The 144179-nt window shown below is 45.7% G+C and overlaps 3 protein-coding genes across 4 annotated transcripts; all 3 read right to left on the reverse strand.

Annotated features, from left to right (window-relative positions):
- Nucleotides 1-35274: 35274 nt before the first annotated feature.
- Nucleotides 35275-98237, reverse strand: LOC120949053 (protein glass-like). Its single transcript, XM_040366024.2, has 2 exons — nucleotides 95181-98237; nucleotides 35275-37610 (listed from the first exon to the last, which is right to left on the reverse strand). Exons 1-2 carry the CDS (start codon nucleotides 95677-95679, stop codon nucleotides 35713-35715), a joined length of 2397 nt encoding a protein of 798 aa, XP_040221958.2. The 5' UTR covers nucleotides 95680-98237; the 3' UTR covers nucleotides 35275-35712.
- A 2552-nt stretch (nucleotides 98238-100789) lies between these two features.
- Nucleotides 100790-102799, reverse strand: LOC120949978 (uncharacterized). Its single transcript, XM_040367650.2, has 2 exons — nucleotides 101715-102799; nucleotides 100790-101648 (listed from the first exon to the last, which is right to left on the reverse strand). The coding sequence occupies exon 2, from the start codon at nucleotides 101644-101646 to the stop codon at nucleotides 101026-101028; it is 621 nt and encodes a 206-aa protein (XP_040223584.2). The 5' UTR covers nucleotides 101647-101648; nucleotides 101715-102799; the 3' UTR covers nucleotides 100790-101025.
- A 71-nt stretch (nucleotides 102800-102870) lies between these two features.
- On the reverse strand, nucleotides 102871-103765 carry LOC120949175 (peritrophin-1-like). 2 transcript variants are annotated; one of them, XM_049605401.1, is made up of 2 exons: nucleotides 103620-103765; nucleotides 102871-103571 (listed from the first exon to the last, which is right to left on the reverse strand). In XM_049605401.1, the coding sequence occupies exons 1-2, from the start codon at nucleotides 103748-103750 to the stop codon at nucleotides 102935-102937; spliced, it is 768 nt and encodes a 255-aa protein (XP_049461358.1). In that variant the 5' UTR covers nucleotides 103751-103765; the 3' UTR covers nucleotides 102871-102934. The 2 variants fall into 2 exon arrangements, with proteins under 2 accessions (XP_049461358.1, XP_040222191.2); XM_040366257.2 differs by having other exon boundaries at nucleotides 102871-103554; nucleotides 103620-103709.
- Between the last annotated feature and the right edge of the window lie 40414 nt (nucleotides 103766-144179).

The raw sequence follows: 144179 nt of genomic DNA on the forward strand, positions 1-144179 counted from the left end.
GAGATAGCAAGGCCTAATCAATGCGCCAACCTGCTGCATCGAACCTGCGATCGAAGGACAAACATTCGTCTTTTCCCGGGTAGCATTGGTGGGAGCCTAGCGCTAGTGAAACGTTTGAATTACACACTCCACCTTCCCGGCTGCATCCCGTTCGTCTGCCGGATGCATGGAAATGCTTGCATCGGCACAGTCGTACCAACGGGCAAGTAAATTGTTGCTCTTTTCCAGCTAATTTTCCCTACCGATGAAGGTAATTTGCCCTGCGTGTGGGTTGCGAACAGTGTCCCGAGAGGCAAAGTGGGAAAGGAAAAAAGGTGCGTCATTCGCCCGTCCGGCTGATGATTAACAATCAATCAATAATCGTGTACGGAATGGTATAATGGAATCATGCGATCGGGATGGTAGGCAGACTGGCTTGTTGCACTTGCAGACAAACACACACACACACACACACACACACACACACACACACACACACACACACACACACACACATACACATACACGAACAGACCGGGGGAAGATAATGACCGACATAGTGCAGGGATTATATTATCTTCCCCCCTTCTTTCGATTCGTTCGATCCGTTTTTTTCTTCTCCCAGGCATAAAGATAAACACACCGGGCGGTAAGCACACTGGGACACCGAAACGAGGAGCTTAAGCTAAAGGTGCTGGGGGCGTGCTGTTTGGAGGAGTTGAATGGAATTGAAGGAACGCTGATGATCGGTATCGATTTTGCTATTACACAATAATTGAAAATGGAAAATTACATCCCGTTAGTTTGTTGGTTTGTTGCAGCCCCATGACACGGCATGTGATATGGGAACATTTGAAAGAGTAAGCAGAGTAAGACTGAAAACGACCTTTCACAAGTGGAGAAGCGTAGTGCTGTAAAGGAATAGAATGAAGAGACAAAAGGCAGTGATTGATTATTTGAAATGTTGCATGCATACTGCATAACAAAATGATCGTTTAAGCATTGTAAACTTAAAACTTACCTAACATAAGCCAGTTTCGGATAGTTTTTACACTCAATCACAACTCCCGTGTCGTTTCACTCTATGCATGGTTCTACGTTTGTTACTTTGTTTTCTTTATTATTTTTGCTAAAACATTCTAAAAGTTACAAAATAACTTAAATACTCTCAAACCACGCACCTAGTGTGCGCTACATTCTGCTTTTTTTTTGTTTGTTTATGTTTGTTTCGTATTCTACTCTGTCTAGGGTCTTTCGGGAATGGCAGAGTACAAAACTGGTCGCGCGTTTGCTGGCTGGCATTGGAATTAAGTTTGCTTATAGTCGATCGTTAGAGGGAACAAACGTTTGCTTCTACGTTACAGAAAGCACAGGATTAACCTAGAGAGGCATTTTTAGCACACACGAAATTATTAAAAACTTTCACCAAAATCGTTTTTTTACCACTTTTACATTCTTCAAATTCATCATTTACCATTTAAAGAAATATAATTTTACCAGTAATGTGCTGTAATGCGACAGAATGTAGCAAAACTGATCGACTCTGGGCTACAAAGAAACATTTCTTATCAATTTGCTCGTTCTCTGTTTGATTTTCTTTTTGTTTTTCCCTTTCTTTTCATCTTTTTTTAAATTAGTTTAACATGATTTTGTTTCACTTGTTTATATTGCTTACATTCTTTCCGTTCATTTTTTAACTTGATAAGCAAGTTTCAGTGCTTGTTTTGTTGTTTTGTTGGTTTAGTGTTAATTTTTCATCCTCCCGTTTTCCACCTCTGTAATGTGGTTAAGAATGGTGAAAATGGACCGTTTGTAAAGCAGCTCCAATTTATAGCGCAAAATGAAGGAATGAAATGAAAACACAAAGTCAAGTTCCACTACTAATTAACAGCAAAAATTGCCCCGCACAGCCCCGTACCGTCATCCCGATGGTTTTTTCTTTCGTTCCTTAAGGTTTTGAGACACAAATTAAATGCAAACGCTCGATGCTACAAGATGCTGGACGAAGTGTTGTTTCCTTTTTCATTCGCTATCGCTTTTCTTTTCCATTCTTGTGCCGTTCCGTTTTAATCATCAACCGGGGGGAGAGAACGCGAACGGTTTTGAGTGATTTATACTTTCCTATTAATTCCCGTCACTCAAGTTATACACGCCTTGTGTTCGCTTTGTTTTGTTTGTTGCGTTTGCTGCTTACTTTATCGGTGTTTCCCGTAGAGCCGGACACTGCTCATTAAACGCACAACACTGTCGTCTTACTTTTTGCTTTTTGTTGGTTGCTTGTTTTTTATAACAGGTCGAGGAGAAACTTTGCTTGAAATGCTGGAGAAACAGGCAAGCTAGTGCGCCCTTAAAATTGGGGAGTTAATGTCTTTGAATTAAAGCAAATCCCCAATCAGTGACCTTTACGAAGGGTGCGAGTGGGTTTTTTCTTGTATCATTGCATTCATCTGTTAGCCCTAATCAGACACTTTTGATTGACATTCTGAGAAAAAGTGCTGACAGTAGGGGCGTACTGTACAGTCGCAAAGGAAGCTTAGGTGTTTGAATCGATTTTCAGATCTTGAAAAATCTAAATATTACATTATTGTTTTGCAATTTTTATGCTGCGTTTCCACTGAAACAGATTGAAACACTAAATGAAATGAAAACATTGTGCTGCAGTAGTGTAATTAAAAATTACTTCCAGCGACAGAAAAAAAACCCTCCCTTTCTCCCTAGTGCATCGAATGTGCGGTAAAGATGTTCACCTTCTTATCTACCCATTCCAAACGGCACACTCCCTTGTCAAACCCCTTGTTTGTATAGAAAGTACAGCATCTGCAATTGAATGCCTGAAAAACTGATGAAAGTTTCACCCCTCCTAACCCGTTTCCCTTCGGAGCCAGCTGCTCTTGCAAGCATGTAGAGCTACGACATTACATTGCCGTCAACGGGACTGGGCCATACCACTCTCTTCACGCTGCTGGAATGAGTGATTTTCATATTTTCCAGCAGCATTTTAATTAATCCTTCAAAAGGCGCAAACCTTCACCCGGTGCAAATCATTGTACAGCGCGGGCGAGCGGCGAGCGAGCGGGAGCGGAACGCTGATAGTGAGAAGGAATTTTTCAGCTGCTGGTGAAATTAAAATTGTAGATTAAAACAAATGCATTATCAACAGGGAGGGAAGAGGGAACTGATGTGCAGGGATGTGAAAGAAATTTTCCGTATTTCAGAATTGCATTGTTTCAAACAGGTTGAAGAAAAAGCTGCTTCACCTTGCAACAAACAAAAATGGTTCATTGCAAAAGTTTCCACCGTGCGCAAGAGATTTGGCAACTTGTCTTTTCCCCGTTAACGAGCAAGCTGTCGGCATTCTGGTGATTGATTTTTTCAAGAGAAAGAACCACAGTATGGTAATAATAGAGCATTTTTGGTGTGTAGCTTAAGCCCATTGCAGCAAAAGCTATTCTGCACGCATTTCTATCACAATTCTGAAGCGATGCCGAAAACGAATACCGGCAGCAACAGCGAAAGGAGCCCATTTCCATTTCACGACATGTCACATAAATCCTGTTGATCGGCGAGCTAATCCTTCATTATGGAGGAGGAAAAAAGGCTGTAGAACTAGAAAGACTACCCACAACCAAAGCTCCTAAAGCGTTCTTGCCCTAACCAGCTAAGCCTAAAGAAGGCTTTCTTATAATCACACAGCAAAGGAAAGCAAACGTCGGCCCCAAAAATGATCGTGTGATTGTCGGTAATTAGTGTAGGTTTAGTTATAATTTTTCCCCGTTTTGCGTTCACGTTGCGTTTTTTTTTGCTTTTTCCCTCATCCATCCACTGTTGCTGTTTTAGGAGCCGAAATTAATACTTCACTGCAGAGCCCGCGCTAGGTCGCTGAAGGACCTACCCAAAATGCAAAACATTCCCTGCCAGCTAGCTCACACTGGGCACCGGGCTGGGTTTTATTAATAAATTCCACTATCAATCCGCCTGTCTCTCGCACACCCACCACCACTTGCCTTCCCTTTTTGAGCACTAAACAAATCCAGGAGGATTTTTGTTTCCCTCATCCCTGACAACGGCCAAATCCTTCCACCGACCCAATCGTGCTGGGTAACAGCACAGAGGGGCAACAGCAAAAGCAAAATAACTTTCCACCGCATTGCTGAGCTATTTATGAGCCGGCGAGGGACAGGGGGGGGGGGGGTGTAGTTGAGTGAAGCTCGCTGACGTTGTTATTGCGTTCTGTTGCTGCTCTTCAACACTTTCGATACTGGCTGGCGCTGGTGGTTGTGGCACGGCGATGGCACGGCGATGGGGTTTTGATGTCGTTAAGTTTTATGCTGCCTAGCTTCGAAGCCCGAGCTGCACTTGAAGCCAGCTTCTCTCTTTCATTCCCTCCGGAGAGGGAGTGCAGTGCTTTTGCTAAACCTCACGATACCAAGACACCGTACGTAAATTAGTTGGTTTCTGTTGTTGTCGGTGCTTACGGAATTAGTAACGTTTTTGCCTGAAAGCTCAGAGCAAACAGACGCCGTGCAGGCCGTTTTGGGAAATGAAACGGTCGATTAAGGACGTAAAACAAATTAATAACCACCAAAGGGAACAACTTCTCTTATCGAAACTCTCGGAGCGGGTGAACGTCGGTACTGATGGGGGGGGGTGTAAGAAAGCATTACAAACGAAAGATAGGGAGTAGGTTACACTTGAGTGAAAGGTGGACAACACCTGAGCGCAAACCTAGAGCAGAGCATTCTCACGGGTCTTTTGGAGGAGGTTGTGAGCATCGTAAAACTGTCAATTGGAGCACCGGCGCAAGTAGAACGCCCCGATACGAGCAGGCAGTAAAAAAGATGTCCAAATGTTTGGGTGTCGTTTGAAAGGGAGTTGTAAAAGATTTCCCCATCCCAAGTGTACACTAATTAATGGTAAAGCAAAAGGGACTCACACACAAAAACAGGGGACGAATCCGAGCCCTTCGCCAGGTGAAAGTAAAACTGCTCCAATTGTTTGCCTTGAGAAGGTATTCTGAATTGATTGGTGCTACTTGTTACCACTCCGGTTTGTGAGTGGGCTACTTGGCGACTTGCATAATGAAGTCCGGCCGAAGCCGTGCAGTCGGACCCCGACACTGCGCTGGTGACTTCAAACATTCTTGGATTATCGTGAAAAATTGCTGCAATTCCCTTTGACTGGGACTGGGGAGTAACAACGGCATCAAAGGAATGGTCGTTTGTAGCGCAAACCCTTATCTGGAAGGGGAAGCTAGTGGGCACATAAAAAGGGGACTAGAAAATCACTCCCTTCCTCCTCCCAGTAACCCTTCACGACGTGATTGATTTTGTGTGTCGCCTGCATTTTCAAGGCGGCAGCGGCGGCGGCGGCTTGTGAGTGAGGTTGAAATTCCAGAGCCCTTGATACTGAAAAACACACCGAAACAAACCTTCAACAGGGTCGTTTTAACAGGTAGATTGTGTGTTTTTTTTGGTATTGTTTGTAGCTCTAGTTTTGCTTTTACTGCCCAGGAAGTAACCAAGTGGTAATCCTTTTCGGGGAGGACTGGTGGGTCTTCTTTGCCTCCCCTCCCCTCGGATGGCGTACGGGTGGAACTTGATTTAATTCGTTTCCTGGGAATGGGATCGGCATCGACAAAAACGCATACACGGGCAAGGCTAGGCAGCAAAGCATGGCTTTTCTTCGAGAGGTTGTTTAATATTAATTGAAAATTTGTTTCATTTTCAATGAAGGGTACAGCAGGCCGCCTATACACGCTGGACATTAGGGGGAAAAAATCAATACACTGGATTGGAAGTTGTGTTTCTGTGGGGTCGTTTGCAATTTGGTGTCGGAATCGCTGGAAGGATCAAGCAAATCGAGTCATTTAAAACGATTAGCTCGTGATTGAGCAAGAAGGTAGGGTTTAAGTGTTTTATGGTGAAAATGGAAGGAAACTGTGAATATAAAATAAACTTAAGATTGTTTCCTTGCGTTCATATAGCTGAAACATAGCAATATTCTTAAGGAAAGGAATGAAATTAATACTGGAAACATTTTCCAAGATAATGCTAAGTTCATTTTATGATGTACTGCCATTTTTCCAGCATGTTTGAAACAAATAATCCGAAAATGGGAGGTTTTACGATACTAGCCAGCTTGTTTATAAGGAATTTGACACTAGGCGACTGAACACATGTCACCACTTCATACAACCATACGTCAAACTCAGGTTAGCTCACGAATAAGCTCACAACAATGAGCTTTGTCAAGAATTGTCAAAAACTGTTTGATACGAGATTATTTTGTTTAGTTAAGCATTTTTGTTTGTACACAAATGGCGAAATACAATATGGCGAAACGTAAGTATCAAATGGATACAACCCGGATGGTAAGCATTGTTCCAGTGACAGGCTGAAATGAAGGCTTGTTGGCTCGAAATAGGAAACGGGAAATTTTCAAAACACCTTAGTAAATCACAAGAAAATTCCAGCACTTGATTTCAAACTGAAAAGCTATATCCATTGCTTCAAAGAAACGCATCTTAGTAATATATTCTGGTGCAGACATTTTCCACTCTATTCCATCCATACATACACCGTTTCTTTGATCAACGGTTATCTCTTCTTTTTACGAAAACTACATTGCTTTGATTCATTGGCATTATCCTTTTTTCGGGTAAATATGATGCAAACTCCTTTCACACATGTACGCATATTTCAACCATCGGCGTGAGGATTGCTCTATTGCACTGATTAAGATTTAGCCCGTAGCAGAATGGGAAGAATTACGGTTCGCCCGAAAAGTTGGATCCAATGCCGTACCAAGGACGGTACTGTGGAAAAACACTGTCTTTTGCCATCCATCCCACAATTGCTGCTTACTTTCCGTTCATTTTCCTTGCTTTTGGGTGAAAGAATTATTAGAGGGAGAGCAAAAATGTTACAAAAAACAACAAACACACACACACGTCTAGAATGGTACAAGTTCAACACAACTTTCAATATCGGAGAAATGAGAAAATGCTCACTAGCACAGCTCCCCCCGAAACCCCCTCAACCGATCGGTCGGTGGTGCTGATACTGATGCATAAATTATGGAAATGAATATGTTTATTGTAATCATAAGCAATAAGCATAAGCAAGTAGCAGCAATGACAATAACATTCGCCGCTGGAAGGACATACGCAAGCACGCCCTGTCACCCGTGTGTCCCCCCATGCCAGTGATGCCAAACTGGTCACTTGAGTGTGTGTGTGTGTGGGTATTTTGTGTTGGTGAACCAAGCCACGGCCACTTTCGATATTTGTCAGCAGAAATAAAAGTCGAAAATGTGACTCGTGGAGAGGGGGATACTTTCTCCGGGGACCCGGGAACTTACCGTGGCGGGGATTGATGTGAAACAGCTTTCTTTAGCTCCTTGCCAAACAATGGTTCTTCGTTGCGGTAAGAGCGTCCCATCGACTTGTGATATTAAATTAGACCTCCCTCTTCCCCTGAAACGTTTGAAAACGTTTCTTACATGCGCTATCCCGACAAGAGCAAGCATAAACCACTTTTCCATTTACTGCAGCCGCAACGCGGATCGATAATTGAGTTTGGAGGCATTCTGTGAAGGCCTTTCTGGTTCGATCAAAAATTCATCAAACCTAAACGATGATCAACATTGCAAATATTAGGAGCAATGAGCTTTGATTACTAATTTCATGCCCCATTCGGCCGCTCTCTCCGGGGCAGCCGCTCTATGCGTGCGCAGTGACAATCGGCGCGTAACGAAAGAGAAAGAGAGAGAGAGTGACATGCCGCAGCAAAATAATGCGCCCGCTGGCAATGCGGCAGGGCACACGAGGCGCTTTTCATCATAATAATTTATGTTCGCCGGCGGGCTAGAGAGGTACCCCAAAAGCCAACACTGATTTATACCGTTTCCCCCCTCTGGTTTTTTTGCCCCCCGTCCGGCCCTTGTTTGTGGAGTGGATTTTCACTAAACGATCACTCAATCAACCCATGCTGCCGCTATTGCTACTACTACTACTACGACTCATTAGGAGAGTGGGAAAATCGCTAAATCCAAAGTCACCGTGTGGCAGTAAAATGACAAAACAAAACACTCACATAAACACAAGATACACAAAGAGTGGAAGAAATGAACGAATAGCCTTGCCTTCGTAATGAATTACCATATCAGCATAGGAGGAAAGGGGAGTAAAATCGGCACCCGACCCTGGCCCTGCATGCAAACCCATAAACGAAGGCTGAGAAATAAAATGCTGATTTATCTACAGCGTGTATCGCTGGGGCCACCGCTACGGGCGGCATGTGGCGACACTGGTGATGAAATATTTTGTGGCCGCTCATTAAAAATCTTATCCATTTCTACTATCAAACCGTCACCATCGTTACTGCTCGGATTGTGTTCGGAAATCCGCGCGGGTGTACGCGGGCCTGCATATATGTTTCTAAATCGCCTATCACTAATCATAATATTCGCCACTTTCTTCTTCGACTCCTGGCCTCTTATCTGCTATGAGCTTCATATATATATTCATGTATAAATGTATTGCTACGTATCTTACTTAATTGCTTTCGTTCGGTCGGTGGTGTGACACACACGACACGAGGACGATTCACTTACATGCTAGGGTTTTATTGCTTTTCGATACATTTCGACATTTTTATGGTTCACTGCAGCACGGCGGCCAGCGCGAAAACGGTTGGACTGGAAACGGATTCATTGCGGCGTAGAAATTGCTTACGTTTGAATTTTACGTTGTCTCATGAATTCGTTGTCATACGTTGGTAGTTGTTTTTATTTCAAAAGTGAGGCAATACTTCTCTTCGTTTCGATGTAAATTGCACCATTTATTGCTCTTGTTTCCATTAAAAATTAGATACAGTTAATTTATTGCTTTGATTGCAGGCATTGACAATTTGAATTGATTTGAGCGTTTCTTCTGGTTTTGTTAAGATGTGCTAAAATTGTTTCCGTTTCGTTTTAATTTTTTATTCATTTTGTTTATCGATTTTTTGTTGTTTAATCACAAATGCTTGTTTCTTATTTTCTATGCTGCAAACTGTAATTTGAATTCATGTTTTTGCCGAGCTGTGCTACAACTTCGGGTTCTACCAAGTGTTTATCCATTTTAGATTTATTGTTCATTTTTCTGGTTTTTACTGGTCTGCTTCAAATGATTTTTATATTTCTCTTCTTTTCACCCATCAACTGCCACTTTGCACTTTAAAATGTAGCTCACTCGATTTGCAAAACTATTCTCCTGCCTCCCCCCCCACACGAACTGCACATTGTATGCAATCAGGGACATTGATCTATAATGCAGACGCTACACGTATACCGTAAGCGTCATGTGTCACAATGCACACGGTTGCCATCTTTCACTTGACAGCGTTTAAAGTTGTAACCGGCTGTCACACACGGAATCGTTGGCAGCTGTCATACAATCCGGGGTTTGGGGGGGCCCAGGGATGCTCGAATCGATCCATCAGGTGGAAAATGATAGGTACGGCAGAGCTATCATTAGCGAAATTATCCCCGTCCCGGATTGGCAGCAGGACAGTATTTTGCATGCCAGGCAGCCAGTAACCAATCGGTCGCACTTTAGAAAATAGCAATGTACAGCGAAGACAAACGCACACCACCACTTTCGTCCTGTTTCTCCCATCCACAACCGTTCTTTAATCAATTCGAAGCTGTGATAATTATGTTTTCGCTCATAGCACAATAAAACCGGACACACTGTGCCGGAGTCGTTCTTCTTCCTGGAAGAACACATGCTACTCTTGATTGTGAGCCAATAAAATCCTAATGCATCGTTTGTGCTTTGGAGCGATTAACTGAACGACGGTATAATTATAATACCAACGGCAACGCCTTCTGGGTGACCGCTTCCCCAATGTCCAAGTAGGCTGCCACTGGTCATCTTTTAGGCTCGCTTATGACACATCACAGTCAATAACACAATTTAGCAAGCGATGTTAAATTGGGACAGTGATAAAAAGTTAAGCATACACATCACATCCCGTATGGTCCGATCCGATTCGGGCCGGTCGGCACGGTCTGGCTGGTTTTGTGGCGTGGCGTGACAGCTGCAAAGTGCAATCAACTGCAAGGAGCTAATTAGTATGATTAGACAACATCAAGCATTCAGCATCCGGGTCGGTCGTTTGGGGAGGGAGTGGTGATTTCCAAAAAGTCTCCAATTGATTTGAAGGCACATTTGTTTAAATGTTTCACAAATAAATGATTAGGTTTTGCTTAAGTATTTGACTTAAACAAAAAACAGCACAACTGTGAGAGCCACATGACACGTTAGCAACCCGTTGCTAGGCAAATAACTGAATGCGGATTGCATAGTTTGCGGAAGCAATTTAACCCTCCCCAACACAGCGACAAACAACTGCCGCTTCCTTAGGGATCCGCCAAAAGCGGGAAGGCATAAATTAGAAACAACAAAAAATTAACATGAGTAATCGTCCCCGGCGACACATCTTACAAGCAAAAGCCGAACGGTGGCAACGGTGGATTAGTCCCATAAAACCATAAAACCCCATCCCCGCAGCACCATGCATAAACTGCGCCACGCTAACTATTGGCTTGAATTGCTAGCTGTCATTCCCTCCCATTAATGGCCGTCGATGAGACGGCCGGAGGGTGGTGGATAGTTGTAATACAACAAAAAAAGGAGTGGGGAAAACACACACACATTTGCTGGCGAGTGTAATCTTTGTTCGTTTCAAATTCTTTTTATGAATTATAGCTCCCTGATTATGGGCACTAATTTGCTGTGCGGCGTGTGCTGTCATGCTCGATCTCGTGCGCCCCAGTCGCCGCCATGCGCAAGCTAGCTCATCAAATCCCTCCACCCAGCGGCCAGCCGCGAAATCATAAAACGCGAAGGAATGGATGAGAGAGAGAAGAAAAGAATGACAGTGGCGGAGTCGCGTTTAGCCGCGGAATGGGACGATTAATTGGTTTATTTGACTGGCTCGACCGGCCTCGGCCAATACGCAAACGCGACCGAGCTGATGGATGTTGTTTCGTACGCCTGACAGCCGCTCAGCGCTCCGGCACGGTTTGAACCGAAAGGGGGCTCCAGGGTGAATTGGTTGATAAATATTTATAAAATCGTAATTATCGCAAATGTTTGCGCTCGCGACCCGGGGGGAGTCGACACGACGAAGGGTGCAAATTTTTATTGGATTTATTCATTAGCTAATCGTATGATCTCGTCAACTCGAGCACAGAGCACCGAGCTCCGGGGGATGATGGTTTCTAGGAAGGTTGACTATTTTTTTTTTGCTTCAAGCTTCATCACTAGCCTCATCCGATTGGTTTTGGTGCTTTTATTCGTCCTGCCGGGCGAATGGTGGAAGAGTTTTGCAAATCTGTGATGGATTTTCATCCTCATTTCATCTCCATCTCGAGTGTCGTTCGAGCTGCAGGCAGTACTGTTTGCTGTTTGCTGTTTGCCTGCTGTCCATTTTACTGTTTACTGTGTTTTATATTGTTTAAAGTGAGAGAGGACTATTCTCAATCATTATTTGGGATGTTTCACTTTTGTTTCCTCTTCTTTTGCATTATTCTGTATTTTGAGTGCATCTGTGGTGATTTAATTTTGTTGAGATACTACTCCATCTACGCCACCGTTCGTTGCTTCAAAGCCTTCGTTGCGTTTGATTCCGTTGTCCAACCGTTTCGCGCTTGCTCCGTGCTGCGTTATTGCTTATTTCTGTCGAAAAATTGTTTTTTTTTCAAGCTTCCTAAGGCCCAATCCACCCGTCGTTATCGTGCGAAGGCAGACGGGGGACGTGCCGGAAGTGCTTATAATAAAATGAAAAAATATTGCTATTCGTTTGAAGACATTCGTTAGCTTATCTCTCTATATTGGGCTTACGCTAATATTGCATTTTGCTTCCGCTTCACTTCATTTATCTTTATCGCTGGGGAGGAATGAAACGATGTTAATTTCAGTGCTTTTGGTAAGGATATTATGTTTAATGCGTAAAATTATGGCGTAACCTACAAATGGCGATTGTTGTTGTTAGTTATTTTAATGCTCTTTTTACAATAGCCTTAAACAAATTCTCTAACATTGAAATAAACATTCAGTATTAAATAAATATTGTGATTAAATTAAATATTGAGATTAATACATATTTTAAAGTAAAGAACATCCCCAAAATTAATTGAATTTGGTTCTTTAAATTGCATTGTTTTATGTTCTTAAATCACTGTTGTATATGTTGCATTGCTTATTCTTATCATACAAGTTTTTGAGTTATTATTAGATTAGTGTTTGCAGTTTGCAAAGGAAGACCTATGTTATCTGAACTAGCTTTATATACTTCATTTCTACAGCATTTTGCCTTGCACACAAGCATGTTTTCTAATGAGAAATCATCATTCGTACATGGTTTAAATGAAAGGTTGAAGGACTAATTTGCATTCGATAGTACTTTTCATCAGCCTATAAAAATGTGCTTTTTCATTAATCTGTGTTCTAATTGTAACCTTGTCACATGATTGCTCCCTTTCAACGAGCTAGTGCCGTGTTCAGCATAATTGGTACAAGCGATAGAAAATCTTTACAGCCGATCCGGGTCGAGATGGATCTCCCAATGAGACTGCTGCGAGTTGAGGTGCGAACACATTCACCGCTAACATTCATGCTAACTGTTTTCGAAACAAACACACCACAATGTTAATGTGGTTTCCTGTGATAATGGTCACTCACTGTTTATTGTTTCACGACCACGGCCGAAATTTCGATTTGTTTTCGGTTGCGCCATAATGGGAAAAGCAAGAAGAACAGAAAAGTCCCAACAGTTATTTCACACCAATAAACGATTAGCTTCCATTTGTTGAGCTGATACGGATTGGGTTTGTTGCGTCCTTTCGTAATTTTTTTTGGGGGGTTGGAGCGGGGGAGGCCATTTTCTTAACCGAACCCAAAATGTGCGCACGAAAATTCGTCGAAATCGTTGCGCCCAACACGCCATCCATCAAATAATCAAACATTAAATCAAATTTTATTTTTATTCTCACACCATATCCGCTCCCTGTAGCGGGTGCCCTTTAGCCGGTGTGGGTGTGTGTATGTGTGTGAGCATATTTTTGGTGGGTTTGGTTCCGTTTTCGGACGGCCGTCCTTGGTCGCTTCCACTAATCAAATAGTCGCACACAGCAAAAGCACCTTTGACACGGCGTGTAGGAGCGTTCGAGCGTTGGAAATGGTTGGTAAAAACGATACACGACTTGTGGTGGAGCGTTTCGAAGCAGTGGGTCCGTCTTTGAAGGAGCAACAATCGATTTCCGACCGTTGACCGATTGTGATGTCGATAAGTGGTTTGTGGTTTTACCCAGCCAGAAAAAGAAAAGACAAGAGCCAGCAATGTACACAGGTATTAGGCAGCTGGGCTCAGTGATAGGTTCTATTTTAATACTTCATTACAGTTGGATTGAAATCCACCAATTGTAGGAATAAAATTGAATAAATATTTTAACATCCCCGCAAGCATGACGTTATGATACATAGATCAATGCATTTTTAGGGTTGAATCAGTCATGCGTTGTTTTTAATTTAAAATTGAAGCAATTTAACCGTAGAGTTGGCAACCAGATTTACACACGTAAGTTGGCAACCGGCATACCCGGGTATTCCACACGTTTTGATGCAAAAAATTAACGATTTTCATAGGTAAACAATTCTTTATATATTTTAATGCTGTATGCAAGTAATGCCGACCATATATTCTCTTCTATTTCATTTATTCATTAAGTTTTTTCATTTTATTATAAAAATAACGGTCAAATTGAAATTTGGAATCGCTTGAATTTGACTCGAAAATAAGCACTATACGAAAAGAGGAAGAAGAGAGACGTCATTCTCCATACAAAATGTATGGAATACTCGGGTATGCTGGTTGCCAACTTACGTGGTAAAGTTAAAAAAATTCAAAATAAAATACTTACAGACTGTTTAAAATTACAACTTATACACCAAACAATCATAAATTAAAAGTTGGGAGGCTACGGAAAATTTCAGGTCAATAAAAGCAATGAATCAAAAGTTATTGCAGTTCGAAGTTGAAAAAAATACCCGGGTATCCGGTTGCCAACTTAAAGGTTAAAGTGCCATCGCTCAACGGTTGCACAATTGCTCGACCTGCTCTCATGCTCGTATCGCGCTACGCGCCAATTGATGATTCGTTTTTTTGTTTCGATTGATCTTTAAAACCCCGATTCCAGTACACCAGCACTCCATCCACCCCAAACTGCACCAACCCAGGTAAGCAACTGTAGTTAATTAAATTTCAATTTTTAACACGCTTCAAACGAAACAATAAACACATCGCAACACGTCACGGAGCTGCACACGGTGGAGAGTTTCGATAAAAATTCCATCGACTGCAATTAACCTCCGTTTGTCCCGGCTCGTTGGCATCGCATCCCTTTTCCACTGCATTCGCCCCGGTTGAAGGAATGCAGTTTTGACTGCATGCTTTTTACACCACTTCGCTTGCTCCCCCCCCCTCCTTTCCTGCATTGCATTGCACTGATCTGGCTTCAATTAACCAATCAGCTCAATCACTCCCACCCTTGGGCTGGATGAAATTTGTTTGAATTGTTTCACTAAATGCTGGAAATGCGGTACAACGGCGCGTCTGTATGACGCATGATTGAGCGATTGCTGCATGATTGAGCAGCTTCGTTCTTGTCCTTTTCCGAGCACACACACACACATACATGGAGATATGTATGGTTGGAAAGAATTGTTTTTGTTGTTGCTGTCACTGTTATTTGTTGCATTGATCCTGCTTCCATCCTGGCGGACTGTCCCATCACAGCGACCGTCAGGATGGCTCATTTCAAACGCGCTCATTGGATGAGTGAGGGTCGGCATCGCATTGGTTTCATTATTCCAATTGGATCGCATGTCAATTGGATGTATTATCGGGTGCTTTGTTTCGCATTGCAATATCGTTACTGTTGTCAGTTGCTCTTTTTGTGTGTGTGTGTGTCCTGAATTTCGCTTCTGGTTTTCTTTTTTGGAGAAGGTAGTTTATCCACAATTTGCTTTGTTTTAAAGAACAATTTTACTATCCTTTTTACGTTGAATGAAGGATAGAGTATTAATTTTCCAATTGGTAAGTGTGTTGAAGCATTTAAAACCCACTTTGCTAAATGCCTTTTCTTGGTAAAATTCAATAAAACGCTCCTGCAACAACCCTATCTCGGCGCTGGTAGGCAATACGGCTTTCACCACAACCAAAACCGCAGGCGATCCATCTGCTGCTGGACAGCTTGGGCGAGGTGGGCTGCGGTTGATTAGTCAGCCCGGGCGGCGTCGGGTGGCAAATAAATCACTCATCTCAAACTCCACCCGACCGACCGACCGACCAAGCACATCCCGTAAATGACCAACTCCTTTAGGCCCACTCTCCCACTATTCCACCAAAGCCAATCCAACCATTCCATCCACCGACCGACTATGCAAAACAGCTGTCAATTTCGCTGTCGTGGGTGAGTTGCAAGCAGCGGGGGGAGGGAGGCGTATCGTTATCACAAATATCCATCCCGCGTCCTTATGGCAGCTGGCTTCAGGCTCGTCGTTGTTGTTGTTGTGCTTCATGTTTAATCTTCATAAATCCACGCGAGCGCACCCAAGACATCGGGCAACCGGCGAACGCAAGCGGTGGTAATTAATGAGACCAATCTGAGACGGAATCTGTTTCTTCGCCGTTTCAGGAGCAACATGCAGACTCGCAGACACTGTGCCGGTGGATGGGTGGTGGAATTAAATTAGTAGCACGCTTTTATCCCGAACTGGTGGTGGGGGTGGTGCTGAGTCGATCCGTTCTGTACTCTGCGCTGTTTGGAATCGGTTTCACTTGGAGCTGTGAGATTGAGTGGGGGGGGGGGGGGGGGGGAGGGAGGTAATGGCACAAAAAAACGGAAAAGCCAGCGGGAAAGTGAAAACAATCAAGCTTCAGTCGTCCACGAAATTCCTTGCGCATTGAGGCCAAACGTGGCGCGCGGGGTGGGTTGGATTTTCTCTCACCGTTCTTGTTTTTTTATGCTTTCATTCGTCCTCTCTCTCTCTCTCTCGCTCGCACTTTCTGTGCTCCCCTCGCACCCAGCGCTGATTAATTAGAGTGTGTTTATGATTTATTCGAGACATTGGTTTTAATTTTCCGTCAGCCGACTACGGATCCCAGGGTACTCCGGGGTGCCGCAAGTGCCCGGGCAATCGATGCTAGACACAATGCGCGAACACTGGGTGGAGTGTTGTTTTTTCATTTCATAGTTCCACTCCAAGGGTCCAAGGCTCGGCGCTAATCGGCCTTTTCAAGTAGGTTGTTGAAGAGTGAATAAGAGAGATAGAGAGATAGAAAGAGAGAGAGAAAGAGAAGGAGAAAGAAAAAAATGGCCTTCTACCGAAAATCTGTCGACATCAGCGAACAACACTCCAGGAGCAACAGACTGGAACGCATCGTGCGGTAGCATTGGTAAGACCGTGGCGTTGATTTAGTAAACTGTTGATTACGGTTTGCCTGGAGGTTACGGCAGGGGTCGGCACAGTAAACGAATTCTTGCGGGGCGATGGCGGCGGCACAAACCACTCATCTGATTTGTGAATTAAATGAAACAGCAGAAGGAAATGCGCTGAGCCACCCGGCTGAGTAACAGCGTTCCTGCGTCTTTGATGCTTTGAAGCTGTTTCGCCCTCTTTTTCGCTTCGCTTTTTATGTCTCCCGTTTTGTCCTTTACTGTACAAACGTATCCTTTTGTACTTTTCCACGCTTAGCAAAGCCTACTGCGGCGGGCACATGGCGAAGCGCCTAAAACTCGTGAGCTACTGGGCGCCTCCATGCACCAAGCCGACCGAGCCGTTCCCGTTCTCGAGCAGATTGCTTTCACCGCTTTCGCCATAATCCGCCGGGCCGGGCTTGTGTGTAATAAGCACCTTTTCTGTTCGCTTCGTTTCTCTTTGTTTTACGCTCACGTACACCCACACATGCTAGTTGGGTGCTTTTTTTGTTACTATCCAGCCGAAGTAAAAGGAAACATTCTAGGAAACGCAAGCCCGCACCAGTCGGATTAAGTGCGGAAGCCGAATGCTTTCCGTAAGTGCGGAAATCAGTCGAAAAGTGTCCCAAGAAAGTGAAATGGGAACGAAAAAACTCTCACACACACGCACACTCATCTGCTTGATGAATCGGAAGCGATGGGGAAACAACGAAATGTTTCTGTCGCCAGCAGCTAAATTTTTTGCTGCTGCTTCTTCCGAGCGACTAAATCCCTCTCAGTACCGTTGCCAGCATTGCAATTGCCAGGCTTTGGGTGCTTGTTGCCCCCTTCCCCCCCCCTCCCCCGGTGGGGGTGGAATGGTTTGTCTATAATCTATCTTTCGGCATGCTGGCGCTGCTTTCTTTAGGATTGCAGTCGTGTTTTTTTGTTGGCTGTAGGAAGCTTTCGAAATCTGCTTTATGCTGTGGAGCTGATTTTGGTTTTTTGTTTGTTTTTGGAATTAGGTTTCTTTTTGCCAAATTATCACTTTAAAAAATGTCAAATAAGCTTTAAATTGGTCGTGTATAAGGACGCAAGAAGACATTTAAGTAAAATTCAGCAAATAAGTACATTTTCATGATTAATTTATGTCTGTTATTAAAATTATGATGAAACGACAATATTTCAAAAAGTTAAAACTATGACCAAAGAAATTGATTGATATTTGCGAATACTATCCTATTTTTTGTGCTCCATTTTTCAAGCCAGCCAATGGTGCTGAATTGTCACCGATCAACTCACTGCTTGAAATTTAATCAGCCTGAAACAACCTCCCCGCCAAGGCGTAAATCGGAAAAGGCATTGATCCTTTAACTTGATTTCACGCCCTGTTGCGATTCGGCCAAACCTTCGGCAATGGTGGCACTCCCTCAAAACAAGAATACCAACAAAAAAAAAACCTCGACCCTCCAAAATCGAAGGATCATATCAGGTCCCGTCCCGGAGTAAAATAGCCTCGGAATGGGTTTGAGCTGTTAAATCACACTCGCCGCACGCATGGCGTTGTTTATATTTGTCACTGTTTCCATCACCGTGGCCAGCCCCAGCGTCAAGTGGTTTTATTTTTTGGCCCGGAAGCGCTGGAAACCGGTTAAACAGGTTCGACCCTTTCTGTTCACTGCCCGCTTTTTTGCTGTGCCCTATGTTGACGCGGTCATGTCAACCCGAACGAGGTAGAGCCAATCGTGTCCTATCTATCGTGTCATCTCGTGAGCGTGTGACTTCAGTGTTTGGTTGTTCCTGGAGAAAAATGAAAGTGCTTTCTCTCTACCTCCCTCCTCTCCCCTTCCATCTCCCACAATGCATTGGAATCAACAGTCTCTTCGATATGGTGAAAATCGAAGAAATGTGTTCGCGTTTCATCGAGATAAGCGAGGCCGCCACTGTCATTTGTGCGTGATTCCTTTTTCGGGGTTTGGCAAGTGATGAAAATGGGCCAGATAGCGCGCAGAGAGCGAGAGGGACAGGTTTTATGGTGTTTCGGGGGGAAAAAACGGGACACACAAACCGGCGTTGATTTACTTGTGTGCGTGGATCGGCTGTTGGAACAGATGGTGCATGGATCCATCTTTCTGATGACCCTCTTCGTTCAAGAGTTCGACATTAAAGTTCGGCTAATCAGAAGGCTGAAAGCATGATTTTACGATACACCTTGTGTTGTGCCGGGTAACGTTTGCTGCAATGTGTTTGGGAGGGGGGGTTCAGGAAGGAAAAAGCCATTCCCATAGATTCCATCTGTAATTGCCACCACCAAAGGTGTTGTTTGACGTGTTCTGGTTTATGCATTCTCGTTCCTAGGCCGATACACGTCACCCTGTTACCTCACCGTGTTTTGGGTAATGAAATTTACACCCTTTCGGGTTCCCTACGTTTATTAGAGCCGGAAATGAGAGGGCTCGTTTTCGGGTTCGATATCGGCCGTAGGAATCGAACGGCGTGACGTTGGAAAATTGATCCATTGCGGGAATGAAAGAGAGCTGAAATTGGGAAAGGTATTGCTAGTGAAAGACGGTTGGAAGAGGGTCCTACGGGCCTTCAATATCATGGTTTGTGATGTACTCCAAACAAGTTATGGGGGTTTTTAACAAAATTAGGTATTAGTTTATTTAAAAAAAGTCAATTATTTTATACATTTTATCTAGTTACATGATGTCTCCTTTCGTTCCATGATGTCCCGCTGTACAGAGACAAATTTAACAAAATAAATATAAATAAACAGTAAAAAAAGTCCCTTTGTTCTGTCGTTTTGCTTGTGCCTGCCCATTAACTACGCAGTAACGTGTTGCAATTAATAGCAAAACCACACAAAATAACATATTTTACGTACATTATTCTACCGACTGACAAGTTCATGCCCATGCCAGAAACACTGGTAAATTATAGAGCAAAAAAAGAAGGTATGTGAGTGTGGATCGATTCGTTTCCCCCGATCTCTCCACCAATCAGACAAAAAGTGCAACATGACAAACGAAATATTCCAAAGTCGAATTACGACATCAATCATTCGCCAACTAACTGGTCCAACGGGCACTGGCACCGCCGAATGTGGTACTGCATGATCCAACCAACTACGTCCCCATCTCCCGCTCCCAGCTTTCCGGTTGCAGCAACTAATGAAAATCCTGTCCATCAAACAGCACGAGCTGATTCGAGCTGAGCGTGCGCGCGCGCGCCAGTCACAACGATCGGGATGTGTGAGGAGTTTTCAAAAACACGCTCCTCATTGACACACACACACACATTGGGAGGGAAGGACGGGAGGATGGTTTTTTCGGTGTGAAGATGCACCGAATGCAAGTGTGCATGGGGAGGTGCGGGACTCGGTTGTCGGTTTTTCTGACAAACTGTCAGTGTGAGCGAGGGTTCGGCGGAGGTCATTTGTGACGTTAAATGGTAAAATAATAGCAAGAGACAGCGTGATGGGTAGTTTGAGGGCGCAGGAGGGTTCGGAGCGGATGGAGAGAAGTGGGTAATGTTTAATCCCTCTTTTGCTCGGCCAGAAACGGGCACATATCTTATTCATAAATCAATCAAAACAATTCACTTGCAGCGAGTGAAAAGTGAAAGGGTACAAAATGAACAAATAGGAGGGGCTAGTGGTTGTAAAATCAGCCAAAAATAAGCCCTTTCGTGGTGTCTGTATAATAAAGCATACAAAGAGTACACTTTTTGAGATGAAATTCATATATTATTGCTTCTCCTTTTAAAGCTATAGCTGCAACTCAGAAACCTCATCACCTCAAGCCATAATACTAAGCTCAGCTACAACATACCAACACAAAACATCGTTTTACAGCACTTGTAAAACTGTTCACCCTCCCCATCCCTCTGCTGATAAAGCATTCAAACACAAAACGAACCGCTTAAGCTCGCCCCATTGGCACCCATTCACTTTCACTGCCGTTGCAGCCTGCAGCACGAATGCACCGGTTGCACCGTGGTCGATTTAGCAGTGCTTCGGCAGGCACCACGGTGCACGATTGATCTCGGTTCATAAATCAGTTATATTAATTACAAACAATTTCCGAAAGTGACTCCCGTCGGGGTACCCGCATAGCCCGCCACTATTTCGTCCCGGGCTGCTCCGTTCGGGTGGCAAACAATGGGCCTATGGGCTGCAAAACGCACCAATGGCGTAGGTGGTTCATTGAATCGAAACCATTTGTTAATGCAAAAGCCGCGTGAGCCAGTGACGCTCTAGCCTGGCTGTGGTGAAGAAACTGTGCAGCAGCACGTGCATAAGCCTCCCGTACCCGGGCGTATCGCTTTACTTGGTGGGTTGCGAACGGGAACCCACTCAGCACAACGCTTTTGCGACCGACCTCGAAGTCGATGGTGCCCAGTGCATATGCAAATTAATCTCCTCTATTTGCACGTTCCGGGGATGCATTGAAGTGCGGTGCAAATCGGTGCTGCAGTGCAAATGCAATGTTTGCCTGTCGTCTGCTTGGGTGCAGTGTGTGTACTGTGTTTGCAGGATCGAACGCACAAGCAGCACTGGGTTTGATAAATTTTCAAGATAATTTCGCCTGGAAGAATTAATAAATTAGCTGCGGGCTGGTGGTGGTGTTCGTTGTCGTTGTGATCGAAATCTCTTAAGCTTTGGCGGGCAGTAGCACCAGAACCCGCACCAGCGGCAAACTGCTTTCGTGATTGCGTCTTGAGGCTCCCGTGCGCACATAACCAAACCAATTCATCAGCACCCTTGTGAAGGTGAAGCACTTTATTGGTTTGGAAGCCCGTGCGTTAGCGCTGATCGCGAAGCCGCACAAGATTATCTTCGCTCCGTTGCAGTCGTTTTTTTTTTGCTGTGCCTTGCATCTTGCACGTTGCAAAACACGATAAACCATCGTTCTACCACCTTCGCTGCATTTCTCTCTAATTGTGTCCGTGTGTGTGCATTACTGCACCGCTTAACGCGCTTAAACAATCCACTTCAATGCCGGTGGTGCGAACATGGGGCTCTCGAAAGCAGTTGCTTCTTCTGCAAAGCCTGGCCAGCGTTTCTCGACCTAAGCGCGAACGGCAGGATTAGATGCATCCTTCCTGCATGCGCCGAAGGCAAACCTCGGCGAACGATTGTCGATTGGTTTAATTACTATTGTCCTGGTTGGTTTACTGGTCGTTAGCGGATGTGTTGCGGATTGCTGAACGAGACGAGCGCGAAGGCGTGCTTTGGTGGGCTTTGATTTTGAGGTTAGGAAAGTGGCAATTATAGGTACATTGGGTAAATTAAGATACATCTGTTATGAAAGTTTATTGGGGCTAGTGAATGTACGATAACGAAAATAAAGATCTACATTTGCTTAGCATGTGGCTTATTTTGATCAAGCTTGAACTAAGCAAGATTATTAATTTGATTTTTGACTTTTTTGATGAAAATAGAACAAAATAAAGAGAAATTTTGGAATCTATTCAGTCTCACTCAGACTTTTGATGCCATTGGATAAGTTTAATTTTGTTATTAACATCAAAATTAAAGAAAAATGTAATTATTTTCCAAATATTATTGCATTGGTTCCCCGATTTAAGAACCTCTTTTTTTTCAATTTTATCAAACATTTATTTAAAAGACAAAGGTTTTATTTCGATAAAAACTGTTGATAAGTGGTGGAAGAGGCTCAAGTAACATTGGGAAAAAATTAATAAATTGTGAGTCTTAAATTCAAAATACATACATTATTCTACATAAATTATGTCTCTTCTGCTTTTCCTAAAATTATAATGCTCATTGTTCCACATTTTCCTATCAAATTAGCACGTTGAATGATAATGCGACCCATCTTCTGGCCATTCAATTTTGACCACCAATAAATACGCAAGCCCCAATTCCGCCCGCTCGTGGTTGCAGCGCAAGAAACACCTGCACTTCCGGCAATTTACCTGCTTTTCCGGTCGCGCGACCGCCACCTGCGAGCTGGTTGCAGTCGTCCAGTGCTGCCAGCCCGTTTGCGGTCAGCCATCTTGTGAAAGCCACCTTCTCTCTCCATCACCCACCCCTCACATCACCATTGCCCGACAGCATTCCATGAACCCCGAACAAGTTTACTCCAATATCCACTCGAGGAGGCAACGCCTGCTGCAACGTTTGCAACTCATCCACTGCCAATTGGGAGTATCCTTAAATCCTTCCGCAGTTGGCATTGTTTTAAGTTTCTTTACCGCACTGTCTCCTCCCCCCCCCCTCCTCTTCACTCCTATCTCTACGACGCCCTCAAAACCCTCCTCACCCCGTGCCAATCCAATATATCGTTTTGATTGGCTTTCTGCGTTTTTTCTCTCCCTCTCTTCTCGTTCTTGCTGTTCTGCTTCTTCTTCTTCTTGTGGGTGGGTGTTGTTGTTTCGATTCCGTGATTCCGGCACCTTCTGTCAAGGATCGAGCGACCATGTCCCGGATAAAGGTGCGCGCTCATTCCCGCAAAACCCATGGGAAGGTGGGTGAGGTATGGGGCAAGTGAGGCAGCACAATGGCGTTTTTGGCACACGGTTGCACTTCCACTTTTTGGCTCCGAATCGAAAGCAGGTTGTCGAGAGACGTGTGTGTGTGTGTGTGCCTTGATACTCCATGCTTCCATCCTTCCACTTGCGCCGCCAACGGCCAATGTGCTCATTGCAGATGCATGCGGCGTGCTTGGCTCGTTGCAACTGCAACCTTCCTACACCGCCCCATCATTCGCCATTCGTGTGCATGTGTGTGTGTGTGTGTTGAGCGCTGCGGATTTGCAGAAAATGTACCACAAAATATCCTCTCGAGCGTTAAACCAATCGATAGCTATAGGTATCGGAGTGCATTCCCGAGGTTCGTCGCTAGCAGAGTTGGGCCCGCAAAAAAAAAACAAACGGGAAAATGCAGTTGGCAAGGGGGAAAACCCGGGCAGCGCGGAGTGGTGCGGAGTGGACGGTGGATTAAATTGCACTTTGTCTGCAGTTTGGCGATGATTAGTGGCTGCAGAAGTGAAATTTGATTGCTCGCTTCGGCCCTTTTGGTGCGGGGAAGGGCGGGCAAGGTGTGGGAGTGCATGAGTGCGGGGAGATAAAGTTTGATCCTTGTTCGAAAATTGTTCTTCAGGGCGTGAGTGTGTGTGTGTGTGTGTGGGTGAATACATGTGAAAGAGATAGGATAGGAAGTGTCTGCTGATGAGTTTTTGAAGAAGTTTACACAACGGAGCGCTCTCGAGTAGAATGCAAGCAGCACTCGGCAAAATTAGGGTTCGGGTGCATTAAATGTTTAAATATCTATAATTATGGAAGAAGTTTCGCACAGGGGAAGGAGTTTACACATTATTTTACTGTGCAAAAGCATTGAATAAGTGCAGCAATGCGGCAGGAAATGCGGATAAAGTGTATTTCTAGAGGGGTCTACTTTACTGTCAGGTTAAGAACAGGGTTGCGCTTATCAAGGTTTTTTGATTGCGCTATTGGTATACTCATGCGCTGCGCATAACGCAGCGCCATCTGTTAGAATTGAGCAGTACTATAACAAAGTGCATAGAATAGAAAACAATGAAAATTATATTTTAAATCACTCTATGTTGCAAATGTGTTAAAGCGACACAACACTGAAATAGAAATAATTCTCAACTACGGTTGTACCAGAAACGAGTTTTTGTGCAATCAACGCTAATCGCTAACACAATAGTACACCGACCAAACGTATTGCCACCGTCTGGGAGCGACACAATTGTACCATCCCTACCCAGCCTACTTCAATCCAAAGCAGCCCACCGTTTCGTTACTATAGTTGCTTGTCAGGAGCAATTCCAGCGAGCACATTACCGCGTACGTGTAACAAGTATGGCAATGCGTAGTGGGCCGATAAAAACAGACGGTCAAATGGGCCAGCTCACTAGCACTAGACCTTCATAAATTATACCAGCTCGCGTAAGCGTGAGGCGATAAATAAAACGCAACTCCCACCGGAAGACGGACTGCCGAGCACGTTTCGCGGTCGGTGCGCGAAACACAGAGAGGAAGAGCCGCGGGAATATAGGAAATTGTCTGCAGCGTCTGCCCCATCGGCAAAGCACATTGTGGATCGCTGAACGAGCAATACATGTGTTCGGTTAAAAAGCGTCCCGAATTCGAGTGGTCCCTTCTAGGATCAGATAACGCCAACAGACCCACGAGCAATATATTGGAAGGACGCGTAATGGACGCACACTTCCGGATGGTGTTGCTCCAAGTGTTGCCACCGTATACATACAGACGCTGGTGTACCGCACTACCTATTGGGATCTTCGGGTTCGCGCTTCGATTATTCCAGGGGAACGAGTCCTTACGGGGCATCGGGCGAAACCACGCAACTAATTGACATTTATGGAGCGAATCCAGGCTACACTCCAGGATGACTTCTTCAAATTATTCTACCCAAAACCCTCTAGTGTACATCGCTTCTGCAATCTGTGTGTCTCAAATCATGATCTGGAGCTTTTGGGGTGTATCTTGGAATGTATCACAGACACTTTGCACCTTTGATTTTCAAAACACGGACAGAGGACAGTGGGAGGCGGTATAGTATTTAGCTAATAGAACACTAAATTAATTACCGATTCGATGCCACGCGCACACCACACACGGACATTCTGAGCCCCGCAAACATCGAGAGTGTCTTCATGCTGGGACACTTTTCGAGCAGGTTCGCTCCCGCTCGGAGTGTCTACACAAACCAACGAGAGCGCACCGACACAAACAAATGTTTGAGTCATCAATAATTCACATAAATTACCGGGCTTGATGCCTTCTCGTTAACAACCCACCGGTCGCGGTGGGGAACCAGCGTCAGTCGCTCTTTCATTCCTGCAAAGGCCTCACGCGTCTGGAGGAATACTTTTGCTCCCATGTCTCCGTGTTCGTTCAAGCAACGATAGAGAGAGAGGGAGAGAGATCCCGATCCCGATGAATGAGGTGGAAAATGATAGGATGGTCCATGCCACGCGGTCGGGACACAGTGAGCGGGAGCGGAAGTTTTGGTAGTCAGTTAATTAATACGAATTAGTAGCGACATTTATTCAGGAAACTTACGAGAAGCATTCACGGGACGCTTGTTGGTGGTGGTTTTTGGTGGCTTCCCGTGCAAGACAACACACACACAAGGACGATGCTGCGATGGGAGGTAGGATCAAAATCAACAATTAATCATGACTTCATCTTGGGGCACCGCACTAAGACAGCGAAAGACGATGAGCCCACTGCCCGGGCTGCCGAGAATTGATCCCATCCTTTCCCATCTTCCCGGGAGGGAAGCTTCCCAATAATGCAACGTTAGCGCGGCTGCTCGTCGTGCTTAATCCTAAACTTTAAGTAGCTTCATATTTCAGGACAGGAGTTTCAGGACAGGGCCCTCTGACCTGTGGGAAAACGTGTGCGGGAGCGTGTCGTCTAAGCAGTTAGACAGCGACGTCTAAGCATAACAAAAGGCCCGCTTTTCCAACTGCCACCATCCGGCGGGAAGATCCGTTTCCATTCTGATGTCAATCAATTTCGGTAGAGCTTTCATAAATTAGCAGCCTTTGGTAGAAGAGCGTCTTTAATATCGTGTGCCTGTCAGCAGAGTTCTTGGAGGGATGATGCGTGTGCTTGCGTGTGTATGTTTCTGCTATACAATTAAAAGCTTGCAATAATAGATGCGCGCAAAACTTTCTCCACCGCTCCAAAAACCTGCTGAACGCAAGACGCAAGACTTCATCTAGTAGTTGAAGGTGTGCCGCGGTTGGTACAGCGTGATCCTAGTGGAATTGTTTAATGACTGGAGAGCGGGAAACGTTTCGGCGAATGTTTAATGCAAATGGGAACGCGTCTATTAAAGCGCGCTTCTGCCCGCTGGATGAAAGGTTCGGGTGTGATCGTTCATAAAGAGGCATGCTTGTGTGAAAGAACGTACTTGCTACTGCTTTATATCTCCTTTGGCATGATATTTTACAAATGCGTGAGTAGTTTTGTAACTGTAAGTGTTGTATGTATGTGTATGGAAAGCGGAAAATGTACAAGCGCAAATATGATAGATAAAAAAACGTAAAAATCAAAGCAAATCGCACACAAATCATAATGAAGCTCAGTGGCAAATCGTTTCATTTGATTGTGAAACTTTTCTTTTTTTCTACGTTTTACAATTATTTTTTTGTTAAATTACTTTCTACACTCTACTTTCAAGCTAGGAGGAACTTTTTACCGTACCACTGCCGTCAGAAATAATAATACTTTTTTGTTTAATTTGGCAAACAGCTTCCAAAACCTTTTGCCAAAATCTATTCAAAAAGAACAAAAGAGTTTAAAAATTACGCACAAAAAGAAAGCAATAATTCAACTTCAACCTAGCTAGCGCAAACTTTACCAAACCGTGCAACTGTGCCGGAGCATTTTAAAACAAAGAATTGAGCGTCTCGTTGCGCTTACTTACCGACGTTTAAATTTTGAACCAAATTAGTCATAAAAATACCATTGTCTTAGGGTTTTTTTCTTTCTTAATTTTGCTCTTTTACTACATTTTGCCAAAATCGTTTCTTTCCAATTTGGATGTACTGGAAAATCAAACGAAAGATCGATAAAATCAAACAAAAAATTATAATAACATAAAATCCAATAAAACACACAATCACACAACCGGATTTTTTGCTTTTATAAACGTTTTCAAATGTTTTCACTATATTTCATCCACTTTAAATGTTTTCCCGACCACTTGTGGGGGAGGGGTTTTCTTTTGTTTTTGTTTGTTTTTTGCTTATCTCGCTTAGCTTTGTTCAGCGTACGCTCACTATCAATAATTGGAATCAATCAATCAGCAATATAATAATAGTAATAATAATAATAATGATAATAATAATAATCATACAATGTATAATAATAGAATATAATATATTTGCGTTTGTTTTTGTTTTGTTTTGCGTTGTCGTGTTTGTAGTTTTTGTTTTCTCTGTATTTGTGTTTCTGTGTGTGTTTGGTTTATATTATACTCAGTAAGGGTGTGTGAGTGTTTGTGTGTAATAGAAACTCTACGTAAAACCTACGCAATTCGTGTGGTTTTGCAATTCTCAACTATTCAACACTGGTGCTAACTCGGTCATTTTCCTCCGGCTTGAATAACGTTCGCGTCAATTCGCGCGCACTGTTGAACTAGTTTTTATCTGAGTTTTCCTTTCTGAGTTTGAATCCGTTTTGTCATTGGCGTTTTTAAATGTCTTTTTTAATTTTTACAAGTTAATTTTTACACAACATGTTAAACAACCGAAACAATACGCCATTTTGTCCGCATTTTGTTGTCCTGCATCACTGGGTTTTGTTTTTTGTCAATTCTTGTTCTTTTTTCCTTCCTCCAGCTCTTCTGTTTCACGTTAAACTGTTTTGCTTGCATCAGTATAAAAATATTTGTCTTTATTTGCGTCATCATCACGCGCTATCCCCTAGCCCTCTTCAACAACTACTCTACGATGGAATTCAATTAAAAAGTCTGCATCGGCCCAATCGGTGAGGACAAGCGGGATAAGGAATGTTTTTTTCTGCTAAACTGCTATAACTGTCTTTTGCAAGGTTATATATACGTGTATGTGTGTATATGCTCAAATATATACCGTTCGTTTTATTGAATGCGATGAGAAGGAGAGATAGAGAGAAGGAAAGGAATCAATCAATACACTACGAATAGCATGTATGTAGCACTACGTATTAAGATGATGTTTCGCCCCCTTTTTTTGCAATAATTATAGTTTGCTCGTCTCATCCTCTCATCCACGCGTCTACTTGTATATAAAGATATTGCTTATTTACAATTGCTTATGCGTTCAGTTTGCTTATCACTAGCGGGATCTGGAGAGCTCTACTAACACTGCTGGGAATGTAATCGAACTCTCTGCATCCAACCCGAACCACGAACCACTACCTGTTCAGCGATGATCCCGGGGAAAAATTGATTTAAAATTGGCTGCGAAGTGATGAAGCACGTTGCGCGATCACTTCGCGTTTGCTGTGTGAGTATTTGGTATTTGCTTGCGGTTAAGCGTTCACCCGCCCGTCCCCATTCGATACCACGGTACTGGTTCACTAAAGTTCTAGCCTCTACTTGTGCTTTAGTAAACGGAGAAAAGTATAAGTGAAAACAGTACTAGATAGTTTTTTTTTCTCTAACGCAAACACCATGCACACACGTGGAGGAGTATATGCGTTTTCTTAAAATTGTGTTTCTTCCCTTCTTCTCAAACCGCTCAAGTCTTGTAAAATTCACACTACTCGTTAAATTTTTACATTCTCCACACTATAGAGAAGTCTATTTACAGCGCTACCGCATTTGTTTCGTACTTCGAAGCTTTTGGGCGTTATTTGCAGAGATCATTTGAAAGCGGGTTCGTGTTTGAAATTACATCTTCCTTGTGTGAATGACTAGAAGTAACACTCTCTCTCTCTCTTTCTCTCGGCCTCTCTCTTTTCAATTCAATTGCTTGTTTGTTGTGTGAAGGAAGGATCTAGCACCTTCTGCTAACTTAATGATTAAATATAATGATTAGATAGTTTGCTCGTTTGCGCCGCGAACTTGTGCTGGGTATAGTCCGCCGGGCATCAGCTCCAGCCAGCCGCTTGGTTACTACCAGTAACGCTAACGCTAATTTAGGCCCGCTAGGATTAAGAGGTGAAGCAAAAAGGGGTGTCACGGGTTTCTCATCACACCGTTCTCATCCCAAACGCAACCCCAAAAGTTACTAAACGTCACTAATGTCACTTATAGATTAGAGAGACCACGAAAACGAATTGACAATCGTTGCCAAAGATGGCGTCGGTAGGGACCTGCCGTACTTGCGATTTCTTACTTGCTGTAATTGTGTGTGTATGCATCGTTGTACCAACGTAACCGCTTCTTATAATTGACTGTACAGAAAGTTGGGCGAAGGATAAATAGCTTAGGTGTAAGTAAACGGAACGAATGGTTTTACATAAAACTACTAGCTTAACTGTTTGCCTGGTGGTTCTTCCTATACATTCTTCTCGAGCACGATCGCATCCTTACGCTACTTACTAATGCTGTTTTTTCTTATATATTGCACGTTTTACCCACCTACTCTTTGAAGCAGCACTCTCCCGTCACTATTTCACCTGCACCAGGGAGCAGCGGCTGCTTCGTCGAGAGAAGAGAGACAGAAACTATAAACAAACGACTGTCATGGGGTGTGGCAACCAGTCAATCACCTGACGCGCTGACAATCGTTTGCAAAAAATGCGACAAATGAAACACTATCAAACCTTGGCTCGCTAGTAATATCTTACGTAGTACACATACATTAAGTTACATTCATTTCATTCACACACTCATACACACTGGGGGAAGCTCTACCCAACCACACGAACGTTCGTCTACATTTTTGCTTTTAAAACTCGATCGCTCCGGCCCTTCCCTTTAATCTTCCCTTGCTAATGAGCATCCTGTCACTTGTTGGACATCTCACCACACGGAGATGGCGAAGAGGAGGGGAATAAAAAATAGCAGGACAGCTTTCCACGTTTTGTTGTCTTCCATTGCCGTAGGCCACAATTTGTCCTTTTCGTGAAGTTCCTTCAGCGCTATCAATTTGCAGAGGAACTCGTCACCATTCGGTACACAGCGGCCCAGTGTCCAATTAAATTCCATCAAGATAACGAAGTAATCGTCCTCACTTTTGCTCTTGGTCAGTGTTTTTTTGTGTGTGAGTGTGCCTTTCTGCCCTATTTTCCAATTTCTTCAGGTGCAAACATCTTCACCAGGCGAGCGGCCGTGGCCGGAAGGAAAATGGCAAAAGTGATGGAAGGACGTTTGAGGACGTTTTTTTTTTATTCTGCTCACTTCATCAGGGGGAGGTCGAAAAAAATATGACGATTTGACAAATTGGTGACGACTTGTCGGTGCGCTCTGACGAGGACGCACAAAACCGGAAGTTCTTTTATGAGAACCATTTTCCCTCACTTCCGGCTAAATGGCTAGTCTGGCGGGACACTGCCTACAGGTGACGTTGGCATTTTCAAATGAACAAAGTTATTATTTTTTTCTGTTGCGGCTAGATTGGGCGACAGTCTTGTGTTACTTTTTAATAAGAGAAAAATGTCTGCATCGGGGTTTTTTTCATCCTTTGGACATGACGAAACAACTTTTGTATTTTTAAGAGGGAATAAAAAGTGCACCACAAAAGCCTCAATCTATTGCGCCGTGGCATTTCTTCCCTCAGCGTTAACTTGCTAGCAACTTTCCGCCAGCGAAAAGACGCCATCCGACAAAAAATCTTCCACTGTCAATAATCAATCAACGCGTCTGCGTCTGAAGCAACCGCAGCAAAACGCGTCATGAATGGCAATTTACGGCGGAAGCAAATAAAATCAACTTCCTTTCCTCGCACAACACGCGCCACGATGACACGACAGCGACTGAAAGCGACAATGCTTCGTACAGCCAAGCCTTCCCGCCCTGCTCACCAAACAAAAAAAGCATCCCGGAAGTTAGTCAAAAGAAGAAAAGAAACTTTTGCTATTTTAAAACGAGCTGGTTGGTAAAATGAAAAAGTGTTTCGTTTCAATTCCCTTACTTGCTCACTGACTCACTGCGCTCACTACACTCACTGAGTGTAATCGTAGGTGTGGTGGAAGGGGACTATCATAAGAGTTCCTCCTCCCTTTCCTCGGCCAACGCCGGATGTAGGCCGTGTATCTTCAAACCATGGGATGGCAGCGTCGACGTCACCGGCAAACATCCTGCATTGGCGGCAGGCAGGCCGGCCGACGGAAGTGGCGTTGTGGGCGGGTGAAAACTAGTTTTAATTAAACAACTTTAATCGTTTTCAGCATCTTTTCAAGAAAACGCCGGCACGCCGGCCTGCCTGAGCTGATCATCAAAGGATGCTTCAGCAGTCTTTTGCTAAGAGCTTCCGGTTTCCTGTGCCGCCCGACCGGCCGCACCAGAGTGCTCTCGTGTGTAGAGTGTAGAGTTTTAAGTAAATGCTTCCCCTTTTTCCCCCATTTCCATTCACGCACATTCTCACATACACACACACACACACTCACACGCTCTCGTACTCACAGCCAAACTCACACACATACACACGCTTACACGTTTTTGCAGGCAGGGGTTTTGGATCACACGGAAGTGTCTTCCAAAAACTACCATCAGCCTCGGAACGGCAGCGTTTTCTTTAGCAATAGTTTGCTTCAGCACACACTTCACAGGCCCGCATTACTTTGCGCCGTTTGCATGGCCAAATGTGTATGTGTGTGTGTGTGTAGTTGTCTGTGAGCAGAAACATTCACATTCTCATCCGATTGCCTTCCTGTAGCCTGCCCCGAAGCCCTCATGCATATGCTCATGGACCTCACTGTGGAGCTGTGGAGTTAAATATTTACAGTACACGATTTCTTGTTTGCTTATGTCCTAATTCGTTGTTTCAGAAACGTTTTGCTACTTCGTTCAGAATGTCGTTGCATCGGGGGTGTTTTTTGTTTTCGTTTTTTTTTTCATTTGCCTTAATCATTGTTTGTTTTCTCTCGTTGCATTGCCATGTCCTTTGCATTTCAAGTGACACCGAACGTAAAGGGGTTTATAAATATTTTTTAAAGGAAATTTTACTGCTCAGAAGATACAAATACACATTGGAATAAGTTAAAAATAGGATTATGATGTTGGTTCTAAAAATATGTATGACTAGAAGTTCTAAAAACAAGACTTAAATAGTATAAAAGTAGCTTGCATAATTGTTTGATATTGCTCAATAAATGAAGCTGCTTACGATTTGTGCATTTTACAGAAGGAATAAATATAAAATTGCGCTATTATAAATCAAACATGTTTGAGCAGAAACCATAAAATAGTGTTGTAAAAATCGTTACATTCAGACTAGAGGACTACGCAGAGGTACTGCAGACAGATCAAGAGTTGATTCACGACGAGCTTCAGACGAACTTCTTACGCAGTAGCGGTAGAAAAGGGTAGCTGAGGGGCGCTGAGAACTGCTGTCTCCGTCAGCGGGAAAGTAAACCTACGAACCAAACCAGTTACGGACTAGATGAAGACTAGATTTTCAGTTTTGCGTGTTGTTAAGTACATTGCTAGTGTCTAGGAGCTTATCGATGAAAAAGTAATTCTCTACAATGCTTACAAAACTACGAGATCTTTACACGGTGCTTTGCCTAGCTTGCTAACTTGCTTAAAACTCTTTTGCATTTGTTCCTGATGTTTGCGCCCTCTACCCCCCAAAACAGCTGCCCAAAAAGGTACAAACTAAAACACTGTTAACAGTATGGCCTTATCGTTTCCGCTCATTTACACACTTTAACCCATACACCCCACACACTCTTGTTCACGGTTTGTTATTTGTTATTGCCAAGCGTTAATAGTTTAGATCGAAAGTTTTCATTATTGCTTTAGTAATTCACTTTTCGCTCTTCGCTCTCCTGCGCTCCCGTTCTCATTTACTCTAAGCATTGCTTTAAACGTGTTTTTTTTATCATTCTAAGGTGCTTTTAACATAGTTAAGGAAAGAAAGGGGTTCCTCACTCTCTCTCTCTGGTTGTTGAAAGTTTTCATTTCCATTGTTCTTGTTTGTTTGTTTCTCTTTTTGAGGCTATGAATCGCAAATCTGATTTGCTGCAGCATATCGTTCTACGGTTTACTGCTTTTCTTTTTTAACTAAGTTGACTTGAGTTAATTTTGTTATAATTTTTCTTTTTTTATATAATTTGATTTTGTTTGTATTTCAACCAAAATGTTTGAAATTGGTTTAGAAACAATAATTTGTTTTGTTGGACTTTCCACTTTCCCTTTTTTTTGCTTCTTTGTTCACGTTTCCCTTTCCTTAATGGACGTATTGGTGATGTTTAAAACTTTTACTTAACAAGTTTACTTATGCCATGATGATGATGATGATGATCGTTCAATTGCTTCGTGTTGCTTCATATTTAATTGCTCTTTATGTTACATTTTTTGGAGTGCCGTGTAAAAATAGAAATAAAAAGGGAACCATCAACACGGTGACTTTGATTAATTGAGTGACTTTAAAATAAAGCGAATTTCCCACCCGTTTTGACGCGAACATCCACTCCACAGCAAGAGCGTCTAGCGTTCCGATTTGTCCTAGGAAGAACACCTTACCCCGTGTTTTGCCGCCGGCTATAGCCGTGGGTGGCCCTCGGCTGGCGTTCGGTCACTAATGATCCATTTGCCACCCCCATTTGCTTCCCACCACCACGGCACACGTAAGTGTACACACCTTACATGGGGTGGCGTGACTAGGACACTCGCTCGCTGCCCTCGGGAGAAAAAAAACCCCCCGTTCCCAGGTGAAGGGTGAAAAATATATGTTTTCTTCACGCCCCGGACTGAAGGTGACGATTAGATTAGTGCAAGATTTATGATGCGAGCCGTGCGAGCTCAAATCAAGCCATTTTACTCCTCTTTCCCTCATATCGTCACCCTCTGCTTGCTGATAATGAGTCAGCGGGTTTTTGCCGTGCGGAGAAACATAAACCTGCAGGAAACTGTTAAAGTGCCGCATGAACGTTAAATTATATAAATAAAGTGGATTGGAGCTGCTTTTCGCCATTGTCGAAAATATGTTAATGAACGGTTTTTAAGGTTTTGTTAATCATCTTCTCCATCTTCTCCTGCCTTGCTTTGCTTTTCATTTCCCTGTTACAAAACTTTCTTATTGCTGTTACTGTTGCTGCACATACTGCCATTGCTGTTCGTTTCCAATTCGCACTTTAATGCTGCTGCAGCGTTTCCTTAATATACTTTTAACGTTGCTGCATTTGCGTGTGTTTTTTCTTCTTCTTCTTCTTCTTCTTCTTGTTTTAGGATAGGAATTTCTAAAGTTTAGCTTATGTAGAAAGTAATTGCTGACTCGCTTCTTACTAGTTGCTTGTGTGTTGTGTGTATGAGTGTGAAAGTGTGTGTTTGTTTGTTTCACTACGCGTTAAATGCAATAGAACTAGAGAGGATAAATAAGAGCACATCATACCGATCTGCGTGCGCGGGCTGATGACCGGACACGTGCTTGATCTTTTCCACTTGAATGCGGTAATTAATCTGTGCGAGTGTCTGCCACCGCATCACACAGATCTAGCTTGGGCTCGCCAAAATTAATTGAATCGTAGTAGTAAGTTTAATTGAATCGAATTGCACAGGACGCATACGCAGCTCCGACAGGTTCGTCGCTGGTGGCATTGCTTTAGATTTGCTTCTCTTCTTACTATACACACACACGCCGAGCACCGGGGTTCCAGTATTTCCTATTTAGTTGTGTGCTCACGCGCCTATCTCACCACTCCAGCACGCTATAACTGTTCTACAACTGTCTACGGCTTTCGCTCAAACCCTGAATTGTTACGGTCTACGCGGCACGGGACACTATGCAAGTCTGTTTCCTACTGGTGGAGGAGGTGTTAAGTGGGAGTAAAGGACATTTGGGGACTTTCTGGGTTCGGTTTACTTTGTTTCTTTACCGTTTTTTTCCTTTTTTTCCGTTTTGTTAGATGTATAAGGGTGTAAATATAATATATGTATATGTATATATATATATACTTTGTGTATATAAAGGTTTCATTAGGTATCGATTCCAGCGTCAGCCTGCTTTCGTAAACCAATCTTTTGCAATTTTTCTTTCTACGGCGCTTTGTTTTCGGGAGTTTGGTTTGCTTCTTTTTTTTAAAGAGAGTAAGAGGTTCATTTAAAACGTTTGCTATATGCATGACTAATGGTAATGACTAGGTAAAAGGGGAGTGAGGGGTGGGGGAAGGGTACTAGACAACACCGTGTAGCTGTTGTTGTATGCTGTTCGAGAGCGGGGAGGGGCACAGAATGATCTATTGTTTTGCGATCGCTATCTTGTTTTGTTATAGTTGGAATAGTGTTTCTCTCTCTCTCTCTCTGTGTATGTTTGTTTATGTATAACGGTGTTTCTAGTTGCTACACAGTTCGTTCCTACACACCCCCGTTCCCCATCTTCGCTCTAAAGCAGGCTTGTGCGTAACTGTGAGCCCGCTTGCAGAAGTAATAACGCTTGATGAGAAGTTTAGTTCGAGGGAAAGAAAAACACAATCAAATGCTTAAGTGACTACTTACGAACCGCGCGCCCTCAATGCGCCTAGATGTATGCAATTCAGCAGTGCGTAAACGAATTATTGTTTGCCGCCGGCGATCCCGCTTCATGCCGTCGCTTGCTGCGCCGGTTACCCGGCAAAGTTGACGTTTATCTGCACGGCTGCAGCGGCCGCCGCGGCAGCCGCAGCAGCAGCCGCCGCCGCCGCCGCCGCCGCCGGATGCTGGTGCTGATGCAGTTGGAGGTGCGGATGGTGCTGCTGATGCGGGCTGTGGTGATGGGGCTGATGCGCTGTCGTCGTCGTTAGGATGGCGCCCGGACCGAGCACGGCGGCGGCTGCTGCGGCTGCTGCCGCTGCCGCCGCCGCTGCCGTCCCCGAGCCCGGCGATGCACTACCGGCCAGCCGACCGGCGGACTGGAGGTTTTTCATCACAAAGATGCTGCCGGTACCGTTCGGGGCGCCCGGGCTGATGGTAAGATGGTGAGGTACCGGTGACAGGGGCGACGGACACGCCATCGCATCGTCCGACTCGTCGCCCTCGATATCGACGTTCCGCTCGCGCTTGAGCGCAACCGGCTGGCGCCGCTCGGACAGCGGCGTCGAGCGCAAATCGTCCAGCGAGGAACCATCGAGCGAGCCGGGTGACATCGGCGACATCAGGGGCGACTGTGGCGCACCATCCTCCTTGAAGCAGGCCGACTCCAGATGCTTGTTGAGGTACGACTTAAGCGCGAACGTTTTGTGACACCGGCCGCACTGGTAGTTCTTGTCGATCGAGTGCGTCTGCATGTGGGCGCGCAGGTTCGACCGGTCGGCAAACGCTTTGCCGCAGTGTGCGCAACCGTACGGCTTTTCGCCCGTGTGCGACCGCAGATGGCCCTGCAGCAGCCAGGGCCGCGAGAACAGCTTCCCACACACCCCGCAACTGTGCGACAGCTTGTGCGTAAGCACGTGCATGGCCAGCGCGGGCATGGAGACGTACGCCTTGCCGCACGTGTGGCACTTCTTGGCCGACTGCGAGTCCAGGCTGCGGTGCGTTTGTTTGTGGCGCGACAGATTGCTCGAGGTGGCGTACTGCTTGCCGCACTCGGTGCACGTGTACTTGGCCTTGTTCTCGAGGGCCGTCTTCGGGTCGGCCATCTTCTTCTTCGACCGGCCATCGCTGACGAAGAACGCCTCGTACGTGTAGGCAACCGTTTTCGACCCATTCCTGCCCTCCGAGTCGGACGATTCGGCCGACTGGCCCAGCTCGTCCGAGGACGAGTCCATGCTGGTGGCATCGTGCGCCGCGTACCCGGGCAGCGTGTTGGTGCTGTTGCGGTTCTCGTTCTGCTCCGGCGAGCCGAGGGCGTGCGGTACCGTTGTCGCGGGCGGTGACTGCAGCGGTAGGGGCGGGGGAGAAGCCGTCTGATGAAGCTGTTGCTGCTGCTGGGGCGGCTGCTGCTGAGGATGTGCTTGAAGCGGCCGCCGGTCGGGCTCGGCGATGGCGGGTTTCGGGGGCACTACTAGCACGACCGGGGCCGGGGTGGATTGCTGCACCGAGGGCGAGGGCGGCTGCTGCTGGGCGAGCAGTTGGTGCGGTGCCGGCGGCGGTAGGAAAGCCGTCGACGCGCTCAGGTCCAGGATGGCGTGGGCCGCGTGCAGGTCCTCCTCGGCCGGGATGCGCAGCTCGTAGCTCGGCCGGGGTGGCCTGTCGTCCAGCGAGTACGGCCGGTAGATGTCCTTCTTCTTGGGCGGGAGCGAGAGGGCAGTGCCGGTGCTGGTGAAGCACATCGCGAGGGACTTCTTCTGCGCGGGGGAACGCTGTGGGCTGTCCGTGGCGACACTGGGCGCAGCTGGCGGTGAGGCGGAAGAGGCGGTTGCAGGCGTTGCACAGTGTTGGACAGGTGCGAGTGCGACGAACTGTTGCTGTGAAGAGGACTGCTGTTGTTGTTGGTGCTGCTGTTGCTGCTGTTGGTAGCTTGAAGACTCCGGGTCCAGCTTTGGCAGGTAGGCGGTAAAGTGATGCGTAATGTCCTGACCGTAACCTGGAATCGAGGGATACAAAGACACACAAAAAGAGACGATTAGTGTCATGGACATTGGGAATAGCAGGCACACCAGCAAACAGCTCTGCTTAAAGGGTGCTGTATCAATCAATAAAGAGAGGGAAAGAGATCGAATGACAAACGTCATCAGGTCCCAGTCGTCCAGTGCAGTCAGACTGCCGACTTCATTGGCCCGATGTTTGGCAAAGTTGCTCCCCAAAGTCGTAAATCCGGCATTCGGAACGAGCCCAGCGTCGCCAGTGGAAGCAACAGTCGTCATCAAAGCGACCAACCCTCTTGCCTCCCATCCCCAGCCTCTTCCTCAGCAGCTGACTATGCGTCAGTGCTATAAATCTCCCCACTCTACTGCTCGGTGTGTCGCTTCTAGAAGGGGCAGGGATTTCTGCACCCAGACGAAAAACAATCCAATTCCATTCGAATGCACAGACCAGGCTGCAAGCATTCTGCAACGGTCTGCTGCCTTTGCTGAGTCGTTCCACTCCGTCCCAAAATCAACACGATGAGCTATATGTGTTGCTCTTACCACTGTACACACACACACACACACTCCACTGGTCACGTTGCACCGTTTACTGCAGTGCCGCACCACGACCCGTTTTACTCCCCGGTTTTTTTTTTTTGAGGGGCATCTTCAACCGAAGAACAGCATTCGGAACACGCAATGAGCGGCTGAAGATGTTTTCCACAGACGCCAAACAACAACCCACCGCTCACTGGACGATTCCCCATTCATACGTGGTCGTCAGGCAGATCCTTTCAGGCGAAGAAAACTCTCTGTGTATGTGTGCTCCATACCCACCCGTTCACCCATTTCCAATTCGCCATTTCACTGACATTTGATTCGTTTGGGTTTTGGCTTCGTCTGACCGCAAGAATAAAACGTTCTACCCCACTACCTCCTCCCCACCGTTGCTCGGCCGATGATGGAACTGCGTTGACTCTTCGATGCGGTCGTCGCTTGCGTGCCGTGGACCGTGGAATCCTTCTTCTCTATTATTTGCCTTTTTTTTTCTTCTTCTGCTGTGTTGTTTTGGAGTGGAAAATGAGAAAATTGTTGCTCAAGCTACTTTGCTTTGCTCCGGGTGCGATCGTCGGGGTCTGGTTTCATGCATTCTCGGTCACGAAATTGCAAATTTCCGAAGCTTTCGCCCCGCTACACGGATGAATGGAAAACTTCATTTTCCAATCGCTGGCTGGCGCCAACGGGCGCGGCGGGTGGCTAGTTTTAGTTTTTCCCCGAAAGGTAGGCGGCGGCGGCGGCGGCAATCTCCGGTGATCTCAGCTGCTCACGCTGTTGAGCCGAGGTCGTAGCCACGTGGTCGTCCAGGCCATGCCGCTCCAAAATGTCAATCCGAAGGACTTGGGGTTTTTTGGTTGGATTGCAGCAACAGTAGAAGCCTCCTACATAGAGGCAGGGGAAGGTACACTGGTAAGGGGCATTCGTTATTTTTTCCCATCCACTTTTCCCAAACCCAAACCTCCAATCCCTGGTTTTGGCGCTCGTCTGCTCGTCCCCGTACCACATTTATATTCATTTTTCGGCATCTCGGGGGAGGGCATGTCACGTCATCAAACCAGCCATGCCATGCCACAGCCCATGGTGCGAGAGTGTGGAAAGGAAACGAGAGAAGGAGAGAGAGAGAGGACCAGACTTTGCGTTTTGCGAAAGAAAGTGGTTCGAAACGGATGGGTTCCGGTACGCTCCTTTTTTGCACATCGAAACGAGCCGATGGATGGGTTTGGATTTTCTACCGCATTGCAGCACTTTCCGGCACTTGCCGGAGGTTTCTCTGTGTGTTTGTGTGTGTGTGTGTGGCGACCGGGAACTGACGAAACGTGGCACACGCTCTGTGGACGGAGGAGTGGTAAGGTTTTTTTTTTTTTTTTTTGGGGGGGGCAAAATTGTTGGCCCTCAGTCGAAGCACGGCGTGTTGGTGTTTATAAAATCTGTTTTCGAATATTTTAATCGCGCTTCACGTTTCTGCGGTTGTGATGTTCGGGTCACTTGAAGCCAAAACAAAACAAAAAAACCCTAAAAGACTGCGCTCAAAACTGCAGCAATTTTTGACGCGAAAGTTCAAGTGTGTGCAGCAGCACCAGCAGCAGCAACAAGAGTGGCGTCCGACTCGGCAAATGTAAGTGTGCGCAAAGAGTGGCGTTGCAGTGTTCTCTACCTTACCCTCAATCATGCAGCGCCAGTCAGCACTATTCCATTCTCGCCGTTTAGGTTTGAGCGGAGGGGGAGGAAGGGACACAGCACGAAATAGATACATCATCCAACATTTTGGGTCTTGGTGCTGGCCTTGTTGCGGATAAGACGAATCGGCTTCACTGCACACGCCGCACTCGAAAAACTTAATTTCGAAAGGATTACGGACCTGAAGCAACAATCTGGCCCGCTTTTGGTGAAGGAGACGGGCGCAGAGAAGCTTCAATGGTAAACTGCGCCGACGAAGATGATGCTGCATGATGGCAGCAAAACATGCACTGAATAAGCAACGGGCGCGTTTGATTTGTTCGCCAACGGGGGTTTTCCACTGCAGGCGAATGAGAGCACTCGAATGGGAATGTTGGCACAGCAGGTTTTAGTTTGAGTGGAGGGCACTGATATGACTGTAGACAGAGGACACACAAGAGCTTATGTGGTGCAAGCTTGCGAGTGCTTAGTGGACTTATTTTTTTAATTAAATATCCTACCAAGAATATACACACTAGAAGTAAGTTGAGAAATAATAATAGAGTAGTCATGAGTTCAGTCCCTCTGAAGTTGCTTTTTAACACTTCCTAATGTTTCTTACTACGATTATTCCGTCAATTAAGTGTAATACATTCCGGGCCTAGTCTACAACTCCCGCCATCGTAGATAATCCACTTCGGAATTCGCGGCCATTATCCAAAGACCCTTCCGCAAGCATTCTCCAAACTTCGAAGCTAATTTTATTTCCTCCTGCATAGTTTTGCTTACATCTTTATCGCCATAATAAAGATGTTGCCCATGTTGTCTAGGTGACTGCGGCCCGTGCGTCCCACAGTCACCGACAGCCCGAAGTGATAAATATGTTCCACTGGGCAGGTTAGCATAGCTGCTGGGTAGGGCATAAAGTAAACAACGTTGGCTTTGGCGCGATGGCAAACGGAACAGTCAAAAGGAAACCAAAACTCTCTATCTCTCTCTCTCTCTCTCTCTCTCTCTCTCTCTCTCTCTCTCTCTCTCTCTCTCTCTCTCTCTCTCTCTTCATTCATTCCACCATAGGGTCATAATTTAATATCCTTGTGAGGGTACTTTTGGAGCTTTGCGTGTGAAGGTAGTTGCAACACACAGGACAGACGAGGCGAGTGTGAGTGTTTTGGGGCAAAAAAACAACCGATATTTATGGAAAGCTTTCGTCGAAACTGCCACACAACCAAAACCAACACGGCACTGGAATTAAGGGGGAGGGTGAGAGAGAGAGAGAGAGAGAGAAATGGAACAAAAGTGAGAAAAAGAAGAAAAAAGAAACGAACGCCCACAACCGAGTGCGCTGTTATAATGACGTTTATTTACAGTAATTTATGACTTCATAATCCGCCATAAGTAATGATGAATATCGTAGGCAACGGGAACTGATTTCTGCCCTCCCCTTCCTACCTCTACCCACCACTGGCTCCGGGGGTGTGTGTGTGTGTGTGTGCTTGTTGTGAGAGTGCGGCGGTGATGATGGAGAAATTTGCATAATGTTTGCGCAGATAGTTGCCGCAAACCTGCGGCGGCGGTGGTGGGCCTTTCGTGCTGCAAAGCCATCGATTTGTGAGGTGGATGAGTAACGAAATGGACAGAGAGAGAGAGAGAAAAAGAGAAAGAAAAACCCTCCGACACGAATAGATCGACGGTTGAATGGATGGATGGATGATGGACAGAAAATAACGAACAACGTTGAACGTCCGATTTTCGGTGGATTACCCGCATCCCGTCCCTGTTGCGACACTGCAGGCCGAGACTCCACCCCCGAGGAGCCGAGATAAAACTTGTCATAATTTTCAATAAACATAACAGTAATTTCACCATCATTAATACCAAAGTCAAGGGCTACATCCTTCCTTCCGGGGGGAGAAATGGAACGACTCCTCATTTACTGTCAAAGTTTTACCACCGTCACAAATGATTTCCCACCCGCTCGGTACCACTTGGTACCGTCATTCCCGTTCCCCCTGTTTTGCTTTTGGAGCGCACTCCACTGCAGGACAGGTGGGACAAATATCTTCCTTCCTTGCGAGCGAAGCGGTCGGGGGTCCACACCCCACCCCCACAACTCCCCACTCCCTGGGGCTACGTGCGCGGGACAGTTGTGCCATTCATTATTTACATTAATTTATAAATTATGATGCCACTGTGCGCAAAGTGGATTCACCGTTCGCGTTCGTCGCCGGAAGACTCACCTTGGCGGCGTTGCCTGGCAGCGCGCGCTGCTTTATGTGGTTGGCGCTTCCTTACGCGGCAACTGCGCGGCGCTACTAAACTAACAACCGATGAAGCGTTAGAGTGTTCTCGAGCAGGGTTGCGGGGGAAAGGCGAAAAGTTTCACCGCAAAAACCACTCCACGGGAATTCCTCGACCGTTCGGGAGTGTGCAGAAAGTATGTGTGTGTGTGTGTGCGAGTGAGTATGATAAGAAGTTGGCAACGCGGCAGCAACAACCGTCCGAAGCAACAAGAGACAGTGCCGCAACTCTTCCCTTCTCGGACTCGCCACTCCCGACCACGCAGGGTTGTGTGTATTTTCGTAAAGTGTGCCGGCTTTTGTTCCGGGTTTCTGGGGGTGAGTTGGTGTGACGGTACGGGCCACGTAGTGTCATCTTCTGGCCGGGGGTTTCTAGCGAAAACTTTCCCCCCCCTGTGTGGTGTGACAGAGCGGGGGTTTGGTGACGTAGGAAGGAGAAGTTGATGCTGATGCACATCAAACTTAAAGAAGCGTAGCGTCAGACTCGCACGTTAGGTTGGACTTACTTAATCTTAGTTCAATAGATTGGGTTGATGTTACGCTGCAGTGCAGTAAAAAGGCGGGGATGAAGAAGTTAACCAACATTGACAAATTCTTAAAGTAAACTGTAGGATTAACACTTTTTCTTGATGATTCCGTGATATGAAGCTTTTGTAAAACGGTATCAAAAATCTATCCAAAAAGGAACTGCGAAAAGTGCAATGACTTTAAAACTCCTCGCTCCACAGCTAGCGACCATAAATAATGCCAACTTTGGGCGCATCGGTGACACACACGTGCTTGCCACCATCACCATCTGGCGCGTCGCAATCGATTTTTGATTGCGCAAAACATGCCTGCAGTTCAGTCAAATCCCAGCAAGCGTCAACCGTTCCACCGCTGCCCAAAAGCCAAAACATTGCTATCGTAACGATCGAGCAAGCGAATTTTCTTCCCGGGGAACAAATAAAGTCCACACGGTTATGAGTTTGAAGCCCTTGCACAGCGCAACAGTTGAGCGAATAGGGAGTTGCTTATGAGGAAAGAAATGAAGCAAATCGCAGCATAAATCGTAGGTCACAAATGTGTTCGATTTTTTGCAAAACAAACACACGCACACAGATACAAAAAAAACTGTTTTTACAGTATTTTCATAAGCGGGCAATTCGTGACAGACTCCGAGGGAGCCGCGGGCAATATGGTCACAAATGCTTTGGCCACGCAAAGTGCGAAGGGCAGGGGTTGGTTTTTCTTTTGCAAAACGACTCTCCCACCGCTCACCCGGAGACGATTACGATGTCGACGCGAAGACGTTACGCGACATGGACGATAGAAAGTTCGTTATTTATGTTGTTTATTTTATTCGCTCCATTGAGTGTTCCGCTCTTCCTCCAATCCACCGGATGGACGTGATCGACATTTGCACGCTGCCCTCCGAGCTACTGCTACTCTTGCGTCGCTCACACAGCCCAAGGTGGGGCAGATTTTTATTACTTTCCTTCGCAAACGAGCCGCTCAGCCAGCCGGGCACGTGCTCTGATTATTTATGTACGCACTAGCGCGGGAGAGGGGGGACTGGGGACGCCCAGTGTTTGACGGGCAGCATAAGCTATAAGGTGTGCTGTGCGAAGAAAATGAGCCGAGCGTCGTTCGAAATGGTGGCCTGCCGGGCTCGTCCCATACCGGCACCTGAACCCTTCGGTCACCTTTGGGCCACCAGGAAGCGATCTCGTGCTGCCCGGCACGCATCGTACAGAACGAGAACGAGGTGCAAAACGAGAACCTGTCGACAGGTTGTCTACAGGTTAGGGTAGAAGTTTCTTTTTTTCTGTCCTCTCCCCAAGCTCCCTTTCAGCATCGATGGATACCTGGCTTCACCCCCCGCGGACAAGGGGTAGAAATCGAATTTTCATCCCTTATTCATGTAACTTTATCGCGCCGCAGCACCGGTGCCGGTGCCAACCTGTGGCTGTGAATGGAGCTCCATTTTCTTTTCTGTCGTCTATTTAGGTAGCCTTTTGGGGGAGCCTGATTTGCCTAACAGCAACCTAACCACCGAGGCAAAGGTGTCCGTAGGAAGACAACAAGCTTGGCGCTTTTCGCAGTGGATTTCGCGCTAAGGAAGCACTTTTCATTTTCCTCAAGCCGCAGCTCCCCAGTTCATGAATTATTTGCACCTCGTGCAGCACGGGGACGGCTTAAGGCCTCGTTCGCTCGCTTTTACCACTTGAAACTGTTCTTTGCATTATGGTGAAACGATCCGGTATTTATAACTTTCGTCCGCTTTCGCCACCGTCTTGAAGGCACTTGAAGCTTTGAATACAAAATTACGTACTAAAATATCTCGCTGCTCATAATTTGGCTCATCATGGTACAAAAAAAAAAGGAAAACATGTGGCTTGTAAAACACACACACACACATACTGACGGAGAGAGATATTGTTAGGAAGTCAAAAATAAAAAGCCTCTACCGCCACACCGGTATCCATCCATTATCCGGCTCGGAGCGTTGCGGTGGAAAATCATTACAGTTGCGAAAGTACGATAAGCTTAGCAGGAAAAGCAAGCCTCACGTTTGTGTGTGTGTGTGTGTGTGTGTGTGTGTGTGTGTGTGTGTGTGTGTGTGTGTGTGTGTGTGTGTGTGTGTGTGTGTGTGTGTGTGTGTGTGTGTGTATTCAGTAAAGCGAGAAAAATAGGAAGCGTGCGGCAAAGAGGAAAAGGCATCGTAAAAGCTTCATGTTTATAGGACGGGATAATAAAGCAATTTAAATATGACGAGGTGCGTCAGTACGGTCGGGGGGGCGTTACAACACAGCGTAGGAGACTCGGTGAAGCTGTTCGTCCCCGTTTCGTTCGTTCTCCATTGCATTGCACGTACCTGGCTTCCGGGAGGAAGAAGGTGAACATTTTCACCTGACTGGCTAAAATTTCGACAGCATGTCGTGCGGGCTAGCATACCTTACAGGCGCAGGCCGTTTGCCCGCGCGCTGATGGCAAAATCGACAATGGCATCAATATGCATGATGAGCAGTGCCTTATTTCGCTCATTTCATCATCATTATCTTGGTAATCTCGGCTCACCGGGGAGTGGAGGAAAAAAAAAAACAAAAACCCACAGAAAGGTTGCATACCTTGCAGCGGGGCTTTTTTTCTTTATGTGGAAGCATTTCGAGAGAGAAAAACGCAAAACCACCAATAAAATTGGTCGTTCACCGTTCTTCAAATTTGCGTTCTGCGACCGCCGAAAGGTTGAAAATTGAAATTAAAGCAAACACACACACGGTACACCTCAGACGCCGTAAGGGCGTGCCAACTTGGAGCTGGAGGGTTTGGAACGGAAGAGAGCAAAAATAAAACAAGGATCGTTAAAACCTGACGTCGCCTGGACGGGATGTAAGCAGAGCCCCTTTGCTTTGTCCAATGTTGCGTTAAAAAAAGGATGTGAACGCGTTACCCCCTTTTCTTCCACATGTGGCGCTAAAATATGGCAGCAAACTGCACCAAAACCGCGGTGGCCACTTGATGCTGAATTTTCATTACGTACCGTCGGGTGTGCGCTTTTTTGTGTGTGTTTGGTATTTCCTCTCTTTTCCCATCGCACCATCGACCCCGGTTAGCGTCGAAAATGAACACATTAAAAATTGGAGTGAATGAAGCGTTTGCGTTCACTCATGTGAGTACTTTTCTGACCAAAAAGGCACAAAAAAATGGAATCGGTACCAAAGAAACAAACCACATGGGAACGGGTTTTCACTGTGCCGCCGCACCAGGAAAAAGCTGATGGAATGTAATAAAATAATAAAAAAGTGTATATAAAAAAAAAAAAACAAACAGAAACTCCAACTCGAAACTCCAGCGTGTCCAGCTCTCGTTCCGCGTTCGCGAATGATTCAGCAGTGGCAGCGTGGAACGGCGCACGCAAGCGAGAAACGAGAAAAAATCATTTGTTATTTTATTTCCTCAGCAACGGCCACGATGACGGTTCGCGCCAACAATCAACAAACCAACCCCATAGGATGGCGGTCGACATGAAGGGGGGGGGGGGGGGGGGGGGGGCCGTGTGCGACCAGTGCACAGTAATAGTTGTAGTAATAATAATAATCGTTATTATGATTATTATAATGTAATCGTAAATGGCATTGCAGCAGAACAGCGCGTAACGGCGCGAAATGGCACGCTGCGGCCTCGGGCAGGCTGTTCCTGGGTCGGGCCGGGCCCACTTTTGCCCGACTGACAAACTGACGATGGACAGAGCAAATGGATTAATACGTACATGGCTGGAGATGGGAGAGCTTGGGAGGAAGCAGCAAATCCCTCGATGAAGCAGGCAGCAGACAATGGACAACACGCATTACTGTGCTTGTTGGTCGTTGGTTTTCTTTATTTTGCCATTTGAATTTATTCATTTGCCATTTTAGTTTTTGCTTTGCTTTTTTACTGCACGTTAACACTAAATTAGCTCTTCTTTTTTTTTGCACAACTGCAGTGCAATACAGTGTGTGTAAGTAAAGGAGACAACGAATAAAAGGCCTTTTTTCGTATACAACACTCGGGATTTTTTACTCATCAGCACCTGTTCTAGCCTTTGAGCAGGAATGGATAATCAAGCTAGAAACTAAAACCGAAAAGGACAGCTGAACAAAGCAAAAAACCCTCACCACATCGTGCATAAAACTGTGCTGCAAATTGATTTTGTCACAGCAACGGAACGACAGACGCAACAAAAACTCGCCCCAGCGACGCGTGTTTCAATAAATGTGACGCGCAAAACGCTGTACGCTAATGGTGCGTTTTTTGCATCGTTGATTGTTACCAAAGAGAAAGAAAAAAAACACACCCACACATGATGTGCAAACTACACACAAATATGCTGTGAATGGCGGGGGAAACATTCCCCACAGGTACAACGGTGCATTTATTTGCACCGATAGCGAAAAAAGGGCGAAAGGGAAAAACATGCAGCACATAAAACGTCAATTTTCCCCATTTCCACGTGAAGTAAGCGGGCTGTTAGTTACACTTCCTCGCTCGTTGATTGACAATTTGCCTGTGCAATGGAAAACCGATTTTGCTAAATTTAATCTCCAAACTAATCGCTCATTGTGTGTCAATTAGAGCGTTTATGGTTTCTTTTTCCAATCACCTACCATTCGCTGCATCACCTGTACACAGTACGGTGGAACGTTGATATTTGTTTATTTTTTCTTCAATGGAATTGATTTTTTGTGCTGATCATTCTTTTTTAGCATATTTTTACTCGCTTTACGATAAACGAGCGATGTTTTCGGGCTGGTTTTGATGCTTTAAAGCCGGCTTTATCCAGCAATCGCAATCTTGCGCCTAAATTTATACTATGTGTACGAAATTCCATCACAGCTTGGCTTTTTGGATCGGATCAAGTACGTTCCTTCTTCTTTCCTTTCCAACCCGGCTTTGAAACCCCACCCATAGTTCCATTCCCAACCCCTCCCTTCCCCCTCCGGATAACGAGGACTTTTTCAAGTAATCCAATAGATCAGATCAGCACATCTTTTCCCGCCCGGCCAGAGGATGGTGCCGAGGAAGACGCCGTCCCATAAATTCTTCAAACGGGCTCTCCCACCCAGCACACCAAGGGGAAGGGAAAAAAGGATTCACTAAGGGCGAAACTCATCCTAAAGAACCCCCCCAATCGCCACTCTCTTCCACTCGTGTTGTTGATGATGATGATGACGATTTGCCAAAGAAGACTCGGTGTAGTACCGAAGACTGCAGAAGAATTATTGCCTCCGTGTGGCTGCGGATGCCGGCGCTGCCCTGTTTTGGTTCTCGATCGATCCGAAAAAGCTTCCCAGCGAAGGAGTCGTCTGAGTGTGGGTGAGAACCAGCAACCCGGAAGTGAATTCTCAACGCTCCTCCCGTCCTATCCGATCAGCGTCCTGTGGCACTGATTCCCGACTGCTGGGAGCATCACCAGCATCATTATCCGTCCGGGTGGTGTGGAAGGCAGCGCTGAAAAGCGAGTCCTCGTTCTAAAACCAAATATAGCGGAGCGGAAAGGCCCAAAATTCACGAGCAAGCAGCTCAGCGAGCTCCTGGTGGGAGTTGTCAGGAAGAAAGGCGACTCTCTAGCTCGAGTGGCACAATCTCGGTGCCAAAATAGCGCTTCCCGTTTCTTATATCGAGCCATCTTTTGCAATCTTGCAAAGCATGAGGGAAGGGCACTACACACAGTCCACACAGTGCTGAAAGTTCTGAAGAAGATTTTAAGACTGTGAGAAAGCGTGGGGAGAAAGGAAAATTACTAAAAGACCGGAAGAACTTTGGCAGCTGCTGCTGTTGCTGCTGGTGGTGGTGGCTGCAAGCTATCGAGCGCAATGCAACTAGTGCTGCACCATTTCGAACAATGGCGTAGGGACGTTATTTTAAAGGCACCAAAAACTCTGTCGCTGTGAAAGCTGCAGCTGGCACTTTCAAGGAATGGTGGGGGAGGTGTCTTTTCATCACCACCCCCAGCACCGTCTTCGTCATCGTCATCTGTTGGCTGTTGATGTTGGTTGCACAACTGACGTGCACTTCGAACGTACTTCCGCCCAGCCCAGCCCAGCGGCCCTCTTAGTGCTAGCTCTTAAAGCTTAAAGCTAGACTGACGCGATTGGCAGCGCAAAGTGGATATTGTGTAGGTTGGCTGAGATTTTGCGACCAAAGTACATACTTTTTCCGGGTTGGTGGGTTGGTGGAGGAAAAACTTTAAGCAGAGACGTATCAAATTTCGCCTGCGAAAACGCTCGCCCACCGCTCTTCTGGCGCTGTCCATTGTCGTGCGAGTGCATAATAATAATAATGGTAATAATTGGACACAACGGACACTCCAGACCGGAGCAGACTCGTTGAAATAACACTGATAAACTTGTATACACACAGAGAGCGTGTCTTGCTGGCACGGCAAGCATCTCGCCGCCGTCTGTGAAGTGAAGCTCTGCTCAATGGTAAACACGGCGTACGTACGCTTACTACACTGCGTCCCAAGCGTTCCCAAGCGTTCGGTGTAGTTGAAGCGGGAAGTGTGGCCCACCTTCACAGAAAGTCAGCTCGATAAAGGTTTTAATTAAATACATGTACGCACGCCCCACCGTAAAGGGAGTTGGACAGGTGAATGTAAAAGGGGGAAAACTTCCACTACTGCTGCTGGATAAGCACCCAACGGCTGTTTGTTTTAATGATACCGATCCCTGGCCGCCGAAGGTGAAGCCAAAAGGTGAGAAAATGCGGATTTGCAGTCCATTTGCCCCCGCTCGCTTCATCAAGGGTTTCGTGAGTAAGTTTGCTTCTCGAAGTGGGTGTAAAAGTTTCACTCATTGTGGGGATAAACCCCGTCCCCCCTAGTCTTGACGGTCATGATATCAATTTCAACTCCTGGCACAGATCTCCACCGACCGCATTCGATCGCGTGTCTTTGCCGTTTTTCGTGTGGCTTTGGGAACGTCCAAATCTGACCCCCCGCACACACACACACACACACATACAGAGCTAATGAACTGCAGCAGGATGGCCACGAGCTGCTCGTTAGGGGTGGAGCAGCATCGTTAGGCCGGTCATTAAGCCTTATCGATGAAGCGATTATGACGCATCGAAAATGTGTATTATTTGGCCATTAATCGGAATGGAAATCGGAACGAGGGACGGGCACTGATGAGTATGGGAACAGAAGGGAGAGAATGGCCGTTGACAAAGCCATTGATGTTTCCGATCATTGCCCTCCCCCATTGCGTTGCTGGTGTTGATTGTGGAGCCATCGTCTGTGCCAAGACGAAGGAGTTTGGTGAGAAAATGAGAAAACAAAACAGTAAATGAACTTGGTTTTGGAGAAGATTCAACTTTGTCGGACACCAACAGTTGAGTGGTTTGTCTTCGTTAAAGACTTGTTGGCGCTGTGTGTTTTAAAGTACGAAACAAAGGCAAAAACGAGCACGAGCTTCTTAAACGAACGGTAACAGAGAATTGCCCCGATAAGAGTAAACTGATACCAACAACATCTTTAGCCGCAACCGCTCGATTACCGTCGCTTGGGTCCTGGGATGGAAGGTGAAAGCAAAACCAACTCCATCCTCCACCATGCGGCCGTAAGCAGCAAGACAAAGAAACACTCCAGCCCGCTGGACGCAAGCCACATCTTCCAGGGCGCTCGTTCGGCGACGCTCCTCAAGCGGGGCACTTACGACCACGGGGGGAAAAAAATAACAAAAACGGTAGGACAACGAATGACTTAAAAAAAACACACACACACACACACATAGTCCTCGTTGTCCTAAAAACCGCAACGGGTGGTATCACGTGGCCACCAGGAGACAAGCATTCTTGCGTGAAGAGACGTGAACGTGAAGCTCGATCTTCAAGCAAGATTGAACGACGGGGCGAACAAAAAAAAATGCCCAAAAGAGGGAGAGAGAGAGAAAGAGAAAGCGAAAAAAAAGTCAGCTCATCAATCGTTTCAGAAAACGATGCCGATATTTATCCCTCCACCGCAGGATTTGCGACTTTTTTTTTGCTTGCTTGCTTGCTACAACGTCCTCCGCTATGTCGACAAGTAGCGTCAACTTACAGCTTGCCAGGGATGGTCACAGCATGAGCGTAGCAAATAGCACAAAAAAAAAGAACAGATGAAGAGACGAACCCTCCACAAACACACACAGCTTCTCTTGAGCACCTATTTTTTTTTTGTTCTTCTCTTTGAGATCAAAACCACCCGTGGAAATGCGCTGTGAGGTTTTTTTTTCTTATTGCCCGGTAGCGCACCGATCCTGAGGGGAAACTGAGCCACGGTGTAGGCTCTCCACGTAATGATGCTGATTATGATGAACCATCGACCAAGGCCTGCTTGGTTGCTGCTACAGGTCGTTCACCAGACCAGATTCGGTGTGCGTTGCACTTCCCAGCAGCCCGGGCCGGTTTCGTCGAATTAATGGATATTTTCAATGACAATTTGATCCTCATTGAATAATCAATAGCGAACGATTCCACCGTTGTTTGGTGGTGGTCGGACAGCCCGCCACGGTGAGAATTATCCCTCGGCCGAAGGCAGACAGAACAAAGCTGCAATCTTTCTTCCCGGGTTCTGCTCCCGGGTGGGCAGGATGACACACTCGATGTCAGTAATTCCGGGAGGGGCAGAGAACCTTTTTCCTCCCGCTTGCAGCTTCTTCCTTTAACGCAGAGGCACCATTTGGTGAAGCGGTACACGGGGCGCCTCCCGGCGTTTCGATGATATCTTCATTTTGTTTCACACTATCGGGCGGCTTTAAGTGGGACGATACGCTCGTTTATGACTCTCGGAAGGAGGACATCGTTTGATGATGAGGTTTTTTGCTTTTTCTTCTTCTTCTTCAGGGTTGGTCCCGTTTCTATTGCTTCCTGTTTTTTTCCCTCCATTCGTTTTATCGTTCCAGTGAGTGTTAGCAGCTCTCTGATTAGGGGGACTTTCGGCAAGCGTTGTAAGGAAATTGTATTTAAAAAGGAGGACGAGTACTTGCTGGAGTTAAATAGAATTTTATAAAACAACCTTTAAACGTATTTTAAACCATCTAGCGCGTGATGCCCTAAGCATGACGGAGTGTCTTTAATTTGTCAACGACTCTGACGAGATGTCTCTTTCTCTTTTATATGTATCCTATCGGCAATGCGATGCGAATCGCTGCTGATTGTCTTGCTGTTTGTGCTGCTTCTGCCAACTCGCCGCAGAAATGGAAATCTTATACCACCGAGACTGACCTTAATCGACGGACACGTGGCTTTCCACCGCTCTTGAGAAATTAAATGTAACCGCAAACTCCCGAAAACTCACTTTAGAATCGTTACAGCTCATCGCAGCTTCGAAAAACAACCACCACAATGGAGATGAATGGGAGCAAAGGAGAAAGAAAACACATCGAACGCGTGAAAAACAAATTCATCATGACTTTCACAGCGTGTTCGGTCGGTTTTGGGGCTATTGTAAAAGCGATTTTCACTTTCACCGTCTCTCTCTCTCTCTCTCACCGTTCGTGCATGGCTGAGTAAGGAGAAAGCAAAGTGTGGCCCCTGTCCGCATGTCCTCCCGCACGCGCTGTTGATTTGAGCTGGCGCCTATGTTTTTATTGTTTCCAGCTTCGCCACAAACGCACCCACTCTTGTAAGCTTTATCTTTCTTATATTCCCGTGTTTTTTTTTCCTCTGTTTCTCCCTCCTCTTGCCCATTGCCCATCTCCTTCGACAAGGAAACAATCGCTTTCGGATCGGAACGACGGTTTTCTCGCCTTCAGCAGCGGGAAAGCCCTCCGTCATCAATCCCCATCGAGGCGGCATCTGATCGATCTGACCTTTGTCTATGTGTGCGCGCGGATTGGGTACCGGTGGATGCTCTGTTGCCGAAACGATGCAAGGAAACAATAAAGTACGAGTCACTGAACGCACCGCGCCGATATCGGGGAGAAACAAAAACTCACCACCAGCACACACCATTGTTTGATGGTCCCTGATGGCTGCACAACAAAGATGGCTAACAACTGCCGAAGAAGGACATCTCCGGGAGAAAAAAAAGACGGTCCGGAAAATGCCCCCCTTCCAGAATCGAACCTCGGAAGGGAAAGGGAGCTGGCGTGGCGGCCCCGTTATCGGATGGACAGTAACCGATACGGTCGGTGGCACAATGGCACAACGCAGTAAGCAGCAACAATAACAACACATCCTTCCCCACGAAAACGAACTGTTGCCAGAGCGGTTCCGCTTCTGGCCGCCTCTCACCATTCTGTCGGAGCAAAAACGCGCCGCGCACAACCACGTGATTGTGCGAAAGTCAACAGGAAGCCGCTCATGTTCCGCAGGCCGACGGTGATGAAGTAAAAAGCCGCCACCGACCGACGGTGGCGACGACAACGATGAGCCGTAATAGGAAGACGAACGATCACAAGCCCAAAAAAATCATTAAGAAAACGAATCAATCAATCTCGTTTCGCCATTATTGGTTCGCGAACATGTATTTTGTCGTGGTTTTAGTGGGCAAAGGCGCGCGTTTGCAGGAAAATCAGGCTCAAATCGCTCGATTCTCCCTCTCTGCCTCATTCTCTCTTACTTCCCCATCGTTGCCATTTTCCACATGACAACGGTTTCGGGTTTTTGAGGTGGGAAATGGCAAGGATACTGAGCTTGCGAGGAGGTTTGGAGTGAAATTTCAGCCAGTCTGTCGAGACGACTGCTCACCGCCGACGGTGAACAATGGCCGAACAATAGAAGGCAAGCTCGTGCCGGTTTGGGAATAAGGGGGGGGGGGGGATTTCTTCAGGTCATTGTACAACCAAAAAAAACTCACACACGTGCCAAGAAAGCACTTCCGAAACGGAGAGAAAGCGCCCTATGGCCTAGTCGCACAACGCTCAAGCTTTCGTCGAGTCGGTGGATGGAGCGAAAAAAATGGTAAGAATTTTCCTTCCTTTTCTTCAATCCGATTGCTAAGTCTTTATATTTTCCCCCATTTTTGTTTTTTTTTTTGGTATGGCACACACGAAATAAAATAGCCACAAACGGTTTTATTTGACTTCACGTGCTTCCTCCTTTCCCTCGCAGGCTTTCGGTAAGCCGAGATTCGGCGAGAGGGGCCTTCGTGGCTCGGTTGTTACGGTTTTAGCAAATGAGCGATGATGGAAAATCGTTTGATTGCTTTCGGTGGTTCCGCTTTCTTCGCCGCTTTTTTGTTGCCTTCACAGTAGTGGCAGAGGGGAGAGGGGACTCTCTCCCATTCATTCGGCCTTGCCACCCCTGCATGTGGGAAGAAAACCGATCCATTGCAAATGTATCGGTTTTTCGTTAATAGTTTCTGAAATTTTTTCGTGATGCCGAGCCACAAATCGACGGAAAGTGTTTGGGAGAGGAATAGCAATACCACACAAACAAACAAAAAAAAACTGCCAAGACAGTGAACGAGTAATCTCGATACGCATTAACTTGATTGCGGGTTTTTTTTGCCCTGCTGTTGCGTTCGTTCTGCCCGTGCCGTTTTGTTCTTATGCGGACGCTTACGCTTTTCCCCTTCCGTTAGCCGTTACTGAATCATTGGCGGGTATTAAATGTGTGTAGGCTTTGCCGCAGAGCATCAAGCAGAAGCAAAAAAATTCCGAATCAAATGCCGCAAAACGGTCGCAAGGGTAGCAAAATGGAGTCGTTACGATGATGGACAGGATTTTCGGTCAATCGAAGAAAGTGATTGCTCGGTGGAAGAGCTCATAGTGGGAGACGGTGGGCTTGAGGGCTGCATCATTTCCAACTGGACTTTGCGAAATTGATTAGTTAGATGGTTTACTTGAGAACATAGAAATGTTTTTTTTTATTAAATTAAAAGAAATTAAATTAAGGACTCGAACGGTTGGCGCCTAAATCTATGCAAAGTTTATGCAATGTTCCACAATGCAACTGGATAAACAGTTGGATGGCATTATTTTTGCCAAATTATGCAACTATCAACACAAAACATTAAACTCTTAAAATAGCAGTAAATTCTCCAAACCAATCAACCATTATTTACAGGAAGCCTGAACCCACCAGTAAGCCACAAGGAGACGGTAATTCAGCGGGAAAAAACAATACCACATGCAATATATCAAAACCATAAAGAGGAAAACCAGTACAAATAACCTAAACCTAAACACGAAAAAACACGAAGTCCCCTCACCAAACAAAGCGCCAACCGACGCACGGGTACAGCTCCAACGTCAACTGCATGCAACGAATGCATCCCGTGCACGGCAATCCCTGGTCCTGGCTGCCTTTTTTGTTTTCCGTCTGCAGTTGGTTTCAAACAAAAACGCTCTGTACTAATCAACGGAAAACAGATAAATTTATGTTTAATATATGTTTTCCGTTTTTGAGAAACGGGGAGGGGGTTTCTCATCCCTTTCCGTTCAGCATTGCCCTTCAGTTTCAATCGCTTTCGTGAGTCCGCTTTTCCGTTGCATGTTTCCTGTGAGTGGTGAGTGAGGTTTCTGTTTCTTTCGGTTATAATTTTTGTGTTCTATTGCTTCTACCGTCTGCTGGTCGTGTTCTGTTCTGCTTCGAAATGGCCTTTTCGTTGCTTGCAATGCACTGTTGCTTGTGCCGAACAAAACACACTCACACACACACACAAAATCGGACCCAAAGCAACGACGACGACGACGAAATAGAAAGAAACTGTTCTCTTCTGACGTACTTTTCCTGTTTCTGACTTTCGTCTAATTGATGCATGGCATTGAACGAGAGAGAACCACAGAGCACGTGTGTGTGTGTGTGTGTGTGTGTGTGTGTGTGTGTGTGTGTGTGAGCAACCTGTTCCTGTTGCTAAAAACTTTTGCGTTTTAATTTATAATGAGCAGCGCGCTCCATTTGGCAAAGGCCAGCTCATAAAAAAAGGACACGCCAATGGAAAGCGCCCCCGTTCCGAAGGCACCGAAACTACCTCCAATTGTCCTTTGAAGGTCTGAAAGGGTCTGCAATGGAATCGGAAAGGGGAAGGTAGCAGCAAAAAATGGGCGCACCAGGGAGCTATAGTGCTTTGGAAATTGGGAAATTGAAGGACACGATGCCATTCCTCTCAAACACTCAATAATGTTTCGCACGAAAATGGTGCAGTCTGCCGTATGCGAGACCTGACGGGGGGTGGGAGAGGGAGGTATTTTACCTTCGATTTTCTTTCACTGGCTGTCGTGTTCTGACATTTGCGCAACAAACCGTACCCGGCACCGTTTCCACCAGGACAACCTTCGTCCCTACATCGACAAAGGCATCGATCAGTCTCTCTCGGTTTGCTCCGGCACACACACACGGCACACGGCATACACGTTCGATCGCGTAAGAAAACTCCTCCCTTTTCTTGCCTTTCAGCTTTCTGGTCTTGTTTTGTGTTTGTCTTTCCCCCTTTCTGTCGCGGCCACACCAACCTCTCCCTGCAGTGCCGTTTTCGAATTCGGTACACTGCGGCACTTGTTTTTCCTTCTTTTTTTCTGCTCCAACCACTTCATTTTCACTTCATCCTGTTGCAGTTTGCAGCAACGTTTACCCACGTACTCATGTGTGTGTGTGCTCTTTTCCCCCTTTTTTCTCTTTGATTCATTTGCCATCCCCTTGTCCCCCAGCGGCATTCTCCACGTGCACATAATGGTGCATTTTCTCTGCACCACCGTACGCTTCCGACTGCATGTGCCGCTTTTTTTGTTCCTCCCTTTCCGCTACACTTTCCACTCGAGACAGCGCTGGCCGAACGCCAAACAAGCTTGTACACAGTGGCACGAATGGGGCGGAAAACCGGGGGGTTTTATTTGAAATTTATCAATAATGCAGCCATTGCAATTATGCCATTTGCCATCGCAAACAAAAACGCGACTGCATTGGAATCAGCACAGCAAAGCGCGAACGGGGGGGGGGGGGGTCGAAAAAGGCAAGTAGAGGGTACCAGCTGGGTACAAAAACCCGGGAGCCAAAGCATTGGTAAATATAGTTGCCATCATGCAGGGCTGGCCGATTTTTTTTTTTTTTTATTTTCGCTTAGCAGGTTCCTCGTTCGCTTGTCTTTTTTTCCCCTGTTGCAAATTTCGTTCGATCATTCATGTCTTGCCCGGTGCGGCCGGTTCGCGTACCGGCCTTCCCCGGCACATCCTCAAATACGCTCGTTGGCCTCAATCTCCGCAGCAGGTGGCAGACAATCATATCGTATCGAGTGACGAACAATGCACCTTTCCCCACCCACCCACGGACAATGATCACCAATGATTGGATGGGTGGAGCATGCTGGCACATTTTCCGTCTGGTGCAATGGGGCAGGGACACAGCAAACGAAAAAACAGAAAAAAGAAACCCCCAGCAGGTGGTTAAATTGAGCAAAAATGGAGCGATGGGGCAAACTAAATTGGGAAACGGTTCCGGCGAGGGTTGGAAAGTGTTCCGCAGTGTGTGTGTGTTGATTTAGCATCCCTTTCACTAATGGACAAACAACCGTTTCCATTGCGTCCGTCGTCGTCGTCCGGTCCGTCGAGCTCTTTTCAACCGAGATTATGCCTTTCCCTTGCTGCTGGTGTTGCGCTCCGCTTTTTCGGTCGTCCCCTTTCGTCCTGCACTGCCACAGCACACAGTCCGGTGTGTGTGATAGGATTACTTGAATCACATAGTTTTGCCTTTCCCGTTGAACAGCCTAACAGGGTTGGGACGGGGGGGGGGGGGGGGGGGGGCGGGAAAATCCTTTTGCAAACCGCGTTCAAATTACGGCCCCGGTTCGATGGTCGACTGCAAAGCACACAAGGAAGCAAGGGGAAGAACGCTGGCTTTTTGTTTATTTTGATGAAACGCGACTCATACCGGATGCACTTGGGGTTGGTGGGGTGGGCATAAAAGGGAAGCGAAGGAGAGCTAGAAGGGCATTAATAACTCATCGCCACCGTTGGTACAGTTTTCTGTCATTTTTTGTTTGTTTGTGTGTGTGTGTGAGTGCTTGCTGTGGCGTTTTCCCTTCAAATGGTCTATCGGATTAGTGAAGGGAGAGGGTGAGAGCGTACAAGGGGACCTGTACGCCAAGGACGTGCGAATATCGTGGTCTACTGCATGCGGGCTCGTTCCCGTTCCTCACACAAACACTCAACCATGTCGGTCTTGTCCCGTGGCCTCCCACACATTCGAACGTCAGCGAAATGTGCGCCAATCAGCCACACTGACAGGAGCAATTTTGTATGTTATCCTTTCTGTCGTGTCCCTCAAACCCCTCCCACTCCTCTTCTTCTAGCGTCAACCCCCACACGTCCCCCCCCCCCGGCGGGCGGGCTCGGATACTAATCGGTCTGCCCTGTGAAATGTTGGCATTTTATGCCCTTCGCGTGAGGCAAGGGTATAGGGGATGAGCCCCCGTGAATGAGAAAATGAGCGCAACAGTCACACGGAAATGGTAGGGCGAGCAACAGCAACAGCAAAAAAAAAATGAAATCAAACGTACCAAAACACACACCGTGAGGCCGATTGTCCATTTTCGTTCCACCCGCCCCACCACGCCGAGTTTGTCTGTGTGTGTGTGTGTGTGTGTTTGGTTATAAGGTAACGTAAATAAAAACACACAAATTGACACACCAAGGCGACTGGGGGGGGCAGGGCTCGACACGAAGCACGACAGCAGCGGGATACACGACCGCACACCGCACACCATCATCATCATTGCGCTGGCCTGATGTTTGGTTTAATTATAGCTAACAAACACGGGCGGGCGCTCTGCGGCACTCGCTGTGCTCGCGCTTTTTCGAACGCACGTGAAGCGCCGGGAAACGGCTGGCGATGGATCTCCCATTCACATTGCCCATCCACTGCCCAATTGGGGTATTATTTTGATTCCATCGATTGGAGATATGATTCCCCCGTTTTTGGGTTTTGTTCCGTTTTTTTTATTATGATCATGCTGCTCCATACACACGCGTAACCTTGCACCATACGTGCTTGGGGCCGTTGGAATGAGACGTCTCGGTGGAATTCGGTCGGAACAGAACGAACCAAAACAATTCCCCCACTTTAATCGGGTCGTTTCAAAAGCACCCCCACTGGGTGGCAAACAATCGATTTGGAATTTGTACTTTCCAGCACAATTTTCCACCATTATGCGGCATCGATGTGCATGTTTTTGTTTTTGCAATAGTTGCTATGAACAATGCTGATTGCAATTTTTGTTTAAAATCCTTGGTGAATATTGCATCCTTGCCTGTATAACAAGTGATGGCCTATTTTTGTAAACAGAATTACCGTTTAATTCAACAAAACGCTATAAAATACATTTAAAAATAATAAATTACCTATATTGCATATCTTTAGGCGCATCTGCAGCTCCTTGATTGCAACGCTGTTTGCCTAACTCAGGGCGCAAAACCGTTGTAGTAGGTATATCAATGTAGTTTCCATCACCCTCATCTCTCTGCCACATTCGAATGGGAATACCGTTTGCTGTTGATATACTTAATGGTTAAAAGTGTCCCGGGCAAACATTCTTATCCTGAAGCTGAAACACACTCCACGGGCAAACAACTTCCACTCAACCACGAACCAGCTGCGGTGAAAGGTGGGACAAGCAAACACACTTGATTTGTCAAACTGTCACTGGGCGCTTACAGCAGACGGACGGACTGCCAATATTTACAGGTCTGCTGAGTGAGATTTCTTCCAACGTTCCTGCTCACGGTTCGGTAGGAATGATTGCGCAAGAAGTGTACTTGGGATCTTATGGCTGTTCTTTGATCCGTTCCAACGGTCCTTTAGAAAGGTTCAGTGAACGATTTTCAAAAAGAAAGGGGTATTGACATAAGTGTTGAAAGGAGAAATTCATCGACAGATTTCCGTTGCACCAGACAAACTGAAAGGTACTGAAATGTCCATAACATGACATTTTTAACACTATTTGCATGTTGAAATAGAGAAACGAGAATGTTTCAGGAAATTCATTACAAGCTAATAAGCACTCGGAAACTACAGTACAACGTTCTTGTATTTAAAGGGAAGCAAAACTCTTCCCTAGAATCAAAACCCAAATCCAAGCAACTATCAATGTTTCTCGCAAAAGCATCCAACGTGGTACAAAACCTTTCAGGATCGGGGAATCCTTTTCCGGGCAAACAAAAACACAGACACAACCTTCGGAGGTACAGCAGACAGCCGTTTCCATCGCTCCTTATTTGGCATTTTAATTAATTGGAATAAATTAAACCATCTCGCTAGCAAAATGGAAAGCCGCGGTAGAACCGTTTCAGCAGAGCTTCCCCGAAGCGGTTGCATTAATCATGCATCGACGTTTTGGATTAGTGGATAGGTAGCTGCCGAGAGCGTGCAGAAACATCTCCACCACTACGAGCATTATAATTTAAAACACCGTGCGCTGGCAAGAGGGTACGAACAGGAAGCGAATGGAAGGCTAACTAGTTTCAATGCGATAGATGGTGGACGAGTTTCTTCAACACAGCGAAAGATGATGTTCTTCGAAATAAATTTGAATTTCCTCCCCCCCAAACGCTCGCAGTAGCTGGGGCATTCATCTCATCCGTAACCCTTTTTATGTTCGGCAGTTCGGGAGGAGCGAACAAAAAAAACCTTCGCTCGCTTCAAAGGAACCAGCGAGGGATTGACTGAAAGATATTAGTTTAATCGGAAAATCGGAAAAGATGCTTCCGGACAAAAAACGGGGGTTTCGTTCGCCCGCGTCCCCCGTCAATCTTCACCCGACCGAAAGCAGCATGCATTCGCTGCGAACCCAAACACTAACTCCCCCAGCAAGCCAATTGTAAATGAGCCCAGTCAGCAGGATAAATGTCCCGGCCCGTCTACCCCCGTTTGGGGGCAGACGCAACCACCAACATTCTCGACCCGTCTGTTTTGCCCCGCCCGTGACAAAAACCTTTGCTGATCGATCGAATCGACAGGGACTTTAACGGTGAATTAGAACATCGAACCCAGCGATGAGCGAAACGAAGGAGAGAAATCTGAAAAAAACCCACCTCAATCTTCGACTGCTGGAACGCTGGATTTCGATTTTCCGCTGCAGGGGCTCAGCGAACGTCAGCGAAATATATGGATTTCAATTTAATTTTCCTGTTTTCGCCGATGTCTCGGATTCGCCATTGCCGTCGCTCGTTTTTCGGTCTCATTTGCCTTGCCGTTTTTTTTTTGGCCATCAGTATTTTCTAGTCGCTCTCTCACTCGCTCCCATACAGCGTAATAAGCCATCTTCTCAGAAAGGATGCAAATGCCTTTCAAGCGATGCACCGTTCTTTTTTTCCTCTCTTTTTTGCAAGGCAATTTCAGGCAGTCATCTCTTCAGGCAAGATTGTTGGAGTTGGCTGAAGCGACAGTTCTAATGTCGTTCTGGATCGAACAGAAAACTCTGGAGCCCCTTCTGCAGAGACCCCGAACATCGATCGTGTATCCTTCAGAGGAGGTTTTAATGTTACTCGCAGGAAAAGGATAATAACCTGTCCGAGGCCCCGGGTGGATGGATGGGGGTTGTGGAGGTTATAAATTGCTCCATATGTTACTCCAGCACCATACACATACAACCGTTCTTTCATGGTGAGAGGAAATTACACCTCGAACACTGCTGCACACCTCGTACACCCCATTTGAAGTCATTTATTTTGGGGGCGAAACTTACACGTCGACTGCCGGAAGCAGTCACGGGGATGAAATAACGGGCAACACACACATACACAGCGGCTGACGAAACTCCCAATCTGGTGGGACCATTGTGCTGTGCGCTAACTTGAGCAACAGTGGCAAAAGTTTAAGGACGAACCATGGTCTGATGTGTGTTGCGGGGGTGAAGTTCGTCTTCCAAGTTCGCACGTGCTGTTCTGTGGCGTGTTTACTACGTACGCTAGAATAACAGGTAGCAGCACCAGGAACTCTTGGGAGACACACACACACACACACACACCGAATAAGGAGGACAGCTGTTGCCGCAAGGAATTTGCCAGCGTTCGAGCGCGCTCGAACGGTGACACACATCTCTCACAATCCTCAACATTTCGCCCGCTAGGAATCAAACCATCGGCACAAAAGACGGCCTTTTGCCCCCCCAAACCACACGCGACACCTGACAGCTTCGGGGAGCTCGAACAAAACAGTACCCGAAACAGTCGCATCATTTTTTTTCGGCCTTCCCGAAAAACTCGAAATTCTTCTTGCTTAAGAGCTGCCGCTGCTGCTATTTTCTGCCGCCTGAGACACGCGGTACAACTTTAACCCATCAGCTGTGTGGTGTAGGGATGGGGAAAGGTTTTCGAGTTGGAAAATTCGTTTACGTTCCCCCTCCCCAGGCCGGTAAGTTAACGAACGAACGAAACTCTCCCGACCAAACGGCTCTCGGAAGAGGTTTCGCAAGCGAACGGTGATGGCGAGGTGAATGTGTAAAAATTTCAATTTTCAACAAGTTGCTCCAACACAGAAAGCAACACATTTTACACACAAAAGCTCGCCCCCTTCTTCGCTCCCTCCCTCCCCGGACGGTAATGGGACGTCGGGTGGGTGGAAAACGAACCAATAATGAAACTAGCAAACGTGCCACTGACAGCACACGTTCGCTTCCTCGGTTCGCTTGGGAGCGCGGAGACCACCGGCACCGGCGAAGCTTCACAGCGGGACGCCACGGGACGATTTAGATTAAGGTTTTCGGTTTTTGAGGGAGCGTATTGTGCAGCGAAACGGGTGTACAACCATGTGTGTCTGTGAGAAGGATGAGGTTGCATTCCTCCATATGAGCATCCTGCTCCTGACGGCGATGAGGTATGTTGTTGCTGCTGTACGAACGAGCGAGAACGAGTCCTACAGAGATCAGGCTAGAAATATTCAAACTCCCAACCTGATGCAACCCTGCCGCTACGCTGCACACAGCACCGCACCCGTTCTGCCGAATGTCCTTGTAGATCACGTCAGCCCGCAATGAGGTTTCCACCATTCTGCACAACATTTCCCCCCCCCCCCCTGCCTGCCTCATTTCTCCCGCCACATTTTACGCTGGCAAAGCTGGCTGCATCATGCAACCCTACGAACCAACCAGGAAGGCAGGAGGAAGACGAAAAAAAAACCCCACTCCGCCAACGGTGGTAAAAAATACCTGTGGCATTTCGGGCACCGAAAAGACCGTCCCACAATCACGACCACCAGGGGAAGGAAGAGGTGCTCCGGAAAAAAATGGCTCCAGAACATGCCAGAATGAACGGAAATGGAAGTAAGCATAGTTTGCATTTCTCCGCTGTTGCTTCTTTTTAAGCGGCACAAGTGGTTTTTGGGAGCATTTTTTCTCTCTTCTTTCTCACATCCGCATCCAGACTGCAGAGGACAATTGTATGTGTGTGTGTGTGTGTTTCCCATAGAGCCCGAGAAGAAGAAAAAAAGCACCACCACCTCTCACGAAAACGACTACACAAATGGTGAAACCCTGCTGAAATGTGTAGAAAAATGCAAACCTTCGGCATAAAGGGGAGAAACGGGACAACGAGACAACTTTTGGGCATACCGTCTGCTTACCTTACTGTGTAGCCCTTTCCCTTCCGACAGGAATAGGGTTTTTAAAAATGCAGAACAAGGCACAGGCTGCGGGATGGAGCACGGTGTTGCACGGGCTAAGTGCCACACGTAGCCGTGGCGTGGCCGTACCAAACGCTAAGCGCAACAGCTGGCCCGAATAGTATGCCCGAAAGTACGGGCTGCGGCGGCGTTGACGCGAGCAGTGCAGAGAAGACTTTAACCAATTTCGGGAGGTTCAAGTGGTTACAAGGATCTCAAACATCCACTTTGGCAGCCGGTCGCTTTTTTTTATTTTTGGGAGCGATTTTGGTGAAGCGAATTTTGCACCGCCGTGCAAGGCGTTGGAGCGGTGTAAACTAACTTTTTGGAATAACGCCATTATCTCGACGCGAAAATACTTTCGCTAGTTTGTGAGAAGGAATCATTGTAGCTTTGAGAGGTTGTGTATTATTACTTTTGATTTGGATGCAAATAGCAGAGGAGTGTGGAACAGTTTACTAAATGTTTAGATTTAATTGGTTGATTCCCTGTGTCGCGCTTGTATGGCGCCTAAAGGTATGCAATATGTCGTAAGAATGATTATTTTCACTATTTTTTATTTTGATTGCAAAATTGACAAAAAAGAACTAATTTCTTTAACTTGCTTCTGATTTTTCAACATTTATTAAATTCAGTATATTTTTTGTTAAAAAGCACTTGTTTTTTGCTAAGCATACCTTCAGGCGCTCCAAACATTGGACTCTATTAAAAAACTGCTTTCTTTGCCTTCGCTCATACCTCCCCAGAGACTGCGCTGCAATACCTTCCCTAAACACTCGCCTCAAACACACTTTACGTGTCTCCGGTTGCAATTATACCGATCCGAGTAGCATCCTGCCGTTGAACTGATCGCTTATTCCATTCCGAAACAATTTACCCAACGATAGACACAATGGCATAACGTGCACGGAAACCACCCTTCCGCAGGTTCTGCAGCATACAGCACACAGACCATTATGCGCCCATCTGCAACACCGGCTCTCTCGTGCAGCACGGCCAGGGCAAGAAGCTGGTGCAACACGAGATGGAGAAAAAATCTCACATGCAGTGCGCGAAACGGGCGAAACAACTTGCCTTGCCCGACACAAACGATTTGCATTCGACAGTTGGTTCGTTTCGGTTTCCGGGCGCTCCATTGTTTCATTCTGGTACAATTTCCTCCCCGTGTGCGCGCTCGGCAGGAATGGGTCGGGATTTACAGTTTTGTCGCATCGATCCATCCTTCCTCCCTGCAAAGGTGTGCATGTGTTATTGTCCCTGCTTACCAACCGGTTGCATTCTGCAAGCAGACTCGGCAGCATCGGTGCTTAGTCGATTGTTTTCACCGTTGTGGACGATCGTCGTACCGTAGCAAAAGTGGGTAAAGTAAAGCAAAAAACAACCTTCCCGACACGACAACAGCATATATGAAGTTGCTTTCCCGCTTTTGCCCCGGACTGAGCCAATTGTGGTTTACCCGGAAAGCACGGTTTCCAGTGCGGTCGATGTCATTTCACTGGCTCGCTTTTTTGGTTAGCAGGTTCGGTGCTGCCTTGCGCTGACAATAAGACGATCGGCTTCATGGGTGGTGAAATCTCGAATCCGTACGGAAACAGACACACACACACACACACACACACACACACACACACACACACACACACACACACACACACACACACACACACACACACATATCGCGTACATGCTGCGAGACTGGGGCTCGGTTACGGTACAATGCGGTGAAAATACTAACCGCACACAGCTATCGGTATCGGTTTTCTTTTTGCGCTCGCTCACTGTCCTTTTGCAGTTGCGTGGGTGAATAAAATCGCTGCGCTTCGGTACTGGGATGCATGTGGCATGCCGTTGGAAGCGCCCCGAGCGGGAAACGCTTACCGATAGTAATTGGTTTTTGTTTCAGAATTGGAAATGTAAACCACGTACCGTCAGTCGAACGGAATGCTTTGGTATTCATAGCGTGCAAGCGGATGTTGAAGAATAGATGTTTTATTCGAAATTTGTTTTTGTGATAAAAATATAGCAAATGGCTCAAATTAGCTCTTTTGTCGGCAATGTTTCGTCCATTCGACAGTGGAAATGCTAAAAATTTGCAAATAATAAGAGTTTGTTCAGCAAATAGCATACTTTGGGGCGGATTTTACAGACAGCTCGTTTTACGGAGTACTTTTTCGCCTGAAATTATGCTATTCATCTGCAAATTTGCTCCTTTTTGATAATCATAAGGCAAAAAGATGAATTTTGCTTTAATAATTGCGTAATTTAAGGTGCATTTTTTGACAGTTTATCTTGCGATGTGCTTTACGCCTTTAATTAGGTAACATTTCTAACAAATAATCAAAAACACAATTGTTTTGTTGTGTCTCAGCTTTTTAGCTTTCTATTGGTCGTTCCAACATTTCAACGAAATTGGTCTTTTCTCATATCAGCAGCTCTATTTTCGGAAATTAAGCCCTCGTCGGTTGTTTGCATGAGGGAGCAACTCAAACCTTTATCATCAAAATAGCAACAGTTTTGTTCTTGTTGCTCCTTCCTTTTACCTCTGTCCCAAAAAAGGTTTGGAATTCCCAAAAACTTCTTCCTGAACATGTCCAACGCCCAAAGCCAATACCAGTTGCGCGTTGAGTGAGAACATTTGAACGCCTACAAAACTGTGCATGATAAGCAACGCCGGCCGGACAGAGGAGGAGAAGGCTAGAGAATTGCAACATTTTGTGCACGAGCTGGAAGTGGCGTTGGAAGCGTGTAATGGGCAAAATTATCGTCACATGGTACTGGGCGTTCGCTCTAGCCCACCCCCTTTACGCAACCCGACGGACGATGCGCAAATGGCAAAAGGTGTTAATGGCATTTTGTTGGGCTCGCAGCCCGAAACATCATCAGCAAAACGATCCCCCCTCAATGCTCCGGGAAACCACCAACCCAAGCGGCTTGCGTTCCTTTATGTTTCACCGTGCTGAGGGATGCGCTACACCGCAGCCACTCTGCAGAACTTCCGCCTGAGCACCGGCGGCAGCAGCAGTTTGTTCACCCAACTAATGACATTAAACGAAAAAGCAACATTCACCTGCGCCGCCTCACCACCATTCTCCAGTTGGTCGCGGGAAAAGCAGTCCGATGGTTATCTACTGCCTGCTTCGTTCTGCCCCCTCCCCCTCCCCCCCCCTATTCTTTCCTTCCTTCCACAGGGCAATGATGAACGCTTAATGTTACACTGCAACCTGACAAGGGAAACAAGCCACACCACGATGCCACAGTTCGGGCGGGAATGAAGGCAAAAGAAAATGGGAAAAAACACCCCCTTGCACTTCCAAACCAAACCGAAACCGGTGGACCAGGACCAGGTGGAATCGTTCCTGCTCCATGGGAAATCGTTCCCCGGGCAGGTGAAAACGAAACGGGAAAATCACTCGGAATTAAATTAAATATTTCCACGTCTGACATTCGTGCACACTTTTTTGTTGTTGCGGCTTCTCTTTCTACCTTTCTCTCTCGCTCCATCGATTCGTACCATTTCCCCGTTCATTCCTCAGAGCATTTTCACTCAGGAGCATTTTGAGTTGGCGAAGCAGAATCAACCAACCAAAACGCAAAGAAGAAATACAAGCAACAAGAAACACACACACAACACTGCCCCCGAAAGACCATTTCGATTCAAAGTGGAGCAAGTTCTCAGCCACCTCTCAACCTCGATCGAGGCCAGTAACCGACCTCTAGGAACTTTTTCTTGTTCTCTCTCCCTCTATCTTCGTCTCTCTTTCTTCCCCATTGTATCTCGGCCGCCCGGCTCGCCACAGGCCACAAAACAACGCAAACGAGGCACGAGAATACCATCGTTTCAACAGTTGGTTTTTCACCCGACGCTTTCGCTTCCGGTTTGCCCCGAAACGGCACACGTCCGCCTCGCCCGAAGCCAGCCGGAAGAACGGTGGAGGGCGGAGAGTTTCGTTATTGGAATTATAATATTTCCAGCCCGCTGCCAGTTCGCTCCCTTCGGACGATGGAGCAGCCTGGTCGCTCACACCTTACCCCAAAGAAACTGGTTGCGTCTTGCGTTCATCCCCAACGTTCACTCCTTTTTTTGTGTGTGTGTTGGTGCTGCTGCTGCTGCTGCTGCTTACTTCCGACCGTTGAATTCGTTTCGGCGCCATCGTGCTCCCGTGCGCTCGGGTTGTACTATTTTTTTCCGCTCCGTTCGCTTCATGGCATCCTTTCACGGATGGATGGACATCCTTGACGGATGAAAGCGTAATTCGGGCGGCAGGAGACAGAGAGCGAGCGCCGTGTTTGGGGGGGGGGGGGTGCAAAACGAGCCATTCGTTTTCCTCCTTTACAGCACAAACCACAGCCCGAGCGGCCAACTGCGGAACTGCGGAAACTCAGCGACAGCGCTAACGTACCGTGCTATTTCTTGCCCGTCGCACCGCACCGGCCACAGCCAAGCCGCGGGACCACGGAAAGTGCTGTGGAGGGGGACAAAGTCAAAGACGTTCAGACGCTTTGAGGTGGTGCTAGTACTCGCGGGTTTTTCCTTTTTTTTTTCCTCCCCAAATGCCAGCTTTTGCTGGGTGTGTTTCAGCAGCCACAGCAGCTAACTGGAAGTCGCGAGGTGTTGCAAAATGCCAACAGTCATATTTTGCTGCACGTTTCTTCGCATTACTTTGTCGCGGGGAAGAATGAAGAAAGGGGAATGAAGTCCCCCAACAATTCATGCACCCTTCGTCTGCACACCACACCATTCCACCCAACGAATAAGAAAACTTCTTTTGAAATGTATATTTGTTTAACGGGCGCGTGATTCCAACAAGTCGTTGCGAGCGGTTGAATGTATTTTTGTTTCATTTTCTGCTCCTTTTCGCTTTCCAGCATTCATTCCAAACAACCACCAACAGGCGCACGGATACTTTAATGCGCACGGGAGACAAACTTCACCGCCCGTCTATGGAGGCCTTTCAGGCGAAAACAGGCGCCTGAAGCTATGCAAACGTGCAGCGCCGCCTTCGCCGGGCTGCTTTGGTTCGCGCATAGCATTCAATTTGTTGTTCAAGTTGTGCGTAATGATGGTAGCGTTTCATTATGCCGTGGAGAGGATGGTAAGAATGAAACAAATGAAGCATTTTGTAAGGGGGCCGAGCAAAACCGTGTTGAAGGTTGAAGTGTTAAGGTATGAAAATGAAGTGGAAAAAGTGGAAGAACGAATTGCACAAATACATAAGAAATATTTGCTAATAAGAGATGTCTTAGAAATGTCCTTATTACTATTATTTTTTAAATTATTTTTAACCTAACAAATACCTCATTCCCATGAAAAAGACATAACGACTCGAACTCGAGTCTCACATTGCCGCAACGCCACAGCATCTCAACAACAAAAGCAACCAAACTGAACGATCTCTACTCCGCAAACACAGCAATGGACCAAATGAGCGAATAAAACCGGATCCACCGGAGGGCTTCTACTGTGTTTACCCCGCATTCTCAATTTCCCCCACCGGCTTTGCCATTTTGCTCCGATTAGCACTCTCGTCTCTCGTCTCCAGTTCGTTCCTTCCTTGGCGTGATTGCAAAAAACCGCCAAACAGCAACAGGATCACGGCGGATCATGGCCTCGGGGCTTTTCTGTAGTCTACACCCACCGCAAAAAAGGTGTCGCGCGGTAGGTGCGAAAGGAACGAACAACGCCCCACACCAAATGGAGCAAGAAAAGGCACCAACGCCAACACACACACCGTAAAAAAAAATGGCATAAACGAGACGAGGAAACCGAATTGGTTTACGTGAACGTTGGCGCGCGAGCGCGCGATATTCGCAAATAAACTAACACTCCACACCAAGAAACACACACAAACCCGAGTGCCAGAGTGGATTAGTGTGGGATATTTTTGCATTTTGTTTTCCATCCTGTGTTGTGTACTGGGGTTTCCCTCAGCTCACCAACTACCTTCACCCGAGCGGTTCCTATTCTTTGGTGTGCAAATTACCATTCATTAGCAATCAAACGGAAGCAAAACCGCGGGGTGCGCATTTTTGCCGCGGCACACAACACACGGCACGGCACACAGGCTGAGTGATTTTGTGTTTTTTTGCTTTGGTTCTCCATTCCATTCTAGTGCCGGTACCGGTTCCCGCCTGTGTTTGGTACCACTTACCCGCGCTACCCCCCTCCCGTTCTACCGTATTGCTTTGTTTCATTGAAAACTGTGCCGCGCACGCGGTGAGGTGAGGAACTCATTTTTTCGACTGGTTGATTTTTCTGGCAAATTTGGATTTGGCATCCGCGAGCAACAGCCGCCGTTGGGCTTTAATTTGCGCTGCGAAGATGTCTACCAGCCATGAATGCGTGTGTGTGTATGCGGTGTGCGTTTAATATGAGCTGTGAACTCCTGCTGACATTACTGCCGCTCCGGTGGTGAGGGGTTCCGGAAGGGGCTGTGGAATCGAAAACCCTCGGTGTTGATTGAAAATTAAACGCACAACCATCGCACCATTGTGTGGTGGCACGGGTGGCGGACGAGCGATTTGGCAAGGCGCTGGAATTACGAAATAATTGGGAATTATTCCGGTGCGAATTGTTTCGCCGTTTTGTTGCTGTGGCGCGCTTGTTTCGGGTGCGTCATTTTTGCCTGCCGTCATTGAACTGGATTTGGACGGGAAAGTACAGGGGTGGATAGGGTTTGAGATTTTTTGTCGATCTTTGTGGCAGAAGGTGCGAGAAACAATGATTCTGAGTTAATATGGTGTAACAACTTTTAATTTATTAGCTAGCACTGTGTTCAGCAGGATTTAATAGAACTTTGTTATTAATAAATATTCTCAAAGATCCCTAAAACCTTAAATAAATTAAATGCTTATTCAGCATCATTATTTCGTAAATTGCAAAACATCAATACTGAGCGCCTAAAAGTATGCACCATAAAAGTAACAGATCAAATAAAACTATTTTAGTAACAAACTGCATACCTCTAGGCGTGTAAACTGTAGCGTAAGCTATCTTATCGTAACGGGGCTATCGGATGCAACAGTTTTGTGATAGAAATCGCACGATTCTAACTCATTTTCTACCACCTTTATAATTTTGTTGGTTTGCTGTAACATTTAAAAAGTGACTATCCTGAAAATTTGAAATTCAGCGCTGCTTTAAACTTCATTAAGTCAGATATAAGTCATTAAGAAATCTCGACGCTATCGTGACAGTCACACGTTACGATAAAAGCAGTCCTCACTTTAACAAAATTTCATAATCAAACAGCTTCAGCCGCCTGGCACTAACTCTCGCCAGACACGAAACCGATCCGTCTCCGTTTCCATACCCAAGGTGTAGACAAAATTTGAACACTCTAATTTTAGTTTTTGTTTTTCTTTTCCCGCCTTCCACAAAAAGCAAACATTTCCCTCTGTTGCTCAGTGAAAAATCAAACTAGCCGCTCGGTCGTTTGGTAGTGTTAAAATATTCAAACCCTCTCCACGGGCACTCTCTTCCCCCCCAAAGCGAAGGCAAGAAATTAGTCAAAAATGAAAAGGTGAAAATACGAATCGCTCAACTACTGGAAAGTGAAAGTTGTATGCCTTACTGCCTTTCTAGCTTGGTTCGTTCAACCAGCAAACATAAACCTTGTACACACACATACATACACATTTAAAGAACCATTGGTCACCAAATTTGTGTGACTTGTTTGTGTGTTTTTAGCGTCTTTTTCATCCCTCCCGCTGGTCCTTCGCCGAGGCTTGGAAGGAAGTTTGTGCTATTTGTATATTCCCCCAAGCCAACGATGATAGATACTCGGGCCAGAAGTGAGTCTCCTGAGAGTCCGCAGGAGGCAGAAAGCAACCCACAACGCTTACGGTCCCAGCCAGCAGTCGCACTCCCCGCCATCCGCTTCAAATCCTTAATTTCCATTCTTCGGCCAAAGTAATAATTATTCATATCGCAGCCGGATGCAAGAATACGCGCCCGGCTGCGAGCAAAACACAGAATTTCCGAAAGGTGCGAATGAATCAAGGCACCTCACCCTTCGGGGCAAAAAACAACGAAGTAAATAAAGCCTGAAGAAAGAGCACAAAAACACACACACACACACCGAATTTCTTCGTCTTTTTTTGAGCTCTAAAAGGGGCGAAGCTGGTGATGGCAAGGAAAGAACAACATTTACCATTTTCAATGGTCGCTTTTTAGCCCGGCGTCCATTTCTCCATGGACCAGCGCCACCACCATCATCATCATCATCGTCATCATCTTACTCCTCGCCTCCCGAAGCGTATGGCCACTTAATCCGACTCGAAATTCTCTTCTTCGCTCGCTGCCAGCCACCGGTGGCCGGCATGGTTTTGCAGGAAGTCAAACAAATTTCAACCCTCCCACCAGCGTGAGCAGGGAGCGATTTGGGACCGATGAAGGCCAACAAATGATTTTCGGCTAATTTTGGGCTACACTTTTTGTTTCGCTGTCGTTGTTGCTCACTTGTTTGTGTTTGTTTTGTTCGTTCGTTTCTTCGGCGTTTGCTTCGGCGGCAGACTTAATCCTGCCGAAAAAAAACAGTTGCTCAATTCATTGGCTCAAAAGCGCACCCAAAAATGGCTGTTTGTAGGAATTTTTGATTATCATCCTCCAGCGGACAGGGAGAAATGGTCAGCCACTGGAATGGTAAGAAAGTCATCACGTGTGGAAAGCAGCAAACGACTTCTTTCAACGACGCATAAATTAATAATTCAACCGAGCGCCAGTCTCGGAAGAAAAGTATCAACAGGACAAAAGCACCGTGCGTTCGCTAGTGAAAAACAACAACTAACAACAAATCCCACACGATAAGCGTGTACGTTTCATTTCAATACGTGCTCTTCTTGCTTTAAGCTATTGCAAACAAAACCATGTTTGGAGACAAAAACAAACTCCCGTTCCCCCTGCTTTTGCGCTCCTTTTACCGCACACATCTCTCTGGCAGTATTAAACCTTAAAACCAACGAACGATTGTGCACACTCTAAGCAAGGACGCTCAGCAAGCAAGTGGATGATGGAAAAAAAAGAAGGAAACACTCATCCGCCAAATGACGACTCCGCCGACGAGCGCCAAGCCCACAACGAGCAAAAATCAAATAAAGCAGCGAATCGCGTGTAATGAATAGATCCTAATGATTGAGTTGATGGATGGACGTCGTGCCGTGTAGCTTTTCATTGTAAGTTGTAACGGGAATGGGAGTAGGGAGTATAAAAAAAACAGCCCGATGTCTTTACGGGGAAACGGTTTGAATGCGTTACTGTTAAATTTGTTTTTTTTCCTTTCTGTTCGTCGCTTTCGGAGACTTCGGTGGTTGGATAAGTGTGTTTTTCTTTTCACACTCTCACTTTCCTCCGGGGAGGCAGGGAGAGCAAAGGTTCCCTCGAGTCCCGTGGCTCGCTTGAATTCCTAATATATCCCCGCCTGTACCCGTCCCTTCGCAGCTTTCTTCTCACCCGCAGCGCTGCGCTCCCATTCTAGGTTGGAAGTTGGTTTTATTGAATTTAAGGTTCATAATGGTTTGCGCACTCGAGGATGAGAGGTGTAGCTTACAAACACACGCAAATGCCTTCACCACAAAATTCGCTTGCGTGGTATTTGTGTGCGTGTGTGAGAGAGTGTTTTTTTTGTGCATCTCTTCCCTGTAATTCCATTTGTGTCCTCTGTGTGCTACCATTCCCCTCGCAACATCCACGACATTGCGAAATGGTTGGGTTCGTTGTTTTTTTCTTCTATCCATTTTCTTCATGCCTCGTTCGTCCATTTGATTTGTTTCGTACAACATGCTGACAGTTTTTTTGTTCGCTCTTTCTCTCTTCGAAGGGTACCAAACCAAAGCAGCAAGTCATCGTAGCCCTTCGGGCCATTCGGTGTGCCACGCGCAATAAGCTGCAAATTAGTGATTATCCCACGAGCCAAAAGTCAATGCCATCGTGTCCCTCGGTCCCCTTTAGAAGTAGGGGAGAGAGAGGATGTACTTGAAGCGCGCGGGAAATTTTAACAACGAACCGCGCTTCCATGGCCCATGCAACAAAACAATAACACTTTGGTGGGGTATTAATAATACAGCTATCATAACGCGAAACGAGAGTAAGGAGAGTTAAAAGAAACAAGAACGTCCCTTGGCTGGACCCTCTCAGACAAGGATGAGTGTCAGCTGGTTAGATTCTGACAGCTGGAAGGGTGGACTGGCTATCGCGTTACTGGGTGGTAATTAAAATGCAGTCAAATGATGGATGATTCGTTACATCAAGTGTTTTTGGTTTGTTCTTTTTTTAATATCGTATCTTTCTAATGATTGGACGACTTTTAGTGTTTTTTTCTTGACATCAATGCTGGTTTTTTTTCAGTACATGAAATAAATTCATTTCTCAAGAGGATGATTATCAAGAAGAAAAAAATCGTTGAAGGATTTCTAGCTTTTTTGTCTGTAGAATATTCAAATAAGAAGCAAACGTATGATTAAAAATTTCTTGACGAGTCACGACGAATCGTTTGCCAACATGGAACATAAAAACTTTCAAGTGTCATTTGCATCTGTTGCCTATGATTGGAATAGAAAAAAACACGCACAAATTCATTATGTTTGTTCATTCTTTTCCTTTGCTTTTGCCATTGAAACTATTGAGTGACAGGAATTATGTTTTTTGTAATTAAAAATATGAAGCATAATTGCATGTCATCTTGCTCTACTAAGAAGCGCCTGTCGATATGCAATAAAAATATTAATCAACACATTGTATGCATACATTTAGGCGCCGGCAACCGAATTTATTATCTACTTATTTGAATAGATGGATTTTATGGTACATTATGGTAAACTGTGGCAAATACTAAACATTTCAAATACACAAAATACAATAAAAAGGGAAATCCATCACTGTGCCTCTAGATTAATCTCGCAAGAAAAAATTACGATGCCGCTCAATGACTCAGTGCATCCATATGTTCATTTATCATATATTTCCGCCACATACCCTAGCTGTTCGAAATATGAACCATAAAATAACCTCAAAATGAAACATTACCTTCCAGCACTTTACCTTCATCACGTACGCATTAAAACGCACTTTATGCCAAGACTCATTATGCATTCGCACTTCGTCGAAGTGCGAAGAAGCTCTTCAAATTTTAAGATCACAAAACCCACACCCACCGCAGCCACAATCAAACCCATTTCACCTGCATCGGAATGTTAAACAAATTGTTTGACGCTTCATAAAAATGCCCATCCTATCCTTATCGCGGCCACCTCCCCGGAAAACGCTCTCAGGAAAAAAAAGCGAAAAACTTTGGAGCAATATAACCATTTCTGCCGGAAATGAATGCATCCCACCTAGCGTTACGATTTGTATCTCCGGATTATAAGACCTTAGTACTGCCGGTAGCTGGGGTTAGGAAAACAGCTTAAACGGGCGCTGAAACCATCCCTCACAACACAACCCTCATCATTGCCATCATAATCTTAAGAATCCTTGGTTTTGTTTGCCAAAAGGTTTCCGGGTACTTCCTCGTTTTACTCTCCTTTCTCTCTTTCTCTCGCTCTCTTCTTCTCTTCTTTGATTCGCACCTAGCACATGCAACACTTCCGAGCTTGCTTTCTTTTACGATCTACTGACGGGAGCGGTCGAATGGATGGAATGGAGACCATTCCTGTCTCATTTAACACTCTTCTTTATTGTGCCCACAACCAGGGCTGGGGTGGGTGGGATTTTTATTTTCACCACCTACTGAAACACACACACACACAAACGAAAACATACTCTGGGAGATTGTAAAAAAGATGTATGAGGGATTAAAGATAACACCTTCCGGGGAAGGTTGATATGCCCCAGCATTCTCTCTCACACACACGCGCGTGACAGCGATACGGGTTACCTTTTGGCGAGGGAAACCACGAGGCAGAGGAAATTCAGTTAAGTAGCAGTCAAAACAAATCCACAATGTTGCTCTTCATTTTAATGCTTCCCTGAGCAATTCGCGTTTCACCTCTCTCTCTCTCCCTCTTCCCTGTCGTTGATGTTTGCCTGCCTGTCTCATTCAGTGCGCGAAATAAAGGTCCCGAAAAATTGCGCCACTAACTGGCACTCCGTGGATGGGCGGTTTTTTACGAGGATCATATAAATCCTTTATTTTAACACATTCCCTCACACTCGCAGATTTTTTTTCGTGGGTCCATTTTTTCGGTAGGTGGGATGGGTGTAGCCTTGGAGGCTTGAAGCACACCTTCACCACAATACAAACAAACCAGGGCGCGTTTAAAGTGTGCAATGGGTGCACACATTACGAGCCAGCGAGTACAGACACTGTTGTGAGTGGTGGCTTTCCATTTTGTTCCCGGTTTGCTTTATGTTTTTTTTTTTTTTGTTTATTCTCTCTCACTCTAGTCCATATCATTCATCATAAGTGTACCGATGATGATGGTCACTCGTGGGAGAAATGTTTCAATTTAACAGCCAACGCTGGCGCCGCGTTCTCGATGTCCCCTGTTTTTAGTGCACCGAAAACGCTGATGGAAAACAGCGAACCATCATTAAACGTGTCCCACCGGGCCACAACCGGAACGGCCACCTGTACCGAATTCTCACCGGAGCCGGTGCACGGATCTATGGAGACGCAACAAGCGGCTTAGGCCGATCCTCCGGCCTGCCTACCCGGAAACCGGAAAGACGGCAATGTCCTTAACGATGTCCTTTTTTGTACGTAGCACAAGCAAAGAGATAAAAGGAGAACACATAAAGAACGGTGCGATCCTTTCCTTGAGGCTTGAGAAAGGGCACACAACACACTCATAAACTGTCATAGTCAACAAGCACTTAATAAGGAATCATTTTGTTTCGACCCCATGTTCCCGAATCTCTTCTAAGATGAATCTTTCCACGGTCCCCAAAAAGGTTCTCATGGGATGTGACAGGGCCCGCAAGCACCCGTAAGCACACTGGCTCCTGTTTGCTTGATAAGAACAAGCATCAACCGACAGAGAGAAAGAGAGAGAGAGAGAGTGGGAGATGAAAAATGGGTTTTTCACCGGTACCATACCGAAGCAAAACACAAGACGAAAGGCGTTGGAAATTGGAAATTCGCGTCCCTGCCTAGAAGATGAAGCGTAGAAGGTCTGGCCGGCATTATACTTTCAAATTTTATACCCTGTTCCCTGTTGCACTCCCTCTCCCAGCATAGCGGTGGAAAGGTATATCCTTCCCAGTTTCCTCAATGCATTACTCACGCACGCGGATCGACCAACCGAGTCCTCTTGTGGGCCCCATCAAGGAATGGTCTGTTGTTCTTGCCGCCGCTACCAAATACCATTATCCATCTTACGCTCGGTGCTCTAAAGCGTAATCTTTCACTCACCTGGAACGGAAGGGAAAAAGAGAGAAAAAAAGAAGCATGAAATCCACCGTTCGACTCGAGCCACTCGTTGACATTGCCGTCCGCTTTAATCCAGTGCGTTTTTGCGTTTTCGATTCGTGCGTGTAAGCACACTCAGCTCACCCAAAGTTAAAGCGTGCGAAACACCTTAAAGCTTTTCCCAATAATTCACCTTGCACGTTAAACCTTTACCGTTTGCTGCCGCGCAGTTACAAATTCACCTGCCCGTTCTGTTTTGCCCAGTCCCGCGCCCGTCGGCGACGAGCCACAAAGCTCGTGTGTGCGGCTCGTTGCTAACGCGCTAGACGAAAGGGCGGGTTCACCCCGTTCGCCCGCGCCGAAAAACAAGCCCTTCGTAAATAAGAATATTAAAGCACAACGGCACAAAACGTGCACATTTTTATCGTGGGACATATTTTGTACTACCAAGGCATGGCTGAAATGGCATACTATACTCAGGGTTTTCGTCGTCGTCGTAGTCGTCGTTGTCGTTTTCTGCGTCTCGCGTGTGGTTGGCATTTCGCTCGCGCGCCCGTTGCGGAATAGCTGTTGCAGTAAGTGGAATAACATGCGGATCCATAAGGATTGTTCTAGCCATGGCACACGCGGAGGGAACGGGCAAACGGGGGTGTGCGCATCCTTTACTCGATGTGTCCCACATTAGAATAAAATATGATCGTGGCGGAACGCTCGCAAGAGCTTTACGGCCCAACACGACAAACATCCACACGGTGAGGGAGAGGAATGAAATGAATTGCCATCGCTAGCGAAACGTCGGCCTGTACCACCCACCACGCCCCATGCGCAACCCCTGCTTCAGCATTTTGGTCGGGTGCCATTTCCGGTGTGCGACACCTGCACACCTGTTTGGACTGCTGTAAGCAAGTCGTTGCTTTGGGTACGAAAGACAGCAACGCTTATTTTTATTTTATTTTTTCGGAAAAGCAAAAACACCTTGTCAGAGAAATGTCGCAATAACAGAACGATTGTACGATCCCACCCCACTTCACACACACACACACAAACAGAGTAACTCAGAAGAAGCATTTCTAATAACCCTCGCAAGCAACCGACTTGCCTTGCGAAGGGATAAAATGGAAATGTTCCGCCTGTTTGGACACTTTCGCCATGCCCACGTGTCTCGCTCTGCATTGCCACTTTACGTATGTAAATGTGTATATGTATGTGTGTGTTTTTAATGATTTCCAACGTGTAAAGTATGTTATTTGGGTGCTCAAATTTATATCCACCCGTTTCCGGCCACCACCGACGCTCCCGCAGTTAGCGACCGCGTTCGAGCGAAAAGCGCCTAAATGTAGGCAAAGCCCACAGGCACCATTTCGCCGCGCTAAAGTTTTCATTCTGTCCTTTCCGAAAAATCACGAGTCAAGTGGCCCCAAACCAAAACCGGACATCCGGTTCCTGTTTCGAGGGATAATGCAGGTGGGTCGGTGGAAGGAGGGGGACAGCGACGCCAGTTGGCGTGCTTAGCGTCAATGTACCCGTAGCGCTGCCGGAAGCGAGGGCCTGGCCCTATCAAGCGGAGCCAAAAGGAGCCCTAAAATATGACGCCACACCAACTGGGAAAGGATGTAGTTGGGAGGGATTAGGCTTTCTTAAAAATTCACATTAAAACCCTGCACCTTCCTTTGCGAACGCTTTAAGTGTGTGATACGCGGACCGGTCTGGCTATTGCTCTATTAGAAGTGAATGTTTGTTTTTGGAGTGACGCGAAGAAGGAGAAAGATTGTGTGTATGTGTGCCGTTCGTTTTATCTGCCCCAATCTACATGCACTACAAACTGATTGTGGTTCACATTTTGCTTCTGCGTTGAAAGCAAACATAAAGCTAACCAAATTAAAAAGACGGATAACATGCAACGTACCAGGCGCGGGTCCCGATCCATCATGGTTCTAACAAGTTTTTATGGCCTTTTTGCTCTTTTGGACGGGATGAACGAGCTCAAGTGCGACAGAAATTAATTGATTGCCTGGTGCGTGAAGAGCCTGACGCCTCGGGGCCATGTTCGATGCTTTGAAGTCGGCCCAATCGTCACGCTGTCGGAGGATAAGCCTTCGCCACCTATCAACCGGCTGGACTGCCCGTTGGTAACCGATACCGGAATCGATTGTAATGGACAACAGGGAAAAACAATCGTCCCGGTGCATCCGTTCCAACAAAAAAAGGGAAAAGAAGATGTTTCTGCCAACCACCAAATAAACAACCATTCCCACTCGCACACACACACGCTTCAGGCATGTGTACCTTGTTGGCCGGTGTTGCGGTGTGCCTTCATGTGTGATCATAATTTTTCCGCTCCGTCACACCGTTGCCGGGGAGAGCAGGATTTTTCATGTTTTGCTGTTCCATGTTTGGTCAAGGTGCCGCCCGCACGCTCACAATTGCACCGCTTCAGCACGCACGCGAACTTTACAGCGATGCTGCGAAACGAGCACCACAAAACCGCCTGAAAGTATGCTCGGACAATCGGGCAGGTCCTGTGCGGCAAAAGCAAAAAAAAAGGGCAAAAACGAAATCCAACGAGACGCCGTTTGAAAGCGTTTCCGGTCGGTACCTCCCGGCAGGTCTCGGTCCCGGACACGACCAGCTGCCGGATGAGATGCTTCCGGGAAAACCTGTGAGCAGCGCTTTCCACCACTACCACCACCGCAAAACCTGTGGTTCGTGGGACCCCTCCTATTTCTGGTGCCTCATTCCGTTGTACCAAAAATTAAAGGAGAAAAGGTATAATACCCCAACCAACCTGGCCCGGTTTTTGCTTTGTTTTTCACCGTAACAAACATTTCCAGTTGAACGTCATCATTCCGGATTGCCCCTTTGCTCGTCCTCACTGCGCCTTCGCTTCACGAACTAGATCTACGGGTTGTAGCAAACGGTGGCAACGGCAGTTAACTTGTTGGAAGTTTTCCGAGCTGGCCCCGTTTTTTTGTTTCTCTCTCGCTGCCATTTCTGCCACAGTTTCGGACTCATTCGAGCGGGAGACTTTTGCATCTTTCCTCGCCTGCCGCCTCACCGAGCGTCGAAGTTACGGCTCAGTGCTTTTGACCACTGCGAGGAATGAGCAAACTTTTTCCACCGCACCGCAAGGGATGAATCCTTTTTGCGCCCACCCTTTCGCTCTCGCTTATCTCGTTCGGTTTGCCCAAACTGGCCCCGGTGATGGTTTGCATTGTTCGATTCTCACCTCCAAACGATTCCGCGGTTTGTACACACACAGACACACACACACACACACACGTGCATTCGCGAACAGCCAAACGGATCCAATGTCTGTTCCGGCAGGCTTGCCCTTCCCCGTGGAAGCACCCCAAAAGCTGGGTACATGTTATTTTTACTTTATTTTCAACAATAACAGAAAACAAAAAGCCCTTCCACTCGGGTTCCGTCCCAGCCACAGGTTTCGCTATTTCCGACATCCGAGTCCAAGGCGACAGTGGCGCAAGCAGTGGGAAATGGGAACCCACCCAAAAAAAAAGGAGGGATGAAAAACATAAAGGACATGAACAGTCACACACACACACACACACAAAACCCCAAAATGGTTCAGCTTTGTTGTGGTCTTATTGAGCATACATTTTGATTAATGTGTTGGACTGGAAATGGTTCAGTTTGCACCATTGTTTTCGATGGTGGTGAGGGAAGCGGTTCCGGACGCTGGACAGGAAAGGTCAGCAGGCGCGAGCGCGCGAGACAAACTCCACCGGACCGAGATGAAAACTGTCCGAGAACGGTTGAACGCGCCCGGGTGCCCACGCGCTCGTGACGTTTGAGGCCGCACCATTGTTTCACGCCTTCGTACAAGGGTTCGTCTTCTGTCTCACTGTGTCTTTTTTGTTGTAGTGAGCCCCGTCCTGGTTTTGGTAGTGGAAATGAAATTTTTATTCATCATTGTATCGTTGTGATGCTTTCCCGTGGCCAACTTTTCCATGAGCATCCCTGGCGCTGGAGCAAAACACTGTCCATTCCGTGTCCTATTTCTGTATGTGTGAGTGTGTTGGCCATACACTCTCTTATGAACCAATTGCGCAAAACAAAGACTAAATGATGGCATTGTGCATCGTGACAGCCGCTGGCGAGGAAATGAAAATGGAAAATAAAGGATGACAGATTGATTCACAAATGCTTCGTTTAGTTTCAATTAAAACCCAGATGACTTCCTCCTGAGGAATAAGATAGGATCTACTTTTCCTATTTTCCTGCATTAAAAATGTTTTTTTGCCAACGAACGAACAAACTAAAGCAAATACCTTTTTAGACATACTAGCACTTCTTGACGATTTTTAATAAACTTCAAAAATGTAACGTTCGTCGCTTGCCTGCCTCACATCAACGGCGCGCGTTCGACACAGATCATTAGAGGGAAATTGCTTTCCTTTCTAATTTTCTAACGAGAGCTACCGCAACCGAGCGGAAGCTTCAAAGTTTTACCCAGTTGATGAAACCATTCCTGGAAGGAGCAAGCGAGAACAGTTTCAAACCCAACAGCAGCTCAACCTCCAGTCTTTGCCACCTTAACCGACAGCCTAAAGGCTTTCAACTTTGCAATCCCGATTCGACACGATTCCAAGACGCAATCATGCATACACACACATATATGTATCGCTTCCCCCAGCACCTTTTGCCAAAAACACCTCAACTAAAACGGAGACAGTTGCGTGTCGTTACGCGTTACAAAATATTCCCGCACTTCCCTGCTAAGCCCTGCATTAACCAACTTTTGCTTTGCTTACCCAAAAGCGGGAAGACACCGGAACGAACGCTCCGCACGCCCGGGCAAGGCTCGGGTATGACGCTCCGGAAAAAAGGGCGGAGGTCATTGGGTCTAGGCTACGGGGCGCTCCGTGCACGCCTCAAATTAACAAATGACTTTCCACTCATCCAATTAAAAACATCAATACGACGGCAGCGTATCTTAATAACGGCAGCAAAAGGGGCTTCCTTGCCGGCATGTGTAGGAAGCCACCCGGGCAAAAGCCACCCGTGTCGGTGACCCTCTCAAGAAAGTCAAATCAACAACCTTAACCCTCTGGTCTTTGCTGAAGGTTGCTTTTCGTTTCCCTCACGGGCGAAAAGATAAACTACTGCGCTACGCGCTCTTTCTATCCCACACAGTCTCAGCCAGCCAACTACTTTGGCTGCAGAAATCCTTTCGCCGAAAAACTCTCCGCCCCACCGGCGAACGGACGACCAGTGTCAAGCGTGCCAAGGCACCTCGTCAACTATTCTCAATCAACGAATATTTTCCGGCTCGTAATTTTCACTGTCAAAGCCTATCGTCCGAGCGAATCTACCTCCCGGTTAGATAAAACCTCGGGGTTGCTCCCTTTACCCGGGACCTGGTAGGGTTTCAGGCCGGGCCTGGGTGATCTACCGGAGCCAAACCCTAGGGCGCTGCTTCAGTGGCCTGCGCCGTTGATTGGCAAGCGAGGAGTGGAAAAGTTATTTGATTAAAAATTCTTTCCCACACTGCTGCTGTGTTTGGCTTGTGTGTGTGTGTGTGTATTAGGGCGAAAAATATCCATACCATAGTGTGAGGACTTAAAGACACGCCGTTCAAGCGTTGAAGGGTTTATGAGACAAGCTAACAGAAAAAAATAAGCAAAAGAATAACATTTTGCATTTTTGTTGCTTCTGTTTAAATTCTAAACAAATCGTTTTGCAAGCCAAACGGTACCCTCTTAAGCAGGCTTTGCTTAAAGTAATACACATTGCCTATATTTAGGCTGATAGCAAGCACGAATTCGCTCGAGCGTTTACCCCGTTTTACACACGACACGCTTTGTGAGCGATAATTTTTGCTCAATAATTCGTCGAACCATTTACAAATCATAGACACTGGCAGACGGCGTGGGCCGGTGGGGGTTGGGACTGCAGAAAAATCCCGATACACGTAAATATTTCCCTCGATGCTCCGAAAACACCATCCACGCATCGCCAGTCTCCAGACTCGCGGCATTCCCTCAACCTTTGCTCTTAATTAAATTTTACACCAACACTTCACGGAGGGAGGACATGATCCCCTCCCCCCCTCTCCCTCATGTCTTCCCCAACTCCACCCCCTCATGAACCTGTTGCCACGCGCTGTTAATTAGTGCCAAATTTAATTTCAATCGCTTCTCGGTATATGGTGCCCACACCCTCCGGTCGTAGCCGCTGTTTTGCGTGGGCATATTAAATTTTTCATTCAACCTGCTCGCTTCTCAAACACCGTGGTCGGTGCGAATCGCGGCTACCACGATACAGATCAAAAGTATCCGACTGCCAGGCAGTATCGCTGAATGTAATCAATTTTAGACTCCCTTCCCGTGCTCCGGCCGGTACAGTGGAAAGCGCTTCGGGGACGCGTCTTTGCTTCCGTGACCAGCGCAGGCAGTCGCGACTCGTTTTAATGCCACCTGCCGTCCTGAATCCCACGGCACGTTCGTTACGGCAAAAAGAACTCTTCCATTACTGTAAAGCTCTCGTGTGTGTGTGTGTGTGATTTTGCGTTTTTTTGCTTTCTTTTTCCCAGACACTCGCGCACACCCGTGTGCTCTCGTTAGGCCGGTTTTCATTTCACGGAAGAAAGATATAGATGACACCGGGCCGAAGCTCATTCCATTTCCAATCTATTAGCAGATTGTTTTTCAATCCTTTCACGCTCTTTCTCGCTCTCTCACACACACACACACACACGTACAGAGGAGAAGCATCAACCTGCTTGGCACACCACCTCGGGCCAGTAAAGCCTACGACATCGAGTCCTACCCGGTAAATCCCAGTGCCTCGTTCTCGTGTGTGTGTGTGTGTGTGTGTGTGTGTGTATGCATGAGCAACGGACCGCGTGTGGGTGAGCGCTCCCTACCGATGCGAATTTAAATTATTAACACGAATAATAGATCAAAGAGATCTTTCAACTCTTCTCCAGGTTCATGACACCGTTGGCAAGGGCGGGAAATCTGAGGGGGAAATGCGCAATCCGAGCCCGGTTGGAACTGTTGATTAGAACCGGCATGCTTTGCACATTGAAGTAAAAAAACAAGAAAAGGTACAAACGAAGCTGCTCTTTTCCGAGCCTTTGATTCTTCGGGCACGGCGGCTGTTGGGGTGTTCGGGGTGCGTTTTAGGGTGATTGAAATTTGAGTTTAATGATAGCCAGTAGCAGCAGCAAACAACAGCAACTGTCACCTCAAGAAAAAAAACTATTCCCAAGCTCTGTATCACACCTCACACGGTGGTAGAGTTCAGGCAATAAACTCTATTCGTCTTCGACATATTCGGGGCTCTTCCGATTGCTTGGGGAAACACAGAGTATCGCTTTCGCTAATGAGATTGGAATTGTCATCAAGCACAAGGGGGGTGTTAAAAGGAAGCCAAAGAAGGGACACAGCTGAGGTTGGCTCAGCTCGTGGTGGCAAGAAAAAGGCCTACGGAAGCCGGCACACAAATAACAATCAAATAACGTGCGAACGTGCGGCAGCAAACCGTGTCAATGCAAAGAGCAGGAAGGTGGAATTTCCGAATCTTCGACATCAAATCACGGGGCCAGCCGTCGATTTGAAGTGCAGTCACGCACACGGCTAGTGTTCTTTTATCTTCCGGATTTGCGTTGGAGGTTTTTTTGTTACTGTTGTTTTTTTCAGCCCTCCAAATTGCATCCCAAACTCCCAAGTTGCAGGCTTCCACAGCCGGTTTAATCCTTCTGAAGCTATGGCTCACGCTGCCAAAGGGAAAGGGGGAGTTTTTGGTCCGTACGATAATTAAAACGGAATCTTTAATCAACGTAAAACATGCAGGCACGTAGCAAATCGTGTAAATCGAATGATTCCGATGAGGGTTGGGTGTCGTTTGGTTTTGTTGAGCAAACGGAGGCCTAGCGTTTTGAGGCAAACTTTTGCCGAGCGGGACGAGATAACTAATTAGCAGTAAGGGGAATCGAATGCAACTGCTGGAATCAATTCATTCTTTTGTTAATTTTCTACTGAATTCTAGTTGTTTTAAAATCATTTCAAACAGGAACGGTTTCGGACTGCATTCCTGGAGACAATAAATTGAATTTATTTTAATTAATTTGTCCACCGTAAAGGGTGAATTAATTCTTAAGGAAACAGTGTTATACGTCCTTCTTTGACCCTTTCCAACCTCATTGCTGGGGTATTATGTGAGCATCAACTTAAGACTGTGCTGTAATCGTTAGTACCGCTCCAGTCCCGCTTTCAACCATATGAGCCTAAAAGTATGCAATCGCATCAGCATCATACCCAGATATCAACAAACAACAAAGCCAAAACCCAACCAAGTAAGCCATTGCTGTCGACACAAGTGCGTCGTAAAAATGCACACAAAAACTCACCACCGAACAGCAATAAATTCGTCTTTGCCTGCCTTTGCCATGCATGCAGCAGTTGCGATAAAATTTTATGAATTTTTAATGATTCGCAAAACTAAAATTACGGTACCCGGCCGAATGGGTCGGCCGGTCCGATATCACCAAATCCAACCGCCATGGTTGAGTTTGGTCATGTGGGCAGGCCCAAACCCCACCCCCCGGCAGCAGCTTAGTGTGAAATGTGTTTTCTTGCCCCTGGGTGTTTTGCCCCGGGCCCTGGGCCGAAAGTTTGTGGCGTCCAAACTTTGCGCTGCGCGCCTGTCCCGTCCGGGCTGGATCTCCCAGAATCGGAATGCCGGACGAACAAATGGCTGGTAGAGTCGGGCTATCGGCCACCTACATGACGATTTGTGCCGTCCCCTCGTCGTACCGGGAGGAAGGTATTAATCCTCATAAGAAGCTTAAATTATTCGATGTGGGAGGGGGGCTAGATGCGACCGGAAGTGTCGGGAAGAGTGTCAACCCCGGTTCCTTATGTGATTGCACCAGGGACCCACCGTGCCCGACCATGACACAAAGGCGACAAAAGGTGGCGCGGTAAAACTTCGGCAAGCCCACAAGTCCGGTCGCCCCCGCTCGCTAGATAGTTACATATTTGAGGGGTAAAGTAAAGTGAAGTAAAAAAAAATTAGAATCCCTGCACACGATCCGAACACACGGACCTTGCACACCCCGGGCAACGAAAGCATTGTCACTGCGGTGCCAACATTTCACGCATTTTCACTTTACATTCGGTGGTTGCATCAAATTGACGTATAAAATCCCTTTTGTTGAGCACCAAAAAGCAACAAAATTACGCGATTTTTCACTTGTTGGGCTCATGTGTTTGTGTGGCCATACCTTCGTCCTGCTTTGTCCTCACCTTTGCCATTTGGGTATAGATTTCGGCAAACAACACACACACAGCTCAAAAGATAGAGGAATTACGGTTATATCAGTGCTCCTGCCACCGATCTTAAAGAGCTTCACCGCTTTGGGTTTGGGAAACACAAGCGCACAAGCGTACAAGTGTACCACCATTCTGGATTGTCCACCGGGGCTTTCGGGCCCTTGTCGCAGTTCCCTCTCTTCCCCACTCCGCCCAGGGCAAAGTGACGCAAGTGACGGGATTTATGGTTATGGTTATGGCCAACTGCTTTTTATCGCACGTTCTTTATCTTTGGGGAAAACCCTTTTTTCGCCCCTTCCTTTTCCCCAGCCGACTGACCCGCTTTAGGAGCTCTGTTGCGTTTGGATCGATTATTTTCGTCACCCAAAAAAAAAAGAAGAAAGAAAAAAACAACAGGACATTGCAGGCAACAGTGGCTTCCCCCCAATTCTCTTTCCCGGGAGCAGTAAACGGGAAAAGCGGACGGTGAAAAAGCGACAATCCTTAGTTTTGGTCCGGAGACTTTCACTGTGTTGCGCTGCGGCAAACAGGGTGTACAGAAGCGAGCAGGAAGGTTTCTCTTTGCCTTCTGCTGGCTTGACCAAAACTCTAATGACAGGAGCTGGTGAAGTTGATACTCCACGAAACACTAGTAGAGGCCGGATTGAACGATTTCTTTCTTTTTTCTTTTTTTCATCGGCTCAGTTTTTTAAGGTGTTCCGCTCGAGTTGTTCCAAACATCCTTCTGCTTCGCCCACTGTCCAACAGTACCTCCACTGAAACGGGTTGACATTTCCGGGTACTGGGGCTTCCAGGCGCAACAGGGAACGTGAGTGAAATAGATGATGGTCATGATTGTTTTCCCTTCCGTCTCGGGTCTCGGCGATATTTATCATTCCGGATATAAGGGAGCAAGCAAGCAAAAAAAAGCGTACCCGGGTCCTGGACTGAATCCCGGAATGCCTCATTAAATTAGCTCCATTGTAAAACTGCCAATGAAATAATACGATCCTCTTGACTTTAAATCAAAATTAGATTGCCCGCCCCGAGCGGTTGCATGGAGATGAAAATACATTCATTTATATTACGTTTTTCTAATACGAAAACATTGTGTAGAATAAGTAAAAGCATTTCAAACTCCACTGTAATGGTGGCTTCACTAGGCTGGGGGGATTAAATTTCTAGCTACATTCCCCGGGGCAGGACGCACGCATGGCTTTTCACGGTCAATTTTTACTCCACTTTGTCCCTGTCCAACAACAACAACAACAACAATGGTTGTGGAATGCTCTGGCACAAACACACACACACACACAGAAATACAACAAAACTCCTTCTCTTTTTATTCAGTTTTGTCATACAAAGCCCAACGAAGGGACAACATTCTACCAGCTACCTTTAGCACGGCAATCCTCTCGGTACAGCTACATCAAAACCCAACAACACAACACTCACACACACCCACACACATACACTAAACCCAGCTCGCCCACAACGGGCAAACGGACGCACGCAAGGAGAGATTTACCGATTGTGGAATTATTTATAGCATAAATTATCTTGTCCGAACGGTTTGTTCCGGTCGTGCCGGCGCGGATTCGTACCGGCGGATCCGGATCTGATTTTGTTAACGATGCCACTCTCGTGCTGGCAGTGCTTCTCCAGTACCCCGGAAAAGGCCCAAAACGTAAAAAAAACGTAAATGGAAATGAGCCGCCCGGTCCAACATGGAGACGTGTTTTTTTTTTTTTTTGCTTTCTCTCCACTCCATCCCATTTCCTTTGGTCCGCGAATACTCGGATCAGCAACAACGACACACACACACACACGGATGCTGATTCTTTTCCGATGCCGTGGCGAGGGATTTGTACGAACCGAAGCGCACGAAGAAATAAATCATGAAGCCAAAAACGCGAAACACTGCAACCCCGGGGACAAAAGTGTGCCCAGAAAGGGGAGGGATGTGCGAGGCCCGTTTTTGTGTCCGCCGGACCAGCTACGACAGCAATAATCATCGTAATAATACATGAATGCAGCCAGCAAACCTAACGCGAGCGTGGACCTGTGCTAACGAGAGACAAATAGCCAGGATGGGGGTGAGATGCGTGGGTTGGCAATATGTATGGAGAGAGAGAAAAAAAACATATCCTCCCGGTCAGTACAACAACAACATCAGCGTTTTGTGTGTCTAGGGGTTCCATCACCCTCTGCCATGTCCTTTTTTTCCACGCATGAAGGATCGCTTTATTGGTTCGGCAACCATCCAGCAACCTTCGCTTGTGTAAGAGGAAGAGCGACAATGCGAGAGAGGGCGAAAGAGAGCATATTCCACATGGACAATCCCTCGCCCCCAATCGAGGGCCATCTCCGATGCTTGTACGTGAAAATTAAATTAAAATTAACTAAAGCAGAAAAATTTCGCAACGCCACGGTTCGGGTGAACCCGGACCAACCCATCCTGCCCACCCTCACTGTGCCTGTGACGAGCGGACACAGACAGCTCCGGTTGGGCAGGTAAACATCCCGACCGTACCACCCACCAACCGTCATCCCCCATCCACTTCCAGGCGATGAAATCAATGAAAATGCCGCTCCGATCCGAGTTGCCGGAGAGGACATTGAACGGGTAAAAAGGATGCAAATTTCCAGTACGGAAAGCAACAAAAAAACACATACTTCCCCCCAGCGAGGGATGGTAACCTTTCGATGTTCGACACCGTAAACCCACCGAGCAGGGCGGAGGTTTGTTGGATTGTTGATAAAAAATGCAAAGTCCTCCGCAATCGAAGCAGACACACGCGGGGACACTATACCACTTTTTCGATGGGGTTTACTTTCACCTTCAAGCCGGGGACGGGAACGTTTGCAACACATACACGCGCAATAAAAAAAAAACATAGACGGAAGCAACATGTACTGGCCAAATTGAACATTCGATACCTGGACCGTGCACACCTGGGCAGCGCCGTCATCGATTCGGGACTCATCGCGCGCGCCGAGCGCGAACGTAAATCGATTTAATAACGAGCGAAGAATGAATTCTGCATGGACATGTACAGAGCGGGCAGGGTGCTCGTATAAATAATCAAACATGCCGCGCCGGACCCAGTTTGGCGTGGTTTTTTGTCTTCCTTCCTCGTGTTAGCACAGTGCACCTTATCACTGTCCACCGAAGTGGTGTCTATTTTCACTCAGGATGCGCTTTCAAAATGGATACAATTTGGCACGCAAATCGTCCGCGGCGTTATCGGTTTCCGTGCCCGCGACAACACGTACACACACCGAACGCTACTAGTAATTATAAACAACCCACAGGGGCAACAGGGTGGTCTTATGCGCGCCCCCCAGCGGTTGTTGCAGGCTGATTGAATGTGTGGCATTTCGGTCGCACTTTTAGTCGCTGCTTTGGTCTTTCGTTTCATTTTCCACCGCACGGCTAATGAGAGCCAAGCGGGAGTGTTCTGCGCTGCAATGTTCGATTAATAATTTATTGCCTATTGGATGGCAATAATTACCGATCATGACCCCGCGCGTTCAAGAGTGGGCAGCGAAAGCAATCGTTTGCTTGTAGCATTTGCACTCTTCCGCTTGTGTGAGGCCAGTGTTATTGATTGCAAAAACGATGTTTCAATTGATTTGCTGGATATATTGGAAGAAAGACAACATTTTGCATTTTGTTTTAAACTTTTCAGTTAATATTGAGCCATATTTCTTCTATATCTGGCTTTACCATGGGAAGCAAAAAGCAAATGTGCTGCATACCCTTAGGCGTTTTTCTCCACTGAACCGAACTAAATCCAAAAAGTTACCCAATACAAACAATAATAAATTTTCGCCATGAACAAAGACATTTCAATCAGGTTTTCATTTGAAAAGACCGATTTATTATCCAGGAAGAACGGCTTCGGCTTCGTATTGCTTAAGAAAAGACAGATAATGTGTACAAAAATTGTCAAATACTATATAAAAAATAAATTCAATAAATGGCGCCTAAATGTATGCAATAGACTTTACATTATATCGCTAAAAGACATCAATTCTTTTATCGTAACATATGATTAGAGAGGTTTGTTTGTTTTACAGTATTTATTCACATTTATAGAATAAATTCACAAAACTCAACACTTCAGTTTGAGCTACTCTATTTGAAAACTTTTTCTTTCAAAACACATAGCACAAATTGACCAATTACCATTTTCCAGCACTTAGCGACACGGGTCAATATTTTAGTGCGACATGCTTCCCACGAAACTGTTGCGTCCCTGAACCGGGTCGTGTCAATTGCATCATCTTAAAACATTCTTGGCACGGCCCACCGTGGGAGACACACTGCACACGCGGAGCTTAAAATAAAAACCGTGCCATCCGGGCCGTTCGATAACGAATCGATTATGCAACGAGGGAAACTGGCAACCTGTGCAGCGTCCGAAGGGACCGAACCCAACCCCAGCAACAGCAGCTGAACCTGTGGTTATCGTTTGTCAATTTCCGCGATTAAATAAAAACCGTAGCCGATGCAGCAGACACACGCCATGGCCGCGCCGTTTGTACATAATTTCTCCCACCGCACAGCACCAAAAGGGGCCAGTGCGTTCGTGTGAGGAATGTAAGCCGCATGGAATCGATTTATTCGAAACCGAACGATTGGCATAAGCACGGTATTTTTGCTGTTTTCCATACAACACACACACACACAGCGCCAAGAATCAGATAAGTACCTTAAGCGTAAAAGTAAAAAAAAAAACAAAACGGGATGTTATTTTTTAAAGCTTTTTCATGCAATGATGGGTTGCTTTTTTTTACTGCTCCTTCCTGTTTTTCCATTTCCATTTTTTGTTTCCCTTTTGTGAGGGGAAATGATTGTCATTATCCAGACGCACACATTACGGTCATTAAATCAACTGTGGTAGCCGTGTCCATAATGCTTACCGGCGGGAAGGCGTCCTACAAAGCGTCCTACTTTTTTCTTTACAATACCACTGAACTCCCATCCTGAACGGTGAAGAGTGGGAAAATTGATCCTTTTCCGCCGGCATCACCACCGGCATGGCCATGCTCGGGGCAGAAAGGAAAAAAGCTCGATTGAAAGGCAAACGCGCGCGCTCACGGAAAACAACAGAACCAGAAACCATAAATTCATCCACGTCCGTTAATCCGTCATCTCCGTCTCCGACACTTTACACTTCACCATTCCATTGAACGAGAAGTGGCCTTCACAAAGGCGAGAGTGGGAGAGAGAGTGTGATTGTGTGTCTGTGTGGGAGAGACCAAGCATCGCCATAAGAATGCAGATTTTCCGACTTTCCGTTCGAGTGATTTTCCACACTCCGAGACAACTGCAGCACTTCGCCCATCGTCACGCGTCGTCGTCATCGAGTGAGCGCCAATCGTAAAATCGCTGCATTATGCCCACCCACAACGGCACGGCATGATGGCATGAGAGGCAAAAGACGCAAAAAAAGTGGAAGCTAAATGGCACCCAACACTGCACTGCAAATGACTGCCGAACGTCAATCGGTGGAAAATCATTGGAAAATAGCGGTCCGATGCAAAATGGAACACACCGAGGCGAGCGAGCGAGTGCGATAAATCGCATCAGCGTGAAAGGAATCTGGAAAACAGACGCGTCCCCTACCATTGCTGCCGAACGCTCGGTGGCGAAGCGCTGGTTGGGTGTAAATTTATTTGGATTTCGGTTCGATTTGCATATTTTATGCATTGATAAGTGGAACAAGGCAGCGCGATCGGATGGGCGAATATGAAATTGATTTTTGCGCGCTGCGATTGGGAATGCCGTCGCCGCATACCACGCACCCGTGGTGGTGGAAAAATTCTGTTTTTATTGATTTTTTAATCCATCCTGCTACCCCTTGACACCTTGCCCTTCTTTCGGGCGACTGCTTGCTGTGACAGGGGCAACATAATCGGTGCAAACGGGAAAAGTGTTTGCTGTTTTAACGTACCGGAGCCTTCTTTTTTGTGTTATTTTTACACCCCGATTGCGGGACAACTTTCACTCGCTATCGATTACGCTTTTGCCCGCTGTCAGATAATTGTTTTCATTCAATATTTTTCCACCCCTCGCTCCGCTCACAGCTCCGAGCGTGTGTGTGTGTAATTTATGAGCCGAGAAGCTGCATTGTCATTGCCGTACAAGCGAAAGCGCCTAACAGTATGCAATCCGCCTTTCCGTAGTGGATTTTGCGTGTCCATTAGCTGCCGGAGCACGCCGAAACGCACATCGATTTGCCATAAAACTCCATTAAAACCTTTTTGGTGCCCAATTTTGAAACACCAATTTACTGTCCTCTGTTCAGCACTCTTTCGTCCCTTTAAGCATTAACGAATGTAAGGTCCATCCCGTACTGATTACCGGAGCAGATATCGGCACAAAATCGTGCGCCGCACCGCCCTGTCCAACTGTCACGTATGACTGCGGATGCACGTCGCACCATAATTTGCTGCCAATGTAGTTTCGCCCGTTAGCCCAGCGAGAGCACGCAAAAATGTTTTCCCTCCATTTTAAATGTGCGTTTGCTTTTCGGCTGTCCGTAATTCCGTCCTGAAAGCCAACGAGAAACGTCAACTTCTGTCCCCAGAAGTCCCATGTGTACGCTTTCGAAAAGAAAGTGGAAATCTTTCGAAACAACAAACTAACAAAAAACCAAAACCTTCTCGAAAACGGGAAAACATCTTGCGAGGTGCGATACAGTCACACTGCTTTTCACAAAAAAATCACGAAACCCTCCGACCGATGTCTATGGTTTCTATGGTTCTAAAAATCGCAACAGCTAATGTGATGGTAGTTTGAGTAGTTTCAGCAAACAGCCAACATCTCCCATCCACTACTAAAGCGAGCAAAAGGCAAACTGGTCACTATGCGGAAAGGGAAATACAGGAAACGGGATCCGTGGTCGAAGGTGAGCATGGGGCGGGTGCACTCTCGAATCGCCCAAACCATTTGGGAGACCTGTTATATGGGTCCCTTAATAGACATAAAGTCGCCAGAATGTATAACAAGATGACGCAAACATAATTGGATATTTGATACCGTTTTCGTTCGGCCGGCCGACGCCCGTCGCCCGACCACCGGTCAGTTTGAATGACCTCCTCCCACCCAGAACGTTGGCGAAAGGTCTGCTGACGAGCGGACTTGGCGTGGCGGTGTGAGAATACACTCCTGGAATGAAGTAGAAGCAGTAGCAGCAGTAGCCGTAGCATCACATTCAATTCGAATTCTCGCCCTGTGTAGACGAAAGACGGAACAACAGAGCCGGAGCGCTCGTTCCTACTTAATACTATTCGGTGCCCATTAGCAGCAACGGCCGGAATAACAATAAAAGCAGTCAACGCTCCCAGGCCCCCCCCCCCCCTTCCAATGCCTTTTTAGCTTCCTGCCTCTTGGAACGACCCTTGGAATGCCGCAGTGTTGCCTTCCATTCCCCGCCACCGACGAGAACGCAAACTTTTGCAACACCGAAAGCCGAATGAACTGAACCTTTCAACTTCATTTGACTCGGTCCAGCGCAGTGGGGGCAGCGCACCACTGCCGATTGCGAATTTCCAATTTTCCATAAAAAGAAAACTCCGCCACTCCTTTCTCCGTTCCATGTCCGGTTTCAATGGAGGCGATGGAAGGTCCCAGGGCCGGGTTTGTTTGGGGAATATCTTCCACCAGTTGTTCTTCCACCTTCAAAGCAACAACATCACGTCGTCAGTGGCGACTTTCTCTCTCGCGCGCGCCATCCAAACCCCAGCGGCCAGTGAATGTTTAGGAATCAAGGGAGAAGCAACAACAACAACAAAACAAACGCGCTCGGACTGCCCTTTAAGCTGCAGCACCAAGGCAAACCACGGGCCAGGCCCCTAATCCCGACGGGCCGTAAAGCTGCAGCACGGAGACGCGCGGATGCTTTTAAATTCTGCCGCCGCTGCTTTATTTCCCGTTTTTATTGCCACCTAGCCGGGCGAGTGCCGACGGGTCTTTCGGCACATCCAGAAGATGTGCGTTTCGTCGCTTTTATTTTTGGTGAGGAAGCGTTGGGGAAGCAAAATAAATGTTAGCTTTTCCCCCTCCCCGCGGTCTCTGCCACTTTCACGCCAGCCTGGCATGGTTTGGGGCCTGCCCCGTTTTGTACCAGCTCGCAGCAGCGGACAGAAGTGCGTGTTAATGAAAATGAGCCACCAGGATGATTCCACGACTGCCCTTTCGGGCCATTTTCGCTGTGTTCTCTTTTTCAGTTTTCCGCCTGTAAAAAAGAAAGCGTTTGGAGGGAAGTTGGACTAGAAAATATCAAAACCAGCCCCATTTCGGGTCAGCTCCTTCGGTCAGCTCCCGTGGGATGATGCAACAAAAATTGAGGACAACGCCTCCCCCCCAAGAACCGTGCCCGTTCATGGGGCGAAATGGCACATGGCTTTGATTTTGTTTATGTTTACGGTTCGGAAATGGCATCTTTCCCCCCGGAATCGATCGCATTCCCGAGGTCAGTCAATGGACGGTTTTTGTATGTTGTTGTTGTTGCTTTTTTATTAGACTCTTGGGTGTAACCGAAACCGGATGAGGCACCAAATAAAACTGGGAGTGTTAAGAATTGATGCTTCGGTTCATTGAGCACGATTGGTAATCGATATCCGGAGCCGTGAATAAAGAAATAATTGCCACAGGATAAGTCCCTCAGACCTCTTCCTTTTGTTGCTGGAAGAATTTTAAAAAAAATGAAGCATTTCACCTTTAAAATTAATTCTGACATATCGTTTCCCGTGCACAAAACGCTCTAATTCTTCCCTTTTTTCGCGTCACGCACCAACATTCAACGAACAAAACGGAAGAACAAAAACCCTCTTTAGCCATTCCTCTAATCAAACATTTGTAATCCCCCTTAATCCCCAACCGGAAACACTATCGCAGTGCACACTTAACGTTTGCTTGTACTCCCATGCCCCTGGCTCCCGTTCCAGGTCCCAAGCACGGTTGTTCCACGCTCACGCAATCCGACCGTGGCGGACGAAACAAAACGGCGCATTAGCATTGTAATGCGTATCACTTTAACCATCAACAGCAGATTACAGAGAGTTAGAATTATGTTAGAACCGCCAGCATGCCGGCCCCTAATGCCCAACCTCCCAGAAGTGCGAGAAGACGATGGCGCGGCTGTGGGGAGAGCTTTTTCCTGCCAGCAAAGGATACACGGTCTCCAGTTACCATTCACAGCACGTGCAACGTGCAGTTCGTGCCAACCGAACACGACACCTAACAACACGTCCAGTCCTTGTTGTCGTCGCTGCCCATTAGCTAATCCCAATTAAACGGTGAGCTGCCCGAGTGAGTTGACTCGCCTGTCACGAGAGCGTATTCACACGCACGCACGCACGATAACGATAACGAGAAGAACGAGGCACAGCAACGAACTTACCGTTGTACAGGATGGTCGACTCGCGCGTTGCCGCTTCCGGCGAGTGGGGCGGCGGGCTCGGTGCCGTTGCACCGGCCGTCGGTGAGGAGGGACCCCAACAGGTGGCCACGGTGCTGCCGGTGGACTTGCTGCTCGCTGCCGTGGCCGTCGCTGCCGCCGGCGAATCGCCCACCACGTCGATCTCTTCGTCCTCCTCGACGATTTCACTCGCTGCCGGCGGTTGACCGCACTCAGGCGCCATCGTGGAAGGGGAGCTGGATGTGCTGCTGGCATCACTACTGCTATTGCTACTACTGCTGCTACCGGCACCACTTCCACTACTACTACTGCTGCTGCTACTGCTTCGGTCCACCGTCGCGGGTGAAGATGCTGTCGTCGTGTGAGAGCTGCCCGCGGTTGGGACCGTGTCCAGCTGCTCCTGCTCGCCGGTCGGTTGCTCCTCTGCCCGGTCCGGCCACGGGTAGGCTTTCCATTTTTTCGCCATCAAACAGCGGGGCATTTTGAGAGTGGGCGTTTCTTTGTTTGTTTGTGGGTGTCAATGAAGAATGTGGACGAAGACTTTCCGCGAGCTCCAAGTCGTGCTCGCGCTACCCCGAAATAATGCCCTCGGGTTAAGGACTCGGGACTGATGAGGATTTTGTCGTTCAGGTACTTCTAAATACTGGCCTGCAAATGCAGCAAGTGCATCGCTCGTCGCGCTCCTCACGGTTGAACCATCCGTGCCATGGCGAGCTAGCGATTGTTTCGGTTCTTCCTTATCGCAATCAATACTACTGGTTGCATTCGAGGTAAATACTCGCCACCACTCACAGAGCTTCGAGCAGGATCGACTTTCAGCACGATATATCACCACTTGGTATGTTCAGCAATTGTTGATTCTTCCCCGCGTGTCGATCCTTGTTAAGGTGAAGCACCCGGAGTGGCACCCGCACGAACCGGATACGTGAAAGGCTACCGTACAGTTTTATATCCGCCCTGGCTCAGGACGTGCTGGGACTGCTCCGGGAGGTGGATTCTCCCGTGGGGGAATTCCGGTGCTACGCTGACGCCTCTGAAGGCACCAGCAGCAGAAGAATGGAATAAATTTTACGCCAGAACGTGACACAGATACGAAAGCACTTTGCACGACCGAGAGTGGCGCAACGAAGGGAGCGCAGTATTATTCCGCACCGGAACCAGTTTAAGACCGAGCACGTGCACCGCGGATGAGTATGAAGAATTGTGCAGTCCTTTTTTTGGGGGATGGTGGGACAGTTTTTTTCTTTCGTTTTCGCTACACACGTCACACCAACACGGAGCTGCGAATGTTTGCGTTAAAAACGGACGCGTAAAACGCTACACAACGGCACAGAGAGTGGCAAGATTCGAACGAGGTTAGTCCATCAAGCAGAAGATGCCCGACAAAATCAACCAAAACAGGCCGGAAACAGACTTACACTAACACATAACCCAACACATCGAACCTGGTGGCACTGGGGCCGGCGCCATACCGCTTCATCCAAGCCGCAGCACTTGGTGGTGGTGGTGGTGGTGGTGATGGACGATGCCACTGCCGGGGCAGCACCTACCGGACACCGGCCGACCGGAGCCCGGTTCGTTCGTTTGCATCGAAAATCGATCGCACAGCCTACTTGCTGTGGCAACCTGGCTCCTGCTGCGGTTGCTATTGCTTTGACAGCTTTATTGCTTTACTTCCTATTGCTTTTCGGTTTGCCGCTCGTTTGGCGAGCAGCGGAAATAATATTGGACTTTACTTTCGTCTGCAAAACTGCGTCTTAATCCGATGTTTTTGTTGTTGTTGTTGTTGTTGTTGCTGCATCTAGAGGGAACAGCGGTAGTCGCTGCTCGGACAGGTTGCTGCAGCTTACAACTTCAGAGTACCAGTTCAGGATAGACGAAACGGTTTGCCAGCGAAACGGCAACAGACTTGTAGAGATAAGCACAGACAGCTTTACGGTAGAGAGTTCGTCGTTTCGGTCGTTCTGAGCGGAGGTGTGTTACAGTACAGTACAGGCTCAGAGGAGCAGAAGCGGTACGACACAGTTCATCAGCCTCGTCAACTGCACGGTACAGGCAGAGATCCGAGACAGTCTTCGAGACAGAGCTGGAGGGAAAGAGAGACAGTAGAACGACCGATAGTGTAAGGACGAACCGAAGGGCGTTATCCTAGTTCATGGTGGCGTTTTGTGCGGGGGGGCCGTTTATGCCCTTTCTAGCTGCTCGTTACAGCAGCCGCAGCAGCCCGCACCATTGCACGGTGGATGCGACGAAACATTGAATCCCAATCGCTGTGGGACAAGACCAGGCACACAATACACACCAAAACTGCACTCAAAAACTCATCCGAAACACCGACGAACTAAAGGTGGTTAAACCGAAACGACACCAAACACGCGACAGCGTCCCGCACAGTTGCTAGCGCTCATTGCCTCAAGCCGATCGTTTGGTTGGCCACTACTAGAACTTGCCCGGCCACTTCTTCTTTCAGCATTGATTTCACAGATTCACGGTGCACTGTGCGCGATAGTACGGGCTTAGTATGTCGATCAGCACCGATTTTCACTACACTTCCACCGATAGGCTTTATTTATCTTCTCTTTTTGCACAATTTTACACGCTTTGGTTTGCAACTATCGAGTAGATGAAAGCGTTGACAGACGACAGAGAAACACTAACCGAGCGAAAGTAAACACTTACACACACACACACACACAAACACTCACGCACCGTACTGCAGACACTACTAGCACGTGACAGATGATGGTGACGCTTTTGTTTTTTTTTCAGTTTGTTTTGTCGGAGAGTGTGGAAAGAGCCGCGCACTAGGTAGTAGACCCCGGGGGAAAAGGAAATGGCGGGCCGATACCGAAGTCCAGGTAGGTTAGGTATGGGATGGAAGTGTACACAAAAAGACAGGAAAACAGGTTGATACAATAGAGAGACGATACGAGAGACAGAAAAAAGTATCGGCACGACAACCGCACTGTACGAACCGTCGAGGGCGTTTGAATCCTGGCCGGCGCCGTCCGGTTGCATTTATGAAACCGAACATTCGGCAGGCCCGAAGCCCGAACGGTGCCCGACCCAGGCGGGCAATATCCTGCCGCGGTTGGTTCGGGTTGCCTTCGGTCGCCTTTTGGATTTTCCAGGGTTCGATGTGTGTGTGTCTGCCCGAACACACGCAAAAACGGGGGAAGTAGGGTTCGTGCTCGCAAACAAGTTGCAGTCACCCGTACGGCAACAGCCAGCGGAGAGTTGTATGCAAGTTGCACAAGTTCGCGTCAGCAACACGTTGGCTTAACAACAAACACACACACCAACAACAAGGTGAAACCGAAACCACGCAACAAATGACACTCTGGCAACAGAATCCTTACAAAATCCTGTCGGTAACGCTCTGTGCGTGTGCGTTGTGGACCGTGTTTAGTTCGGGGCACGTTGGTTCGGTTCGATTTTCCCCTTCACGAAGGCACACAAACACACACAAACATATGCGTATGCCGAAGCACGAACTGGCCACCCTATATGTCCCTGTAGCCCGGTGTAGTTTATGCTTTATGCTTCAGTGGTTTCTTTCATTTCCTTTCCCTGTTCCGACAGCGGCGTCCGTGCCTCGACTGTCTCATTCTCGCTCGCTCTGGTCGGGCCGCTTTGCTTCCGGCTGACGTGTGCCAGCGTACGCGAGCCTGCTTTGTTGATATCTTATTTCTAGGCTGCATGCATCGTTTTCTATCCCTTTTTAATGTTTTGTTTCCATACAAGAACCGAGCATTGAATTCTGTTCTATCGTGCTTCTGTTTCAACCAACATGTTCCGTCTCTTTCCGTTGCTTTCACTCGACACCGGGCTTATGAATGAAATTTATGCTGCTATCTTGTTGGTTACACTGGTTCTTCTCACTCGGTTTGCTAGATGGCGTATATGTGAGCGCATTGTTTTTCTCACCAGCTCACATGCTTCTCACACGAACGCTTTGGTGATATTTGTCACCATGTTGCACAACATCTAACGCGCGTTATCAACGCATTTAAAGTTTCGGCACGTGCTTAATGTTTCGAATTCATATTGTTTGTCCATTTTTCTTTCCCATCGTATTCAAAATAACAAAATTTCTGAAAAGCATCGGTTACTTTTAATTCAGATAGAAAATATCCAAACAGCTGCGTCTACTAATCGCTGTAGAAAATTAGCTGAATTTCTACACTAACTTCAAAGCTAATTCTTCCAAGATTTTTTACACTGAGTTTGTACGCTTAGTTTCTATGTTGATTTCTTTACTGAACATATTCTGACAAGAATGGTTCGTTAACTAACGAAACCATTTACAGGATCAGAATAGGCTATGAACCAGTTCCAACACCAGACTAAGTTTACGATTCTTTCGGCACACGGATCAAATTCTAGAACAATTTCATATGTAATATCATTGCCAAGATCAGAAAGCATTCAGTTACAGTTCCATGACTGGTTTGGCGGTATAAGTGCGTAATCGGTTCCAGGGCCGTTAAGGGCTCGTGATCGGTTCCAGGATCGATTTGAAATTTGCATCAGTTCCAGGACCGGTACGGATTAGCGATCTTTTCCATGACCGGTATATATTTACTATCAGTTCCAAGACACCCAGATATATACCAGGGTGCACTTTCGGTAATGGGTCAATAAGAGATCCAATATTAGTTCATAAACTTGAACGGGTTTTTGAGCAGCTTATTTTGAGTGCACCTCGGAGTTTAAAGAAATCTAGAAATTGTGTTACGTAGCTCGGTAATAGGTTCAAATTAACTAATAAAAGCATGAAAGTAACTAAACACTCATGTACTTCTGTGAAACATGTATAACTGTATTCAAGTATTTCTATGTTGTACATATGTTTCTATTTCTATGTTCTATGTAAATACGTTTTTCTGTAAATCATGTAATACTTTTTTGGGATGTTAAGGCCGGGCTACATTGATCGTACTCGCACGCGTAATTTTGATTTTCACTAGCGCATCTGGCGGCGGCTGACCGAAGCATTTTGCCAAACAATTTGGAGCCGCTCCAGAAAATACGTTAATTTTCCATGTTTTTTACTTAAATCGGAGGAGAAAAGTTTTGTAAAACGTAGATACACATGTCTTGCACACATTGCATCCATTTTTGCAATGGAAAACGATGAAAAAACTACTTAGTTTTGAGATCCGGCAGGTCCATTCCCTCGATGACCAAAAAAAGCTTCCACCAGCCGCCGCCAGATGCGCTAGTGAAAATCAAAATTACGCTTGCGAGTGCGATCAATGTAGCCCGGCCTTTAGTGTTGTATTTTCTTTTAAATACATGTAATTATTTGTGAATATGTTAATATCTCAACGACAAGAAAACCAGGTTGTCGTACAACATTATTAACCATTATTGTTATCCGTTAATTCATATATATCTTAAATAATCATTGCAAACACTACACGTTTTAATTAAAGGTATCATAGTCCTTATTCCATGTTCGCAAATAATATTCCAGATGGGTTGAGCCTTTCAAATGCAGAACTGCTGAGTTAAAAAAAACAATTAGTATACAATAATCGAACTATTAGAGGCTGAACTGTCCAAACCATAAATAAATTATTTCAAAATCAATGTTTTAAACGCTTGTATTACGCTTTATTCATCGAATATAATTTTAAAACGTTCACACCATATAAAAACTGGCTAATGGACCACCTAACATTATTCGCCTTACATCTAATGACTATTATACAGTCTCACTTGTAAAGTGAAATGTGTTGAACAGCTTGTTCAAGTGTAGCTTCAAACAAAAACAAAAACCAAACATACAACACACTGTGATACAAATGAAAAAAACCCCACTCTATTGCTTGTCTTCTTCGCCCAGCTTCTCAACGGCACTTGGTGAGGTAAAGAAATTTTCCACCTTCAGCTGCAGCTCACTGATAGCTCGCTTCACGTGCTGCAGCCCACCGGAGAGCAAATTCAAAAACGATTCTGCATTCTGCTCATCGTTCAGTTGGCTTTCGGAAACACTTTCATTTTTCTTTTCCACATGATCCGTTTCGGGGTGTTGCGTTTCTTGCACTGTTTCAGCTGGTTTGGCGTAGCTTTGGGCATCTTCTTCTTCAACGTTTGGCACTACGGTTTCAACAGCTCTGGGCTCATCCTCGGGGACAGGTTCGACTGGGTTCGTTTCTTGTGCTTCTGTCTTTTCTTCTTCTGCTGCTGCTGCTGCTGATTGCTCCATTTCTTTATACTCTACTGCTTGTTCCGCTTCCGCTTGAACGGGTGCTTCTGTTGATGGTGATACAGTTTCCTGATCAGCCATCGTTAAATCCTGAGCATCAGCAGCAGTAGTAGCATCAGCAGCAGTTGTAGTAGAGTCCGACTCCGACTGTGCCATGCGAGCTCGCCTCGGAGAGGCTAACGCGGACGAACATATCGCTGCTATAATAAGCACAGCTACTAACGAATACTTCATTTCTGTAAAAGAGAATTTGATGTTTACTTACTGGTAAAATCAATCAATCATCGTTTCAATACACTTACTGCAAAATGGTAGTAGTGAGTAATTATTGGCTTCTCCCAGGATGCTAACAATCTCTCACACAGCAAACCAAATTTTGTGCGTTACTTGCAACCCTCTATGAAGAAATGCTAGATGGCATTCTGCAAGACCTCCACTTTATATAGGCTACTTTATTCTTACGAGCTCCCTTAACCAGTGTCCGAGACACACGGATCCAAAGACTTCTTATCACCGCAGGTGTTAGCCGCTGCATCGCTAAACAATCTCGTCCAGAACGTGTCGTTAGACGCAAATATGCATCGTTCGTCGTTACTACTGCCAAAACGAGAACCCGCGAACGTCACGTGTGTCAGGGGAGCTACTGTCTAGGTGGAACTTTACTATTATGTTACAATTCAACATACTTTATTCTTTCCTATTGCTATATTTTGAACTATTACATCACCGTGTAACAACGTAAGCTGTAAGCTACAATTAAGTCTATTGCATAATTTTCACCCACAAACACACACCCAACCTTTTTTTGTGCAAAAAAACGAATGCTTACTTTACGTTACTATGTATGCCTTGTTTTTTTCTCTCCACCACAGTACTGCAACGGTTGCCGCGACACCGTGGCCCGATACAGCTTTATTTACCAACAAACCAACGTTGGTTGGTACAATTTGTTTGTTTTGTTTTCACACCAGCTGTTTGCCACACGTGCGTACGTGTGTGTGTGTAATTGTTATTTTTTATGCTTTTCAATGTTGTGGTCTATTTTTTCTATATTGAAATGTTAATATAAACTGCCATTCAAGAACCTGCACATGTTTTTAGTTAACAATGTATGGAAACAAACATGGCACAGAATGAAACAACTTGCTCATATTGTTTGACTTGTAGACATCAGTAAGTACCTAGTTATTTAGTACTCATTTTGAAACGCAATTATGCGCAACAATATACCTTCTTCTTCTTCTATTTGACGTAAACGTCCTACGCGGACATGCTGGTCTATACAGGCCTTCAAGACTTTATTCAGTACCAAGCAGCCGGATAGTCAGTCGGAGGACGGTTTGTTCTGGGGTTGAAACCAGGACAGGAATGTTATTGAGTCGTGCATGTTGACGCCTATACCACGGAATCGCGAAACAATGTAATATCTTTGTTGAACCATTGAAGTGCAATAATTAGTTCTAATTTATAACATATTTTCTACACAGCTTTATTGAAGATATTTATTTATTCGTGCCATTCTTCATAAATTTAACACCACTGTTACTATCAAGACCAGCACAGAGGAAACTCCACGAATGGTTGCTCCGGACATTTCCGGTGCCGTTGTCGTCGCTTCCTCATCCGACCGACGCACCCGACTGTAAGCGGCTCGTACCGTTGGCGGTGGACCTCCGGCAAAAAAGCAATCCGTACCAGCCGAATGTGCGTAGTCGCACTGGCAAGACTCATGGTTCCAGTACAACCTGGTCGGGCAGCTCAGCTCAACCGGAACGGCCGAAACGCAAGCGTAAAACTTCTTACAATCACTGTGCGGCATAAAGATCACTTCCTTGGCCGGATTGGCATACACCGGACAGCGGGAAAGCTGCGGTGGACACTTGTTAACTATCGGAGGTGCATCCAGTGCTAGTGACTGCAACACAGCACACTTCGACTCGGACGTGAATGGAAGGCAGGTGGTCTCGTCAGCATCCCATTCCGAGCCCGGTGGACAGCGCAGTTCGATCGCCTTTGTCCCGCTGCAGACAAGGTAGCGGGTGCAATCGGTTGCATGTGGCGCGTAGGGTTTATCTCCCAGGCAGGGTGAAACATCTGCCGTAAAACCGGACACAAAATTCACCAGCAAACAAACGGCTAAACCTAAAACAGACGAAGAGCTTGTAAGATTTAGTTGAAATAATGTATGCTCATCTTTGAAAACTAACCTATCATCTTTGCGGCGTCGAATCTGTGAGGTCTGTGCTACACCGATAACTTGCAATAGTGAGACTGATAAAACACTTTTCTCCAACAAGCGGTCACATACAATCAGCATGATATCATCTTTTATAGCCATGCCGGTCGTCGTACATCAAGTGTGATGCAGTCAAGTGGCCGGAGAGTGAATCGATGTAAGTCACCACGCGCCATTTGCTCAGTAATGTTTGCACTGGAGTGTTTCTTGTTTTACTTCTAGCAAATGTATTGACGCCATGGGCCACGAGGGATAGCGACATCGAGGTGTTTGCTATTTTTAGTGCAACCAATTTCACTATCTACACAGTGCAGTGCCGCACTACATAGTTCGAAGGTCATTGGTTGTACGTCTATTTGCTTACTGTAAAGAATGTACGATAAGTAACAAGCGTTAAGGTTGCTTGAGGATAGTTGAACTTTATATTTTTTTATAAAATCTCCTAATAATTTCTATTATTTATTGTAAATCCTTTACATTAAATACAATCAAACTTTCCTTCTAACAACACCCCTTCCAATCGATTTAGCTTCACCCTAACACAACCCTCTAAATGGTTCCGAAAATAAAATGAATACATTTACCCGCCCACTATCAACCACGCACACACCGGCTCACTCCAAAATTAAACAATAATAGCTACTTCAAATATCAACAGGAAGATTACCGACACAACCGTGCCAGCCCGCAGTGTCAATCGGAAGCGGACGTGTGTGTGCGTGTGTGCTACGTATGTAAAAATATTCATGCATCACGGTGCAGTTTAAACCACTATTGGTTTCTACCTGTAACCCCGCCCGACCGACCGCCAGACCCTTGGTCGCGCTGTTATCATTCAGCGCTGAATCACCCTTTCAACCCTGCGGGAACCACCAGTTTTCAAATTTCAACCACTTTGACGGGCCCAAACCCGAGCATTCTCTCCCTCTTTCTCTTCTACTCATCGTCGTGGTTGCCACTGTGTGTCCCGGATCCCGGATTTGAACCTGGCTGTCCTCCCGCTCACCTTTAACCTCACACGGGGGGGGTTCGCTTTTTTCTGTGTTTTGCTAGAATATATATATATACACCGTACGCCAGATTAAATTACGCATTCAAACGCAATTGGTTACATTTACATAAATTTGTGCACGGGGGCCACTGACGCACACCACACGTCCCAGAATGCCCTTGCCCTTTTGAGTGCTGTGCGTATTGAGTGTTTCCGAGGGCGGAGGGATTGAACTAGGCATAGGTGTCAGCGATTCCTTTCATTAGCAGCCACATGTCCTTTTTGGAGAATGGTTCATCTTGCGCTTGAAATGGTACAATAAATAGTTGCGAAGGAGAGAGAGTAAAGTTAATTCTCCCTTTCATTGTTGAGAGTATAAGCAGTTTTTGAACGGGTTTGAAAGACAAAATAATTGATATTGTTATTTATTTATTTATTTTTTATTTTTATTAAATCTTTACTGGTTTTCTTCAACTTTCTATGCTTAATAATGAATACTTCAATAAATGTAGACTGTATTTGTAACTCCTCGTTTATACAGCTCTTGCATATATTCTACCACAAAAGTGAAACCTTCTAAGCATGTTTCACAAATTATCGTGCCAACATGAATACATACAAGAGATTTATTTGTCATCTTTACCCTCCCATACTCCCCCTGATTGGCATCATCTCGCATGATTGTTAACATTACTTGTGCTGGCTGACGTTTTATAGATGATTCGCCCAGCAAAAAACCTCTTCCATTTCCTACATTCATCTTGTTTTCTTCGCCCTCCTTTGCTAGTCTCCCAGTGCCAAAAAGGGTTCTCCACGAGACATCATTTCACCTACCAACCCCTACCACACCACTCCCATCACCGATGGGACATCAATCAAATTCGGCCAAATAACCTCACTGCTAGACATGTCTTTCGCCTCCCCCTGCCGAAACCACAAGCATGAGCCCGAATAAGTAAGAAAAAATCACACTCCCACTCTCTCGCCGGAGCTCTTACAAGTCCGATCGAGATCCATTACTTCCACCATTGGCAAACGGCTGCGTCCGAATTCGTTGAAGCCGCCGGTTTCCTACACATTGCGTCCCAAAAGCATTGTATGACACATTCGGAAGTGCTTGCTCAAAATCATCCCGTATCACCGTATGCGGGGAAAGCGAGCGGATATGCTAACCGCGCTGGAGGAAAAGCATGAAAAGCATACGTGAGTTTTATTACTTGCCGCGATTATAATGTCCCTGCCCGAGAAAGAGTTCCCATCGCAATGTAGCGAGCAGTGTAATCAGTGGCGTACAATTTACCACAGTAATATTAAGATGATGGGTAGCAAAAAAAAGGCTCTCTTTTCCATCTCGTGCACTTCACAGTGGGACACACCTCCCCCAGGGGGAAGACAGTAGTTAGTTGAGGAGTATAACCAGCTCCCTTTTTAGAAGCGAAGCTGCAGAACGAATGGATGGACGGAATGGAGCGGATGGATGGATGGATCCGTCTCGTCTGCGTACGAAGAACTTCCTCCCTGCAAACACGGGGACGACACTATTAATCATGTATAATTTTTAATAAACACAATCCACTGCAGCGTCCCAGCCCGGTCGGTACAGCATCCTAACTGGCTCACTGAATGTCTCTAAAATGGCGCGCACACACACACACACACGAGAGAAGAAAAAACCTCTCATAAGTGCGGACACGTGTGGGTGCCACATGAGTGCAGGAACGTGAAGGTTGATGGCACTGCGGGCTGGCACCACTCGACGACTACACAATGCTGCAAGTAACAACCGCGCACGGCAGAAAGCAGTCGGTAGAAAGCAGCGGTACACTTTCCTCAGCCACAACAGTGCCGAATTGTGTGCAGAATCATTAATCACCGATATTACGGTGGCCTGTGCTTAGTGCTTTCCTTGTTGCGCCAGGATCCGCTTACTTTCCCGACATCCCCACCCGACATCCCACCCCACTGCGCCACTTCCAGCCACCGCAACACAATGGGTGTAAGCTGATGTAACAATATTTAACACATTTGAGCACGTTGTCGCGCAGCACGAGGAGAAGAAATGTCATATATTATCACCATGGATACACGGGCACGAAACGGGGCACCCGGGACCGGGGCCGGGAAAAGGTACGGAACGAAGAAGCATCAGAAGTTTTGCAAGGACGGCAGTCGAAGGTGACAGCGCAAAGTACTTCCGTTTCCGGTGCACGGGCTGTTGGATGCGGCAAAGTTGGATGCTTTACTACTTTTCGGTTCTCCGGCGAACCGTGTGTGACAGTGCGGGCGTTTGATTTGCGTTTGGCAGGTTTTTAATTTATCACACTCAGACCGTACCACTAACGCTGACCACTTGCTAGGAAGCGTGTGAGCCAAGGGTTTTGGGGGTTTTGGGCTGAACTATATAACATATCTCCTTTTACTACCTTGGCCGAGAGATCCTTAATGTACTGGAAGATTGAGTGCAGCTTCTACTCATAATCAATTAACTATTTATTGCTGACTAACTGATTTTTCGAGGCACTTTGAGAAATCTTTTGCAATTAAAGAATTCTCCTAGCAAACACATTATCGATTTTGATTTTCAAAATGTCAGCAAAAGCCTCATTGAAATTTAACAAAACGAACAAGGATCGGTTGTTTCAACCAGCTATCGCCAGAATCTAACGACATTCTGGTCCAACGAATTATATACTAATGAAAAAAAAAAGTTTTTAGGATAAGCACCCTTTCCGAGTACTACTACTTTTAGGATATAAGGATTACAGGGTTTCTCACGATTTATTGGCGGGTTCCCATAATTTTTTGGGCTCGTCTCACGACATATTCATCGTATCCCATAGAATTTTAGTTCGTTTCCATAATTTATTGGCATCGGCTGATTAGATATTAATAGAAGTGAACCAAAAAGTCTCGAGCCAGTCTCGTAGTGCAGTCGTCAACTCGTACGACTTAAAAACATGCCCGTCATGGGTTCAATCCCCAAATAGACCGCGCCGTCATACGTAGGACTGACTATCCTGCTATGGGGGGGGGGGGGGGGAAACAATTAGTCACTGAAAGCCAAGCCCACAAGTGGGTACAGGCAGGCCTTGACCGAAATCGGTTGTTGAGTCAAAGAAGAAGAAGAGAGAACCAAAAAGTTCTGGGAAATGCCCAAAAAATCGTGGTAGCACACCAAAAGATATGGGAAGTAATAAAAAAAATTAGGAGAACCAGCAAATAAATCGTTGGAAACCCTGTAATACTGCTGATAAGAAATATACTTACATTTATGAATGGAAATAGTCGTAGTAAAGCCTAATAGAAAGATAGTTATGACTTTTAGCTCTACACCACATGTTCTTGTTTTTAAGTAAGGGCTGTTAGATATTAATAATAATTCATTAAATTAAATCAGTTCTGAACAGTACTTTCATTAATTGTATTCGAACAATATTCAACGTTGTCGTAGCTACAAAGTTTTGCTATGAATATTGTGTTTATATGGATGATTATTAATAATGCACATATTTTTGTCTACAAGTAAACATTTTCTTTTCATTCTTAGAATTTATTTTTATAATTAAGGTATTTGAGCTGCCTATTCACAATGTCTGCGTTACTTACATTACCATAAAAAATGCTGCTTAAATGATAATTTATAATGAATTTATTAGCAAACCTTGACTTAATTTTAATACAGTCTCACACCATTTCGTCATGCTAGAATACGGTTCAATTTTGAGATACTTTATAAGATCATTCAATAACTGTGTACTAATCGTAATATTCAAACTAGTCGTGATTGAATTATTAATTACACGACTTGATTGAACGAATTTAAAATTAGAAAGATTCAGAACAAAATACGAAATAAAGCTATTCAACTGAAGCATTTAAATAAAAAATTGATGCTTTAGAGACAACAATTCAAACTAAATTGAATATTGAAACACAAGATATGAATCGGTGGTGCATATACCTTGAAGCAGTATTGGTTTCACAAAATATTTGCATTCTCTTCATCCAAACCGAAAAGTTGACCAAAGAATAACGTAAAAAATGTCCATATAAACCTAGGTATCTACCACATTTCACTAAGCAAACTCCTCCTGTATAAACTGTTTCCGCCATAACTGGCCAACCGTACCAACAAATGCACCCAATCAGAATAAAATTACCATCATAATTTAATGACCAATCGTCCAACATCTTCTTCCCGTGCGAGTAAATGCACGCTCGAAATAGCCAACACCCCGAACGCACGAGGTGAATTATCGGCGGTGAAATATTGTCTATTTAAGTCACATTTTCTGAAATCCTATTAAAACCATCCGTTTTCCCCTCTCTCTCTCTCTCACTGTCTACCGAACGAGACAACCAAGCCACCCATTTCGATTGATCTCACGCCCAACGGGTCGGGCACAATCCCGCACACCATATCCCGAAGGTCCGTAAATCTCACCGCCACCAGTCGGCCTTCCCCCCTCCCTGCCACGTACATTAACTTGTCATAAAAAGGTACATGTAATTCCCGGCACTGTCCAGCGAGCGGGCCACTTTACATGCGTTGTTTTCTTTCTACGGTGTTTCTCGTCCTTTTTGCAATTTCCACCCCTAGATTGGTGGACCTCTCCCAAGCGGTTTCATGCTAAACCCTCGGCGTTCAGCGTGCTACTAAAAAGTGCAGCGCATTGATGCGTGCACCTTCCCGTAAAACGAGAGAAGCAAAACACACAGAAAAAAAAAAACAAAATGATCACCCTTTGCAAAGGAACCCCCTGACGGTCACTATCGCTGTCCGAGCGCTTGTTTATCACCGAGCGCGTTATCGTTTCCAACAGCAACATGGGTAGAGGGGCTACGGTAACGGAGAACTTCATTTATACGCAGACACGCACGCACGAATAACCAAAAACCCCTCGGCTGGCGTACAGTACAGTACAGTACAGTCCAGTTCCAGTACGACACCAAAAAACAAAAAAGCGGTCATAGAGTTTATAAAGTGACCAATCCATTTTCCAGCTTCTGTCTGTGGTTTTGGTCCCTTTTTTTTTGCTCCGCCTTGATCACTTCCAGGAATGCTCAAGCTCATAAAAATTCAGCCATGTGTTGAATTACATTTCGACCACTAAAAACTTACCCCAAACCGGGAGAACACTCCGTCCAGCTCGATCAGCCGCCAGACGAGCTCCAGCGCTCGGACCGAAGCATTTATGTAAAGCTGCATCTCGCTACATTTGCCTGCAGACGTCTCAATCTTTTACTGCAGCTTCAGCAGTGCTTCGGGAGACTGATCTAGCCACTTTTGTTCGCACTCACGCCCTAATCGAAACCGCGGGTTATGGACGACCGGGTAATAAAATAAGGTACAACTACCGAAACCAGTGTAATGGTGCTTTGTTGGCTTCGAAGCAACCGGTTTGGTCGAAATAGTTTAACGATCTTTGGCATCGTACATCCTGCCAGGAAGACTAGGAGCGGAACCATTACGAAAAAGTGGTTTTGCATAGTTTTGAACAAAAGATTTTGTAGAAATTACCAGTTTTAATTTGATGAATCAAGATTAAAGAGAAGTTTGAACCAATTTCAATTATTAAGAACATATCTTATACACCCCTTTCTTTGACTTTTCCATGGCAGTTCAATAATTAAGCTGTATGAACGCTACCCAAATCAGTCACATATCTTGTTAGCTCTTTGGAATCCTTGGAAAACCACCCCAACTCATTACAAATGCACCACTGTCTAAGTTTTCTAAGTAAGCAAACACAGAGCCACACCAAACACTGCCCTTTCAATGCTAATGAGCGAATGTATTAAAAATGCATCCTACAATCCAACACACTATTATTGCCCATCCCTCCACTCCAAGGCTCGCCGTGATTGATACATCACAATCAATTACGGCCTGACACGGTGCGGCCCAAACACTGCGCCACTTAAATAAATCACACTTCTCTTAACCCCACACAGACACACATACACCTCTATCATCCTGTGTAACATCCCTTCGTAGTACGGCAAGAGCTTAACCTTCCAGATAACAGTCGCGTCAAGATGGAACCAGGCAGGAACCGGATTCCAATCAGTGTAATAACTTAATTGATCACATTATTCATTCCGAGCAAGCGCAACTCCTCCCGACCCGGATTGGATTGTATCGGGTCATAGTCATAACACGAACTCATCTTAGTAATGACTAGAGCAGCTAGGATAAAGCAGAAGGGTGTCTTCTTCGGCCAGCTGAATTCCGGGGTGCGGTCGAAGATCGAATGACGAAGATCAATATTTCCATATGGCACAGTTCGGCAAAAGAAATAGGCTTGGCAACCATCTACCACCGAACGGTAAATAAGGATATTTGTAGTTCACCGTCCTTGCTTACCGTTTGTAGTGTTCCGGTTCCGTTATCCCTGTTCGGATGAGCGGTTCGACAAACAGGACATTAAAATCACGAAACGTGCCCGACCGACCGACCAGCCGGGGAGAAAGGAGAAACTCGAAAAGGGGTCGCCAGTGTTGCGTTACTTCAGTCGCAGCATATTTACATAATTACACATCCTAATAGATTTTCATTAATAACGTGTACGAGGCGAACGCAGCTGACTGGCTGCATTCAAACATTGGAGGGACACAAAAGGGTCGATAGCAAACGGGAAAAACATGTTATTCTTTTGGCCGAACTGGGCTGTGTGTTGTAACAAACATCTCCCGAAAATTTGGACAAAAAACACGTAGCTCTTAATGCGATCCTTTTGCGACGACTCTGGCGAGAAATCCGTTGTTTGGCACGGGTTGAGAAGCGTGCCAAATTGCTGCGCTGGAAATAGATGCGTGTTTTAGATAAATCATGTGTTTCTTTGTGTTTCTGAACTTCTGGTGGGTCAATGGGAATGACATTTTCTAAACATTAAAAGGGTGCCGGAGATCAAATTACCTTGAGCCGGGCTTGTTTTGTAGGAATGCAGGTGCTTATGCGGATGCATATCAGGGTTCCTTAGATAAGCTTTTTGAATGCTGTTGTTGCTTTTGACAGCTGTTTCACAGATGTTCTGTTGTAAGTGTATTTAATTACGTGAGCAAGGATGCTGAATTGCGAAAAAGTTCCATTGTTTTTGAAAAACCAAAGCAAGAATCCCTGCATAAATGAATTTCAAAGGTTATTTTAAACATTATAACAAGCACGGAATAAGGTACGAACCAAGACAACTGCATGAGCCATCCTTAATTGTATGTACCAAACATGTTGTTCCATCTCAAATGCATTAAATCTTTTCAAAACAATTCCAAGCCACTCGCAAACTCACGCCTCATGTACGCTCCTTCATCCGATGTCAGCCGACACACTTCCATCTGCCTTTGCGAGTGCTTCACAACCTCTTCACAATCTCAAGATCACAACCGTAACTCAATAACACTGCTCACGAAGCCGAGCCTACAGCGGGTGCGGGTTACAGTTATACGTAATCCGATATATGTCTCCGCTCGGTTAAATCTACATCTTCCCAAAATTACAGCTAGAGCGGCGTACAACCCGGCCCGCTGTTGTCCTTGACAGCCGGCAAGAGGCAAGCTGTGCTAGCGCGTAAAAATTATCGCGATCGACTCAAAACCCACCGAAGGCAGCGAACGCGTGGGCTCAGCTTTCATCGGGCCCATGTGCATTAGACTGCTGTTGACCGATCGCGACCAAAAGATGTGATTCCATGCTGTGTTGCACAATAGCGCAATACGTTCCACGCGGCAAAACAACACGTAACAGGAAGCGAATCGTAGCGCGTGTCAGTTGCCCTTTTTCGACTGCCCTGGCGACGACTGTTGCATCTGGCTGTTACCTATTGCTCGCTCGGTAGCGGCTCAAATGCACCGTAATGTCCTTGCCTCCGTGGCACCTCCGTGTGTTTGTGTGTGTGTGTCTGCAGCAGACGCTCCGTTCCGATTCGTTTCGCGTCATTCTTCCTCACGCTCAACTGTTTTGGCTCTCGCATGTTTCCCGTCCCTTCGGGCGTCGGTCTGCTTTTTGTTTATGCGCATCCCTTGTGCCGGATCGGTTTGTTGCGGCTTCGTCAGACGGCCGACCCTACAGCTGGATCTAGCCGGAGGGGTTTGCCGTGCAGGGTAGATGCCGGAACGAGAAACGAGAGGTCTTTGAACTCTGGAAATTACTTACCCAAAATTAATGTTTTACTTTCAGCTTGATGAGATCGGTTTGCAAATCAAGTAGGAGAAAAGAAACATGTGGATCTAACATTAAATTATTTCTATTAATGATGCATTGATACTACACATGAGGCATTTGTTATAACAAGGAGAGAAAAAAATCACTCATAATGTTCCCAAAAGCCAATTCCATTAATTATACATCCCCAACAAGATCTGCGCCATGCTCTGACACAAAAGGACATAACGCACTAAACAACAAAAACACCGATACCGTTCCCATCCCTTCACGGCAATAACAACCGCAATTATCGAATGTCGGCCAACTATCAATTTTCGACCGCAAATAGGTTTTGTATTCTGTGTTCAGTGTGTTTTGCTCCCTCCTACAGCCAGGTCTTTGTTTTTTTTCCGGTATCGATGCGTGAACATAAATGATACGGCTAATTTCACGGTCAAAAACTATGCAACCGCTTTATCGAGCAATGTGACTGATGCATTTTTTGTGTGTGCGTCCTGCCGACTACGTCTATTGATCGCTCTCTCCATTGAGGTCGTGGTTGCGTAGTGCATTGTGCATTAGCTGACAGGCATAATCGCCATATGATTTGCCAGATGTCCCAACGGCATCACATTGCACCCTGCGCCCAGCAAGAAACGGCATGCTGAAGTTCCAATAATGCACCCCGTGTGTTGGGAAACAAAACCAGCCATGAACGATGACAGCAAGAAAGGCAAATAAGTGGAAATGAAGTTGAACAAAAGCTCCAGCTGTACTTGTTTTCGATCTGTTGGGTAGCGTAAAGAAGGACGTCTGTTGCACGATCGTGCTACCCGGTGACGATCGTTACCGTGCAGTGGAATGCTTTCGGTGGGAAAAATGGTATGGCTAGCATTGTACCTTGAACGTCAACCACAATCTAACCTCACGCTAACCTCATTACAGGTTGATAATAGTTATTATCGGCTGATTGGTGGTTAAACAGAGCCTGGGAATGTTTGGGTTCTGTCTGCAGTATTGACTTTGTATGAAAAGGGTAGCATTATGCTGCCCGCGAGTTTAACAGATGTATCTGGATCATTTGTACGTAACAGTTTTTCCAGATGTTGGTTTAACTGCAGCTACCTATCTTTGTAGAATGTGTTTACAATATAACTTCAATTCCCAAAGTCATTTTTCAACTCTTTTTCAACATACATCACACATTCATTCTGGGTATATGTGTTTCCCCAAAACATACTTAACTATTTGGGAAAACTCAACACCCTCCTAGCAACAAACAGGTGTGGCGTTACTGCTGTCAAACGATACCACCTTTATATCCTCGCTTGTTGATGGACTCTAAATAAACTTGTAACAACCCTGCAACAGCGATGACTTTTCCGACCATTTTCTCCACAAAACTATGTTCACTGAACCAACTGAACTAGCAGCAACGTTACGGAATACTTCATTTTATTGCGCTCTGTAAGTTATCGTCCTAATTCAATTTCTATGCTAAACGAAGACTTGCTGAAACAGAATGCTACAATGTATGGTTAAATAAGAATATATCCAATTTTTGTGAGGATTCTGAAGCAGAAATCTATGAAAGTAATTGATTTTATTAATAAAAACTATTAAATACTTAAATAAAAATCGGATTGACTTACCTCTCCTAGTAGCTTTACTAGAGATATAAACATACTACTCAAATATGATTTAAAATAAAATAGTTTGTTCCAATGTCTTGCACACTTCAGGCTCCTCCGAAATCTCCCCGAAACCCGCATCGACAAACAAATCATTTGTTTATTTATTCATTATGCAAAAAAAGACCGGCAATCGCTGCTCATTAAATATTAATACGCAGCCGATTGCAGCCCGCGCCGGACCGGATCGGGTTACTTCCGGATTTTCCTACCACCAACCTCTTAAACCTCTCCAATCCATAATGCCACGCGTCCAAAGATAGGCCCTCCAGAGCGGCCCAGAGCGGCCGTGTCGTTCACCTTGACCGATCAAATGCGACCAGCGCGTGTCACCTTCTTCACCTCACACACCTGCAAGGCCCCGTAACACAGCAAGATGGACAAGGTGCGAACGAGATGGCAATAAAACAATGTTTTCCCGAAAGAAGGAAAATAAACCAAAACACGACAAAACAACGAGGGAATGAAAGGAAATTAAACAAAATATTCTATCACTAGGTACAGCAGGGAAAAAAACAATTGCCCTACTCACACACACACACACGCGCACACACGCAAACACTTCCGCAGTTTCCCCTCTTCCGGGTGGTGCAAGTTTTCCACCGCACCCAGTATTCGGCCCCGGCCCGAAACAACGATCGGGGCAGGACTGGTGCAGTAATTCACCCAGCAGTACTCACGTTGCCGCGCGCGTTAAGGGGCCGGGTAAAAGTTAATTGTATTCCCGCGCCATGTGTTTTATACACCGTAATTAGGGCCGCGACATTCGCGGGTTGCGTTGCCTTCGGAGGGGACTCCCTTCGTGTCGAGTGGGCCCATACCTGCGCGGCCCAGGAAGCACGTACCGCGGCCCGACCCGTGCCAACGAACTACACCGTCCCCAGCAAAGGACACAGGACGCGTGAACAGGCACATTTGTTACCCTCACACACACACACACACACAAACCCACTCCCATTTATCCTTATCGCTGTGGCCCGTGCCGCACTGGTAATGAGTATTAGAATTATCAGTTTCATTATTTTGGAGCAAAACGGAACCACTTCCTCAAGGGAAAAGCAATGCAGAGCAACAGAGCAGCAGGAACAATCGGAAAAATAATACAAGCAGAAGTAAAAACAAAAAAAAACCACCCACCAGGAAGCAATCCAACACTACCGCACCCTCACGCAAATCCAGGCGCACACACGTACACGTACATCAGCGCTCCGTTTGCGCCACAGCCCACACGTACTACTTTTACGCGAGTTCATTTAGCGCAATCAACGTTTGTTGTTGAATTAAAAATTACGGCCCGCTGTGTTTTTGGTCGCGTTGGTGAGTGGGAAATTTAAATGCAATAAAAAGCGTACACCATCTAGCAGGCTGGGACATCAAGAACACCGACTGTATGCATACGAAATGCGGGCAAACCGTCTACCAACGGGGCTAATGTATTTTTTTTTCGCTTTTCCGCTTCTTCAACTACTTTCAATTGTGTTTTTTTTTTTCGTTCTGCATTTTAAGGACACGTGGTTTTTTGTGTTTTCCCTCCCGCAAAGAACAATCAGGATGCATAACACCAGAAATTACCTAAAATCATGCTTGTCGACCCACGGGACAAGTGGGCATCTGATGAACCTCCGATGCGCCGTGGTGAATAAATTAGTTTTTATTGTCCGCCATCGTCATCCTGCGCCGTCGTCCATCATATTGTCCCATCATGGAAGGTTGATGGGTGGTGGGGTTTTTTTTTATTCACTAGTCCACATCCTATCTAAAACTATGCCCTTATCAAGGGAAGGTTAAACGTGAAATAAATGTAACCATTCATTTTAAAGGACCTTAATTAGTAGCGCCAAACGGGGAGCGCCCTCTTATGATTGTGAAACTATTTTATTGTGCAGCAAATCAGTGTTTTTACTTTCCACAACACAGCACGTGGTTATGGGAGCATGTAAAGTGTGCTCTTTTGAAAAACACGCGTTTGAAATCACGCATCAAAAGTTGCTTAACAACAAAATCGACCTTTTTATCGCATACACTTCAATCGCATGTACAACTTCCTATCGCTTTAAACTCCAGCAAATCAAGAAAAAAAAGGCATTTCAAACCACTTTGTGTAGTTTTACAACCCAGAAGGGTCGATAAATTTAAAAACAAAACGCATCTTCAGCGAAGCACAACTCAAACAACCTGTGTATTGAAACGAGCAACGGGTAGGTACGATGCTCGCAATGGAGGCAAACCGGTCGTCGGTTTGCAGGACTTTGTTGCAACTAGATTAAAATTGTACTTTTTTCCAATTGATCCCTTGGGAAGACGTTGCACGGTAGGTGCTTCCGTCGTCTGTCTACCGGACGGTCTAACAGTGTGCCCAAGACCCAGGAATGGTTCAAATGGTTGGATTTTTCTCCCTTTCGACAGTCAACGGGAGGGATGGTATCAAGTTCGCCGGTACATATGGGTGGGGTGAATGGTGATGGGGTCATGTTTGAAGGGATCAAACGCAATTAAAGCCCTACGATCGTCATCCTCGTGGGAAGACAAACGGTCAGTTAGTGTAGGGAACATGGGGCGAACAAAGCTAGAAAATACTTGAATACAAGCAACAGGAACGAGATATGTTTCTCTACGGAAGTGAAGAATAATTTGATATTGTGTTTCATATGAGATCTTCAAGTTCAAATGTTTTGTTTTGACATAGTTCCTGTGTCTTGATAGAATTAATGCGTCTATACAGCTCTGTTGCACATACACAAAACTGATATTAATGCTTTTTTTAGAGTTACCCAAGCATTCTTTCTTGCTTGGAAGCCCAATCCCAAGTAATGAACATAAAATATTTACTCTTTTAGCAAAAAATGCAGTTAAAACCAAGAATTTTGCACACTATTTTGCCACAAAATCTACTCAACCGTTCAAACTCCAGCTCTTCTGAATATATTTATAGTCTGCAAGAAGCATCAATCCAACAAAACACTATCGCAAAAGTCGAAAGTCACTCACCAACCGTTCTGCTGCTTCACGCTCTAAATCCCTTTTTGCTTCAGAATACGCTCGAAAGGAAGGTCTAGACTTTCGGCGACCACAGTGGCGCAACTCCCCCCTCGCAAAGAAATGTCTGCTTCGGAGGGTTTTTTTTTCTTCTCCTTCTTCCCTCGCTACCATCGTGGATGATTCACTTCGCTGCCGAAATCGATACGTCAGTCAACATATTGGCAGTAAATAAAAGCGATAAGGGACAGTGCCACCTCCAGCTTACTCCACAAAACCATTGCAAGACACTCGATCAACAGTGCCTTCCCTAAGTGGAGTGGATCTACAGGGGTGGGAGGCATTGCTTCTTCAAATGACACAAGTGCTCACAGTGAAGCTTAAACAGCCGAGAACACCGGATCGGCATTCGGACGGTGCCGATGGATGCGACAGGCAGTGGTCGACACAACGACACTCTCGACACACCGGCGACCAGAACCAAATCTACCGTTGTGCGTAATTCCTGTGGGAGCACTTTTTTCGCCTTTTTGATTTACCAACCCATCAGCCAGTCCATCCGTCCGTCAGTTAGCCCGTTAAAGGATATCGAAGGAAGGAGATTCAACCCAACCACCCCTTGCCAACCCAAAATAGATCTGCCGAAACACGCACACACGAAGCGTAGAACACGCACCGGCCCGCCAAAACACACATGGGAGAGGACGCCCCATCCGAAACGTTGCGAGTGACAGACGAAAGACGGCTCATTCGTGCAGGCAAGTCGTACACGTCGCACTTGCTTTGTTTTTGGGCAAACCATTTTCAATCCCGTTTTCAATTGCTCCTCCGAGGCCAGATTGGTGAAAGTGCTCGATGATTTAGGTGAGTCGAGTTTTGAAGGTTCACCAGCTTCACTGGCTGGTGTTAGAGTTTGGTCCCTCCGGGACAGGGAGAACCGTTTCCGTAGAGTTAGCATCGCCATGCATCGGTAGATAAAGTAAAGATAAGCAGATGGAAGGAGTTGGTAGCGTTCAGTTCGACTGTTGAGCTTTTTTGTTGCGTTACGGAGGTAATTCCAAATTTTATCCACATATAGGGAAAGGCACTGGTACGCTTTGAAAATGCTAAAACATGCCGAATGCTTTCTGATGCTCTGTACTCTCATTCTTCGACATCATTGTCAATCAATTGTTAACAGTATGCAACTCAGGTTATGGAATGCTACCTATAAACTCTTGTGAAATGTATTCCAGCGACAAGATCAATCCTTTTAAGGAAATTCTTCAATTTTGGGGATTTTGTATCCTTGAAGTCTTCTGATCTAATATAACACAAGTCAACATATATTCCAAAATTCAACACATTAATCTCCCCATTCCAATGACTGGTTTTGTTGTCATTCTCCCCATTACTGCCAATTTTTATTCAATAGCCAATCTTGGCTGAATCCTTATTGCAACGACCCATCCAAACTTCATCCCCGATCATGCCCCATTCCCAAAACAGAAACCCATTCCCTTACCTTACCAGCTGGTGCAAATAAATGGTGCAAAGCATCTTACTGACAAATTTCCCTCCCATTATTAAAAATTATTTATCACCTTGCGAACGAGGCAGCCACACGAGACGACGGCACACACTTCTCGCCCCTCTAGTGTCACGGGTTCCCCCGGACTGCAGATGCAGGAATTATTACGTCCTCCCGATACACCGAACAAAAAAGGGGTAAAACTTATCCACAACCGGAAGGTCCAACCGACCCGGTCCAAAGATGCCTACATACGTTATTCGTTTGAGTGCGAATCTCTCGCATGCATACGTACACCCTTGCCGGGGAGTTGTTACACGTTTTTCCCCTTTCGAGTTTCGCTCGTACCAGCGAATTCCCAGCCGTGCGCATTCATCATCGCCACGAGTTTTTGAACCCCACGAGACACTGGATGAATGGTGTTTTGGGCTACCGTGTTTCCAAGTGTGGTGATCCTTCGCCACGTGTGGCTATTATTTCTTTGCGTCTCTGTATGTGTGTGTATGTACATTAGTGCTGCTGTTGATGCAACACTGTCGATTGCAGTTGAAATATGTTAACGATGCCCGGGGTGAACCCTTTTTCCGAGGACTGTATGCGTGCAAAATCACAGTAAACGATGTTTTCCTTTGCCTTATCACAGTTTAACAGTGGCTCAGTTTAGTTAGTTTTGAACCGCAAGGTAGCTTAAAAAGAGGCCTCAAAAGTTTCTGTAAAAACTTATTGGTTTATTTGTTTATAAACTTCCTTTTACAACAATGATATTAAAAAAGAATCATCCATCCCACGGGTCAAACCAAATTTATGCGTTCTCCCCACTAACGATGCAACATGATGCAGAACCGATCGTGAAAACAAGGTGTGCAGTAACAAACGGCACATGCTAATAGCTTTGCCGCATTGCTTTTCCTCTCCCTAGCTGCAATAGCCTTCAAACTTCCGTTAGGTTCCGTCTCCGTCCAAAGCCCATATGCCACGTCGGGAGGTTTTTTTTTCATCGAAACCCAAACAAAACTACACACGCACACACGGCAAACCGAACGGAACGAGAAGAAAGTAGCAAGGGCGTGGAACGAAATGCAACGGGTGCAACTTGATCCAGCCACACACAGGGCATTGCACATTGCACCCCGAAACTGCTGGGAGAGTCGCATATGCATTCTTGCTTTCCCTTCTGTTTCGATTCTCTGTCTCCTCTTCACTGGACGAGAAGAAGAGAGAGAGCTCGAATTTTACTATCGATTGACGCAGTTCTTCATCATCATCATCGGTCGCAGATGACATATCCTTACGTATAGTGCACGTTCGAAAAGGGGAAAAAATGAGGACGAACCAGGAAACACAAAAACGGGCGTTTTGTTTTACCGATCCTATGACGCGCTGCCCCCATCGAGGTGTGTCCCGCTGTGGATATGCAACTGGTTGATCGAGGTGAGCGTGACATTGATGAATGTCGGCGATGCGTCCCTACTTTACATGATTGTGCTCCAAAATAATGTCTTACTCTTGTACGGGTTAATGAACGAACGATCCATATGGCCGATAAATTACCCACTTTTTTCTATAAACAAACGAAATGAAATTTTCTAAACAAAAAACTCTATCCATCTACACCCAAATCCACTTGGAATCTTACCTCCAATTAGTCAGCGAAGCGCACTGGATAAAGTGATCCGCAAAAATTGTTTTCCCCCATCCCCAAGGCTGCTTTAAAAGCACGCCCAGTGGTTCAACCGGTTTCCACCTTTTTTTGCTCTCCAAATGGTCCTCATAAATCCAACACCCATCCGGTCAGTACCAAAAGTCAATGAGTTATTTACCCCCGAGAGCATAGATACACTCTCGGTGGGCTTCCGTCGCCGGATCATGCTCGTTAATTTTCATTTCCCAATCCTTACCTTGGCGCTGCCCGTTATTCTTTTTTTTTTGTGTGTGTTTTAACCATTTGCAGCTATTCCCGTTTCCCGATGGATTTATTCGCACTTGCACGGCACGATCTATAGAGTGCTGACTTCTCCTGGAGGAGGCGGAGGGGGTTCATCCCATCCCACCAAACTACTGCAAAAAATCAAACTGCGTGCAAACAACATCCGGAGGAGCGCCGCCGGCAGAAGGGGAGCAGCCCGGGAGCCTGGCCAACCGTCCGACCACTATAAATTATTTTAATGCAAAACTTCTGCTCGACCCGACATCATTAATCTCGTTTATCTGTCCATGCTGGATGGTGGATGGCTATAAGGATAACAATGTACCGCCGTACCGCCGGTCTAAGGATGTTCCGCCATCCGATGTGTACGTACGCCTGGCGTGCTGCAGTTCAATTGCACTCCTGTTGCAATAACAGGGAGATACAGTTCCGGATAAATGGAAAAAAGTGCTGCCTTTTTTTGTGATGCATTGAAAAAGAGGCACAATAATACGACAAAATCGAGCAGAAAACATTCGATTTTCTGAGCACAACTATTATTCATCATTTTGAAGTGAAATTAATTGCAGAAAGTGGACCAGTATTATTTGCAATGTAACAAGATGATTATAATTCATAAGTTATGTATTTAAAACTATTCTTCGTTTGTTATGCTTCATCAATAATAACTCTGCTCGTGAAATCTTTTCTTATTAATTCTTACACATCCATATTCAACTGTGCCTAAAACCAAACAGAACAGCAGTACGCAAACAATCGTCTAATCTCAACCATCTGCTACGACAATGTGGGCCAAGATAACCGGCAAAGCATTCCTTCACCACAAACAAAACGCACAAGCCCAAGCAGATTCTCCTTGATCACGTTCGGGACTGAGCGGTCTGCCGCACAGCCCATGCCCACCACCTGCTGCTGATGACGGTTAGTTTTAAAGATTTTGCATCCCATCCACCGTACGCTACCGCCAAATCGTCGAGGATGCATTTCTTCGCATTGCTGTGCAACATCTGCATCGAAAATGCTTCCGACCGCAGACCGGTGATTGGGCGAGACGAACAAGAGAAGAGCACAGACACACACACACACATACACACACAAATCCAATTACAATACTCTATTATGAATGCCAATCAATCAGCAATCCTAGAGGAAAGTAGCAACACACGCCATTCGCCCTTGGATAACGTCGGCAGGAAAGCGGGTGCAAAAAGGTGCTAGAAGACAAGTAAAATGCTTCCTCCAAGGAGCAGAGGAAGAGCCTTTAAATGTGTATGTGTGTGTGTGTGTGTGTGTGTGTGTGGGTGGGTGGGTGTGCGTGTGTGCTGCGAAAATCAAACCGATAAAGAGCAAAAAAGCACACCGTGCGGACGGTAAGAAATTGAAACCAATATATCGATAATATCATTATTCGCAATGTGCAGTGTGTGCGCAGTGCATGGTTGCATTTTTGTTCTGTTCGGTCCGCCCCAGATCGCACGGGGAAACACAGACGGACCCGGGGAAGCCAAGTGGAGAAGTTCAATTCCTTCTGCAAAGCCAATGTGTACGACCCTTTATCCACTTTCCCCTCCCACTAGCAAGCAACTTTCTATCATTGCTATTTTTTGTGCCTTTTTGTGAGTGCACCGCCTAGCTGTGTGTGTCTCTCGGCCGATCCGGAATGGCAACAGCTCGTTCTACAGCTGTTTCGCCCAGGAAAAGATCGTGTGCCGTGGAGCGGGAGCTATTACCGGATATCGGATTGGGAAGCCCGGCATCGATCGTCTGCCCGACGTTTGGAAGACAGCATAGACAACGAGAGTACCGGACGAGAACAGGGCGGCACTAGTTCATCGTGCAGAAATATGCAGCGAATGTAGCGATGAGCTACAACGGAGAAATATGCTTCCATCGGAACGGAGCATATAACGGAGGAACGACGGATTTCCGGCAATCAGTTCCCGCAACGGTAAACCGTACTGAGGGTGAAAAGGAAAGATAGAGAGAGAGAGAGAGAGAAAGAAAGAGTGAAGCGGCCGAGGTACTGGTGGCGTATCCTATTACATTGATTACATTGTGCGGGATGCATTTGTTGCATGATGTCTCGATTCGAGTTTTTTCACTCCTACGGATTTTGCGCTCAGCGTTGTATGCTGCATGTGTCGTTGGAATGTGTTTTTTTTTCTTCTCTCTCTTTTGTGTGTGTCGGTTTCATTTAGCAAATGCAGCAGGAATCTAAATTGTACACATTGGCAGCAATGCTTGGGGAAGTGATTTTAAAGCAATATTATGAGGAGGTTGACTCTTTTATGAACAATTTGCAACAAAATATCAAACATCATTACAGAATCATGTGAAACATTTTGCAGTCTAGCCATTTCAGCTGGACCTGCTAAACCATAAGAGTGCCACCAAAGAAGAAGAAGAAGAAGAAGAAGAAGAAGAAGAAGAAGAAGAAGAAGAAGAAGAAGAAGAAGAAGAAGAAGAAGAAGAAGAAGAAGAAGAAGAAGAAGAAGAAGAAGAAGAAGAAGAAGAAGAAGAAGAAGAAGAAGAAGAAGAAGAAGAGGAACGATAATAAATAGAAGATCAGTACTTTGCTCTTTCAGAATTGGGGTCTAATTTACGTGTGTTTGTTTGCCGGGACGCCATAAGACATGCATCTAGAATAGGTTCTTAGAACTAAAGGATCCGCAATGTGAGGAATCTTTTTTAGAACATATAAATGTAGATTATCTGATAAAGTTAAAAACTGGAGAAATTACTTGCACAAAATTTCATCAGACCTAAATAACAATTTAATGAAGAGAGCAGTATGGGTGTTCAGATATGCGTTTTTCTCGTCATACTATCAACAATTACGAATATGTAAAAGATTCCCGGTTCTTGTTGTAGTACTTAGAACCTTAAAAAAGGTTAGCAGTAACGGACATATCCTCCAACATATGAGACTATACGGCTTCTACTGGGTCTGTAGGCTTCTACTGATTCTGTTCGTAATTGATCGATCTCTAACATACAGAGAAGCTCCCTTTACTCTATCCCTTTTACTCGATGTGTTCAGCTTTTAGAATGTTATGTTACTTTTTCGAATTTAATATCAGTATTGCCACGTTTAAATGTTTATGCCTGTCCTTTAAAGCCATTTGTAGTTTATAAGGTTTACTTGAGCTATTTATAAAAATTGCTGAAGCCCCTGCGCGTACGAAGAACGACTTCTTTTTGGTTAAAATCGGTTACAATGTTCATATTATGCTGTTTACAGTAAAAATAATCTATCTTTTTATATTTCAATACTCAATTTATTTTTGTTGTAATTACAACTGCATCTCTACATTCAGAGTATGTCTCTTTGTGAACAAGCATTTGTTCAAATTGACCTCAGATGAATCCTAAATGTCTCATCAACAAACCAGTTACCATGTACAAGTGTACTAAAAAAAAGGATCGCAAGTTCCAAACGTACCAAATGTCGTTCCTTCATACTTATTTTAAACGGTACGCCATTGCAAAAGATATTCCTGCAACAGGATGCATTACAGCAAAAAAAATCAACATCCCACACGCAAACAATAAAAGGGGGATAAATCCTGTCAAATCTGTCCAGCTCATCAACCACCAACCCTGGTGTGTCTGCCTGCTATCATCTGTATGGGTGAGTTTGTGTGCGGTAAGGCTTATTCCTAACTCCGACAAACGCCGGTATTCGCACCCCGCCCGAGAGGGTGAGTCCAATTTTCAATGCTTCCCGCTATACGCTATAACGCCTGCCCCGGTTCGCTCTGATTAATGTTAACTGATTAGTGAACTGAAATTGTCATTGCAAGTGACAGTGCGTGCTGCCGAGTGTGGGAATCAAATTAGCTCACCGGAGCACCACATCCGTGGACCATCTACGGTCGTCGGAACGGGCTCATTAGTTCCATCCCTTACAGGGCGCAAGGACGTGTACGCGCACAGCAATCTGGCATCTGGAGAGCGAGAATTCGCACTCACCAACGCACCGAGTGTATGAAAAATCCATTCCATTCATTCGCACTGTGACACACCAACACTCACACGCACAAGAAGAACGACAGAGAAACAACAATCAAACACATTTTTTGGGGAGGAACATTCTGCTGAGTACGTTTGCGTACGCCCATCGTCCTTGCGCCGTGTGAGTGTGTGTTTTTAATGGGCATATTTCGTTCCGCGGCGATTATGCTTGCGTCATCGATGCCAGGCGAATGGTAGGGGCGTGGGAGCGAATGGTTTTAAAACCACACACACACACTCATAAGCACACAAACACACTATGCTGTGTGCAAAAAGATTTTTGCCTTTCAATCGTGGTGCCTGAGAAATTATAAAAGTGACGAAAAGTAGGATGCAAGGGGCTATTTTTGCCATTTTTCACTTCCGGTACGGAAATGGTTTGGTAGGGGGACTTTGGTTTGCACAAAATTGCAAAAAAGAGGCCTTATGTCTGTTGCGTTTGAAGTCGTTCCGGTTTATCGGATTTGTTTTACGCTTACACCACGGGAACTGGTTGGTTTATGGTGGATAAAACGCTTAAGGGAGGTTGTAAACATGAAGATAAGGGGTATTTTAAAATAAAGCTAAATGGTGATTAGAACTATTTTGCACTAAAAGCAGAAGAAGTTTATACAAAGGCTCTGCAGTCGATATTTAAATTTTAAAAATATTTTGAAATTTGTCAATCACATTTATAACATCCCATGACATTCGTCATAGATTAATGTAGGCCGGCACGATAAGACAGTTGCAGAAATCTTTAAATTCAATCATCATAATTTCCACAACAATCATACAGTTTATCAGGTTTATTCTTATAAATAATTACAAATTAAAGCTAAAACACAACCTTTCTGCTTCACTCTAATTATGCTGAAATATTCAAGCATCGATTGTCCTACACTCTGTTAACCACACCAATGGGTCCTATTCATGTCAACCCTGCCCGTAGCTCCATATCTCTTCCGGCGTGCATTCGTTTCAGCTAAAACCACCACCGAGATAAGCACACTCCGAAACAGATCAACAAATGAACCTTAAACCGCTCACACGAGCGTGCGCCGCAGTCATTCCGGTTGACGCTAGTCGATGAGATTTGTATGGCACGCATGAAAAATGATCTCCATTACAATCAGACGCCCGACCTAATGATGCCAAACAACCAAAAAAAAAATAATTCCAGCAGCTCATAGGGCGAGGGAAAAGTGCTAAAGAAAACACTTCCCTTACGAAGACTGCCTGCGCTAGCTGGAACGGCGGCAAGCTCACGGGGTCGGAAGGATAATTAGTACGCGAACAGGGAACCCCCGGTAGAATGGCATCGGACGGAGGGGCCAACAGTCGACACGTGTGTCAGTACTTAACTTCAAAACAACAAAACAAAACACCACACGTGCACCATGGTCAACGTTGGCCCTAGCCTGGCATCTTGTGCGCCGTCTGTGGGAGGGTGATGGGCTATGGGCGATATGAGCTCAAGTTGGTCGGGAGCACGAGCACACACCACAGGAATCAGGAAGTCTCCGTGCTGAACGCGCTCTGCCCACACCGTTGATAATTAATTTTAATTATCCCTCGCATTCACCTTACCTTCGGTGCAGAAATGGGAAATAAAATTCTTCACTGGCAGTGGCGACGGTACACTAGATAAGACAGAGCACACCGCGGGAAGGTGACAGAGCATCTAGGCTTTTAAGTTTGTCAATTTGTTTTACTTTAATGTGACAGCGGTGGTAGCGCCATCGCGCAGGTGCTTCTTCACCGCGGGACAGATTATTGATGAAGCGGGAAGTAAACCCTTGTCGGTTGCGCTGGAACCCCAGCGAAGAAAGGAACGGAACGGTGTGCTCGGCGTTAATGAATAGAGTAATAAATCTTGCGTTGAAAGGTGCATTGACGAATTCTGGGAATTTTGCAAGAAGTTAATCACCTTGATCTTATATTGAAAATCATTTTAAAGGTTGAACACATTACGTACTTGAAAGTTCTATATTTTTAGTTTTATTGGACCTTATCTACCATTAAATTTCTTCATTTTACTGTTTTATTTATGTGGTTTTTATAGTGAACCCTCAATATTACTCAAAATACACAGCCAAACTAAACCTCTGCTAGAATCCATCCAGAGGTCTTATATCTAAAACACTTTCCATGTTTAAATCTCTCCAATATGTCAATTACTATTCCCAACAAACATACCCATTCCAATGTTCCATTAATGTTTGAAAATCCAGTGAAACACACATTCTAATGCAAAACTCTTGCTTTCCATCATTACCGTATCCCATTTCTCCGAAACTAGATCCCTTAAAACCGTTCGCGTGATTAGCGACTATCGACAAAATAGTCGACCTCACCGGAAAGGTCACCAATGCGTCACAACTTGCAACTTTCTTTGTCGAATCCTTCCAAGGAGAAACTTTGCATGCCGTTTGAACCTAGAGTCCCATCTTCTCAACGCCGGCCCACATGCAGTCAACCTACCCACGCGTCATTGTCTTCGTCCGAATTGGTGGAATGATGATTTGAAGATTACGCATGGTTGCGCACGCTCTCTCATCGAATACTCCGACACGTTGTAAAAGCTTCTATTGTGTTGCGGAGTGGCTTTTTGTAAATAAATCCATCCCCATTCTATCAACGTCGTTCGTCTTCCCGAACGGTTACTAGTGGACAGGTTGCAAGTGGAAGAGAAGCATGGGACTAGATGAAAGGAGTTCTGCACTGTAGGCAGAAGAAATGTTATTGTTACACCGTTGGCAAGACTATAGGAAGATTGTGATGTTTTTGGAGAAAGAATGGGAGATATTTTCTCTTTCACACGCACACATTCGCTTGGAAGAAAGTAAACTCCCCTGTAAAGGTTATGCTATGCGTTGAATATCTCTATCGATTCAATACTGATTACAAAAATGTGGACATTTAACTCTAAAGCGACGTTTAATTGTGATAAAAATGAATGACTTGAGTTCTTACTTTTGTTAAAATTGTTATGAAATTCTAAACACTACCGGTGTAATCGAAAACAACACTGCACCTAAGCAACAAACGCTTTCCCCCAATGTCTATTTAAAACCTCCTATACGCTCCAAAGAGACCCATACGAACCGCGACAAGAAAAACATCTTTGCTTCCTTCTAGCCACAAAGTCAAGCAAGCTGTAAGGGCTTAAGTGCCCGCACACACACACAAGGAGCAAAGAAGTTCCCCAGTTTGGCGCCGTCATCATCATCATCGTCGTCGTCGTCGTCGTCGCCTTCACCGTCGTTGTAGTTTGCAGTAACCCATCTTAGACTATGATTTAGCTGCGTAATGGAGTTTAGTCATTAATTATATTCAAAGTTGGCGGTAGTCTGTTGCCGGATTTACTCGTCATTTTTTTGTCCCTCAACTATACATTTCCGCTTAGCTCGCGGAGTCACCTCACGGAGGGCCCTCCCGCTCCAAACGCACTCGCATCGATCAGTGGAAATATGTTAAGAGTTTTTTTTTTCCTTTCGTTCGACCTGTTCAGCATACCGAGTTCTAACACTTCTAAAAGTAAGGAAGCCAACACCGAATATGCTTTAGTTCGAATACCTTGTCCGATGAAATTTGATTCGATTTTAAAGTTTTCCCCCCTTTTGCTAGTCTCCTTTGTATTCCTCAAGGAAAGAAGAAATTCTAGCATGGCTTCTTGATCGGTTGCACCGAACAGGGAGGTATTGCATGCTCGGAAACGACATGAATCGATCGATTCGATCCGATCACTAAAAGCACCGACGGTGGTAATGATGGATGCTTGTGGAATATAGCATTAGCAATATAGCAACTTTGTCTCATCTCCGTCCGTTAATTGATAGATGCTGTCGAAGTCTTTGACGCGCGTACTCAACCCCTTCATGCTGCGAGTTTTAGATTCACCGCAACCCATTTGCTAGTCTACCAACTAACGGCACACTAGTATAGTTATAGTTTTTTGCACAAGGTGCCTTCCCTCCCTCACCACAATATCGAGTGTATCGCTCCAACTTAAATCCAAATACGTTCCGCTTTAAAAGCTGCAGGCCCGATCTCCGATCATAAGAAACCTTTTCAAAACTGTCATTTGTCGAGTGGTATGGAAGGAAACAAAAGGGAGCCGAAACGAGACGTGCCCGATGTGACGAAGTGGTTATCTTCGTTTATCAATGGAACGTTTGAAGGATGGAGGAAGACATGCAAGAAACGGAAGCTTTTATGGCGGGACAGGAAGAAAACTATCGATCCTCGTTCGCTAGCCCTTTCTGGGTTGGTTCTTGGAGAGAATTCACAAAAAAGGGATACAAAACATGGTATCGATTACCGATGGCACGGGCTGGCTATTGATTGGTATTTTAGTTACCTTTTTACACTTGATGGATAAGTATTGGAGTTGTGCTTGGAAAAGAACTTTAAATTTACATTGAGCACAATCTTGCAAATAGTTTTAGTTATGAATTACCCAAGAAGATTTCTTCAATGGAAATGGTATTTTTACATAGTTATGCTCATAAAAATAGAGTTTTGCGGTTTCCAAAGTGAATGGATATTGTCATATTACGTATTGAATATTATTCCATATGTTAATGAAGACTCAGACCACAAATTCCACGTTTAATTCATTAAATTTATTAAATACATGTAAACACAATCAAGAGCACTCAGTGCCATTTTTATTCCGATCCTCATTCCCCATCCTCCCAGAAGCACACCCCATATAGACCTTCACCTCCGAAATATCAATGAACCGGATCAGGAACCGAGTGAGCGAGTTTATTAAATTACACTTGAAATTTTTGTAATTAATACCATCCGGTCGAGTGTCGATTATACGTGCTCCTAATTCCGGGGTTTGAGCAACAAAACAAAAAACGAACGGAAGAACGCACTCGTGTCTTCCGCTTACCTCCCACCATCTTGCGCCTAATGAAGGAACCACTCGAATCCGGCTTCCTTCCTGTCAACCTGCTTCTCACGTGTTGAAATAGTCCTGCGGGTTACCATACTTTACGGTCACAACCGAGAGGATGTGTTCCGGATATCGAACCTCAACTCCAAAAGCAACAGCACGCCCCACCCAGTTGGGTCCAGTTGGGATTAGTTCCCCCTATTTTTTTCTGTCTCAGGGAGCCCTTTCTTGCATCTACAGTTCCTTTCCATTTCAAACGCTTCCCCTGCTTGGCTTCCTTCCTTCCGTGGTGTCCCTTTAGCCAACATCAGCACATATCACATAACACTCTCATTGTCTTTCAAGTGGGCCCGCATTCCTAGCACCATGCTTCGGCTGGCGGAACCGAGTGGTGCCCGATGGCACCTGGGTCATCATTTCCTTATCAAAATGATATTTCGAACACATGTCACCCTCGATGGGTAAGCTTCCATTATTGACTTGCATGCAGTACGACGATTCGGTCTTCCCAACTCGGAACCGAACTGAAAGGCAACCGGAATCATGTGAATGTGACAAAAAGTTGTTCAAGGGCTTCGCTTGTTCCCCCCTGTCTGTCTGTTGGTTGAGACAATTCTAATCCCACCAATCTGGAGGAACCCCGACAAAACCCGACCGGAAACCTTTCGAAGGGAAGGGTAGAATGCTCAATTCGATATCTAGCACGTTTCCATCAGTTACCCTTTGGTGGCAAGAATGAAGGCAATATCTAAAAAAAGCAAAGAAAAAAAATCTTCTGGATATTAAGTCCAACTAAAAACCAAATCCAAACAGAAACAATGCATGAAATTTAGAAGAAAAAAATGTCAGTTTCATTTTGTGTACTTACAGTTCATTGAGCTTACATTGGCCATTATTTCACATAGAAATATATTTTTATTCTTGTCAGAACTAATACGTATTGAAATTTTCTCCTCGCAAGATACAAAAAGCACCTCAAAATTCAGCAATAAAGCGTTTCAATAAATATACCGTTTACATCTCGAGAAATTCACAACACCAGATGAGAATGAGACACTTTAGGCAGATAAAACGTTTCTAAAAGCAGTTAAATTGCTTTGAAAGGCCAACAAACTTAAAACGGAATCACTTTATTGCTAACAAAATAAATAACTTCTATAGTTGTCCACTCGAAACCTTCAAACAAGTTACTGTTACCGTGCAGAATAAAAACCTTCCCCATCACTTCTTTATGTCTTTAAAACAACAACAACAGTAAACCTTGCAGCCATTCGAGGGTTACCATGGCAGCAGTAGGAAATTGAAAACTAGAATTCTGCCATCAAACAATTATCCTGCACTTTACGATTTCAATCCCCGGGCTGGTTGATTGGAAATGGGGGTTTTCCATCGCTACCCTTGCCCTTTCGCTGTGTGCTTCGATTTGTGCGCAACGATTAGTTGCGTGTTTTGTCCAACGTCGCGTAATAGATTCGGCACCAAAACGCTTTTCCCGTATCCCGAGAGTGAATAATTAAAAATAAACAGTTTCCTACCCGTGGCCAAATAGTGACGCGTGAATCGTTGCAGCTGACACTACCCCGGCGCTGTTGCGTTTCCAATCTATCACACTGGCTAAAGCCCACTCAATCAGACTGTATTTTACGAAACGTACAGCAAGCTTTTTTCTTTAAATAAGTGGAAATGTGTCCTGGCCATTGTTGTTTGTTGCCCCCCTCCCCCCCCCCCCCTCACCTTTTATAGTAACCGATCGTTTCATGATCAATTTGACGCCCTCCGTTCCCCGTCTGTTTAAACGCAAGCAACATCTACGCACACGGCGATCGCATTTAGTTGTTTTTGCTGCATCAACAAGGGAGCAGCCCGAAAGGGTGACTAACAGGCTTTGCCGTAACTGTTGGCTGTTGGGAAAAAAAGGTCTCGACAACCGATTGAAAATTCGAAACGGCACGCAGGTCAACGCCGTTTGGCAAATGGCACCGCCCGGGAGCATTATAATGCATTTTGTTTACGATGCTTCCGTGCCTCTGGATGCGTTTCGTGAGGTGAAAAACTGGATATTAAAACAGCATAAACACCGTTTAAAGATATCGGGGAAACTAAAGGCGTCCTTTGTGGCAGTGGAACGAATGGATGAGCAGCGCAGCTGGTAAACTAGGTGGCCAGCGATTGTCACGCTGCCTGTTGGCATAGCGCCCACCGCCTTTCGCAGACTGTCGTTGTGGCTGGACAGTTGAGTCGCAGTTGTCGCTTGTTACACCACCTTTGCTCCTTTCCTTCCGAACCACGCGTGGGCTGACACATCAGACTCGCATTAGGCGCTTGGCGTCACGGCGTCATGACGTGTTTGTTGACTATCGGGCAAGCTGATAGCTGAAACACGATGATCTTAATTACGATCAAATTGCACCGAAACGAAAACAGCACCGCCCCAAACCTAACAACAACAAAAAAAAACACTGCATCACTGAGTGCATGCGTGGCTTAAATGAGGGAGTAAATGCCACAACAAAAACATACAAATTCCGAATTACCAAGGGGGAGTCTTTCGTTTTTAGTCCGGAGGACAACAACGACACCGCGTTTGATGTTACGAGGAGTTAAACTGTACCGCGCTTTGTAATGGGAGCAGCACATACTACACCTGTTTATTAAACGGATCAAGCAAAACGTTTCCATTGGTTTTACAGTGGACGACAAAATAGACCACAACTAAATGGTTTCAAATGGTTTAACTACACATTTCGCTGACGACTGATGCATTCATTGCGCCTAAATGTATGCAAAAGGATTTTTTATTTTAATGTATTTCATTGAGCAAGATGCTAAACCTCCAATTGTACTGCTGTTTGCATATATTTAGGCGTTTTAATCACTATTTTACAATGTAAAATATTTTAGTATATCAGACAGTTTAATAAAATTCAACTCTTACAACTCCTGCATGCTTACAACAATCTATACCACCGTAAAATCAATACACACTGTTGCAATCGTCGAAACAGTAAAGCCGGAAGTACTGAAATAATGCACCAAACCGTATCCTGCTACAGCTTATCCGTTCCGCAAGAAATGCACCTGCCTACCGATATCGATGGCATCGCGCACACCGAAAGCCGTACCGTCGCTACCGCTACCCTAAACACGGTACACCAAAAGGGTCCGATTATTGACAAAACATACTCACTGCCGCCCCTCAGGCCGGCGGCAAAGGATAACAAACGGTGGGCGTAAGCAGGAAGCATACATTTTGTTTTCAGGAGCACCAGCCCCGAGCAAGGAGCCCTAGCAATGCACGGGCACAAAAGTGCATCAGCCCCAGCACTTCCCGCCGCCCCAAAACCAGCGCTGCAGCAGGTTGATAGTTTTGTGTTGTTTCTTGCCACCACTACTACCACCACCACCACCACCTCAATGCCACCCTTCACCGATCGGTTTGGCTTTTACTTTTATTTTGTTACATTTTTCCACGCTCCATCTTGATGGCCGGGTGGGAAAAATAACGGGCCGGCTGCCTAGTGCCGCCCACGAAATCGTGGTACCGGACCGCACACAGGAAGTGCAGCATAGGAAGTACGATTTATTTGCCTGCATTCAACCGGCCGTAGCGCACTAGATGCAGCGGCAAACGGGCGGCAGTTGCATGAGCTCGCAAGCACGGGGAGTTGCTTTTGGAGTTTGAAGCTTGGGATTTCGCCAAAATTATTTTTGCACCATTTTTTCTTCTTCTTCTTCTTCAGCTTCGGCCCTCTGTGTTTTGTTGTTGTAAACCTACCCTACCCCGTCACCGAGGGCCATGGAAATGGAAACACGCGTTTTAAAAGGCCATCAATTTTGCCTCGCAATGTGAATGCATGTTCCGATTTATGTGGGATGGAGTGTGTCGCTCCCGGTGCATCTAGTCAATGGAGTACTAATGCATCGTGGTTTGCTGTTGTCAATTTTAACTTCTGTTGCAATACGTGCGTTATTAGGGGTTTGGAAGAAGAAGAAATGGTATGTTTTTGATGACTTTCTAAGAAACTCACTTTGTTCAAACATTATTTTGCTATGATGAGATGTTTTTAAATTTTTCCCGCGTAGCTTAACCTCCATGTTCCCACAAAAAAAACACACACTTACCTCATCCTTCCTCTTCCTCCAACTCACAAACACCGAGGGGCGGACCGGGAGTGAGGAAATAAAACATAATACACAATGTTGTCGGTGTTTTTCGGTTTCGATGCCGCGCACAAGCGACGATGCAAATCTGCATAATACCTACTTAACTGCATTTAAACACGTGCACCCCTCTACCCCTCTGCATCCTTTCCTGTACCACCGCTCCGCGGGGCTCGCACGGTGATCGCGCGTACGCGTGCCCATTTTGCGGTGACCCGGTACATGTGTGACTTTCCACCAGCCAATCCCAAACAAAACAACAACTACAGGCAACAACAAAAAACCCCATCAACCGTCTCTTATACCAAATCGGCGTGCGTCTCTCTCTCTCTATGTGTCTGTGTACGATTGTGTGCTGGTAAGCTTATTTGCGTTTGCCGGAGCGCTCTCTTTCTTTTCTCTACTCAAACCTCCTGTACCGTTCCTTCTTAAATTATGCGGAAAAAGGGGGAAACGGCAGGATTTATGTATCTGTTGTTGCATGCGGCTGTCTGCTGCTGCTGCTGCTGCTGCTCCTGCCGACCGTGTTCTAGGTACCGACCGAAACCCACCCAACCAACACAAACCCTATCCTCGTTGGCAGCGTCGTCACGGTCGCGGTTGAATAACGACGCGGTTGCGAACGCGGTGGCAAAGTTTCGCGGGTGCGTCGCGCTGCTCCCTATATTGTACATGTAAAACGGGTTGCGTTTGTGGGCTGCACTGGCCGCGCGCACGCGTTTCCACCCGGTTTCGTTTCGTCTGGCAACGAATTACGCCGGGACGTTTCACCACTTGTGGGACGATGCAGATTTTTACTCGATTCGTTTCATTTCAGCGAGTCGTTTTTTTGTGTGTGTGTATTGTAAATAAAGTCAAAACCATAAACCGTAGTCGTTAACGACAACAACGACGACAACGGCGATGGCGACCATGCCGGTAGTGGCGGCGGTTGTTTGGGTTAGTTGCGAACGTGAGATAAACGCTGTTGAATACGGCTCTATCGGGAAGGAACTACACTAGTGGGAAAACTTTGTACAAATGCAATTATGCGTGCCTTGCTTCGCTTGAACTCAGGTGAAATAGCTATCAGGCGGTAAGGAAAGATGTTTTTATGTGAGTTTGATACAACAACGAAATTCTAATAGTTTGTGTAAGATTTAAAACATAAAAAAACGACTTCAGTAATAGAAGTTACCATGTTCAAAACAAAAACTCTTCAAGGTTTTATGGTACATTATTTCTAATGCTTATACCTGATGCCCAAAAATAGATTATTGTTGATTAAAAAACATCCACCTTAAGTTACGTTTTATCTCAATTTTCACGTTTATTCATATCTAAATTTTACCTTTACCCTATTAATATCACTTTCATTCATCTATTTTTTACTTTTGTATACATCAATATCACCATTTATAGCTTTCTTTCGATCAGAACGCTTCCAATGCCAGCCTTGAACTAACCGAACCATCACACTAAAGACAAACATTATAAATGCTTAACCCATCTGTTACACCCTTTTTTCCGAAAATACCCAAATCCTTTCGCATACCTTGTGTCATCCAAACACACGCTTTCTGTCCCGAAAGACTCTCTCGCTCTCTCTCCGGTGGGAATCCGGAATCCCTTTGAGTGACGTGGGTAAATCATTACTTCAGATTTAAATTAATTATGCTTATGAAAGATTAAAATCCATCATTTGTTTAGTTGTGTGCATCCCGGCGCCGTAAAAACTATTCCCCATTCATCCCTGCCAAAAGGCCAAACCCGTTGCCACCGTTTGGGTGACACTTTCTCTTTCTATTGCTCGTTCTTCCCCAAACCCTTGTTTATCAAGTGGAACAAAAACGAGTGAAATGTTAAAGCTCTCCAGCTCACATACACACACACATTAGGTTCGTTTTTGTCGTCCCTTTTTTGCCCTTTGTTAAAATGGAATTTTTGCAGCTCCTCAGCAACATGCTACACTTTACGTGTAGTGACGAGCAAGCGTTGGCACTCCTTGAAGTGAGACTTTCCATTGGATTTTCCTATCATAGCTAGTCACCAATGACAGCGCGGGCGGATGGGGTAGGGCAGAATCGAGTCCAACCGATGCGCCCGTTGTAAAACTAACCTCGAACCGTAAGCATATGAGACCTTGTAACTCTGCTGTTACACACACGCTTACTCCCCGTTCCACTTCCTTCCCGATCCTTCTCTTTCTCTCTCCCTTTGTTGCCAGACGCCAAGACTGCTGAAACGAAATCCTTACTATCGTGTCACTCTCGTGACAGCCAATGCCAGCTAGCGGCGTGCTTTCCAAAGTTTAAGTTTACCGCTCTCCGCCATACCACCGGCTGCCCTACGAAGGCGCCGTTCCTAATTCAAGTACACGAGCTCATCTAACTTCCAGCAGCAACAGCATAAGAAACCAACCGCCACCACCATCACACCCGAGCGCTAGGCGGCAACGGGGGCTACCGTAAACATATATGACTAGAATAAATCCCCTAATTGAAACCTTGACATGTGTTTCATTTCGGTTCGTTCGGAGGTTGGGGAGGGGCAAAGATATCAAGAAGTTTTTGCACCATCATTTGCCGTCGCTTGCATTTTCCCAAGCGCTCCCCGATTCGAGCTCGTGTGTCAACTCTTCCATCAACTTTCATCTCTCCAGCAACGGTGCAGCGCTAAAACAACGCTGTGTCGCGAATTAGTTCAAATTTCTTTGTCCTGAACCATTGTTGCAGCATGGGATTTTTGGGAGATTTTTCGCGGCAAATGCTGATTGAGCTCGGGTTACAATTTCACCATGAACAGTGCACATAATGGTTAATGGTTTTGGAGGCCAGGAGTACAGTATAGTATGGTGGATTGATGGTATTCTGAAGAATATTATTTTTTAATGTTTGAGCTTTGATATAAAACTCAAACGTAAATGGAAAACACGGTTGTGAACTTCCAAAACAATTGCGAAACCAACTTGAATGTTTACCCTACAAATCGATAAAAGCAAAACATCAATTCCACGTTGAAATGACTCTATTGCAAGAGTATAATACGCCTAAATGTATATACGCCTAGGTGTATGCATTACGCAAGATCATAATTTGCTAGTTTTACAGCTGCAAACTGCAAACTCACGGCAAACAAATATCTAGAACAATTCAAAATAACGAAATGATCACAACTGATGCGTAGATACGTTCTACACAAATAAATTGGAGCAGAATATATTTTTTCCTTATCAAAACCCCAAAACGCATTGTAAAACGCCACATAAACTTTGACATCTTTCTCCTTGAACCTTGCTCAAGAATCTACAACCCAAAATCTCAACCACCGTACTGATATGCAGTAAACTCCTTTGCTACACCCTTTGTCGCTCGGATGCATCATGCATCTTAAGTCAAAAAACAACGCCACAACCAAAGACAAAGAACTTTCGACCATCACGGGTGAACTTTCTGACACAGCACACCATAGCACTCTACCATCAAGCTGCTTGATCGGCCATCATTCAAAGTTCGAAACGACGGAGAGTGCAGCCCGACCCGAGAAAAGGGGACCCATCCATTTGGGGTAGAAATAAATTATAAACTACAAATTCTTCACTACCACCAGTGCCCAACCAGTTGCTTCACGGCGCGCTGCTCGCTGCAGCATCAACACCCAAAACGAGGGCTTGTTCCATTCCATTCGCCCGTCAAGCCCTTCGCTTTTCACTCTGCCGACAGCTAAATCCGAAGCCAATTCTGCCAACTTTCACAACTTTGAGAAGTCATTCTCAGTTACCAGTGACTCTTAGCTCGCCCGGTTTGGTCTTGCTGGCGTTGGACGCATCTTGTTGGCAGCCGAGCAGATCTATGCCCCTTCTTGGAGAAAAAGAAAATTACACTGATTTGAATAATTAAAACATGATGATGTCTGGAAACTTTATTCAAGAATTGCCTCCAAATGGGGAGGGGGGGGAGATGCTGCCTGTTTGATTTGAGAGCGTTCGACGTGGTGCACTTAAGGTGCAAAACCATACAGACAAGGTAGAATGGAATTGATTGTTTTGCATGATCTGTGCACAAAATATGACAGACCTTGTTGTACCGTAGCATATCATAGTTTTACTTGTTAAAAGTCTTCAAAAATAGAATAATAGAAAATATATCTATGAATGAAAGTCAACATTAAACATCAAAAAAATGTATGATAAGTCCTTCTTCACTACAGCAAATGCATACCTTCAGGCGCTGATTTTCTTGTTAAAAATTAAAAAACCTCCATAACTCGTACCTTCCTTTCCATAACTTTCACAATTTGTTGCAAATGACTTCATCGCGCGTTCAACGCTCACATTGACATCCTCTGCAATCAACCGTAAATCATCCCATGCAATCCGTCATCATTGAAGGTCTTCCCGTTTACGATCAACGAGTAAAGTACTCCACGAGCACAACATCATTTGACGCTAAAGCTTCAATTATTTCACCAACATTGCCCCCATTATCGCGGTGGAACTCACAAAGATGCTGCTGCTGTTGCTGCCCTCGCTTTGCTCACATAGAGCGCATTTATTAAAAGCTTTTCCGTTCAGTTGCTTCACCGCCGCGTCCACAGCAACGTCGATGTGCGCTGGTAATGGGTCTCCTTCTAAACCTACCACTGCAGGTGACCCGGAACCACTTTGTTTCGTTTTGTCTTGTGATTTTGTTCACCATGGAACGAACAAACGCCTCAATCAGCCCAGCTAGATGCTGCTGGTGGTTCTACTGTCGATGCTGATGATGATCGAAGCACACCTTCGTTTCGGAGCAGGTCCACAGCGGCGCTGTGATGGATCCCAGGGAGTCGATATACCGACTGCTTCCCTTAGAATGCCGGTTTGTTTTGACACTGTCAACTGGAGGGTTTTTTTTGTCCTACCTTATTGCTCTCCCTCCAGACACTTACCCTCATTATGAAGCGTTTAGTGTGCAATCTATCAAAATATGTCAATATCAAGCCACCAGGAGCTGGTGGATCAATCGAAGGGTTTTTTTCGCCTCTTGCTACCACCACTTCGTTACACTCCATTACGTGACCCACCGCCGCCATTGCGCGGCTTTCCAGCTCAAAAAAAAAGCTCGAAACCTGTCGATGGCATTTAGCCCTCGATTTTCGCATTTTCTCTCCTCATACCTTCTCAGATTGATTTTGATGCCAAACCGGCGTTAGAGTGAAGAGAGGGTAAACAAACACGAACGACTCAGACAGATAAGGGTGTATAGTGGTGTATAGCATGCATGAAGCCCGGTGATAGAAGGTGGCAATGTGTCCGGAAGCACGGTAGCTTCCATGTCTCGTTTCGTACGTCGACGCTAGACGGACGATGTAATCGAGACTCTAGCGGATATGGTTAGAGCAATTTTTAGCGCCACCTCAGTTATCCTTCCCAGTTTCAAATCATCACAAAAGACACCTGCTTCAAAGGATTTATGCGTTGCATGGCAAATAGAGCGACGCCGTCTAACGATATTTGATTTTGCCGTAAACTAACTTGTTAATTTCTATTGACATAGTTACTAGTAGAAGGTCTGTTTTATAATTTTTAATCAGTTCAAGTTTTGTTCAGTTTAATGTAATAAAATCCTGAAAATATTCTTCTCAAAATTAGCGTTTTACACAAACCACTTGGCTGGAACATCCTACCATCCTCTATCAAACCTTTCAATCACTCGCGAAACTGGGCCGCTCCGGCAAGCTGTCCGCTCCAACCCGTACACATTTGCATGCAATCATTTTTCATCACTTTAGTCATCCTTCCGTCTGCATGCGTCATGCGTGTGTCCTTGTCGCCTGTGATGGAAGGTTTGTTCTCTTTCCTTTTGCTATTATACACAAGTAAACAGATAGAAAAAGAGCAGCATGCCTTTTGTGAACGTGCTGGGCGAAATATCGTTGGTCATCAGCCTTTTTGAAAGCTGGTGTAGGCTTTTCGCAAGCCCTTGGCAACATGCCGATGACGTATGGTGGCACCTAATGGCGACAACGCCTCCCAGTAAACGATGGTAAAGAACACGCTTCATATCAGGCAGGAAATAGCAGTTGGTAGTGGAAGAAGAACATGGGAGGTGTAGGAAATTAAAATGAGCCTTACACTCTGGCAAAGCACCGGGTGGATGATACGTTAATATTTCAAATATTTAAAAAAAAGTAAAATTTTAATTTAAAAATCTTTACTTTTTTTCATTCAGGAGAAAAGGTCCAAAAACAGCCGTATAGAACTTTTAACTATTTAATGATAAACAAATTCTCCAATAAACAACTAATTTAGCCCGATTCTTTTTTAACTTCGAGCTTTTGTCATTCCACATTCTGTTATACAGATTGAATAACCTCATGGCGGTGCTGGTCGTAGCGCCTAAATGTATGCAATTTATCTGAATTGCGTTCTATTGTAGATGTACCAAGCTTCATTTAAACAATTTGATAAAATCAATGTGCTTTCTGTATCAAAATTCACCATTTTACCTTCAATTATGAACCTTTATTACTTACATTCAATCCAAATTCAAACAAATAAATCCTATACCATTACGCTCATTCATGTAAACGTGAAACAAATCGGTAAACGAACGTGTGCAATGAATCATAATGCATTCATAGCTAACACACCGTGGATAAGCTAATGATTTTCAACATCCGCCTAAAAGCCACCACATCCTTGCCCCTTAAACGTCTGCCCACCCATCGCCCCCAGTGCTGCCCTTTAACCAATGTTTTGTTTTATATTCTAATGCGTTTCAATTAACATACTTCATCGGTGAATGTGATGGCTTTTTTCCTACCCCTAGAGCCATTTCCGCCGATGGGCTCCACACCACTCCCATCTTCCCCACCGCCACAACAACGTAACAACAAACACACGTTTGGTTCTTTTTTGTTGCATACTTTTAGGTGCAGCATAAATTGTCGCATTGTCAAGAAGCGTTTGATAAACGTGTGTGCACACCCGGGTGCACACAGGAACCACGGCCCGGAGGGTACTTTACATTCCCACACGTATGCACACACACGCACACACACACACACTAACACAAAACCCGGGCAAGTGCCGGAACTGACGATGAATGAATAACGCATAAATTCTAAACAATAATGCTGGAAAATCAAAACCAAACGCCAAAACGAATGTCGATCCCAAACCGCCCGCCCCGAAAGGATGCGTTGTGCATGCCCTGCCCCACCGCCTGGGGACTCTCCGGGCTGCGAACCTGCACCGGCATCCTGTGCTACGATTCCGCAACACAACGATTCAACCATTTCAGCCTCCCAGGACACTTCACGCCCTGCTGCGGCATAAATCGTGTGCAGCGGTACAGTGCCGCATTATTTATGCATTCGCTTTGCTTAGGCTGAATAATTAAAGTTGACACAAAATTCAATTGCACATCCGGCCGCCACAGTTGTTGCGGGGGGGGATGGTGGCAGCACATGTAGCCTCCGGTATGGAATTGACTTTTCATCTTTCTTTTTTTCTCTCTCTCTCTCTGTTGCTGCTAGCTTTGTTGTGCACAGCTCGTGCAGCATTCCTCCCGATATGATTCTAATGTTGTTTTGTTTTATCTCACGCGACTCCATCGGCCTCCGTCCGGTCACCCGCACCTGGCGAGCAGCTCGTTCTTTCAATCAAATTCGATACGCCCCGGTGCGGTCGGTAAACAACTCGCCACCGATTTGCCCACTAACCGCCTGCTAAATTATAGGTGGGCTCGATCGAACGTCAACCACGGGAAGTCATTAGCTTGGATGGTGGTTAATTATTGCAAATAAATCGTGAATATATTTTATTCAAATTAGGATCCCGTCAGTGGTGTGCCCCTTACTATTTTGCAACAAGAGCCGATTAGTCAGAATTTACTTTGGCAGATACATGAACACTTTGTGTGGAATCTAAAGCAATTTAATTTCAATTTTGTTTTTCATGTAAAACAATAGCCGTCGTTTTATGGTCATCCAATCATTATTCATTTAGCATTGACGCCCAAATTCCAACACGCCAGGCTCATGACTAAGTGCAAACCACCGCTTTGTCAAATGAAATCTGTCACTGGAACAACTGATTCTGTCACCACACCTTTGCTACCTAATTTCCTTCAATCAACCTCCACGTCAGTCACACAAAAAAAAGACTCTAAAGAGCTACGACAAAAACGCTCCCGCACGCATTCGCGAGCATCCGTTTGGAAAACAGTGTCGCCATAATCACGCCGCGATAGCCATCAAGGAAAAGGCTCGGACGATGAAAATTAACAGCTCACCTTATCACACTGACGCTCGAAGCTGGGCTACGCTCGAAATCCTTCGCTAATAATTATTGTTTTCGCTAAATTATCCACCTTTCCTTCTACGGTAGGTAAAACAATAACGTCCATCCGGACGGCACGAAACCCTGACGATGAACGAGTGGTAAGTGAAAACGAATGCAGGTGGTTTTCCTTGCGACCAAATCGCGGGTGGCATGTCGACAACTGCTGACTAACGGATAAAAAGTGAGGGAAGGAAAAAAACAAACTACGCCAAACTCTACCACGTCCACGACGACCGCTTTGCAAGAGTTCATTCCACCCTCCGTGGTGGGTGTTCATTCCAGGGCCCCGAAAGGTGAAAATACATCCGATCAACAACAACAAAAAAGACTCACGCACACACAAACACACAAACAAGTACACAAAACTATGTAAAAGTAGAGTGGATGTTCGTGTTATAAATGATTCCCATACCCGTTTCGAATGAATATGCTGGCTAGAGTTTTGCTTTATTAAGTTCTTTTTTTTTCTCTCTCTCTCTCTCTCTCTCTCTCTCACTTTCTCTCTGTCCTATTCCCTTCTGTTACTCCTTTTTTATTTTTTGCATCGTTCCGAAACAACACTTTGGTTAACGCGAGCGAATGAACTGCCGCACCTAATTCGAGACCGCTGGACGCACCACCGCAAAACGTGTTCCTGTCCTGTCCACCGGTCACAATTCGCTTCGGTTTGGTTGGCTGGGCGAACTGCAACTGTTGAAAAGGTGCAATTACCAAAACGATAATTAAGTTGAAAAACTGCTCTCGGCCGGTGTGAACTGTGTTGTGCTTGTGGCACGGTTGAAGCCGAGAAAGATCGGTAAAGTACCGAACCGACTCCGACTCCGACCGGGACTGTGATAACGAGAGTGAGAAATAACAACAGATATTGGAAGTTTCTTTTTTTTTTCGTTTTTAGTTTCGGGGGATTTTTTGTAGTTTGAGGAGTTTTGTTTTTCAGCGCAGGTTGTTGTGTTTTGTGTTAGTCAGCATGCAACATGCAGCGATTGCGAGACGAGCAAAGAGGGGAGAGAAAAAAACACACAACTCCTGAAATCATAATGGATGTTTTGTTAACGATAAAGATTTGTATCGTATTACTTTCTGTGCACTTTAGCTGCGATGAAGACATGCAATGTGTGGAAGTTTAGCGTAGCTTGGAATGCTTGTGTCGGTGGAAAGATAATGACGCGATAAAACTAAACGAAAAATGTGTAAAACAATGTTATACGAACAAACTTTTTACATGACGAATACATATATTGATTGAATTATTAGTATAAAGGAAGGCGAAAATATAAACTAATGTAAAAGATTTGAATATCAACGGTTGACAATATGAGATTGAATTAAGAAATATTTAACATAACAGTTTAAAGAGGACAAACAAACATTAAACATGAAAGTTAAACATGATATTTGGTTTTGAAACTTATTTATCTTACTCTTGTTTTCTCTTTTTGCATACCTTTAGGCGTAAATTGCACTATAGGCAATAAAGTATTGAAAAAAAACCTTGCCACTGGATGTAGAAAGGTGCATTCAAAATAGACAAAGCAATATCAAACTAGAAGTAATGCAAAAACTGTTTTTCACGTTCACAGCATGCAACAGGTTTAGAGAAACGACAACAACATCTACACCGCTTTATAAAAACTTCATGGTATGGGAGTCGTTTTTCACCTTAGCTGATCCTTTCCCGACGTCTATTAAATCATCTCACACTACCGCAAAGTCCACCCGAAAGGTGGCGAATGCACGCGGGGCAGAGGAACTTTCGCACTACAGCCCCAAAGGTGATAATACATCTCGCCTCAGATCCGTGCACGCCACCGCTACCGAGCAGTGGTTGATTACTTTCCCAAAGTTGATAACTGCCAAAATTTTAAGCACCACCCGCCCGGTAACTGATGTGGCCGTACATCACGCAAACGGAACTCGAATCC

Source organism: Anopheles coluzzii, chromosome 2 (genome assembly GCF_943734685.1).
Source record: "Anopheles coluzzii chromosome 2, AcolN3, whole genome shotgun sequence".
Taxonomy (NCBI): Eukaryota; Metazoa; Arthropoda; class Insecta; order Diptera; family Culicidae; genus Anopheles; species Anopheles coluzzii.

Bases quoted from the DNA above. Each gene is read 5' to 3' on its own strand.
- LOC120949053 (XM_040366024.2), bottom strand. From the start codon at position 95,679: ATGCCCCGCTGTTTGATGGCGAAAAAATGGAAAGCCTACCCGTGGCCG. The intron at 37,611-95,180 runs GTAAGTTCGTTG...CCTCGATTCCAG, and splicing joins GTCGACCATCCTGTACAACG to GTTACGGTCAGGACATTACG.
- LOC120949978 (XM_040367650.2), bottom strand. From the start codon at position 101,646: ATGAAGTATTCGTTAGTAGCTGTGCTTATTATAGCAGCGATATGTTCG.
- LOC120949175 (XM_049605401.1), bottom strand. From the start codon at position 103,750: ATGGCTATAAAAGATGATATCATGCTGATTGTATGTGACCGCTTGTTG. The intron at 103,572-103,619 runs GTTAGTTTTCAA...AAATCTTACAAG, and splicing joins CGACGCCGCAAAGATGATAG to CTCTTCGTCTGTTTTAGGTT.